We start from the raw sequence: 136,940 nt of genomic DNA on the forward strand, positions 1-136,940 counted from the left end.
AAGCTCAGCCAAGGCTGCTCCAGTCTTTTTAAATTTCTTCCATCTGTCTATCAAGGGAAGTAGTCACCTCTTGAAGAATCCCCTTGAAACAGTAGGTGTTTCTATGTCTGCCTAGAAGAGCTGGTCAAATTTTTTTGTGTGGGAAGTTTTTTCCACCAAAAAAATATCGTTTCCTCTCAACTACTTTTTTTTTTCCATGGGAAGTCCTGAACCAATTGTTCAGATTGGTTCAGGACTTCTCAAAGGAAACCTGAAATTTTCCAACAAAAAATTTCAAATGTTTTTGTTTTGTTTTTCAGAATTTCTTGGTTTCCATAAATTTTGGTTTTCTGACCAGCTGCGCTACCTAGGTAAAGAAGCTTTATAGATATTCAGTGAGCAAGCATCTATGGAGCTGGCTTTCTGCTAGTTAGGAGCCTTTAGCTAGATTACTGATTAGGGCAGTAGATACCACTACAGTGCAGTGAAGACAGCAGTTTAAAACAGCCTATTAAAATGGAAAAAAGGCCAGAGCATTTCATGAATGTAAAACTAGCCCCTTTCATCATGCAGTGACTCAGGAATGCTCAACATACTGAATGAATTGCATACTAACTCTGAAATTATACTGGGCCCGCGTGTAGGCGTAAATGGTATCTGAGTGATCGTATGCTCATTTTAGACCTCTGAAAGACCAATTCAAAACAAACTGAGCTAATGTTGGAAGGGAAACCGGACATTTGAATATTCTGGACCATGTGGGGTTAGGTCAGATTCAAAAGTTTATTTTACATTTTAGTTAATCTAATGAACTCTCACTGTAATATGTCTAGAAATCTCTTGATTTCCCACTTATTTTTGGCAACATTAATACATCTTATATTTTAATATGATATTTTTATTGCAAGGGAGTTTTACTATATGGTCTAGTCAGTACCTTATCTGTCAATAACCTTTGTAAGAGCAGAAAGTGGGTTTTGAGTTGTAAAATTCTTTCAGTCTTCTAACAAGGTAATGAGAGAATTATTTTAATTAAAATTAAAGTTTGATTAATTAACAGCTGGAAGAGAGAAGAATTTAGGAACATCAGTAAGATGCATTTCTATACAACTTGCAGAGGGCGAATGTGTTGCAGAAGAGATGCTGTTGTTGTTCTGAAGGCTGTTGATCCTGTTGCCATTGGCCATGCTCTAGTAGTTTGTTTATGTTGCTCTTTTCAATAATCTATTAAATTAATTAATTAGTTGGAGATTCATTATCTCCAATTAGTATTTGGAGATTTAAAAAGTGGTTCTTTCGCTAAAGCTCTGTCAGGGTGTGGAACACGGTATCTTCTGAAGTGTAATACCGTCTAACATGCATGTTTGTCTTTTAACCTCTTTTGGGCTGCATGGACTCTCACACAAAAGCGTTCTTCTTTCTGGAGTGAAAACCAGCCTTGAAACATATCTATCAAAGCTGCTTGTGTCTTCCTCTTTAAAGGAGAGGCAACTGAGCCAGAGGACTTGTCTGGAGAGGCTGACGTCTGGAACACATATGTCTGATGGAGGAAGCACCAGTGTAGCTTCTGGACTGGGCTGGATCCCTGTTGGGCTAGAAGAGAGGAAGGGCACAAGGTGCAAGTCTACATGGCAACATCCCCTCCCACACACACACCAGCAAGTTTTAGAGTCCAGGTCTTCAGATTTGCACTAAGGCCCTAAAAATAGCCATGTAGACATTCGGACTCTGAAACTCACCCCCCTCCCAGGCTTCAGAGCTCAAACTCCAGCCTAAGCTTGAACGTCTTCATGGCTATTTTTAGTCCCATAGTATGAGCCCTGCCAACCCAAGGCTGTAGACTGGACTCTCTGAGACTCGCTGCTGTGGGGTTTTTGCCATGTAGCAAACCTAAAGGGACCATAAAACGTGGGCCAGATTTTCTAAGCAGGTTATTTTCTTTGACTTCTTAGCAAGTCTTATGAGGATGGTTAGATCCTGCAACACAGGAACATGAGATCATCTGAGGTGTTGGAAACCAAATAACTTGAAATATGTCGAAAGAGGTTTGTTTTCTTAGGACACACCCCCTGTCAGATGTGTCTGCTGTGCTGGTTCCAGGCCTTTGACAACGCTCATGGGGTGACATGGCACGTGATTAAAACGATAAACATGGGTCATATATTGAGAATACTATTTTCAGAAGAGGAAGCAGTTATAAAAGAGGCAATTTGGATCCATTTTAGCATAAGAATAGATACCTCTAAATCCTTAAGTAATATAGGAACTAATTCTGGGCACCCAGTCAAAGACCCTATATGGCCCTCCACCTTACAGGGACTCAGTGGGAATTCCCTTTATGCTGCCCCCCCCAGGCAGTAGGCTGGGGTTGGATTGGAGGTGGGATGGGCCATGCTGAGTGCCATGAATATGGACTGCAGTGCAGCCCTGAATAGTTGTGGGGAGGCTGCTTTAAGTTAGATGGGCCCCACGACCACTGTAGCTCCCACTGCCATCCTTTGCCATCCATCCCCCTGGTTGTGCCTTCTGCATAGTGTTTCTCAGGAGGCCCAGGCCAAAATCTGCCCTTTTTAATGAAATGAGCACCAGTAAAGTCTTTATGGGGGTCTCTCTTCATGTCTCCAGCAGTTGCTGTCTGTGGATCTCACAGCAGTTTATCAATATTAAGGAATTAAGCCTCGTCCCCCTGTGACGTGGGGAAACACTCATATCCCTGTGCTGGTAAAGCTAGAGCTAAGAAACCGCTAGTCTGGGTGACTTGCCCAAATTCAAGGAAGTCTGCTGTGAATCTGAGAACTGAACGTGGAACTCATGTCTCCAAATACACCGTTTTAACCCTTGTACCGTACTTTTATGTCACAAACAACCCTAGACAAAGTTCAGCAAGAGGCTAGCGTGGGTCTTTGCTGTGTGTGTCCTGAAGTATTTATGGGTGGAGTTACAGACACAGGCCTTTAACCCCCAGGGAGGGCTGATGGCACTACCAAGGTTGAGTAGTCTCTAAACTTAGACTGTAAACTCTTTAGGGCTGGAACCATCCTTATTGTTCAGTTTGTACATCGCCTCGCACAATGCGGTCCTGGTCCATGACGGGTCTCTTAAGCACTACCGTAATACAGACAATAAACATCAGACCTGTTCTGGCCCATTCTGCTGCCCCGTCCTTACGAACAGGATGAGCACTGCATGTGGCTTGCTCTGGGAAATAAAATCTGACCCCCCAGAGTTTGAGCAGTGTGCTAGATATAACAAGGTGGAAAAAGGTAAGACGAGTGCCAGAGGATGCATTCCAAGCTCGACTGGAAGTAAAGAACTCAGAATTATCCGAAGTGACTTGGAGAGCTATTTTTTTTTAACTGTTTTGTTTTTAAATTGATTCTTTTTTTTTTTTTTAATTAAAAGATCTGCAGAGTGCACAGCCACTCTTTCCTGTTCAGATCAATTCTTTTTCAAAGCCTAAATGTAGGAATAATGCATTTGTAAATAAATCAAGAGTGGGATAATTTAATAATCCTGTCTCTGCTGTTCACTTGCTGTCTCAGATAAAAGGAAAACCACCTTTCAGGCCTAAGTGTACGAACTTCTCTGCACTGTGGCAGAGGGATCTTCATATATCCTGGGATCCGAAATGAATGAACCAAATCAAATTACTGCTTTAAGTAAAAAATTCAATTTGATCTTAGGTAGGAAGCCAAGCCTGGTACCTCTAGCATAATGACAAACTTGCACTTATACTACATCTTCCAGCCAGAAAGACCCAAAAGCATATTACAGACTCAGGGCCCTCTCCAGCTCCTACTGAAGTAACTGGGAATCTCATCATTTTCTTCTCTGCAGAGATGTTAGACAGTGGGGTGCCAGAATCCTGTCCACGACAAAGCCAGGTTAGACATTTCTCTCCTTCTTGGTGCCGCTCAACCAGTCCCATAAGCTGCCATGAGCGTCGCCAAAATGTGCAATTACAGTGCTCAGAATTGTGCATGATGGTCCCATTACAACTTCTGTGTACGTTGAAGTGGGTAACCATTCCTTGTACAGCCACCTTATCGCCGTGGGACTGCTCTGTAGCAGCAGTGATATTTGCCATCTATGTAATCTCAAACATCAGTGAGTAAAGCCATTAAAGCTTTCATTGATTTGTACCAAATAAACATGAAGGAGGGGGAAAGGTAGGAATGAAACATACATTTTCCAGATCAACCTAGGATGGTTGGTTGTCAAAGGACAATTTGATATTCTAGTTCTTAATCTCCCACCCTCTTTTTTTCACTGCCATCCTACTTTACCCTTCTAGCTGTTATGGTTAGGCCATTGGTGTGCTCAGACTGCGACTGATCAGTCATCTCACTGTTACCTTGTGCCAAATCGGTCTGTCTGGGTCTTTTATTGTCTCATCTTATTCGCAGAGAGAAAGCTCTTCTTCAGGGCATTATTGTTGTATGTCTGTGCAGCAACTTGCACAGTGTGACTCGAGCCTATTGGCACAACTGCAGCACAAATAATATTTAATACCCATTGTATTGAATTTAATGTCCACCCTGTCACACTAGAGTTTACCCTTTCCCCGTACTGAATAACAGTTTCCATACAGTTGAATAGCTCTGCAGTTTTATTCCGACATTTCTTTAAAGATTCTAAATCACCTAGATAACACTGTAATTAGTTGTGTCATATTTGAAACAGAAGAAAGATATAACATCTCAACTCAGAGCCTTTGGTTCTCAAGCTATTTAACCTGGTAACAAAAAACAAAGTACTTTCCCATAGTTCAGTGAATAGGCAGAAAAAGGCAAGCCTGTTCCAGCAGTAGATATGAATGGGCTGCAACACCTCCAAGATTACCAATACAGTGTAGTCCAGAGGGTAGGGTACTAGAATGAGGAATGTAGACAATGTGGGGTCTATTCCTATTTCTGCCATTGACCTGCTGAATGCTGCCTTGGCCAAGCCACCTTGTCTCACTGTGCCTCAGTTTCTCCATCTGTGAAAATAATACTTGGTTCCTTCATGAAGTGCTTTAAAATCCAAAGATAAAATTAGCTATATAAGAGCTAGGTCACTATCATCATAATTAGAATCAGTTCCAGTTAAATAAATCATTTATCCTACTGGAATTTTTTTTGCAAACTTGTTTTGTATTCACTGTAGACTTCAGTGGGCTATTCTGTATTTAAAATGTACATATCTAATTATTAAAAAGTGTTGCAACTCAACAATTTAGAAACCACCACTTTAGCTGATGTGACAGTTTCTCGATCCTGTTGCTTCAAAGCCTAGAAAACAGATTTGCAGAAACAATAATTTATATCACAGATCCTGTATCTCATGCTTTGTAAAGTCAAAAATAGCATACCAAGCCGTAGCTAATGAGTTATGCACTACAAACTGTGCGTCCATATTGGCTCGCCAAGCATAAAGCAGTTCAACATTATAATCATTTGTACATGTCTGTCTGGGACTAGGAGAGATGTTTCTCACATATATACTTTGTGGATTTTCCTTTTTTTAAAATGATTTTAAATAGCTGAAGAAAAAGTCATTAAGTCTGCCTACTGCACGTATTTTGTTTGGGTAGTCAAATAGGTATGAAATATTAGCGTTGCCTTGATTTAGTGGTTGGAGTGATACAACACGTTGTCATACAGGGTCCAGTTTCCTGTGAGCATGTTTTCAGTTATAGCAATAACTCCACTTCCCTGTAGTAGTATTTGCCGCCACTTTTAGCTGTACTTCATTTTAGCTGCTTAGTGTAACAAACTGTATGGCCAGGCTATTATTAACCAACCTCTGTAGCACCAGTCAAGCAGACACAGAATGACATTCAATTCTGCCTCCAGATAGGTGCAGGTTCAAAAATTGTCCCCTCAAAATAGGAGGCTGAGTTGGGCCCCCTATCAAAACCAGCATCAAGATGTCGGAACTTGTTATATACACTACTGGTCGCACAGCAAGGAGTCGGGAAAAGGAGCCAGGGTGGGGGAAGTGGGAATAAATGCGCAAAGAAACGGGGAGTATAGGGAGACCCAGAGTGGTCGGGCAAGAGGACTGGGTTGAGAAGTATGAGGACTGGAGATAGGAATGGCTAAATAAGAACAGGACTGGGATGAGAGGGGTAGAGAGAGGAAGAGATAGGACTGGGAAAGAGACAGGTTGAAGGCAATGGGGCAGAAAGGGTCAAGCTTAGAGGGAACAGGCAGTGGCGTCATTCAGTGTGCAGGATGGACCTGTCCATGGGATAAGGGTTGTGCAGAGAAGTAGACCGTTTTCTGTTGTAACCCTGCTTCATTTGTTGCAGAAGTTGGAAGGTGTTTAGTGAAAGAGGCAAGGGGCTGCAGGAAGAGAAAGGATAGTTTCAGTTGAGTGATTCCCTGGGGAACTGGATTCTACCCCCTGCTTCTGCCACTAAGTTCCTGTGTGATGCTGAACAAGTTACTTAAACCAAGCTTTTCACAGGCAGCCACTAAGTGTGTGTGCCTTGTTTTCTGGGTTCCTGGACTGAGACCTTGTGATCTGATTTGTAGAAGTGCTGAGCACTCACAGCTTCAACTAAAGTCAACGGGAGTTGTGCTTTGAACATATGAAGTGCAGTATAATACTAATTAGTCTAACCACCTAGATACCTCAAATTGGGCCCCCAAAATTAGTGGATACCTTTTTTTTTTAATCTTTCTGTGCCTCCATTCCCCATTTTACAAATGGGGATACTACCATCTCCCTCCATCAGATGGTTGTTGTGAAAAGTTATTAATGTAATGTTTGTGAAGCAGTCAGTTATTATAGCGCATTGTACCAGAGAAGAGCCCATCAGAATATGGACCAATCAGAATATGTCTCTTCTCTGGTACAATTTGCTATAACAACTGACTGCTTCACAAACATTACATTAATATTTTTTTCAGAACATATTAATATTAATATTTCTGTCTTCAGAGCAGGGTTTGAACAGCACACATTCTAGGGCCACACAACGAGGGGAAAACAAAATGTTGAATAGCTGCTCATTCAGTGAGCATTGTATATCCTGCACATTGAATAAGTCAGGGTCCTCTGGAAAAAATATGTGATCATATAATTAAAGACTGTATCATAAAACACCTGGGGGCTGAATTAAGGTTGCAAAGACAACATTATTTCTGGTATTTTCTAACTTTTGAAAGCTTGACTGACTTTAAAAATATTTGTGTGTGTGTTGTGTGTGTGAAATATGTATTCATAGAGGGCTAAAGCCTAAATTGGATCAAGGTACTAACCAGTGTGAGTAAGAGTGGCAGAGTCTGGCCCATGTTGAACAATTTAGTTAATTGTCCTACTGCTAATGGAACAAATATGTTCCTCCATAAAAAATGGATGTCCATACAAAGTGTGCCAAGCTGTGTCCATGAGGAGAGAGATTAAAAGAAGGAGCGCACCTCCCATTCATCTGGTGGATATTTATACTGCAACTAGCTAGATTTATATCTGGAAGGTAATGAATAGGATAATACTCATGGACTTCTCTTATTGCACAGGTTTCTCCATTACAAACTCTTAGTTGTCTGTCAGCATTGGCAGCTGGCTCTGTGCGAGAAGGTTGCTATTCTTAGAGAATGGACTAATAGATTTAAAATTTTTCTGAGACAGGTCATGAGAAACTGTATCCTTTTATTTCCTCAATGCTGTTTACAAATACGGTCACATTGTTTCCTTGTGTTTGAAGTGGCACCTATATTTCCCATGAGAACTAGAGAAAGATAAGTTAGTTTAACTTTACGTGGTGACCCTCAGTTTTGAGAGAAGCCTGCCCATTCTAACATTAATTTGAGTGGTTGTGGGAATATTTCATGATCTGGATTAAAAATTCCTCTGACCAGTTTTATATCTAATCACTAACATATGGTGGGAGTTGACCCAGGGATACACCATTCACAACATGCCAAGAGTGACTTGTTTGAGCTCAGTTTTGTAAAGCAGAGATGGCACGATTTCAATTTGCTCTCCACCTGCATGCCATGTTTCAGAATTGAATGAATAATTGCACAAGGCCAAATTGAATTCATTTTGGTTTCTGATATGTCGTCCTCTTGCTTGTGAATCAGACCTTTGCATGCATGCGTCACTACTTCTGCTTGGCTATTTCAGACATAACAATTCCTTGGCGGTGTTTTTCCAAGAGCTTTTTCCCTCAAACACAAGTATGAACCAAAGCCTCATCACCACACATGCAGATCTGGGCCAAAACCTGAACTCCTCAGTAAGGAGTATGTTATGACATAAAATCATAAGCCTGCATTGGGGTTAAGATGAGATAGAATCCCATCAGAGTTCTGGAAGGCTTAATGTTCACCCCATCTCTTGGGGAGTGCAGCAAACATACCACTGGAAAGAGGTTTTAGTGTTCTCCTCCCTCCATTCCAGGCCATCTCTGGTGGATGGTGCAAATGTGTGAAGTCATTGTCTTGCATCCTCAGTGTTCCTTTGCATATGCTAGTGGACTTTCCCTTACTCGCACTGTAGGCTGTTTCAGCTATTGGGCTGAGATGACCTCAACAGAATAGATCTGCAGCCTGGAGACAGGAAGAAAAATCCTTTTCCTCTTGCTCCTTGACTCTGTGCTTCTATCCAGCATCTGCTCTGGCTGTTTGGTCTGTGTTCAGTGTCCTGGATTTGGTCTATCGAAAAGATAATATTTCATATCTAAAGCTACTGATGGAATTAAAAATGCAAGACCAAACATGCCACTGCTGGCGAATTTCTGTATGGGGCCCCATTTCTATACACAGAATTTAGAATAAGAAGCTCAAGGAAACATTGTCAAGGGTCAAAAATAAAAAATAAAATGCAAATTTAGAAAGAAATCTTTCTCTAAAGTCTGCTTGCGAGTGATTGATTTGTGGGTGGTAAATTATCAAAGCAGTTACAAATGTTTCACACTAAAAACAACAACAAACCAAACACACCATAGCAGAACTCAGAAAATGCAGCCTCTCTCTTGAGAAACCGAGTGTAAATGGCCGACCTGCTGACCCCCAACTGTAGATGAAGGATAAACACTATGTGTCTTACTTCATTTGTGCTTTACAAATGACCTCAGTTTGAACTCTAAATGCATGGCAGTTTCAGAATATTTAAGGATAACCTGATAGAACGAAACTGTTTGGCTCCAGTCTCTGTGCAAATTTGCTGACATTAAAAAATATATATATATCAAGCGGCCAAATGTTAATTCACAAATTCAGGTCAAACTGGAACCAAGGCAAATTGTGAGAGCATTTGAGATTTAGGATGAATATTGTACAGCTCTAATTGGTCCATCAGATGGTACAAAGGTACCACAAATATGAGCCAGTCAGTTGATAGTCAGACGAAAGAAATTACACTGACTTGGGTTGGCTCAATTGTTAGCTCATCAGCATTAGCAACACAAATGGGAGGAAGATGAAAACAACCACAAAACAGGAGGAACAGACATAAGAGGGAAGATGTAAGGAGGGAAAGAAAGTTGTTCCTTAACTGTACTGTGGTCTTTTTCCCTAGTGGAGACTCCTCTGAATCCAGTTGACATATGACACATGACATATTCAAAGTTGCAGATTATGTGACTGCTGGTTAGATAGACTCATGCAAAACTGGCACAAAGGTTTTGATCTGATAGTAGCAGACAGATTTTGTTTGGGAAGGAGCTCCGCAGTTCTTCCACAGATGAGAGACATTTTTACCATTAATTCTACTCCATAGACACATTGTTTGAGCTGCTATTCTCAGGTTCTTTCCTCCAGACTTTTGCAAAATGAACATATTCTTCATACTGTGTGCCTACCTTTAGCACTCAGAAATCCCTTTATCTTTGAGCCTGCTCAAAGTCCTTTTCACTTGTTTGATCCAAAGCCAGTGACGTCAATAGGATTCTTTTCTTATGTCATCACCCTTATCATTGTTAGGCTATTGTCTAACACAGCAGCCTGATGCTTCTACTATGGGCATGCCCCCAACCCATTTCCAGGAGTCTATGAAAGGAAAGTAGCTATATTTGTTCAGCCACAGATGCAGGAAATATAGATAGGGTGGAAGACAAAATGCCAAATCTTGTTCAGAAATTCTTACAGCACTGCAGGACATGAATCCTCTTCAGAAGATGCTGATTTTTAGAGCTTTTCCATTATAATTCAGAAATCTCAGTGCATGAAAATCTTCCATTGACAACGCTTGTGCCTTAGCTTCGGTAAGGGCTTGTCTTCACTTACCTCCGAGATTCGGCGGCAGTTGACCGGAGTTACACAAGCTATGCAAGAAACTTGCATAACTCCCATCGACTACACTGCATCTGTTCTGCGCGCTGGCTTCACTGCACTGCGCCGATGGGAACTGCGTTCCCGTTGACGCAGCGCATGCCACTTGAGGAGGTGGTCTTAATACGTCGATTTCTGGATCGACTAAGCGGGTCTTCACTGACTCCTCAGTCAATCCAGAGAAGTCAATTTGACGGCGGCGAATTTGCCGCCGTCAGTGAAGACATAGCCTAAGGCCAATGGGAATGATCCCCAACATACAAATGCCTGAAAAGTTGCCATGGTGACACCACTGTTTTCCTCTCAAATTTTCTCCCTGACCTCCCGCATAGAGCATAGCCCCATTCTGAAGAGAGGAGAATTCAGGGTTATTTTTAAAGAACTTCAGCATTATGGGGGTATTACCAGGCAAGGAAATACATCAGCTCACTAACATAAACCAAGTTTTCCATTGCAAAGCATCTGTTCGCTAATGATCTCCATGGGGTCTCATCTAACTGCCATTAAATGCAATGGGAATCTTTCCATTGACTAATAAGAGCTGCATTTGGCCCCAGCAGAGTAATTTTTTTTTGTATTACAGTACATGGGGCAATTCTGTTTGTTCTATAACAAAATAGCTTACCTCTGCCAATTTTTATCATGGTATTTGGTGCAAATATTATTTATGCCAAGACATTTTCTATCCACAATCAGTAAAAATAACCATCATGTTCTCTGCCCTGGTTTAGGTGGAGGAATAGATCTCAAAATCTTGAATTTAAAAAAACCAACAACATGGTATTGGAAACAGTGAAAGTTTCTGATAATCATATTTAGTTTCACACATGAAATAAGTGATTTGTGTAAAGCAATATTCTTCCTTGGCAGAAAGTCTTGTAACATCTGAGTTTTGATGGTTTTCTCATCACTGGTCTATTTTGAAAGCCTGAAAAACTTGCTGTGAAGATGTATTAGGCTCACAGAATACTTGTATCACACAGAGATATGCTTTAGGAATTATTTTGGGGCAGTTCTATGGCCTGTGCTATAAAGCAGATCAGACTAGATGATCACAAAGGTCCCTTCTGACTTTAGAATGTGTTAATCATGTTTTGTAAGTCTTTCCTTCCTGTTATTTCTCTTGTGTAAAAATAATTTTGAATATCATAAGAGCATAAGAACGGCCATACTCGGTCAGACCAATGATCCATCTAGCCCAGTATCCTGTCTTCTGACAGTGGTTAATGCCAGGTGATAGAGAGGAAATGAACAGAACAGGTAATTATCAAGTGATCCATCCAGTTGCCCATTCCCAGCATTTGGCAAACAGCAAACCTTGCTCATCCTGGCTCATAGCCATTGATGGACCTATCCTCCATGAACTTTCTAGTTTTTTTCTGAACCTTGTGTTAGTCTTGGCCTTCACAACATCATCTGGCAAGGAGTTCCACAGGTTGACTGTGCATTGTGTGAAGAAATATTCCTTTTGTTCATTTTAAACCTGCTTCCTCTTAATTTCATTTAGTGACCCCTGGTTCTTGTGTTATGAGAAAGAATAAATAACACTTCCTTATTTACTTTCTCCACATCAGTCATGATTTTATAGACCTCTATCATATCCCCCCTTAGTTGTTTGTTTTCCAAACTGAAAAGTCCTATTTATTAATCTCTCCTCATATGGAAGCTTTTCCATATCCCTAATCATTTATGTTGCTCTTTTCTGTATTTTTTCCAATTCCAATATATCTTTTTGGAGATGGGATGACCAGATCTGCACTCAGTATTCAAGATGTGGGTGTACCATGGATATATAAAGAGGCAATAGGATATTTTCTGTCTTATTAGCTATCCCTTTCCTAATGATTCCCAACATTCTTTTAGCTTTTTTGACTGTCGCTGCACATTGAGTGGATGTTTTCAGAGAACTATCCACAGTGTCTCCAAGATCTTCTTCTTGAGAGGTAAACAACTAATTTAGTCCACATTTTTATATGTCTGGCAGGGATTATGTTTTCCAATGGGCATTACTTTGCATTTATCAACATTAAATTTCAGCTGTCATTTTGTTGCCCAGTCACAGTTTTGTGAGATCCTTTTGTAACTCTTCACAGTCTGCTTTGGATTTAACGATCTTGAGTACTTTTATACCATCTGCAAATTTTGCCACCTCACTGTTTACCTCCTTTTTCAAATGATTTATGAATATGTTAAACAGAACTGGTCCCAGTACAGACTATTAGGGGACACCACTATTTACCTCTCTCCATTCTGAGAATTGACCATTTATTATAATTCTTTTGATTAGCTATTTTTATCTAAGATAACCAAAAGAAGTGTTCTGTAGAGAAATGAGTGAGTACAGGATTAGGCACAACTTGTGTTGATGAATATTTTTGTTGTGTTCTTTTTTCTCAATATATTGGGTGCTTTCCCCAGTATGATAATATATCATGATTTTCCTCATGATTCAACTACAAGCTTAGTATTAATTGATGGCTACATTAAATTAAATGGATAATTTATTAATATTTCCAATGCATGCTGAGATCCTCTGAAGAGAGGCAGCATAGAAGTGTAACATATTGGTATGACATAATATTCAAGGGAATAACAGATTTGTTGGAGTGGATCAGTTCTACCCAATTGCTCTACAGCATGCAAATTTTACACAGCGCTATGTGGGTGATTAGCTGGGAAATGTTCATCCCACCAAGGTATATGTTATAGTGACTTGTTAGTCTTCATGGAATTGCCTCTGGACGGCACTGTTCATTAATATGTAATGAATGGCCAGCTCTATTTTTTTAATACACCTTTATTCCGCAAAACTACAATTGTGTATGCTGTTGAGTGTTCCAAAATGTCACCCAGGGGTTGTTTTGTGAAATTTGATTATACGAGCTGAAACCTGTGACATGCCAGAGGTTGGGGAGCAAAGAATCCAAGTCACCTTGCTAAAGATTACTGAGTTCTGCTGAAATTTTACAAGTGATTAGAAATGTCACAAAGGAGAACACGGGCTTGATTTTCGCAGATGGTTTTGGGTGAACAAATATTAAATGCCTCGAGCTGAGATTTCAGACACATCTTCCACTACTTTTCATGGAAGATACTTGTCTAAATCCTCCAACCTGTTTGGAAAATCTCAGCCGAGATGTCCAGAGTGCACCTGAAATTTGTGATGCACGTAAGAATGCAGGCAGTTTATTTATGCCAGTAAAAAGATAAGTCAGGTGGGGACCTAGCTTAAAATCTGGCAAGAAAGGGGTCAAGTAGCCTTTTTTTTTAAATAAATATTCTCTGTATGAGCACAAATTCTGCTTTTTATTCTTTTATGTTAAAAGTAAATATTTGATAATAATATTGAAAAGTGAATTATTTTCTTTTTGAGGGAAGGGAGAAGGATGTTGGAAGACCTGGCAGGGAAATCATGTGCCACCTCAAACAAAGTCAACTTGCTGCCTCTGACTTTGACGACTACTCAAAGGGTCGAAGTGAAATCACTGGAATTATTTGAGAGGGGTAACCATGTTAGTCTGTATACAGCAAAAACAACTAGAGTCCTGTAGCACCTTAAAGACTAACAAATTCCTGCGGCCATAAGCTTTCATGGGCTGCAGCCCACTTCATCAGATGCATCAGAAAGCTTACGCCTGCAGAAAATTGTTAGTCTTTAAGGTGCTACAGGACTCTCGAATTTGACTCAGTCTCTGATATGCTGCCCATTCTCTGCAGTCATCACATGAGCTTCCTTTTCAAGGGGAAGGATGACCCTGGGAAGCAGCTGCCAAAAGCTGTCCCTGGTTTATTCATAGATTACAAGGACTGAAGGGACCATTGTGATCATCTAGTCTGACGTCCTGTATAACAGAGACCATAGAGCGTCCCCTGAGTAATTCCTAGAGCAGATCTTTTAGAAAAACAACCAATCTTGATGCAGAAATTGTCAATAATGGAGACTTCACCGTTGCCCTTCTTAAATTGTTCCAATGGTAAATTACTCTGAATGTTAAAAATGTGTGCCTTATTTCCAGTCTCAATTTGTCTAGCTTCCACGTCAAGCCATTAGATCATGTTATACCTTTCTCTGCTAGACTATAGAGCACATTATTAAATATGTATTGCCCATGTCGGTACTTAGTCTAATCAAGCCACAACTTAACTTTCTCTTTGTTAAGCTAACCAGCTTGAGCTCCTTGAGTTTATCACTATTAGGCATATCCACTTGGATAATGTAGTTAGATGAACTAAATGAATGAAATTGGGAGGATATTTTCCTAGCTGACAACATCATGTTGAAGGAGAGAATATTTGAGTGAAATCCAGTTCCCATTGAAGTTAATGGCAAAATTCCTGTTGACTTCACTGTCTAAGATCTGGATTCATTACTCAAGAAGATGTTATCTTTGAAGTTAATGATATCTTGGTCTGGCTGCTAAGTGCCAGTCACATAGTTTGACCTGACCAAAGCTGTATCCAGTCTTTCAGAAGGGATGATAAGTTTTGGATTCTTGAATATTTGTGCTATGCTGGTGGGTTTATTGGATTTGTTTCTTTATCTTCTTTATCTTTCCCTCTTGTTATCCTGATACTCTGCCCCATTTTTCTTTCTCTCCTTCATAAGCACACCAACACTTATCTCCCAAAATTCCCATTGTCCATTGAAAAGATCATGAACCCTGAATTAGGTTATACAGAATTGCTTCTTTCTTACTTATTGCCCTTGTGAGCCATACATGAGATAATAAGGTCCCTTAACAAAGAGTACAGTATAAGTTATTTCTGAATAGCTCCTTTCATGTTGAAATAAAATTATTTAACCAGAGAAGATAAATTGTATGCAGTATCTATCAAAGAATATGTCTCATTTTTAAGGCAATTCAGTTTCTCTCTGGCATTATGGAGTATTTATAATGTTTAAATATAAGCTATAAAATACTCCTAAACATATATACACACATTAGCTTGTGATCTTGTCATATAAGCAGAAGACTCAGCTATCATATTATGCAGCCGGGATGATAATAGCAATGCCAAGAATTAGGGGTTATTTAAAAGGGGAGTGAGTAATGATGAAATGGCTCAGAAGAGTATCTTAAATCTATAATGGTCATTCACATAAATAACACTTCACCATTTCCCATCTGCCATTCTCTGTGAAGATTTGTGGTACCCTTTGATCAAATGACTTGTCCTTGAAGTAGAGTTAGCATTCTAGTGTGAAATATCAACTGTTCTGCTATGACAGAATGAGTTCAGTCAGCAAGCATCAAAAGCTCTGTGTGGCGCTTGGCGTAGGAGCTGAGAATAAAATGCAATCTCAGCCAGGTGGCGCAAACAGCACTCACTGCTGTGTTAGGATGGCAAAGACCTTAATATTTAAAATCAATGTATTCTGATAACAATAGTATTCGTAGGTCATTTATTTATTCGGGCAAACCAGAGAGTGGTGAACTGATAATCTCGCCAAAGTGGTCGGCCTCTGTATGCAGTGGGTTTCTTCATTTGTTTTTTTCATGTTGTAGACGCGACAATAATTCCTGACGTTCACTCCAGTCGTATGACTCTCCCCAGTTTGACCATTTGTTATGGAGGGGCCTGCGTCACAGATCTGCTTAAGTGCCCCCAGTTGGGCACTCACCAGACAGCTGACTCCCAAGTGCCCTTGTTTTGCTGGGGCTGGGCAGAGTTAGGCACTTTTCCTGGCTTTGTGCCTCTATGTGCACACCCCAGGTGCAGACCTCTTGTCTGACACCCCTCTTGGCAGTTGAAACCCCCAGGGACCCAATTCCCTGAAACTAATGCCATCTCCCCTAAGCCTCCCCAGGACCTCTTGCACATTTCCCAGAATCTCACTTTGGCAGTCCCCAGGGTGCAATATGAAGTGGTCTGTCTCCTTAGCTCTCCAGCCTGAGATGCTTTTACATGGCTGTGCTGGTGAACAGCAAACCCCTCCAGGCTCTGCCCACTCACCGCCATCTGCATGGAAAGTCACTCTCAGTTGAGTACATGAATGCTCTGCACAGCCATCTACGAATTACATAGAAGGCAACACCGGCATATTCCCAGCCCCAGTCTTGCATCCCAGAAATGTGCGTCTTACACTGTTCAGTACCCTCCTGGCCAGTGTGAGCTGATGGATAGTCCATCATTCCAACACTGGGAATGACTATGCACCAGCCTTTATGCATACTTATCTCAAGTAGAGGTTTCCCAAACACTTCACTCAAACAGACTGGTTTAGATAAAACAATAAAACAAGTTCATTAACTAGAGAAAGATATAATCACTTACAATCTAAGTGTAGATTCATGTAAGGCAGGATTGATTACAAAAGAAATAAAAAGGTAATCATGCAAGCTAATCTCAAAACGTTATCAAAGCTAATAGGTTTAAAAGCAAAAAAGGAGTTTATCACCAAAAGCCGCAATATATTTCACACGCTGCATCTCTTCCCAGCTTGGGACACTCCCTGCTTTTGTTTAATTCTTTGCCCCTGTTTCTGTGGGCATTATCCAGCACTGCATCATATTTAATTAACAATCATACCTCAGAATTTCACATGCAATGATGTGACACATTTCAACAGGATAATAATATTCAGTAGATGATGAGTTTTCAAATGATACCTCACAAGGCATACTTTGTACAAAATATATCATAACCTTACAAAAGTGGGTGAACATACGGTACAGGGTGTCTGTGATGGGAACCCGGGATACAACATGGATCTGTGGGATCCCTCTGTCCCCTTAACTCACCAGCCTGGGCTGTTGCTCTCACAATGCTGTGCTAGGGACAACCAGAACACCCCTCCAGGTGCTGCTATCATTCAGCCACCAGCATACAGAGGCACAACCAGGTTAGCTGCATGAATACTCTCGTGAAGTATACACTGGGAAACACCAGCCAACCTCCCCAAGCCCCCAGGCTTCCCCAAGAATATGCCGTCTTGCACTGCTCGAGCCTGTCTCTTGAATAGTTCAAGTTTATTTACTAGTTTATTTACTCCGTCAAAGGAAAGCGGACATGCACCATCCCTTGTAACCTGAGTAGATTCCCCAAGCATGTCAGACAAACTCACTGGTTAAGATAAAACATTAAAATAAGTTTATTAACTTATTTGCACAGGATTCTAAACACAATTTGTTCTTTACTTAACAGCACAAGAGACACACAGATCTAGACAAAATAATAAACACACCTATATTCATTTTTCCTGTGTCATTTTCCTCATTAGTCTGAAGAGTTCTTTGGGAATAGGACAGAATCCTCTAAGAAATCCTGCATTCTCCTGCACAGAGCTTTTCATTCAAAACAGGGAATCTTTGTGTCTTTCTTTCTCTTAAATAGCTGCTGAGATAACCTCTATTTGATTCTTATTTTATGCTATTCCTTTGTCAGGTGACTTTCTGATCAGCCTCAGCAGGTGATCACAGGACTTCATTGCCAGGTGTCTCCCCTGTAAGTCAGTTCTCCTGGGTAAGGCCAGCCTTTTGTTTCAAGGTATTTCCTTTGATTAGAGGACAATGAATCTCTATTCTACTATTATCTCCTGGAATTTTTCCAGTCCAGCGTGTAGACAAAAAGACAACAGGGAAGGCAAAACAAAAACAAAAAACAACAACAAACAAACAAACAAAAAACCCCTCACATTCAAAATGGAGTTTTCAGACTGACAAGGTTACATAGAGTTCATAATCTCACACGCAATTCTTAAATAGTACTTAGATAGCTTCCTCACATCGTCACAGCCTATACTATAAGGAAGACTTGATGAATAATATTGGCAATGTGTAATTTTAAACTGACTGTTAAATACAGCTAGGTAATTTCCAATTATAACCTAAAAAGAGAATGAAATAACCAATTTTTATGTTATGTTGACAGAGAGATTAATTAACTTGATTGTCATTTCATCAGTCTTTAGGGTCATTAGTGGCCTGAACTCAGACCCTACTCAGAACTTTTAATATCGATTCCCAAATCAGCAGCTGGTGTAAATTGATATAGTTCCATGAACTTCAAGATGAATGGAAGTTGTTTCAACACATATAAAGTATGTACAAAACCCCTCCTAGTGGATCAACTCTTAGAACTACCACAATTCACACCAGCGGAGGAGGGGCTGACCCTCAAGGAAGCCCCAAAAATATGGTGGTGTGAGGAATATTTGCAATACTAAATATTTGCAGATGAGATCTCTACATACAGTGAAGGGAGGGGGAATGCTGAACGTATTTTAGTGAAGTCATTGTACATACACCATGTGTATCAAGATGACTTTCATTCAGACCCTTCCTGCAGTCATTCAAAATAGAAACTCATGCCAAATGCAGCATGATTGGTTTAATTTGAATTCAATCTATCTGTCTAGTCACAACAGCTCCCACATGAGCTAAGGAGCTCATCAAAAAACCAGACTGAAGGCAAGGCTAGCGAGGATTATTATTTTGTTTTAATTCATGGTTTCCTTGCACTACAATTCATTTAAATACAAAACCAAGAAAAATGGCATTGCTATTATGCTGCTGAAGTCCTTATCCAGTTAGATACAATGAACTTATTTTCATTTTGGCTTCTGTGTTATTTTTGTCTGAATAAGGAATAAGCAAAAATTTAGTAAATACATCATGAATTGGCTCATACAAAATAAATAGGAATAGAATACTCATCACTTTATAAGTCCATAGGAATATAAATCAGTTCACAATTTATACATAAAGGAACTAGAGGGTTGCAAGAAGTTGAAAAGATGATAAAGACAGTGGGTCAGATTCTCCAATGGTGCAAATGGGTGAAATGCTATTGAAGTCAATGGAGCTCCTCCTATTTACCAAAGTTTGGTTCTTGGGTTGAAGAGAGAGAGGTCCTGGTACATACTGCTTTACTCCAGTTGCATGCTGATATTATTCCAGTGAAATTAATAATGGCGTAAAGCCAGGCCTATAAAAAAAGAAAAAACTACAAAAAATTGAATTAAAAACGTTACCAAGGGATATGCAGAAACACTGCCATTGCTAAAAACTGAAGAACAAATTCTGCACTGATTCATATCCCATGAAACCTACTGAAGTTAGTTTGGCCCAGAACAAGGAAGAGAGATTACCTCCAATTCACTCCAGATCAAAGCGTGTTCTTTGGTTTGCCCATGCCACTCCTCATTTCAGTGACAGTTTAGGAATGCATATGAGGGTCTAATTTGATTTTATATATTTGATTACACTGTTCCTGGTCATCAAGGGTGAAAACGACTCCTGTTTAGACAACAAGGCCTACACACAGCTTAAGTCCCAAGCAAGTCCTTAAAATAGGGTTTAAATGGCTTTGTACAATGGCATGGGCCTTGGAATTAGGTGAATTTCGCCCCCTAATGAATGGCTGTTTTTCCTGAGTGGCTCTAATGACACAGAGAAGGAAGAAATAGGCAGAGTCTTTTAGTTTAAGGTATAGTCATAAATTCTCAGTATAAAAACAGATACATTCCTTCAGCATTTTGAATTACTAGTATGTCCAGCTTGGATCTGTTTCATTTTGTGAGACAGGTTAACAGGTTTACAAAGGCCATTCAAAGGATAACCACTGTACCATCTCCACTAGGGATGAAATTATTCCCAAGAGTGACAAGCAATGTTTGTGATATGAGTCAGATATCCAGAGCCAATTATGATAGCCCCACCAGCCTTAGATGGCAGGAGACATGATACTGATATTCATTTTGTAATATTCTTTCCACAACGGTGGTTGAATTGGGGAGCAATTCATTGATGCAACATTTTCTCACATTCTTCTAAAAGGTACTGACTGCCTGCATGCTTTCCTAGCAACCCCTTCCCAAAAGAAAGATCTCTAGAGGCACAGAAAAAGCACTCTCTATGAATGAGTGAGTGTGTTAGCTTCCTGTCGCTCTAATCATCATCATCATTTCTTTAGGACTGTTACTGAGCAGAATGAGCCAGCATACTCTGTAAATCATTCCCCAGTATCCCAACTCACCTAGCTACAATAGCTGTGAAATTGCCACTGGACAGAAAACTTTTGGTGCTTGAATCATAATTTAAATATGAAGCTTAATCTATTCATTGATGATGATATTCCTCATAGATGAGGTTAGGTAACGATTTATTATTGGAATAACTATCTATGATGGGATGATACAATTTTAACCACCTTACATAAATCAGTTTCTTTCCAAGATGATCATGGATTTTTAAATCCCTGCTATGACTGTTTCAGCCCTTGGTCCAAAATGACCCAACCTTAGTAGCCTTCCAATCAGGCTGCAAAACATAACTGATAGAATTTTGAGAGAACTTGAAGGATATATTTTGCAGAGGATAAAAAGGCAGAAAGGAGTTTTTGCCGGTGGCTGATTGAGTTCTTGTTGAATTGATTATTTTAATGCAATGGATATAATTGCATTGTTAATGGTATTTTAAGACACCTAGAGCCTTGAATAGGTGTTTCTTATATATATAAGCATATATCTTATATATATGGCATTTATATATATATTTAGATTAAATAACATTTGCTTTCCTTTTCACATCAAGAGGTGTATGGGACTGATCCGACATTCATTCAAGTCAATGGCAAAGCTTTCGTTGACTTAACTGATGCAGATTCAGGTTCTCTGCGTATGAAGTACTATATATGAGCATGTTAGTATATTAATATAGGTATCACTTTTCAAGCAAAAACTACATTAGAAGATTTTTTTATCCTGTGACTTAAGCCCACAAAAGGATGAAAATTCCCCGTTAAGCATTGAGCTTCTAAAACCCTGCTGTAAAAAGGTGCAGCAAGATAAAGATAAAGTGGCTCCCTGGCATGCCTTGATCCTCACTTGTGAATGTCTCTTCTTTTGTTGGTGCAGACAAAAGTCAAAGTGATGTTCTTTTCAAACTCGCACTCACGCACGCACACACCTCTTCATGGGTTGCAAAGGTGGAGATGTCTGCACTGGCTGGTGTCTTCAGAACTTGTACATTTTCTTCTGTGAGTCAGCCTCAAAGAAATAGACAGAGCTGAAAGTATGGGCAGTTTTATCTGAGGGCAGCAGTTGTTTTGGGAATTGCTACCTGGGTCACCTCCCCAAAATACCACACAAAGGTAATTGTCGGCCCTCCTACCCTAACTGCTGCAACAGCTTCTTGGAGAGCCAGCAGAGAAGTGTCTCCGGCTGTATTCATTAGTGCCCTCCTCTCATTGCTGCACTAAATATAAAGAGCGCTATGGGCAAATACCGGAGCAACCTATGGAACCTCAGAATGCTAAATGGCAGCGTAAGTAACAGATATGGATGAGCTGCACAGTAGAGAAGCAGTAGCAGAGTTTCTGTGGAAGGGGAATATTTGTCCTTAGCGCCCCATGCCAAGGAGCAGATCTCTCTAGCAGGTCTCTGCCAGGAAGCATGGAAGGGTGATAGGCCAGGTGAAGGTCTAATAGGTTCATATTCTATATAGATCCACTGGGCAGAAACTCTGCAGCCCAGGTAAACAGCTGGCCATGTTGGCTATCCCTCACCTTGCCCTTCACTCATGGCCATATCTCACTTGTGCAGACAGTCTAGTCAACTGAGGCTAAAATTCAGCCCCTCAGTTGCAGAAGTGAATTCTTTTCGTGTGGCCTTCCCCAGGATTTGGCTAAAAGGCCCAGATAATTACCCTTGCCACCAGCCCAGATAGTGGGTTGGAATCCTTCCCCACGGGGGGTGAGGGCGGCAGTAGTGGCATTACTAACCATCAACTACTGCAGTCGCCACCAAGGCCTAATGGGTTCCCTCCATGGAGGTAGGACAAGGGATGCTAGTTAGTAGCCGATATTATAGCCCTGGACTTCGCCTCGATCTGCCGTGAATAGGGGGCTGCTGTGGAGCTGAGCACCACTTCATGCACTGAAGGGAGGTGTGCACCCTTTACACAAGCTACCCAAATCACGTGCCTCCCCTTCTCCAGTGGTAATGGCCTACTTTAATTGCCAATGAAAGACCTGTATGCCCATGGATTAGCTGCCAAATTACACAGAGCCAGAAATATCCACCTGAATGGGTGCGTTACTAGGATTATGTTACACTTCAGCGTGGCCAATCCTCAAATGTAGTTAAAGAGACACTAGGGCATTGTAGATTCCAGGATACCTGGGCTAGGCTGATTCCACTTATTCTCTAACTCCAAGCCAAGGTTTGCATGGTTTTTTTCTCTTTTTAGGTTTTTTGTTCTCCTCTGGAAAACATACACAATAAGAACAAGGAGAGTCCTGTAGCACCTTAAAGACTAACAAATTCCTGAGGGCATAAGCTTTCGTGGGCTGCAACCCATTTTGTCAGATGCAGGAAAACACAATAAGACAACAACTGATTAAGTAATATTTGCCTTGACAACTTATGAGTCAAAAACATAAATCCCCAGGGACGCATATCATTTTGCACTTAAAGAAACATTCATAGTAGATTTTTCATCAGGAACACCCAGGTAGGTGACAGATGTGGCCAAACCTAACAGCAGGAGCAAAGGAAATGAGGGCTAATAATAAACACAGACTGGAATGTTACATTACTCTTTCATGCAACCAGAAATTACTGCTATGGGTCTTTCACTTGCTGCTTTATCTAATAGCTTCATCTGGTCAAAGGAAGCACATATACATGCAATCTTTAAACTGGTGAAATGTCCTTTGCACATGAAAGCCATCAATAGACTTGCTTGTAGAAGAGTTTCGGAATCAGGACCTACGCATTCCAAAATGTCAGACTTTTATGCTCCAGAGGAGCTAGTGTTATCTGTGTCTATCAAGGTCCATTTGACATGTCATGGCTGAGAGCTTCATCTGGCCTAATTTCCTTAATTTGCAGAAGGTGAATGATTGGTGCAAAAGGGCTCCTAAGTCATTAGGGAAACTTATATAGTGTTACAGTACTTTCAAAATTCATGACAGGCAAAAAACACAAAACACAAAAAGACCTGAGCCGGGTTAGCAAGCTGCTTCTGACATCTCTGTATCCACCAGCTATTATGTGGCCCTCAGAACAGTTTGCACAATTGTTCTGAATGATGCCTTAGGAGCATACTAGCTTGTTCATTGACAAGAAGCTGATCCTGTTCGCTATGAATGAAGGTTTCATTTGTTGGAGAAATACTACTGAAATCAGATTCAATTGACTTTGCTCTTTGTTTCTCCAACACAAAGTGAAGAAGATGGTAAAGAATTGTGGCTATAAATATATCAATAAATATGTCACCTATTAAAGTGACTTTCCGTATGTTATGATGAGAGTGGTTTGATCCTTTCTGAGAACATAAAAGGAGTAAAGTTCCAGTGCTTAGCGCTGTCACAGCAATAGCCTAAATTACCCATCCAAGTCAATCCTGTACACATAGCAATAATAGAGCTCTCTTTCTAACTTAGCTGGAGAGTTACTGCTATGATGTTCATTATCACTGAGTGCTCAAACTAAATTCATCTTCCTCATGTCAGACATGATAATTGGTTCCTGTACACCATGTCTGAAACAAAAGCTTGTGACTTTCACCGTTTTAGCATCACCAGACTATACGTTGAGTTAATGTACAGTAATAAGCACTGATACTTTCCCTATCAATATATAAATACAGGTGTGAAAAATTACATAACATTATAACTTAAAGTCATCTTGGCCTGGATTGTTATCAGTTACTAACAGATTTTATTGTAAAATAAGCACAGACGAGCACATTTTCCGGAGACAAAACTATTATCTGGCATCCTGGAAAATTTCATTTTCTAATATTTGTCAAATATCATTTGAATGCTTTAGATTTCATGAACATTTCTTTATTCTCCCTTCCATGAAAATTAAATTCCATTTATCATACAGTTCAATGTAATTTAATAGGATTCAGTGATAATCTAATTTTTGAATCCCTTCACTGAAAAATTCCTTGCTTCAGGAGTTTGAACTACAGAATCCTAAGGACTTTGACATATAACGTAAAGTTCTTCGGAATGAAATAGACTGATTGGAAACCTTCAATAAAATGCATCACTGAGGTCTGAGAGAAAGGAAATGTGATCTATACATTTTAAAAAAGGTTAAAGTAGTTCTCCAGTCAATGGAAAAGTAATGGAAGTTCTGTGTGGAATCACAGAAATGAGTAATGAAGAAGACATGTTAGATTATCATTTCATCTTCCTGCCAATGCAGGACTGTGTCTTGTGCAAAGCTTAAGTGACACATCCTGAAAATTCTTGCACATGTAACCCTCATTCATTCAAGAATTCCTGTTGAACCCACGGGGACTACTCACATAAGTGAGCGTCTCATGCACTTTTACCTGCCTGGATTTGTGGTATCTGGCCTATATTTGGAAGTGGGGCGGTTTGAAAGAAGGTTTTCAACCCAGGTAAAACTACAATAGAGGAGATGATCAGGACTCAAATGCCAGGCACGGTGACCATGCATGCAGCAGTCATGGAGTATTAGTGCCAGGTTCCAAGCACCATACTCGGACGCACTTCGGAGAATGACAGTATTCAAAGTCAGAGTCTGCACAGATTCAGATGAAGGCTGCATGGGCAAAATACATGCCAGACATGTTGGCTTCAGAGCACTCCGAGTTTGATAGGTGTGGAAGGAACAGTTTTCTATATTTTATTTTTTGTATTCTACTTTTATACCTAGTTATATATTCTATTTTGTATTAAGCTTTTAAGACTCCATCTTGTATGCTAAAGTTTCCATCTTGGATTTTTAGTAGCTTTCTCAGCCTTGAAACAGGTACATTTTGCAGATGTTGCAGGTTTTGCAGCTGTCAGTAGATAACGGGACATTGCTAGCTAGCTTCAAAAGATAGTTGTTATGGTAATCAGGGGCCCTGTTCAATTAGCAATATGGAGGAATTTCTTAGTATATCTTAGTGTAGAAAAGGTTGAACTAATGGAAATGTACTGCAATACATCATCTTTTTCTTTGTTCTCTTTGTCTGAATACTGTATAAAACTTAGTGATGTGAGTCTATAAGGCAGAAGTCCTCGGGAGCCTTAGGGTGACAGACACTTCTCCGAGCTGCTCGTAATAAACTGCCTCAAAGAACTATGCACTCAAGTCTTTATTTAGGAGGGCCCTGAGCTTTCCTACGACATAGGTGAATGAAGCTTACAAAAGTAATTTGGTTTGTCTGTAACAGACATAGGTAACGATCTATTTTTTCCCCAGTGAGACAGTAAAGAGAATCTTTTTTTGTTTACCTCAGCAATGAAAGGAAGACTAGAAAACCTAAACTTTACATTACATACTCATTAGGGCTAATGAGAGGTGGGGAGAAAATCATATTACTGATATCCCAGACACAGATATATTTAATTAAGTGTGGCCGTTGAAATCATGACTGACTGTACCTTTAATCTGCTGAATGACAGCCCCATTGTGGAAAGTAATTATACTACGTTTGAATAAGGTGAAGGAAAATAAACAGCTTCCACTAAGGGATTAATTTGTGATAGGTGTTTATTCTTAAAATAAGAGTAGGGATAAAAATCACAGCCTTTGATTCACAAAGGCTTTCAATAAATACCTATATTGGTACTGAAATTAAAAACACTTAGAAAGATGCTCACCTGTCTTCAATGAAACGAGAAAAAGATACAGGAAAGACAGAGATATTTACAATGACGCCAATCTATACATTAGTAAACTCTTTTGTTGTGAAGTTTTCTATGGAGTGCCTCATTCTGAACTTTAACTTTAACTGCTTGGGTCATATCTAGCCACCCTGATTCCAAACGAGGTCAGGTTAAGCTCCTACTGATTTCAGTGGAACTTTTACCTATGTAAAGACTTCAGGCTGAGCTCTTTGGGGCACTGGGTTTCTTTCTGGTCTATATTTGAACAGCGTCACGCATAATAGGGTTGCCAGATGTTGATGCAGTGTAAATAACAAACAATAATGCTTTGGCCCTGTAACAGGGTGGCTCACCCCTTGAGGACTGGGGCTAGCCGATCCTGGGTACAGAATGAGCCAGACCTGGGAGAGGGCTGGGTAATTACCCCATAAAAAGCAGCAGAGAGCTGTAATGAGGGTGTGGGGGGGATGTTCTGGCGGAGTCTAAGGAAAGGTGCCTGCAGGGAAGGCCCTAAGATCAGGGGAGTTGCTCCAGCTAGGGAAGTCTGGGAGAGATTGCAAAGGCCCCAGTCAAGCAGGCCAGGTAGGAGGAAGAGAAATCTTGTGTTCTGTGGATTTTAGGAAAGGACTTTGGTTGGAATTTTGAGTTTTATTGGCAGTTTATTTTATATTATTAAACCCAGTTCCGGGAAGGAGCCTTGGTGATGACAACAACAGCAACAAAAAGCCCAGGTGAAGTTTTATTTGTCCACTGCAAGAGGGGAAACTGAAGCAAACCTCCAGTAGCATGACTCTAGGCCATGAGGTGGCATGTGGGAGGTGGTTGGTCTTGTTACAGTCCCTTGAGTAGAGAAGTGAAAGTTCTCATTAGCTTCAATCCACGTCAGTGTTGCTGCCTTTCTATTGAGTTTGTCTCTCAGGCCCCGTGATGACGAGAGCCATGTAAGTACCTAGATAAAAGTTATTGCACATGGTGTAATGTTGTTTATTATACATGTCCAGTAGCCTCAGTGTGCTAGGTGCTTTCAAAACATAGAAGAAAATCCTGTCCCTGCCCTGGACAATCTTACAAATCCTACTCCTGCACCTTTGTCAGTGCAAAGCCTCATTGAATTCAATGTGGTTTTGATTTTTTTTTTTTGCTTCCATGGATACATTTGCAGGATGGGAGCCTTAATCTCATAGCCCGGGAAACAATAACAGGCTAAGAGCAAAAAAGCAATATGTTTCAGGTGCATGTTTTGTTAGTAGTTTTAAAAACAAAAAAACCCAATACTGTTACTCGATTCCTGCCACCTTCAATCCCCATCTTCTCAGTGAAACTTGTCCTCTTCTCTACTGCACAAAACTCTCCCTAGGGTCAAGTCCACTATTTCCAGAGGTATTGAGCCCCTCCCCCCCCACCATTTTTGCCCCCAACTAAAAACCAAGACATGGCCACTATAATTATGAAAAGACGCTGGCGATGGATAGGTCATGTGCTATGAAGAGAGGATGGATCCATTATCAAAATTGCACTCCACTGGAAACCAGACGGGAAGAGAAAGAGAGGAAGACCAAAGACAACCTGGCGCCGAACGGTAGAACAAGAATTAAAAGACCACCACCACACCTGGAAAACAATAGGCGCGCTGGCCCGCGACTGGCAGAAGTGGAAGGACTTTGTTGCTGCCCTATGCGCCACTGGCGTCACGGGCAGTAAGTAAGTAAGTAAGTAAAAACTCAGTGGGCCAAATCTTGTGTTGTAGCGGGGCTATGCTGTTTTGCACCGACATGGTTCAAAAAGTGGTGGTTTGATGCCATTGCTGGATTCCAAGCAGATCAAAAGTTATCACCTCAAGGGAACAGGGGCCTTTTCCCCCCCTACTGCATGTGGCTAAGGGGCATGAGGAAATCCCAGTGTAGGCCAGATGCCATAACTCAGAGGGGGCCCCATCTGCCTTATAAGCTACTCTGCTTCTCCCAGGGGCCTAGGGACTTCTTAAAATCAATAGGCCCATCATGGCTAGGAGGGGTCAAAAAGAGGCTGTGTTTGAGGCCCCATATTCGAGAAGGTGGAGTGGAAACTGGTCAGCACACTGCTCCTGTTGAAATGGTATAATATCATCAAACATTTGGAACAATGTTATGTAACAGCTTAGAAACCAAACCAAAGAAAATACTCATGTGCTTCCTCTACCTAGTTATAAAGGCAATGTGCTAAACATCCTGAATTTTATTGGTTCCTAGACAATTAATACACAGTTTTGCTCTCTAAATGTTTTGGGAAATACTCATGGTGGATGTCAAAGAATCTGTTTATGGTCTTTTTCCCTATGATTAATTTCCTAAAACATCTGGTTTACCAGGATTCTCATATCCACAGAATCCTGTTGGATGCATTGCCCATAATGTGACATTTTTATCTGCCTAGCTCTCCTGTCTCCTCTCTGGCATGACTAGAGAAGCGACAGTGCATCATACATCAACAAGCCAATGGTAATCAATAAACGAGCTTTGCAGAATAATCCCATGACTTTTCTACATGCACCAGCTGAGGGGTAAATATGAACGTGCACAAGTTGGCTGCACTAACTTGCCTGTGGACCAGTTAGTGAGGCACGTTCATGTGATCCCATTTCAAACAGTCCCACATTAACACACATCAAGTAACCTGGGGTCTGCACCAGTAGTCTCCACACAGTCAGTTAGTGCGCAACCCACTGGCGCGCATTAGTCCACATCAGGAAAGGTGTAAATTCTAAGGCACCATATGGACAAGCCACTGGTCCGTGCTATCGTATCTCGTTTGCTGCATCTGTTCCCCAGTATTTCAGACTCTGAATTCTTTAGGTATCTATCTTGTGTGTGAATATATTCCTTTTCCATTTCCTCAGAGCTTCACTGATAACGCTTAGTTCTTGCATTGTGCTTTTCATCAGTAGATCCTGAAGGATGTAAATATCACTTACAAATGAGTTCAATATCATTATCCCCATTTTAGAGAGAGAGAAATTGAGGCATGGAGATTGCTCAAGATTGCCTTGTAGGCCAGTGGCAGAGCCAAGAGTATAATACAGTCTCCTGAATACCAGTCCTGTGTTCTAGGCCGGTGTGTTGTGTAGATTAATTCCTCCATTTTTTGGATAGAAAAAAGAGAGGGGAAAAAAGGCCTGAGGAGATTTTGGTTTATAACATAAATCTCTGCATCACCTTCCCCACAAATCATTTTCAGTCAAAAACTTCAGAGCAGTTGTAATATCGGGATGTTTTGTGCAGGTGCATACACAGCCCACTCATAGGTCTAGTAAATCAATAATCTAAAACTTAAAACTAGTTGGGAATAGATCTTGACACTGGAATCCATAGTAACAGCTCCAGAAGGGTTGTTAAGTTTTATAGTCTCAATTTCTCTTGTAGGCACTCACTGTAACACAAAGCTGAGCTACTGGTATTGCTTGAGTCATAGGCAGATTGGGCCATAGAGATGCCAGCACCCACCACGTATTAGATTGGGAGCCAATGGTGCCATGGCAATGGGAAATCTTTTGAGAGTGAATTGTTTCACTTTTCTCATGATGGGTGGGGTAGAAAAATAAACCTGAATGCCAACTATTTGGGCTTGATTCATGGGGCCCATCTCCTGTGGAGGGTGGAACTGGAAGTTCTGCTGCCTAACTCAATAGGAGAGTAGTTTCATAGCAGGGGGTGGTGGGGCTCTGTAGTCATTGCCACTGCATCACAGTTTCAGGTTTCTGTTAGAAGCCTGCAGCTGGGGTTTCAATCAAGTAGCCAAACTGGGGCAGCGAATTAGCCCTTTTTACTTTACTAACGCTTACCTTTACACTTTAAAACGAAGCCAGATTTACTTTAAAAGCACATAACAAAAAATAAACGTAACAATCACTTACTATGGGCAGTACTATGGTTTTAAGACCATAACCAATGATGTTACAAAGTAAATTCAAAATGGACATAATAAAGACGAGGACTTGACCTCTGGCAACAGACAGAGTACATTGAGTCACATTGTTTTCTTTTAAATAGCTTCTCTATAAATTTAATAAATCTCCCCGAGACCTATCAATAGGATAAGGAATCAGGTCAGGATGGGACTTGAAGACTTAGTTAAATACGTGGAGGGTCATTGGGACCTCCTGCTTAAGGCTCAAGCCAATCTCTGGCTATTAGAGATCAGGATGAGATCATAACGTAGAGGGCAGATTATCCCCCAGCTGCTACTGAAGGATGCTTCCAGCTTCCTCTGAAACAGCAGGTACTGGCACCGTTACAGGCAGAATAGTGAAGTGAATGGGACTCAGATCTGATTCAGCCTGGCAATCCCTATGCTCTTTTGACTAGAGATGACGGGTGTAATGTAAACACTAATTCTGGTGATTGTGTTTAAATTGGGAAAAAAATAAACAGGGCAGGGGCTGCTCCTCAAACTGGTGTCAATTGGTTAACTTCACCAGCGGAGGATTTGGCCCAGGATACATAAGTTATAGGCAATAAAAGAAGACTTTCTGGTGTGTTGTTCCCTCCCTCTGCCTTACACTATGGTTCCTGCATGATGATGATGATGATGGAGAACACTGGAAGTGAATGGGCAATGTCAAGGAGCCAGCCCTTCCCCACTGCTGTAAATTTGCATAGTTCCATTAATTTTGCTGGAAATGTGTTGACTTGCCCCATCTGAGGATTTGACTGGTAGTAGTTTGCACTTTAAAACTGTGCCTCTATGTACCTCAAAGTGCTTTTTGAATATTAATGTGTTAGGTCTCACAACACCCCTGTCGGATAGCCGAGAGCAGAATTGGGGTCCTCATTTAACAATGGGGAAATAGACGCAGGGTTAAGGTTGACTGGCCCCTGGTCACACAATCAGTCGTTTAGCCAGGATGAGCTCCTCTAACTCCTGACTCAGTCCTGTGACAGAGGTACTACACCATGATGACCAGACTCACTGGAAATTCGCATGGATCAAATTTCAGACCTACTGAGGTATTTCCTTGGTTAGTTTTGGGCTCAAAGTAGAGCCTTTAAAGCATCCTATCTATAGCTGTTTGTGATGGAATAAATGTTTCTATAATAATCCCAGAGTTTAACTAAATATTTTCTCAAAGTCTGACAACATTGGTGACTGCAATTCTATTGACCTGAAAGTTTCCAAAATGCTCTGCCTTAATTTGGTAACGATCTCAAAGTGCTTAAATCAACATTAAGGGAGTAAGCCTATGAATATAATTCTGGAGGATTATTTTGACTGTAAACTCTTTGGAGGCAGGGACCATTTTTATTCTGTGTTTGTATAGTGCCTGACAAAATGGGGCCTGATTCTGATAGAAGTCTCTCTAACCACCCTTGCTCAGCTCTTCAAAGGTATTTAGGGACCTGACTCCTAGTGCTTTCAATGGACCTGAGATGCCTTTGGGGAGCTGTGCCTAATGTAATACCACTAATATTCCCAACATGCAGGAAACTGAGTCACAGGGAGGATAAATGACTTGCCCAAAGTCCCACAAGCAGTTTCTGACAGAGTCAACTTGGGATACCACTATTTCCTAACTCCTCAGCTTGGGTTTCAGCTACACATGTCCAGTCTTCCTCTTAAAATAATGCTAAGATCATCATGCAAGGAAGCGATGAAGTTCATACCCTGTCCAACGTCTCCAGGTCTTATTTAAATAAAAACTCAGATTGGTTTTCTGGGTTATTGATTTCACTGTAGGACAGGCTCCCATTTAAATAAGTGACAGTACCCTTTGGAGTATTTTTTTCCAATCTACAGGCTTGCAGCACCTCTTGATATTGCTACCAGGAAGATCTGGCAGAAATGGGCTTCCCTGACTTGTTGGACCTTTTCTTCCCAGGGAAGAAACATTGTCACCTCAGATGTTTGCAGCATGACAGCTCACATCTTTCATGATCCATGCCTTCAAGTTACCTCGCAAGGATTCCTGTGACTAATCCTGTCCCTCTCCAGTTCTGACAACTACATGAAATGATGGAAGGTGCTGCCCCTTACAAGTTATTTCTCTCTATTGCCCTTGTCCTTAAACAGCTTCGTGACAATTGTTGGTTGTTTGGGACAACTGGCTGTTCCAGGCTTGAAACAACATCCTTTTGCTAAAGGAAGATCGAAACCAACAAAGCTATGTGACAAGGCTGCTAACGCTATGGCTACATCCATCCTTTGAGATTCATCCCTTTCCCCTTATCGCCCTGGATTTGGATTTACTGGGACGGGAAGGATTAACGAGGAAGGTATCTGTTTATAACCTGGCTGATTTCAATGGGACGATTCATGTGCTTAAAGTTAAGCCTTTGCTCCAGTGCTTTGCAGGACTGAGGACAGAGTGCACGGCACCTTTCAGGACCAGTACAGTATTGCTGAAGTTTAGTGGATACTGGACTTGTGTGCATGTGACATTGCTCCTGTGTCCATCTCTGTTTGACTGAAAGCAATGTGTCCTTGTTCATACTTTTTATCTGTGTTCTGCCTTCTTTTATTGCTCCTGGCTAACCAGTCCTGAATAATTAATTGCTCTTGATGAACCTCATGTGTGGACACTCCTATTCCAGAATATTCAGGGACAGTTAATCAAGAACAACTGCATGTGTAGACAAGCCCTAAAATAGCCCCCTATTCATCTCTCTGAAGCATCTGATCCTAAATCAGGAAAAGGAAAATCTGTCCATTTGCTGACCACAAGTACAATTTTTAGCCATGAGCAAATTACCTACTCCTTTCTTGGCCTTAGATGAAGCAGAAGGAGTCTTTTCATTTTTAAAAATAAACTTGAAAGCCGACTGTCAGTGTCCGTCTCTGTTTGACTGAAAGCGATGTCCTTGTTCATACTTTTTATCTTTGTTCTGCCTTTTTTATTCTTTACAAATTCAAACTTGCTGAAGCTTTAAGTGGATCTTGCTGTATGGCAAATGGCTTACACAGAAAGACACCCAGTTCACAACACATCTAGTGGCGTCTTCCTGCATCTTTAATGTTTGCCACATACTTGATCAGACATCATGGGGGAGAGCCAGAGCTGGCAGTCAAAGGTACAATGGGAATATCATTAACAAAGGAAATGAGCCTGATCCAAAGTTCATTAAGTCTTTCTGTTGACTTCAACTGGCTTTGGAGTGGAACATTGATTTTTGTGGTCAAAACATTTAAACTTGTAATTAAGGCACTCTGGAGATGTGAGTTCAATTCCCAGCTCCACCCCGGCTTCCTGTAATTCACTGAGGGCCTGGTTTTCAGACACTGAATGCCCACAGCTTCAAATGAAGTTAATGGGAACTCTGGGTGAACACAACTATGTAAATCAGACTCCTCTGTGCCATAGTTTTCTATCTGTACAATGAGGATAAAGGTGGTAACTTCTTTGTAGTGAGAAATAATCCTTGTCCTGAAAAGTTTACAAGCTAAATAGTCAATGAAGACATTCTTAGCACAGTATGGCTCTAATCTCCATTTGTGGATGTAGGTGTTACTGTAATATAAATATTAAAATATACGGGGAAATTATACCTCCTTGAAGTTCCATCTCAGATTTCCTCCATTAGAAACAGTCACTGTTCCTCTGCCCAAAATTAATCTATTAAAACTTTTTCAACTGTTATTTTGTAAGCCATCTGGCGTGTAGTGCCAATAGAAAACAATTTTTACAGTGTACTATTAATCAGCAGCTTTTTCTACTATAATGGAGCGGTTCCGCAGTCGCATTTTAATTATGATAAATAAGCACTACAATACCTGTAAACTTTTATTAACTAACCCAAAGATGTTTAAAATGCAGTATATTGTACAAATGTGAGTGCAATAAAACTTTGCTACTTCTCGCTTTAATAGTTGACTAATCCAAAAATTCTCAGGAAAAAGCTCTGTCTCTCACTCCATTTCTCAGCAGCGATGGAATAGCATATATTTGTAGTGAGGTTTCTTATTAATAAGCCTCCGTTGCTTTTATAAAATGCACTGCAGCACATTTGCTGACGTAAAATGAAGGATTATGGATAATAGACATCAAACTAGTGCTAGGTTTAGCATCATGTTGCCTACTCCAACTTTTCTCATTTAAAATTTTCTTCCAAATTTTGATGGAGGAAGGGCTTTAGGTTTCTGTAATAAACATATGTCCATGGATTTAATTGTGTGTAGCACAGTTTGTGGAGGAATCAAGCTTCCCAGAATTTCTACTGGGCAACCTAACAGTGCACAAGGGAGCAAGAGCTGTTGCTGAAGGAACTCAAACTTTGGTGGCTTGTCTCTAGGCCACTAATACATGGGAATGTGACTGTATTAACTAGAAAAAACAATGAGAGTCCTGTAGCACTTTAAAGACTAACAAATTTAATTTCTGCAGGCATAAGCTTTTGTGGGTTGCAACCCACTTCATCAGACGCAAGAAACAGAAATCAGATAGGGGGTATATATATACATCCAAAGGTATGGAACAACAATGGGGAGGGGAGGTGTTAGTAAAGTCCATTCAGTTAGAGTAGATGGGGCCTATTCACAACCATTGATGAGAAAGTGAGAACGTGTGAACAGTGACAGTTACTTCTTGTAATGAGAGAACCATTCCAAGTCCCTATTCAGACCCAATTTGATTATGTCAAGTTTGCATATGAGTTCCAGCTCTGCAGTTTCTCACTGAAGTCTGTTTTTGAAGGTTTTTTTGAAGAAGTATGGCAACTTTCAAGTCAGCTACAGATTGAAGTTCTCTCCGACTGGTTTATGGATGTTCCCATTTTTTATGTCTGATTTGTGTCCATTTAGTCTTTTGCGTAGTGACAGCCCGGTTTGGCCAATGTACATGGCAGGGGGGCATTGCTGGCACATGATGGCATATATTACATTAGAAGATGTGTAGGTGAATGATCTCCTTATGGTGTGGCTGATGTGGTTAGGACCTGTGATGGTGTCACTAGAGTCGATGTGTGGGCAGAGCTGGCAACGGAGTTTGTTGCTGGGATAGGTTCCTGGGTTAGTGTTCTTGTTGTATGGTGTACGGTTGCTGGTGAGTATTTGCTTCAGGTTGCGTGGCTGTCTGTAAGCAAGGATAGTTCTGCCTCCCATGGCCTGAGCAAGTGAGGGATCATCTGCTAGGATAGGTTGTAAATCCTTAATGATGTGTTGGAGAGATTTTAGTTGGGGGCTGTAGGTTTCTTAGCCACTTAGGGGACTTCAGTGACATAATGGATCAACACTTTGTTCTGCTTCCAAGCCTGTTAGCTGAACACAAAGGAGGGACCAACACAGGAGACTAGCTGAAGCTAAATATTAGAAATGTTACGTCACCATAAAAGGCAAACCTTGGAAAATAAGGCTTTATTCCAAAGTAACGAAGCTACTTCCTACCACAGTCCATGTGACCATTTTTTTCTTCTCCACTTTAATAATACAAGCTTCAGTGAAAAATTTCAGCATGAAAAGAGCCACAGTTCCAAAATAAGGATCTCTCTTTCTTCTCTCCTGTAAAAGTGTAGCTTCTCCTGCAGCTTCTTCAACTGTCAGTGAAGCAGACAACCTTTTACCAGCTATAAACCTCTTGAGCCATGTCCCACATTATGGGTGCACCCCAGCACCACCGATAGGAAGTTCAAAGTTAAGGAAATCTGCCAGCTGCAGCACACTGTAACCTCCCAGAGGCAGATAGTCCAGTGGGAATGTCAACAGAAGAAAAACCAGCCTCCATCAAACCATATATCCAGCCCACAGCAGAAATTTTGCCGGAGGAACAGCACTTCAAAGTCATTGCCTGCAGATAGGCTCCCAAGTTAGGAAGAGGGAGAGGTAAAATCTTTGGAGAAGGTTGAAAGAAACTTTTTTCCACAGGTGCAGGAGAATCAGGGGCAATTCAGTTTGCTCCACTGAGTGCTAGTGTATATTTCTACTTAGGTCCAAAGAGTTGCTCATGTAATGATGCACTTCACTTTCTGACTATCTTGTTCCCTTAGCGTACAGGCTGTAAATCATGAGAATATAATATTATCTCTATTTTTTTTAAAAAAAGAGAACACTAGATTAATTAATAGGGCTGGTCCAATAATGGAAAAAAGAATTTTGTGAATATCTAGCTCATCCCAAGAAAAATGCCCAGATTCATCAGTTAAATTATTTGCAATGGGGGGAAAAATGGTCAACTCTGTTAGTTAATGTTTTGAAAGGACTGGAAGTGTTAAGTGTTAGTATGATAACAGTATAGTTCCTTTCATAATACTGTTGTTGTATTTGCAGAATAAACTGAGGAAAGAGCTTTCTGGATAGTGATGTCACACATGGAACGATAATGTACTGAGTCCAGTGCAATATGCTCTACATTTTGGTTTGAAACACTGAATTCAGACATATTTTTGGAAAAAAGCATGCATGCAGGCGTCACCTGGTCCTGCATCGGCTGTGCCAAATTACAGATAATTTGCACACTGTTTACATTAAAGACCCTGATTAGTATGGTGTGCATGCATGGGCTGTCCTAGGTCGGGTTCTGTACAAACGGAAAGAAAAAGACAGTCTCTGCCCCTAAAAGCTTACATTCCATAAAAGAAGCTCATTTTTAGCACACTGGAAATTGAGGGAGATGAAACATTTGTCAGACCAATAAATAGTCTGGTAATTAACAGAGAAGGGGCCGGATTCTGAGCTGGAGTAAGTTGGCTTGGCTCCACCAGCTGATGATCTGGACCACAGGTTTTATTTAAAACAGAGTATCTGTACATACTCTTCCCATGGAGATAGGAAAAAGAAGCCTACTGGACTAATTCTGAACTTTCAGCAGCATCAAACAAGAAGTCAATCCAGTTGCACTGGTGATCTTTCATGGTCCTCATTTGTAATTTTTTTAATGGGCCATCTTCTGTGATAGACCAGAGAGGGAGATACGGCATAACATTTGCAATGGTGGTGCTGGCCATTTTATTTTAAAATACAGAGCAAGCCTTCGACACAGGAAGATTCTTGCTAATGCATCGGTACTGTCATTGCTGTGCATGGACTTGCCATTTGCATGTGTTATAATGCTTTATTATTGAAAACAAACTACACAAATTTGAACATAGTCAAACTGCATTTCACGGTGTCACTTTCTGAGGTAGGCCCCAATACAGCAGCCTGATACACATGGGTGGATCCTTGTGGATGTAGTGAACCAGTGAAAATTCAGCTGATCCTTACCGATCTATAAAAAGATCCGTTTGTAGGACACAGAGCCTCAGAGTCTGATCCAAAGCCATCGGGACTTAATGGGAGTATTTCAGTTAACTTCAGCGGCCTTTGGATCAGCCTCTTAATCAGGTAGCTCAGTATCTTCCTGCCTGTCACAAAGATTTCATGTCACGAACCAGCATTGTGGAACAAACTATATATTTACTAAAAGAGATTTTACCGATTAAGGTCTGCTACGCTAAAAAGAGACATGAAAGAATATCGATACCCGTGTCCCTGAAAGCAATGACTGCAGAAGGCTTTTATTACAGTGCTAAGACACTCAGACTAAATGACTTTGAATGTTCTGTCTTCAGAAAATGTTCTCATTTTAAACTGAAGTGTTTTTTTTTCCCCCCTTCCTTGAGCTCTTCAGAGCAATTGAAAGCAATGATGTACAGGAGCTTCCTGGTGACCTGCAGTTGCCATGGGTAATATGTGACTTCCAGCAGCTTGTACCCAGTTTAAGAAAAGCACTGTTGTATCAGCTTCTGTTGCATCAAAAGAGATAATAGGCCATGATATTGCACAGAATAACCTGATCAGAAATGACAAAAGTGTCACATCAGGAGTTTAAAAGGAGACCCCCACTAAAAAACATAGTTGCTCATAACATTATTATTTTAAAGAAATGCTCTATTTAAAAAAAAAAACCTCTGATCATGTGAGATTTATTAAAACATACAGTATTGTGTAATATCAATCTGCATTTATCTTACTGTGCAAGTCCAATTGAAATCAAAGATGTTCATGTGTTATTTATTGCAAAGGGATCATGAGAAAAGGAACCATCTTAGCATGGTAGCATCCCTCACTATTCCCAGTTCTCTCAGGCTTCCTTGATTCCATTTCTCCTTCTTGATGAAAAAATGACAGTTTCTTTGAGCCAGGCGAAAACATAGATAAAAGTCCCTGGCTGAATCGGTTACTTTCTATTAATTTAGCACAATTCATACACCAGACAGAGAAAGGGGAAGAAATATAAAGCAGCTCTTGATTTCTGGGTTTCCAGATGTCATGAAGCAAAGTTTCTATATGAAGAAAAAGAGCTAAGAGTAAGAGAGAGTAAACTTTTATTTCTCCAAGTGGTGCTCTGTGCCCTGCTTCACATCACTGTATTATCAAGCCTTGAAGGTTTCTTTTATTTTCAGCAGACTTATTTGCATTTTCTAGCCATGCACATACTTTTTATTTATAGAAAGAAGCAGCAGCATTACAGTGCAGTGTTGTAAAGGGAGGAAAAATAATGTCCTTACTAACCGCTGATACTTCCCCAGGGTTTTCCTGAGAGCTCCTGTAGACAGGATAAGAGTGCTCCAGTATAATGGGGAGTTACTTCTGAACCCTGGTAAACTGTAAAGTGCCTTGTCAACAAAATGGAGTATGTGATATTGTAGGAAAGCCCTAAGTCAGCTGTTCCCAAACATTTTCCCTGCATGACCCCATTTTCAGATGTGTTGTTTCCCACTCGTGCAAACAGCATGGAAGTTGCCGTTTAAAAACGGTGTCCTCCCTGCTGTGTGACCTCACACGCACTCTACATGCACGGTCACGCCGCAGGGAGGATGCCATTTTGCTTTACAAAATGGTGTCCTCTGGACCGCATGACCTCACGCACACAGTGTATATGACACATTTTGTAGAGCAAAAAGGCTTCCCCCGTGTGATGTGACCTCGTGCCTACGGCGTGAGGTCATGCTTTGCAGAGGAGGCCTTTTTTAAAATGGCATCCTCTGTATGCTTGGGATGGCTGTGACCCCATCTGCTGATCCCATCTGCAATCCCACTTGGGCTCACGACCCAAAGTTTGTTGTCCTAGATGAAATGTTTGCTTGGAGTCCGAGTTTTGGGAGACTCTAGCAGCCCTGCCCATGAGTCTGTGCTAAAATTAATTGTGTTTCTATGTTCCTAAGGTCTGAAAGGCATTTAAATATATATATATATATATATGAATCAGGACAAAGAGGCAAAATTTAAATTTTTTTCATGAAATTCATTTCAGGTCAGTTGAAATGTTTTGTTTGGATAAACATGCAATATTTCATTTCAAATTTTAATTTTAATTTTAATTTTTCAAAATGGACTGAGGGTAATGGAGGCAGGCTCTGGGGGGTTGACCAGGGCTACTCCAAGCTCCCACCAGCGCAGAGCTGCTCCTCTCCAGCCAGGTGCCTGGCCGGTATGGGGCTGGGGGAGCTCGAGGCTTCTTCACCTGGCCTGGAGCTTGGGGGGCTAAATGACCTCACTATTACTGAAGCCTCCTGGGCCCTCTGGAATCTTTGGCACCCTCCCAAGGGGGTCCCACCCCCCAGGTTGGGAACCACTGGTCTAGACCATAGATTGTTTTTCTAGTAGAATTTCTTCAGCAGTCCCTGGTAAAGTAGATGGTCATACATATTACATCATTTTCACTGGCGCTACCTGATTGTGATTGATGTCCTGGTGATATGCCAAATGCCTTTTAGCATCTCACACAGATCATAAAGAACTGGTTTTGTAATATGAAGTAAAAGGAAACATAGGGATCATTACTTGGTTGAAAAATTAGTAACCTGGTTTCAAAAAAGAACTGCCTTGCACACAAAGGGTAAGCAGCAGCTGCTGGAGTCAGCTTCTGGCAATTTTACAAGATGGTCATGATTTTATTTTTTTCACCCTGATGTAGTATAATCTTATATATTCAATACCACCTAATATACCTGGAGATTAAGCTATGTTTCATTTAAAATATATGTGTCAGCTATTAATACAATCCTGTACCATATCATATTTTATTACATTCCCCAAATAATTGCTGGGGATGACTTCCGTATTACATAAGCACAAAGCCTCATATGCTGTGTTTGTGTAGACATACAATGGGGGGGGGGAGGGGCTATCATGGGTTTGGCAAAAGGCAGGAGAATTCGCTTGATCAAGTTCATAGTTATTTGTATTTGCAATTTCCAAATTTTGGACCAAGAAACCAATTATCAGCCATAGACCTACAGCACGTACCATGTAATACTGGGCATCTGTCAACACTGTGCAGAATAAAGCAATCCAAATGTAAGGAAAAATTGAAATGTTTCCACCTTGTATTTAGAGTATAGGCTCTTCAAGGCAGGGACAGTCTTTTTGTTATGTACATGTACAGTGCCTAGCACAGTGGAGCCCAGATTCCCTGACTGGGCCACTAGCTGGTCCTGCCATGCAAATGAAGAATAATAATTTGTTTCCCTTTAGAGTCTTTTCTGAAATGTTGCAGAACAAATGTTATTAAATTAAAATGTGTGACTCGTGTAACATTTACCTGTACTCAATACAATTGCTAAACTTAAAAAGCAGCTAGGGACTTTAGATTACCCAACTAGGTGCCTCTCTGCATCTTTAGGTAAATACCTTAGTAAATCTGCCCCCAAAGTGATTAATCTTCCTCCATTAGATATTGATTATGGCTGAACATGTTTTTCAAAGTTAGTATTCATTGTAGTAGAGTCCTGTCTATTTATCTGTCTGTCTATCTGGCTATCACAGTTCCTGCAATGTCTGAGCACCCCTCCATCTTTAATGTATATGTCTTCACCACACTCTTGTAACATAGGGCAGTTCCATTATCCCCATTGTACTTAAAGTACTGCTATATATAGGACAAGTTTCATGCAGGGCACAGGTGCAGGCCATAGAATACTATTATAACGTGATGAGTGTCTTAAATAGCAGTTATATGGCAATCAATCTGCTAATTCCACTGACCATAAAGGAATATTGTTTCCCAATAACCTGTGTGATTCCCAATTACAACAGTCTTACTTCAATTATGTGGGTAACATAAGAATTACAGTAAGACTCATCGCAGAGGTCCTGATTCTTAATTCCTTTACACTGATTTTACAGTGTTATGATCCCACTGATTTCAAAGGAGTTACTCTGTATTTACATCAATGTAAGTGAACCCAGAACAATGGGCAAATTCCTTTAACTTTGTACTTCAGCTGACTTTGCAAATTATCATTTTAACCAGGAAGACTTCTGCATTTAATCTCTCAAGGTGGAAATTAAGCTAATTACTCCTTTTTGAATTAGAGAAACCAATAAACTGAACTGGGCAGGGATATAATTCTAAAGGATCAAGAGTAATGATGGGTGAAAGTCAACAGGGCCATACATTTAATTAAATGAACCTTTTGGATCTTCAAAACTGGGCTGAAAATTTCAGAAAAGCAGATTTTCTTGGGAGAGTACTGATTATTCTTGCATATAGAGAGCCTGCACCAAATAATGACAGAAATATATTTAAACAAATATCCAAACTGCTTCAGACCTAAAATAAAAAAAGATTGATTTAGGTTTGGTTTGAATTTTGGGAAAGTTTTGGACTAGTTCTTTTACCCTAACCAATTGCCTATCTCTAACTAAACCTCCAAAAACTGGGAGTTCAGGTTTGGTCCTTATCAGCCTCCAAAAATGTGAGTTTATCCAAATTATAGCCCCCCATTGTGCTCGGCAGTGAACAAACACACAGTAAGAGGCAATTCCTGGCTCAAAGAGCTTACGGCCTCCAAAGACAAGACAGGCAAAAGGTGGAAGGCGAAATAGGGACAGAGAATTTCCCAAGGGGAGACAGCAGGTGAATGAGAGCCCAGGGGAGAAATAATGTCTCCTGTATTGAGTATGTCTATATTGAAAAAAAAAATCCTCCTAGTGCTCGGGTCTACAGCCTTGGGCTCACACTATGGTGCTAAAAATAGCTACGTAGACATTCCAGGTCGGACTGGAGCTCAGGCTCTGAAACCCAGGGAGAAAGGTGGGACGCCTACATGGCTCTTTTTAGCTCTGCAGAGCAAGCCCTACAGCCTAAGTCTGTAGATTTGGCCTTTGAGACTCATTGTCTTGGAGTTTTGGGTTTTTTGGTTTTTTTTGCAGTGTAGATGCACCCTAAACTACATTGCGTCTCCTCTGAGTGTGGTCCATTTGTCTCTCTTACAGCTACAGATGTAGAGCAGTCATGACCACCATTTTGAAAGTACATAACCAGCACAGTAATTAAAGCTCCCTTTCCTTCATAGCTTCCAGCTGCAGAATTACACCAGAACACCCGCTTTGGTGTTCACAATATTTAATTTTCCCTTGTTATCTATAACATCCAACATCATAGTATCTACGGGTTTTATTATCCTTCTCCCAAGCTTCAAGACCTCATCCATTTCCTCATTTTACGAAGGATGGGCAGATCCAGAAGGAAGGCATTCCCTGACTATTCTTCTTGCAGTAGATTCACAGAAGGTTGCAGCAAGAAGATGGGTTCAGTATTAGGGTACCTGAGTGAAATGTAATGACCTGTGATATACAAGAGGTCAAACTTGATGATTGGAATTAAACTCGGAAATGAAATCTATGAAAAAAAGGCTGGCCTTATAACAATGTAGGCAGGAAAGGAATTCCGTTGTGGCATAATATTAACACATAAGCCACACTCAAAGAAGTCTTATAACTTAGTGTCTAAAAACCAGCAACATCTGAAAATGTTCCCTTTAAAATGGGAATTAATTCATTTGTTATGCTTTTTGTTCAAATGAAAGAATATTACTTGTCTAAACTGAAGTATGGACACAGGAATGGTCTAGGTATACTTGGTTCTGCAAGAGCATGGAGGAGGAATGGGTTCCATGATCTCTCAAGGTGCCTTCCAGCCCTACATTTCTGTGATTCCTGTTGATGTTCTCTTGGAATCAGGATGAAATTAAACGGAAACAGCGTGTTCCTCACTTTCTTTTATGCCACATAGCATCTAAAATACTATTTTTTTCAGTTATGCCACCAGAGCTAAAAGGATCTCTTGCTTTCAAGCTTCAGGTCAAGAGCTTCTCTAGTAATGAAGAAGTGTTTTTTCAGCTCTAAATGCCATGTTCATAAAATAGTATTTATCTATGATCTTTCCAGTTAGAGAGACTGAACAGAACAGAACAGAACATACTTTGTGCACTTTTGCATTTTCCTTGGCTCTGGAAACTGCATCGCTTTTTCACCAGACATGACTTTCATAGCCTTAGACAAAAAGCAATTCTAAAGGGGAGAGAACGGCTTCAGCAAAAGAGAATTGCTAATGCTAAAATGGAAACTGTGCATTCAGAAAATAAGGCAGAATGGTGTAGGTAACTGAGCCTAGGGTTGGCATGCAGGAACTTTTGAGTTGTAAACCTGGGTTCTGCCACTGCTTGAGTGTGTAGCCTTGGCCTAACCCATATATCCCACTGATGTCAATGGAAAGACTTACATGGATCCAAAGTCAATGGGAATCTTCCCCTTAATCTTGACCATAATCCAGCAAAGCACTTAGGCATTAAGCATTCGTGCTTGATTTTGCAAGATATGACTAGTCCCATTATCTTAAATAGAATTGCTCGTCCTTTCAAAGTTAAGCACATGCTTAAATGTTTTTTTACATCAGGGCCTTAGTTGCTCCATTAATAGAACAGGATAACAACACTTAAGTGTCTGTCTCACTTGGACATACGGATTATTAGTTAATCCATATCATTTTGAACATAAATGCTAAGTATTATTATTATTTTCTCCCAAATGTGTAGCATTTTTCATACTTGTTTTAAAAACACTGATACATTCTTCAGATTTATCTCAATGGATAAATGCTCTCCTTAGATGTAATATGCCAATAGACCCTCAAAATATAGGGCTGAAAAATAGGAAGGAAACCAGTCTATGAGTGAGCGAGTCCTGATGGGCTTTGTATGGGTGCAGTTTAACCAGCAGTAGGAGTGGCAGATCCTGTCCTGGTGAGACGTTCCACTGATTTAAATTGCACGTTATGCCAAAGGATATGCATGCACAGACATGTTTGCTGGAGTCAAAGCACTCTGCATGGTTGGATCCTGCAGGACTGGGGCCTCCTGTAAACCAGTCCTGGTTAACATACCCTGTTCACCAGTGCAAACTATTCCTCATCCAATTGGCAATGGCTAACAAGCCTAGGTAGATTTACCTGTGCTGTGAAGTTGGTAAGCAAGTTTAATTTCATATGGGCATATATTCAGTCCAATGCCAATGAGATGCAGGCTTAAATCAATTTTATGGTTAGAAGGGACCCCTATGATCCTTTTAGTGTGTTTGGTTTTGCCACCATATTGAGGACTTGTCATTTTTCACATGGAGGAAACCAGGATTTGCCTTTTTAGAAAGAAGTAGACTTGTACTAGCTGCAAAAATAAAGAATTGAAATTGTTGTTGATTTTGTTTTTGTCTTCACAGTTCCTCATGCCCTAACTATATCTGCTAGTGAACTTTTAATAAATCCAGGCTTGAAGTACTCCATTGCCCTAACTTTTTCTCAGTTATGTGACTGCCCATTAATAATAACAAGATAAAGAGATACAATTAAGTATAAGACAGAGCACGACTTCTTAGACAGAATATTTGAATGCACTTGGGTTGTCTTTTTAATGAGAGGGTGACCCTGATAAGGCTCTGCAAAGTATTTCAAAACTTCTTTCTTCCCTTTCAACCACCACAAAAAGCAGAAAAGTTTCCTGAAATTTTCTGCAAATTTCATACATTTTCCCCATGGTTTTTCAGGATTTTTTTGCAGAAAATAGACGTTTTTCTAACCTTCTTTCAACTTCCTCGTATGCTATATTGAGAAAAGGAAGAAACTTACATGTCTCTGCTGGGTGAGGTATTTCATAATAATGGTGCTCTTGGCTCTTTAATTAAACCACAAAAGAAATCCCCGTGAAACAAGGAAGAATGGCTCTGGACCTGCATTTCCAAATGATGTTCTTCATTTATAGAGAAGTTGTCCTGCTATTTTCAAGATCAACATGAAGTTAGCTTCAGAAATTGTTATAATATAATCAGTCCAGCGAAAGCTTTATCAGCAAGACGTGTAATTAAGTCTTTTCCGACATTTATAAGCTGGACACACACACCAAAGCAGTCTGGAAAATTACTTAAAATTACTGCGGAAATTACTCCTCATCACGGATAAGAGCTGGAGGGCTGCACTAGATAATACCGAATACGTTCTAATTTATACCAGGGTACAGAAACCCTCAATTGCATACTGCACCCTGGTTGCGTTGTTTCTCTCTTCATTGAGTAGCTCTTAAAATGCTAGGTTACCTAATGGCAAGAGATGTCAGAATGAAGTGAAGTGCTATTTTCATGGGTTAACATTCATTCCAGCAATTGTTTTGAAGGATGACTGAAAAATAATACTCAGTTCTCTCATGAACCCGAGCAGAATGTGTTAAGGTACCAGGGGATGATAGAGCAGGTTAGTACAGGAGCTCTCCATTTTATATATCTCTTTGACCCCATCTTAATAGAGACAGAGAGGGCAAATTGTGGACATTTTAACTTCTGTTTGCATCTCCCTGCCCAGCCATATAACATCCCGGGGTAACTATAGCATTTGCTCACATGGAAAAGTTCTTGGAAAATATTGAATGTATTTTTAATGTGATTTAGCACATGGAAGTAAGGAGCTGGAATCAGTGCAATGTGACCATCCAGCTTTCCATGGACCACTAGCAAGTGCTCTAGGAACCACATCTGTGAGCTGTTGGTCTTCTAGGCCTCGGGCTACAAATTCTTGAGTTGTAATAACACCTCAACTCTCAGTCACACCACTCTAAACCTGAAGTACTACTGCTTAAGAAACTTTGGGTTTACATCTGTATAAAGGAGAGCAGGATATGATGCTTAACCTCTGTGGGCCACACTTGTCTCTCTGTTACAGTGGTATTGCTCCACTGAAGTAAAGGAATTACTCAGGGTTTAGACCAGTGCGAATGAAGACAGAGTTTAGCTGTATGTGGCTTCATGTTTCCATCTGTAAAACAAGGACAAGACTTCCTTATCTACCCTCCCACTGATTTCAAATGGAGCTTAGGAACATTCAAGATAAGATCTTCAGGGCCTGAACACAGCAATTTGTAGGGTCAGACCCTCAGTGATTGGATGTTTTGATGCTATGAGTTTTATTATCCTATCATCCGGCCAGAAACATCTACATATTTCATAGCTTTTATTCAGGCACCTACACTGCCTGGTTTCATGATTTTACTGAAGCATTCATTTTAAAGATTGGCAACTCTCCACTGCTTTCCTGCCAGTGATCCCTTTTCCTATCTTGATGCACTAAGTAATTGGATTACCATGATCTTGAAAACCCTTTTGGGGGTTTTCCCATTGAAATCTCCCTCCTCGGTATCCTAAATGCCCTTGATATTCTATACTACCTTCCCATTTAGCGATACTGAGCGCTTTTTTATCAGTTTGCTTTATAAGCATATGAGCTGGGTCCATATCCTCAGCCCATCTAAATTGTTGTCTTTTCTCTTCTCCCATTTCCTCCATCTATATTACTTGCAATATATTTTTGGACTTTCCTGTTCCTTAAGGGACCACAAGAATTTGGAAAGCCGTGTTGCTGCTGCTGCTAACGGAAAAGCCCTTGGTGGACATCTTGTCAAATGCAAAAGTACCAGCTCTAACATTTCTGTTTTGTCCACACAACCCCCTGGGGGTACTTTGCTCAAGATCTCCACTTCCCAAACAAATCATTTCATTAGAATCTAAAGAGATTACTTGCAAAAATGAGTTGAATGCAGTATTGCTTCATTTCACAGTATAAATCCTCCAACCCCCTGAACTCTTCAGTATGCCACACTAAATATTATTCACTGTCTGAAACGTCAGTAGAGCATGAGCATTACTAGTGGGCTGGTCATTGATAATGAGCTAAATTATTGGTTTTCTTTACATGTTTTGGAACACCCAATCCATGAAAAGGATGCCTTTCATCATGCTTTCTTGCAAGGTGAAGAACGTTCAGCAACATTTTGAATAACAGTCACTTTATACATTCCAGGAAGAGCTGTACGTTGTGTGGAGAACAAAGTATATATGCTCAAGGTAAATTAAGGGTGAATTGAATAAAACTGTACAGTTTTATACTACATATTAAGACAGTATGAAAATTACCATGAGCTTTGCACATCAATTAAGTTAAACTTCAAATTACATGCACTCATGAGTACAGCAGTAATTACAGTACTCGAAGGACATGTTGCGATGACATTATCATTTGTTAGCAGGATACCACTGACTGCTGTCATGGAAAAAATTATATTAACATCACTGTTAAGTGATGTGTTTATCAGTTTTTTAATGAAGTGCAACAAACAATGGCCCTAGTATGTTATATACAGAACCAAGTGTGTTGTTATGGCCTATCCGAAGCAGTACTGTTAAGAAACAAAACTGTGCATGTATCTATCTGTGCATGTATCTATGTCAGAAGGGTCTCATCCTCATTGACTTTAATGCAGCTACTGTGATTTACACTGGATCTAGTCAAAAATAATTTAAAAACTGTTTTTAATCAGTTAGTGTGTGATACATATACAGCACCAGCTATTCCAGTCTCTGATGGCACAGAGATCCATAGAGGGGGAAGAAGAGAAAAATGTCAGCTGCTCATATTGCAAGTGGTGAATGCAGTCAGTGGTCCAAATTCAGTAGAGCATCTTCATTCAGGAAGCATACTTAAGTATCTGCTTAAGCATATGTTTAAATGCCATTGAAGTCCTATGCTTATGTGTACTTTCCTGAATAGACATGGCCTTTCCAAAATAGGGGCCTCATGACCTGGCCAGACTTCCACTAAATTCAATCGGAGCCTTTCCACTGATTTTAATGGGAACTGGATCAAGTAATAAATTCAAAAATAGCTTTCAAATGAAAAGTAATCATCTATTCGAAGTTAAAGGTTTGTCAGTTTCAAATACTCTGTGGGGAAAGGATTCAAGTCACTGTAGCGCTTGTTCTATAGATACATGGGAGCATAAGGGTCAGAGAGAGGGAATTGCTTTAAAGAGAAGTTAGAGAATAAATAAAGGACAGAACAAATATTATAATTTATTTTAGAGATACTATAGGACCAGGCTTAAAATTAAATCAAAGTGACAACTCTCCTTCAACTTATATGAGAACTTAAAAATAAAAATAAGAATGGAAGGATTTAAAAAAAAGGAACAAGAACAAAACACTTTTTAATTAAAAGGCCGAAAGTGAAAGGGATAAAAAAATCAGGAAAAACTAAAATCAAATCATAATGTCATTAAAAATATTGGAGGAGGTAAGAAGAGAAAGAATTAGCAGGAGTAATAAAGTGGAGAAGACTGATAGAAGAAACACAACCTCAGGTGTGAACTTGGACAAGTCAGTCCACCTCTTTGCCTCAGTTTGCCCATCTGTCAAATGGGGGGAGGATAGAGTATTATTTATCTGCCTCTGGTGATCATTGAGGCCTAATTAATGTTTGTAAAGCACCAGGCCTCAATATTTCTATTCTTCACTTTTAGCATCAGCATTAGCATCTTTACTGTGATTATTTGCTACGTATATTGGTTTAAATATTTGTGATTTTTACTTTTAGACAAAAAACAGTTAAGTAGAGAGAGGCTATTATGTTGTGATCACTTAGAATAAGGGGCAAGGAGGAGGAAGTTCTAAAAAGGGGAGACATCGTTTACTAAAACAATGTTAAACAAAGCAAGGCTACTGTGTGCTGTAAGATGTTTTCTGTGACAGACAGTAAACAGTACTATTAAATTTACTGTCCATGACAAAGGTTCTAGTATCTCAGCATCTGAAAATATTCTTCCTTTAAGGTATTTCTAGATTTTGTTTCTCTTTGAAGCAGTTTCAGTATTTCCAACCCCAGTTATTCACATTAGGACCCCAAAAATCATGAGCTTGACTTAAAACACACGAGATTTTAAAATAAATAAATGTTGAATGCTTTTTATTTGCTTTCTAGTTTTAGAGCATTTAGAGGCAACTATGAAGGTTGCAACATTATTATTATTTATTAATGAAAGGTGAAATTCTCACCTAATCACATGAATTCAAAAGGTAGGGAAACAGCCACTGAGCTAGGGATATATTATTTAACATGATATCAGTGCATCTCCCACACATTTCAGGATTTGTTGATGAGGAGAGAGGCGTTGGCCTAAATCTGTAGAAGTGACTAGTCGTTTTAGGCAGCTTGGTTTTTACCTGATTTCCAAAAAACAGGACTGCTCAACACTTTCTGAAAATCAGCCCCCTTTAAGATGTTTCATATTGGTCACCCACCAACTGAGCCACCAAAATCACTAGCTGCTTTTGAAAATGTAGGCCATTCTGCTTCAAGGAAATGGACTCTTGGAGAATTCTTTGCGATCCTAAATTGAACATACAAAATGTTATGACTCATTCATTATATTTATTATTGTTCCCTGCACTGAACTGTAGTGTAAATTCAGTGGGGACTCACGATATTTCCTGCCCATGTTCCAACCCAAACTAGGTAGTAAGATGTAGCATAATTATTTGTTTGTTTGTTTATTTGTTTTTAAATTTACTGACTTTTTAAAATATGATCAGGGACCTTCTGCTCAGGTCAAGTTTTGGGTGATCAGTTACCTGGTTCTTATTTAATCCTCACCTTTTCACCCATACCAAATTTCCATTCAGATATTGGAGTCTGGATTCATTTGGGTTCATTGCTGATCTTTGAGAGGTGGCTGGTAAGTCTCATTTGTGCCTCTAGTGTGCCTGTACTTTGCACTTTCACCTTTCATGCAGGCAATAGCAGAGCAGGAGCTGAGTAAATGGAGTGCATTGTTGCAACAGCTGCCATGTGGTCTACATTACTGATCTTTCTCCAGCCTTCTCAGCCAAACACCATTAGCCAGATACACCACAGCTGGACTCTGAGTCAAGGGTATAAAGCAGTCTGCTATGGGTGCTCTTTCTTTCTCAATGCAGAGACAGTCTAGATCTTAGGAGGGAGTTGTAGGGAACAGAGGTCTTGTTTGGGGAGTATCAGACAAGGAAGATATCAAGTGAGAGAAATGAGTGAAGAGGGGAAGGTAGGTTCTGTTTATAAGGAACATCAGGTATTTTCCTTTGAGACCAAAATTTTGCTGTGGTTTAAAGAAAATGTAATGATTGTCCCTATTTGTGAAAAATAAGGTGGCTTTGTACTTTGATTTATAAACCGGCAGCTTGACTTAGTGCCTGATAATTTGTTTGCTAGGTTCACATTGTGTTGTCCTTGATGATAAGTACATGACATGTAAATACAGTGTTAGAGGTTTAGAGAAATGCTGCAAAATGTGCTGCTTTGGGAGAGAATCTCATCTCATCTCTTGATAAGTATTCCCACAATTAATGTATTTGTTTTACAATCTATCTTCAAGGGTTTTTCTTTCCCAAACAGGATGGATTGGGGGCTAGTAAATATCCATCTATGTTAACATTTTTAAACCTGTATCTTAATATTTCTTGTTCAGAAAATGGCATATATGTCTGGGGGGGCGGGACGGCTTGTGAGTGCTATTTCTCATCCCTGGGCTCCAGCAGAAATAATTTATAATGTATTCCTAGCCCTCACCATTTTCTGGCCTTTTAAAAAATGAGATTTAGAAGCCTAAATAAATCTGATGTAAGTACAGTGCCCTTCTAAAGTTTGTAAAACAGTCCTACAGCACCTTGCCGCACATGACATAGTGTAGTCATTAAATGTGGATTATCTTTGGAAGGAGAGGCAGAGATTAATGAGTCAAACAGAAATGATGAATTAGATGTGTGATGAGGTGCAGGTGTAGGAAATAGAATCAGAGAAAGCCAGAAATATTAAAATGAGATTAATAGAGCCACATCTGTAAAAAATTTTTTTTTAAAAAGGGGGTAACTTCCCATTCCTGTAAAGAAGAAAATGCTTGTATTGTAAATTTAAACAAGCATACATTGTCTTTTTGAGTAGCCGCTTGGGCAACTCCTTTCCCATTTGCTCTTTTCTCTGCCTGCATATGACTTTGACCCAACAAAGTCATAGTGATTTAAGAAAGAACTGAGGCATCATCTCACCAGGGGCTTTTGCATATGCTCTTCCTGAGACTCCGCATTTTCTGGTTGGAGGTGTAAATGCAACTTCTCAATTTGTAAAGACTGGATGAGTCATGTGCTGCAGCTAGCTTGGAGACATTGGGCAAGCCTCACAGAATCCTATTTTGTGACCTTCACAAGCTTTCTGGGTTGTACAGGAGGGTTATGATTGTAAACTGTGTTTCCAGGGCAGTAAGTTGAATTCCTGTGCTTCTTTGAGGACTGTGAAACGTCATGATTCACTTTGAGCATGTGAACATCTGGCCCCTTTTTCCAGCATCCAGGTGGAGAGTCTGTAGTCTCGTGTGAATTGCACTCTTCCACATAAGTACTTAGTCCTACAAAGTGAAGCACTTTTCAGAAGTGCTCTGCACCCAACATGCCCATGTTCTGAATATCTGGACCTTTATTTTGGTGCCTAAATGGAAACACAGCTGCTTTGAAAATCTGGCCCTAAAGGTATTTTTCTAGCTAAAGAAAGCCTGACTTATATATTGAAGATGCAATAGTATTCCTTCCATACCCTGCCACCGCAAAAATGAGTCTAGCACAAGTGGGTGGCTTGAATATGTCTGATTATGTTAAAAAGCCTCTTGTGCTGTCCCTCTTCTGATCTGGTCCACTCACTTGCCTGACTCGCCATGTGAATTATGTCAGCTTCTGCCACAATACTGTGCAGGATGGTGTGAGATTCCCTGAGAGGAGAGAGTCGTGTTCATGTAACTTGTATGCAGAAGATCTATGAGAAGTTGCAAGGTAAAGTAGGGGTGTACGTTAGTCAGGGACCGACCAATACTTCAGTATAACCGTTATTTCACTTTCCTCTTTGATTTAGTTGGTCATTGAGAGTGAGTCTTAAGGCATATAGAAGGAGTCTAACTAGGTGTATGATGCACATATTGGGAAGACCAGAAGAAGGCATGACTAACACCACTTTAAATTTCTTTACCCATCTCTGAACTGAATGTCAGAGGTTTGAGTGGATTCAAGATCAAGACAACAAGGTTCACTCATCCTTATTAATCATGGAATTTAGCTCTATGGACTGTATATACTGATGGAATATTCTGTCCACTACTGAGTAATTCAGGGTCTGATTATTTCTTGTTCTGCTCTTGCTAATTATTTCAAATTCATTACAGCAGAGCAATGGCTTTGCTATAGTTAAGGGTAAGACCAACATTCTGTTTTAAAGCTCTAAAATCTACATGGTTACTTGGATTATCTTGAAATTTGGTGTACCTCCTAGGGTCAGGGGATTCTGTTAGTGAACTAAATTTGGAGCCATTTGATCAAGGGATTACTGAGATACAACTCCCTCCAAAAGAAGCTTTCCTAAAGTTTAATGATTCTGGCAACTTCTTTTTGCTCACAGAGATCAAAGCAGGGCTCAGATTATTGCACAAGAGTCTCAAATGCTTGAGGTTTACCCACAGAGTTCATGGCACCCACTAGCCCATTGGGAGAAAATCAAATTAAAGTGTTACTTCAAAAAGATTTTGCTTCTCCAGTTAAGTTCATTGCAAGCCTCATGTTCTTAGTCTTGTTCTTAATGGATTATACTGAGCATCTGCAGAGAGAAGCTGACTGTCTGTGAAACTAGCTTTAGCTCTCAGGATGTGGGTGGCTCTGAAGACATGCCACTCTCATTGAATTTGGACACTGAGTTCAAATCCAATCCAGGGTAGAAATTTGAAGTAAAATGAATCTGGGATATTGGTCCAGTTGGGGTCGTAGGCGTGGCACTATTTTGGGGAAATGTAAACAGAGTACAGCAGAATTGAAAGTCATTGAACTATTTTTTGGAAAGACGATGAGCTATGTAAGCAAATGCTTGCTGGAAGGAGAGGTTGATTAGGTGTGGAGTGGGGGTGGGGATGGGGATTAGGGACACTGGGAAGGTGAATGTTTGGGGCATTGGGGAGAAAAGGGGCATCTCTGCCTGTCCGTCACACATTCCACTCTTCTGTGTGGGTTCATGAAGCCTATCTATAGGGGTAGGACTCCCCATTCCTTGCCCTTCCTCATGTGATCCAGGTTCTGATGGGGCTTGCCTGGCTGGGGAAGGGGTTGTCTGAGTCTGAACTGTGGTATGTGGCAGCATAGGACAGGAGATAGCAAAGAGCAACTTATTACATGTTAATGGTTTCTTACAGTGCTGCTAACTAATGGCTTAATGTGACTGAAAGGGGAGGAAGAGCTGGAAGTGGTGGTGGGGCTACATATTGTGTGGCTTGGGGCAGAGAAAGAGAGACATACTGGTCTTTTCTCACATTCCTAAAGTCACTGTAACCACCATGTAATGGAACTGTCAAGGTTTTGGGAAACAGACCACTAGGGTGACCAGATAGCAAGTGTGAAAAATCGGGATGGGGGTGGGGAGTAATAGATGGCTATATAAAACACAGCCCTGAATATCAGACCTCTGGTCACCCTACAGAGCACGGATGAGATTTCTCTCATCAGCCCTGTTCACAATTACACAGTGAAATCACACATTTCAAAGCATGACCATTATTCCTATCGCTCTATAACAAAACATATGGGGGAGGGCAGAGCACTGAGGAATCACAGAACAAACATGCGGCCCAGTGGGGTGACCTTTGGACTGTGACGGTTCCTAGCTCTACCACTGGGCAGCTGGGTGACCTTGAGCAAGTCATTTCACTTCTGGGCCTCAGACTGAGTTGGGTCTTAGGACCCTTAGTTGGGTGGGTTAGAGACTGAGTCCTGCTGAAATTTGTGTTTTGCAGTGTGGAGGAATCAGAAGGTCTGTGCAGTGCAATATAGAAGCGTTAGCATGGCTGGGAGACCTGGGTCCAGGTAAACCCATATTTACAGTGCAGTATGGATGCCCAAATGCAAAAATACCATGCCCATAAGCCCGGGTCTCATAGACCCAGGATTACAATGCAATGTAGATGTGCTCTTGGGGCACAAGAAGTCTGAGTCCAGATAGAGAGACTCTGGCTCATGGGTCTTGTGCTGCCATGCACAAAATAGCTGTGTAGCCTCTGCAGCTCAGACTCTGAAGCGTGAGTAGGGCAACATGCTTCTGAGTCTGAACTGCAAGGTCTACACAGCTATCTTCAGCATGGTAATAGAAACCCCACAACGAGCTGCTGACCCAGGCTCTGAGACTCGGTGCAGCGAGCTGTGCAGACATACCCAGAAAGGCTTGCTCACTTTCTGTGCTTTCCTCTATGGCCAGTGTAATGGGGCAGGGCTCAGGCATGACCCCCTTCCTCTTCCTGGGTTTCCCACTCCCCTCTGGGGTGGCTAGCATGTCTTTCAGCACAAGCCAGGAGTGCAAGGACTGTAACTGGTGTCAGTCCCAGTGTGTAAGTGTGCAAGAGAAGGAGCATCCTGAAGTCTCTTTACTTGGCACACTCATTCCATGGCAAGAAACTGGCCACATGCTAATATACATGCAGAAACCTACAGTAAACCTGCTCCTCACCTTGGCAGAATACACCAAAGGACCCCTCCCCCACACCAAAGCAATACGTTAGCAATGTTTTGCTCTTCTGCGTTAGCTTTCAGCATAGCCTTACAGCAAAAATCTATGAATGAGCATGCAGGGAACAGGCCCTAACATAACAAAAATGCACCTACTGTTTCATGACAGGGGGACATGAGACAGGTTTTTGGACTCCAGGAATTCAGATGCTTATTTGAACCGTTACTTAGGTTTCTCCATTTTAGGAGCTGATTCAGGAAAGTCTCTGTTCAGGAAAAATGCTGAAGCACTTGCTTAACTCTAAGATCAATTGAAATAAGATTAAGCATGTGCTCTCCTTAAAAGGCTCTTACCAGGAGGCCTGCAAAAAACTTGGGGTGCTGACCCCACTGCTTCTCAGGCTGACAATATCTCACTGTTGTGTTGTGTTGCCTAGTCAGTCTGCTTGTCTCCATCTGTCACTCATCTCATACTTAAAGTGGAAGCTGCCGTTTAAGAGGGGGAGTTTAGTTTTCCCTCTGTTGATTCTGGTTTACTCAATGAAGCTTTCAGTTTCATTTTTTTTGTTGAGTTCTTCTGTCAAAAGCAGCAAAGGTCAAATAGGACAAGCCAACTGCAGGCAGGAATTATTTTATATGGCCATTAGTCAACGCTTCTTCAACGTGCCCTAATTAATGTGGAAATCCCATGCAAATTTATAAAATGTTTTAATATATGAAAATTAATAAATGTGCATCCAAGTAGCTTGAACATAATGAAGGCTGCAAGCTCAGCCAGTGATTTAAGCCTGTGAATAGTCTCATTAGGCACATTTGCATTAGAAAAAGGTGGAACCGAGTCGCAGAGCCTGGGTCACCTGACCGTAGTTCACGGAGCTCAGGCTGCAGGGCTTGTAATTGCAACATAGACTTTGGACTTGAGCTGCAACCTGGAACCCTTTTTGCAGAGTCTCAGGGCTGAGACCAGAGCCTGGGAACAAACATCTACACTGCAATTTTATAGCCCTGTGAACCTGAGTCAGTTGATCCAGGCTAGATACCACCATGCTGCGGGTCTCTTATTGCAGAATAGACATACCCCTTGACTTCAGTGGGGCTACTCACATAGAATCATGGACGTGTAGGACTGGAAGGGACTTCGAGAGGTCATCTAGTCCAATCCCCTGCACTCATGGCATGACTAAGTGTTATCTAGACCATCCCTGGCAGGTGTTTGTCTAACCTGCTCTTAAAAATGCTGCAGTTTAAGCCCATTGCTTCTTGTCCTATCCTCGGAGGTTAAGGAGAACAATTTTTCTCCTCCCTCCTTGTAACAACGTTTTATGTGCTTGAAAACTTCTCTTCTCCAAACATAACCGGCTGAGGGGGGACTCAGTAAACCCAGGTTTTTTTCCATCTTTCCTTATTGGTCATGTTTTCTAGACTTTTAATAATTTGTGTTGCTCTTCTCTGGAGTTCCTCAAATTTCTTTCCTGAAATGTGGCACTTGGAACTGAACACAGCACTCTAGTTGAGGCCTAATCAGTGAAGAGTAGAGCAGAAGAATTACTACTTGTGTCATGCCTACAACACTCCTGCTAACACAGTCCAGAAAGATGTATGCTTTTTTTGGAACAGTTACACTGTTCACTCACAATTAGCTTGTGATCCACTATGACTCCTTCCCCCCCAGATCCCTTTCCACAGTACTCCTTTCTAGGCAGTCATTTCCCATTTTGTATGTGTGCAACTGATTGTTCCTTTCTCAGTGGAGCACTCTGCATTTGTCCTGATTGAATTTCATCCTGTTTACTTCAGACCACTTCTCCAGTTTGTCCAGATCATTTTGAATTTTAATCCTATCTATTTAATCATATTAATTCCTCACAGAGTAAGGTGGCTACTCAGTGACTAAGCTGTCAGAATTAGGCCCTCCAGACCCTTTAGATTACTTCTCTAACTTCTGTGTCCTAACCCAAAGAAATGCTGGATATCATGGTGATTGGTGCCTTAAAATATAGACAAAACATCTAGAACACAGTGAGCTCAATGACCTTTTACTGTAAAAATATATGGATTAAATGTGGGTGCCGTCTCCTTTTTGAGAGAACCAAGTGGACGTATTTACAATATGCTCAATTCCTGCTGTACAGAGTCTTAAACTGTGCTGTTTAATATCCTAATTGCTATTTAATACCCATTTCTGTTCATGTCCATTTACACAAGAATTGTAGGAAGGGCATCTCTACAAACATAGATACAGATCTCGTTCCAAATCTGTTCCGCTTCAGTCTGTTTGTGGCTCTACCTGATCAAATGCTTCTGACTTGCAACACCTAAGTCCTAAACGGTACCTGCAACAAAAGGCCACCCTGCCTTTTCAGACATTTGCACAGCGGGAAGCTCAGATTGCATTAAAGTTTATACGCTGTGCAGTTAATGCACCAAGTATCTCTAGCTGTAACTTGTCAGGTAATTGGCACAGGGTTTGTGTGGCAAGGCATGGAGATAGCTGGAGGGCATGTGGGCCACAAACTAATCTCTCAAGAAGGAAGAAAGGAGAGCTCTGAACACTTCAACTGATGATAATTCTCTGTATCTTCAAGTGAAAAATCTTCTTTTTTTGGTTTTGGATGCTCTGCAATTCATTTAGAAGAGTCCCCAATAGTTCAGAATTAGAAGATATATTTAAAAAAAAAAGTTCTGTCAACTACCTCATGTTGATAATATATGACTTAAGAAACAACCGTCTCTGCAGCCGTCTGTTTTCTAACCAGGGTTGACTGGGCCAAATTGTCACATTGTTCAGGTACTCTTATTCCGGAGCTTCGTATCTTGCCAGAAGGATACCCCGTTCTTCTGTCTCCGATAAAACACTGACCATCTGCCCTACCTATTCCTGCAGATCGAGTACAGCTTTAGCCTAATGGTTTCCACTCTGGATGAACCTAATATTTACGGGAGATGAAACAGTCATTCACAGCTACATAGTGAGTGTTTGTTTAGCACGCAGTGGGCATATCTGACAATAGGGATCGCTTGCTCTGCCATTAGGATTTGGATCTATATCACCGAGGCAGACCAAGCCATTCCCATTGTCTTCAGGGGGAGTTCCCTTTATGGAATGGTGGCTCCATAGGGCACTTATGTTCCTTAATGGATTTGGGCCTAGGTGCCTAAACACCAGATTTAGGTGCCCAAGTCCATTTTAGGCACCACTGCAATCACATCCCACCCCCTACTTCCTTCCCTCCAGCCTTCACCAACCTCCTCCTCCCCCCCCTCCCCCACTTGGCTGCTCCCTAAGCCTCCTCAGCACCTACATTATTGAGGTAGAGGTTCCCTAGGTTCAATAGATTTCTGCCTCCGAGTATGTGAAAATACCATCTCCCACCTAAACCCCTCGAGGGATTTGCAAACCAGGTGGCAGAGGAACACCTATCTTCTAACTTGCCTACAGGGCCCCATCTGATTGGGCCCCATTCAAATGTAGGGTCTTTCTCTGTCTCCTGTTTGAAGCTGTTCTTCTATGTGTAGAGCCACTGGAGCAAGGGGACTGGACTCTGGGTCTCCCACCTCACAAGTTGGTACCCCCAGGCTAGAGAGTCAGTCTCTCATCCCATCACAGTTTAAGTATTTTATCCACAGTGGAACAGCTTCAACAGAGGAGACTGCGCAAGCCATACATCGGAATATCCCGTAGCCCGGTAGCTACAGCAACATACTAAAAGGTGGGAGACCCCTGTTCATAGCCTCTTTCCTCCTCAGGGAGAAGGAGGAACTGAAACTGGGTCTCCAACATCCCAGATGAGTGCTTTAACCAGAGGGCGAAACCATTATAAGCTGGGCACCAGCACCACCTCCTTTTGCTGTTTGTGCGAAGTAACAAAGGCTTCTAAGTCATTCTCAAACACAACTTAAGTGCCTCAGCTGCCTGACCCAGGAGAGGGGGTTTCCAGATGTGGATTGCAAGCAGAGATAGATGCCGAACTCTGTGAAAGGCGTGGGGCATATCATATGCCTCTCAAATCCTCTCCCATTGGCTAATTTAGGTGGCTTCCTTCCTAGTTCGCTGTTTTTTGTAGATCATGTTCTTCTCTCCCCAGTCATTGTATGAAGAGCCTAGGTGCCTGACTTAAGGTTTTCAGATCCTAGTGTTGTTCAAGTATTTTCTAGGTGCTTAAAAGTGAGGCATCATCATGCTCTGCATTGCATCTCTGGATCCAGGCCTTCATATTTTTTTGATATTTAATACTCTGAAACATCCCTAAACATTCTCACATTGGACTTGCACTCTTCCACCTTAAGTACTAAGTCCTTCAAAGTGCACTGGCCTGATCCAGCGGAACACTTACACCTGTGCATAGCTTTAAGCACCCGGGATGTCTAATCTCCACCATTGGTAATGTAGCGTGGCATGGCAATAAACCAGAAATCGCAAAGCACCTACTAATAGAATCACTGGGTTGATGGTACAAATGACTGTTGAAATCAATAGTATTACTCACGTGCTTAAAGTTAAGCAAATGCATAAATGCTTTGCTGGACAGGGCCCTGAGTCCTCAACGCTTTGCAAGTTTGGGCATAGATCTTTATTTTTTTTCCCCTTTGTTATTCACTATACCCCTATTCTCTTTCCCTCCAAGTCAATTGTTCTTCCTATTATCCACACAGACTTTACCATGCCATCTGTACACAACCTTTGCTTAGGGAACAGGAAAGGCAGCACCAGATGCAGTAGCAATCATGGGTAATATTCCTACTGTTTTATCTGTCCTAGTACTTGAATTATTGCAGCATGGCAGGTGGTGTTAGTTTGCATCAGCCAGGTGATTCTATATGCAAGTGTGACAATTTCTGCCAGTAATAAAATTAGATTTAAAATTTTTTACTTTGTGAGAAGTTAGGGCATGACAATATGTATTGTGGCTGGTTTCCATGATGTTTTGGAGTTGCTGACTGCATTTGTGTATCTTGTATGAAGTCTCTACTTCATGTGAAATAGAGTTATGCCTGAATAAAGTAATATTTCAGTTCGACTCTTCACACTGTGTTATAATGAACATGGAGCCTGGTGTCAGTTTATTGCTGTGATTTGCTACAGGACTTATGGTCTGTTACTTATAACACCACAATATTAACTACAAAAAGGAAGCACCTGCATGTACAAGATGTGTAACCCAGTGGAAGGGCAGTGGTCCAGGAGACTGGGTTCCAGTTTTCAGTCTGGAAGTAACCTGCTGTATAATGCTGGGCAAGCCACATAACCGTTTTGTGCCTCAGTTACCCCATATATAAAATTGGGATTATGAAATGTATCATCTTATGTGAACTGCTTTGATCTCCACAAATGAAAATTACTCTGTACAGTACTATAATAATCAGGCTGTAAGTAAAGACTGTTACGATAGAACCAAAATGAAGAATGAAGATCCTCTTTGCCATTAGAACGGCTTCTAGGAATAATAATGTAGCCTGTTGCATAAAGATCTGACTGTCACAAGCTTGTTTGTCAACTCCCTGGGAAGTGAAGGTTCTGTTTTTAACATTGTATTTTAATAATTTCTTTATATATGCTAATGAGAACTTGCCAAAGAAATTCTACTGTTTACACTGCGAGTCAGGATGTGATTTCCCGTGCTCATTTACACAACCTCTCCTCAAGCTAACATGACTGTAACTAGCAGAGAAGCAGCAGTATTATGGGTAGAGGCAGCAAAGGCATGTAGAGGCTTGGCATGGCTAAGCCCTGCTTCCACAGCCACTGCTCATGCTACCACAGCTACACTGCTATTTATACTCATGATAGCTTGAGGAGAGGTAGTGCAAGTGTGTAAACGAGCAGGGGGGGAATCATACCCCTCGCTTGTAGTGTAGATGTAGCCTGAAGAATGGTAGACTTCAACAAGGCTGTGTGTTCCAAACAGAATAGTGTAAAATGTCCATGGAAAAACATGCACTCAGGTGAGCCTCACCTGGCTTTTGGTTTTCAAAACTTACACTGGATTTGCCAAAAGATTTGTTAAGCTTTTATGGGACTATTTGGGAGAACCTGAGCTAAATTTTTTGGGGAGGGGAGATTTGCACTGAGGTCGTGTGAACTTTGAAGAATCAGGATCTCTTCGCCCTGTTAGTTTTAATTCTGCTAGAAATGGAAATGAGCTGCAAAAAGTTGTGGATCCAGATATAGAACTCAGCAAACAATGGGGTGCCATAGAGACAGGGCTTCTTTCCATGTCTTTGGAGAGAAGTTCTATAGTGACGGGGCAGCTGTAAAATTTGTATTGAGATCTGGATTTGGAACACTTCCCTATCCAAAGTGTTTTTGTGTGTGTGTGTGTGTGTGTGTGTGTGTGTGTGTGTGTGTGTGTGTGTGTGTGTGTGTGTGTGTGTGTGTGTGTTGAAATCCAGGTTTTTGATCTTGCTCTATTTATTTATTGTATTGTAGTTGTGCCTAGGAACAATGCTGAGATCAGAGCTCTATGACATTGTACATACACATAATAAGAGACCTCTAAGCACTGTCATAATACAATCATAATGAAAATCTGGATCTGAACATGCAAACTTTTGGATGGGAGGGGTGTATTCTAAAACCAGCTCTTGATGCAAATTTCACAGCTGCCCCAACACTAGGCAACTGCGTCAGACTAGTCTAAACAGACAACAGCAGACAAAAGTGGAAGAGAAGACTGCCCCATTTTACAGATGGGAAGCTGAGATACAGAGCAACTAAATGACCTGCGCTAGGGAATATAGTAAGCCTGTAATTCAACTCCTATGCGTCCCACGGCAGTGTCTTAACCACGAGACCAAACTCTCTCTCTCTCTCTCTCTCTCTCTCTCAATGTTTTGGTGTGAAACCAGATCACAGTTCATTCTGTGGTTCTCCAGAACACAAGATGTACCAAATACTTCTGTTGCATTGTTCTTTATTCAGATACACCACCAATTATTCAATTATTAATTCTAGTGCAGCAGGTCAATTTTACCATCACTTCAATTTGTTCTATCCCTTGATCTGGGACTATGTCCTGTCCAGGAATCAGGCTTTCCAGATTGGTAACCTCCATGTCTTCCTCTTTAATTTTCAGAGAATTCTCCTCCATGTTTATAGTCAGAATGGCTAAATGATTCCTGTGGTGCATCAAATCAACTCTCAACATTGCTAAACTTTGTGATCTTAGCATAAGATCTGCCAGGGTATTTCATAATGAGGAGGAAGATTGCAGCTTGCCATCTTTGTTTTGTGACATGCATAGTTTGGAGGTAGGGAGAATCCCTTCAAGGGATTTGATTGGCATGGTTTTGTCATTAGTAAATAACTCCATGGCCCTGCCGCAAAATCTCCACAATGAGAAATTCTGTGCTCAGCTGAAATCTCCCTTCATGAACTGCTGACTCAAGACACAGCAGAGCGGTGGGACCCAGAACACAGTAGAAAATGTAAATTTCAGCTGGGTTCCATATGCATCACCGAAGGAATGAAAACTTAATGAACTCTCTGGATTGATTTTACTTTTAAAATTCCTTTACAAAACACAGGGGATTGATTTAAGTTTCCATTTAAAAAACAAAATAACCTGAAATGCCTATTTAACACAACAAAACAACAACAAAACAAAAGTGATCTAAATAGTTTCCTTCAAATACTTAAGCATCTGCTTAACTCTTGTCCCATGAGTAATTCAATTGATTTCAAGAGAACTTCTCCCAGGAATATAATCGAGCATGTATCTAAGAGATTGAAGGATCAGGGTCAATGATGGATGTAAGCATGTATTTCAGCCGTACCTCACTTTAAGGCCCATTACTTATTTTGGTCCCAGAGTTAACTATGGTCTATAACTATATATAACTTCAGTGTCTGTCCATGTGTATTGATGAAAATAATCATCATTTCTCTCTGATGAAAAAGTTGGTGAGAGTTATTTGTGCTGAAGGAATGAATCCCATAGCAAGTTGTCTTCTGAGTAACTCTGTCCCTCACATGGGGTCTGGGTCAGACCTTGAGTCCCACATTTGGGCCTTGGTCATCTGAGAGGCATGACTGCAATTTGAAGTCAGCAAGATCCTGATCCTGCCTTGATCATTTGACAGACCTTAAGAAAACCTCTACCAATACCTAGGTACTATGTTAGAGTTGTTATCCAGATGGATCTAGTGAGAGACAGAAGGAAACAGCCTGCTCTGTCATACCAGTTCATAGATGGAGTAATTTCACTGACTCTGGACCATAATTTGGCCTTAGAAGTTTAATTGATTTGCCTAAGACCACCTGCGTCCATGGCAAAAATTTGATCCCAGGAATCCTGACTCTGTTCTTTGCTCTGTGGTTTATTCAAGCTGTGTTATGCTTTAGCTCCTGACCAACAGTTTAGTTTTACTGTGTCACACATCCACTGGAATAAAGTATACAATGTAAAGTGCTAGTGCTGTTACTTTCCTTGCTTAAATGCAATATAACACATTCCTCCTAGTGCTTTGCTTAAAAGAAAACATGTGAACTAAAATTAAACACAATTGAACCAGTATAGTTTTCAAGGCCTCACGCTCTTCAGCCACAGGCTGTACAGATAAAATCAATGTCTTGCTGCCCAGTATCTCTTCAAAATGTCTCTTCTTAATGGAAAATGGGAGTGATGTTATCACCATAACTATTGTTTACTGTGTTATGTTGCTGCATATGGGTATTGTTTCAGCCTTTCCTTGAGCGGCTAAATTTCCCAAGAAGGAAAATGCACATCTTGAACAAACCGAAGTACGCTTAGGTTTGTCGAGAGGCTAATTGAAGGACATACTTACATACAACAGGGCATCAGTTCTAGTGGCATCCGATCGTGAAAGGGGCCGAGCATGTTTTGAGCACCAGCCAACCTATTCAAGTCAATGGAGTCGTAGGTACTTTGGCTCAGATCCACAAAGGTGGTAAACCATCTAATTCCCTATTTTAGGCACCACTATCATAGAGAAAACCCCTGCTTGGTTGCTGCCTAAACTCACTTTGTGCTTTTAATTTTCACATGCGCTGCCCAGTGCGATTCTCAAACAAGAGAGAGAGGCAAAAGAGCATCTCTCTATCTCACCTCTGGGGTATGATCCGGTAGGTGTGTTTTTTAATAGGCTTACTCTGAGCATGCCTACCAGATGCCTACTGGAGCAGGCCCCACTCAAAATCCAGCCGGAGCAGGAAGTGGTTGTGCCTTCCTTTATAACTCTAAACCCAGTGGTGAGAGTACTTGCTTGAGAGTTGGAGACTCATGTTCCAGGCTCAGCTTCCCCCTTTGTCGGATGGGGTCTCCCACCTCTCACATGTTTAGAAGAGAGGCACCCACAGTCATCTCCTCATCTTCCAGCATCTTTGCAGGTACGACTTAGAAGCTTAAACTGCCTGACTCCAATCAAGCAGAGATAGATGCTGCCCTGCAGATTGGGCCTATCTCTGTGAGAGGGGCAGGGATTAGGACACATCCCTCTCTTGGCAACTCCCCTTGGCTAATTTAGGAGGCTGCCCACCTAGTGTGCTGGCTTTTGTGGATCTCCTCCTTAGGTGCCTATCTCTTACCGTTCGTTGGGAGAGCGAGACGCCTGAACTGGGATCTTAGGCACCAGCTAGGTTTTGTGGATCCCACTGTTTGTTGTAGGGATTTGTGTGTATGGGGTTTGTGTGTGTGTGTGTGCGCGCGGGGGGGGGGGGGGGGGCATTTGTTGTTGTAACAGCTAAGTCCCTCTATGGAATCAGGCCTAGAAATCTCAAAATGGAGCCCACCTCCATTGCAAGGTGTATATAGTACCAACTGGATTTTAGATACATTTTACTAGAGTCCTAATGAAGGAAACACTTAAGCACCTGCATAATTTTTAAGCATGGGAGTAGTCCAATGGGATTTCTCAGGTACTTAATGTATGTGCTTCAGTCCTGGATCAGCATCCAAACTGGGTTCCTTATAATCCGCCTTTAAAAAGTAAATGTAAATGTATTTCATTATACTGTAATTAACCGTATTAATACAACAGACCTTAGGTCGTGCACTTAAACTCCCAAAAGACAGTTATGAAGCAGCATGAGGAGCTAGATCCTGTAATTAATTTAAGGACACAGTGCAACTTCTATCTTTGGGGATGTGATAGCAATGAAAGAATGTCCTTCAGCATTTCCTATATTTCCAGTGTGGCTGACGGAAGGAGGGATTCAGGGGGATTAGTAAGGAAGAGCTGCAGGTGTGATTTTGTTTTTCTTTGCACAATGGCAGGGTTTAGGGGTTTAGAGACCCCCCTCCCCCCAAGAATCCCAAGTATCAAACTACTTCCTCCTCTTCAAAAAATAAGTTGACCTATTTCACCCCTAAAGAAGGAAGAGATGAACCAGAGGGCTCTCAGCCTTCTGTGGATGACAGGCCAGGCTGTTTGCTGTTTACAGTAGCTTACTACTGTAAAGTACATATGGGAGAACAATAAATGGACTGAATTTTGGGGGGTGGTGCTCAGCATTTGCCTCTCCTATTGAAATCCATGGATTGTGGGAGCCAGCACCTCTGCAAATCAGGCTGTAAATAAAGCTCTAATCTGCTCTAAACAAACAACAAACCTCTCACTGTTTTGTGTGGGGGAGAAGGGAGATTAGGCCATTGCTGCAGACAAATGGGGGGAAGAAATAAAATTGAAATAAGCAATTAAGATCGTACATGTTAGTTAACATTCCTTATTAGCCATCATTGATTATCTTGGTCCAGCAAGTGCTGTGCTCCCTAGGATTGTCTCCTTAGAGTCTCTGCCCCTTCTTTGTAATGTATTCATGCACAGATACAATTCCACTGGGTATGAATACGGGGGTCAGTTGTGATTCATTCAGTGATTTTTAGCCCCCCATCCCCCACACATCAAAATATTCTGCACTTCTTAGCATTTTGCAGCACTTTACAAATGGGAAAGTGATATCCTGTTCCATGCTTTTCAAGTTTTAAAGGGGAATATTGATCCTCCTCTTCCAAAGTGGCTAGGTCTGAGCTGAAATGTAGTTGCATTATCTTGAGCCAAAAGAAAATTAAAATGCTCATGTCAAAGGAGGAGGGCGATAGAGGACTTGTAAAGCCACTTGTTTTTGCCACATTTGGGTCTGGTCAGCTTAGTGCTCCTTTCTCAAAGCTGCAAAAGGGCCAATACCCTCCAGCGCTAAGTGCCACATCTATCCATCCCACCACAGAGTCCTTCCTTAGCGCTACAAGCCCCAATATGGAAAAATGCTTTTGAATGTGCTTAATTTCAAACATGTGAGTAGCCTCACTGAAATCAAAGGGCCCCCTTATGTGCTTAAAGTGAAGCAACACTTGCTTCAGTGTTTTGCTGAAGCAGGGCCGAAAGTGTTTTAACACCGTGTCAAGCCCAGTACCAGTTCTTTCAAAACTGTAAATATAAATATTAGGAGCTGATTTGAAAAGTAAAAGTGAACTACTGCCTCTGAGGCTGTTACCTCAGAAATGACTGGTTCCCGGGGTCGATAACAATTTATAAACACAAAGAATATTCTGAGTTGGTTCACTGTGTGCGACCACTGTACAGCAATAACAACTCTTACAAGGAAATACAAGTGCTCACAAGAATCAGTATTGCCCTCCAGAAATCAGACTGCTTGCACGATGGTGTAGTCAAAAGGAAGAGGCTAGTTAATATAAATAAAGAGAAATCGCTACCCTCTCTTCACCAAATGGCTCTTTTTTCCATAGTTGTGGCTATGATGTGGATTGCTGGAAAACTGGTATCAGGTGGTTTGTGTTCTTGGGCAGAAACCATCTAGACCAGTGGCTCTCAACCTTTCTAGACTACTGTACCCCTTTCAGGAGTCTGTGTACCCCCAAGTTTCACCTCACTTTAAAACTACTTGCTTACAAAATCAGACATAAGTGTCACAGCACACTACTACTGAAAAACTTCTTCCTTTCTCATTTTTACCATGTAATTATAAAATAAATCAACTGGCATATAAATACTGTACTTACATTTCAGTGTATAGTCTATAGAGCTGTATAAACAAGTCGTTGTCTGTGTGAAATTTTAGTGTGTACTGACTTTATTAGTGCTTTTTATGTAGCCTGTTGTATAACTAGGCAAATAGCTCGATGAGTTGATGTACCCCCTGGAAGACCTCAGTGGTTCTCCACAAGGGGTATGCATGAGCATACTTCGTGACAGGTGAATGGAAGTTCAGTAATAATCTTTATATTGTGTCTAATATGTGGTTTGAGATCCTGCAATATGCTACCCAGGACTTTTCAATGGAAGACGGGGAGCTCTGTGTCTCTGGCCCTCTGCAGTGCACTTCTTGGACTACATTTTCACTTGGCCTTATCCTGCCATCTCATTTTGATATGCCAGTGTTATTTAGGCATCTGTTTTATGTGCATTATTACCACATATGCCCAAGGGCACCTAATTACCCGGTTGACACAAGCCAAAGTTTACAAGTACTCCCAGTTTTGCCTGTGCTAACTTAGAGACCACTTCTTAAATTTTTATTTGCCCAATTTTATTAAATCTACCTCCGTCATCAAAATGTCTGAAACGGGCAAGGATATCCCAGATACTTCGCAGAACAGATTTTTGCCTTTGGGACACGTTTAAAATTAACCTTCCTTTGCCATTCAAACGAGACAGCACACAGTCCTGCTTTAATTGGGCCAGATGTTTCAAAGTAGCAATAGAGGTTCTGACTAAACAACATGATTTAGATGACAATGTAATCCTAGCTCATGTACTACCAAGTCAATTAAGCTGCTACACTCCATCATAGCATGCTGTAGTCAGCACAGCAAAAGAATGAGTGTGGAACTATGAAAGAAAAAGTGAAAGAACCGTTTTGGCCAGCTGTCTGACGTACTTTTACAGATGTGGGGCCATGTCCTCTGCTGCTACAAGCGGGAGTAGAACCATTGACTTCAGCAGAACTTTGCTGATTGACACCAACAGAGGAGCTGGCTCATGATTTTCTGACTCTTGATTTTCAAACTGAGGACACTGCAGCTCCCAGTCACTCTTATCAAAGGTTTGGGGGATGCTCTTAAATATTTCAAGTTGAATTTTTTAACTGATGGTCAAGCTTCTGGATGTATTTACAAGGGACGGATGTTCCTCCTTTTGGACAGTTAGCTCTTCAGGCAAGGGATTGTCACTTGCTGCCCACCTGTACAGCAGCCAGCACTACTGATGTTGTTTCATTGTTAATGTTAATGTTCCATTTATTTATATTATCATTTTCAACCCATTGCTAGTTCTAACAGTAATAGAGATCTGTAAGCCAGGGAGTAGAACAAAGTTCCATGTCTTCATATCCCTTTCCACTCAAAGTATTGGGCTCTAACTACCCAAGGCCTGCCTAGCTCCATCCAGTTGGGAAGAGAGAGAATATCAGCCTTTTCTCATGGTAGCCTCTTTAACACCAGTTTCCCCTTTCCTTTTATAAACTCACCCAGATCAGAAAGGAATCCAGAAACCCTTTAATTCCCAAGTGCCTTAATGCCTGGTAATAGTATCCTTTGCTGATAATATCAGTAAAGATGTCAGACTGAACGGACAGCAGTTTGTCCAATAAGAGACATTACCTCACCTACCTTGTGTCTCTCACTATCCCAGAAAGTAATTACTCTGTGATAGTAACTTTGTTTCTTCCCATGTTAATATATTGCACCTTTGCAAAATAACTAGCCTAGGAAGCGCTAAGTCATCAGGAATCTGAGAAGCGTAGGGATGCTGCAGCCATAGGTCAGGGATTAAGTCAACTCACCATTCAGCCCAATTTAAATTTTGTTGTACCAGGGAAAAGGCGAAAATTATTCAAAGGGGCCTACTGTGCATAATTTCATCCTGGTTGCTCCAGCAGCTTCTCAGTCAGAATTTGTAGCACAGCGATAACTTGGAAAAGGCAAATTTCACTCATGCTGAGTTGCAAATGCAAACATCTTCATTTTCATCCCAATGGAGGCAACACTTATGTTTTGCTGACCAAGCACATGTGTGTGCTTAGTAATTATTCATGTCATTACTCTAGGCACACAACGGTTCCTGCCAGTTTAGGGCCAGAAGAGACCACCAGATCATCTAGTCTGACTTCCTGCATGTCACTGGCCTCCAAGACCATCAATCCACTACACTCCACCACTGAAATTAGACCAAAATATTATAGCCCACAGAAGACACAACTATTATGTATCACAGGCAGAGGATGGGAGGGACTGAGGTGGACCTCTAAAATGGTCCCCTGGTCTAAAATGGTCTAAGCACTGTCTGGTGCACCACACTCTAAGAAGCACTGCTGGCTAAGAAAATGGAGTTTTGCCCTGGCATCCGTTGCTGAATAGAGAATTTCATGACTGAGGGAAACTGCAGTAATTCCTCGACATTGCTGCTTAGCCACTGGCGAAAGAATGGCAGCAGATGGAGATTTTGTGGAATTGACGCAAGTTAAACTCTGTTACAAATGCTTAAAAACCTCCTCTCCCAAACCCAGAGCAATAATATCATTAATGACCGTAATATGGCCCGGCACATCAGAATCCATTAACCACTGGAAGGATGAAAGAGAAGTAAACTGCTTTTAAAGGCCGTATCCTAAGAGCAAACCACGTTGCCAATTGAAAGTAAAGGGAATTGCAGATGATTACCAGGTACTCAGCACCGCATCATATTTAATCTTTAAATAGCTATACAGTATATTGTTTCATTTCCAAGTGACACTGAGCTGTATCAAAGCTATTAAAGACTATGAACCTGATTCTCCATTTCCATTTTTCAGTGATGGGAAAGACAAATTTCTGTAGCTCTCACTATGAAATGGCAGCATTTTATATCCAGTGTTGCTTTCACTTTGTCCTGGTGTAAATGACTGTATGATATACATGACCAGAAAGAATCCGACTGTCTTGTTCGCAGTTGCGATCTTAAGGTGACTTCCTCATCCTAGCATGTGAGATTTTTCCTTCATTGATAAAACCCTTTAGAAAGCACTTGCATTGCATTGCTTTCAATAAGAATAAATTATTTATTTTAGCAAGTAAAAACTGATTATAAAGGTACAAAATACTGTTGGAAATTATTACTTTTTGAGCCTGCAAGTTGCTAATATTTCTTAGATTCAGAAGGCTGTGAAGGAGCTCCAAACTTCTCAGCAGGCACTCAACACTTGCACAGTTGGACTTTATGCAGTCTGTTTCAAAAGTTCTAAGCATCCAAAACTCCAGTTGACTAATGAGCCGCCACCTCTGAAAATCATTTTCTTAGTCCTTAAAACCAGTCCAGTGTTTTTTTTTTTTTTTTTTTTTTTTTTAAACACACCAATCTCCCTTTCAAAAGAATAATAGGAAAAGAACATTTTCAGGCCTATATTTCTTGCTGAACGTTGCTCTGAGCAATCACTGTGATGTTAATGGGACTGCACGTGCTTAAATCTGTGCAGGATCTGGCCCTGTATAAGTGCTTACTGTCTAGTGACGTTAGTTTTATGAAAATTACAGCATCATAATAATGCTAGAGTTACTAAGACACTTTAATTTTCAACTCCTATTTTCAGTGACTTGTAATTATAATTTTGTCAAAGTTACCCCTTGGGATGAATTTTCATTTGCTTGGTCTCAATTCACAACTGATTTGTTTTGGAAAATTTCTGATAACTCAAAAACAGCAGAATGGATTTTTATGGCACGTGGACGTTGGAGTAAAATGTATTTTTGAGCTGTTTAGAAATGTTGGCACTTCTTGTGCTCAAACTGCTTTATTTTAAAGCACGAAGTTTGGCGTGAGAAATACGTGCTTTGCCTGGTTGGAAGAAGCTGTTTTGTTTTGTTTATATGTTGAAAAAACAAAAATTACTGAAACTTTGCCTTCTTTGTGAGACTGCGAGTATGTTCATTGAATAAGCTTCAGAAAGAAGCACCAAACGTGGAGACCTAGGAGGAGGTTCTCATAGCGCTTTTAGGAGCGGCGGCGTTTTATTTTTGCATCTATGGTCAAGATTTTCAAAAGTGACTTAAGTTTGGGCTCACAACTGGAGACACCTAGGAGAGGCTTATTTTTTATTTTGTTTTATTTTTATTTTTTAAAACAGCCAATGCCCATTTTTGTGTGTCAAGTTGGGCACCAAAATACTCAAGCATGGTCACTATGAAAAGCTTCATCTAAATCTCTTTATCCAATATAGGAATATTGATCTTCTGGGGTCGGGAGGGAATTTCCCCCCAGGGCAGATTGGCAGAGGCCCTGGGGGTTTTTCGAGTTCCTCTGCAGCGTGGGGCACGGGTCACTTGCTGGTAGATTCTCTGTTGGATTCTCTGTACCTTAAAGTCTTTAAACCATGATTTGAGGACTTCAATAACTCAATCACAGGTTAGGGGTCTAGTATGGGAGTTGGTGGGTGAGGTTCTGTGGCCTGCGTTGTGCAGGAGGTCAGACTAGATCATAATGGTCCCTTCTGACCTTAGAGTCTGTCTATGCTTAGGGTGAGCACTGCTTAACACCTACTACTTATAATCATAACAGTAACCTTCTGCACAGAACCAAAACCTTTGCTCAGATGTGTTCGGGTAAGTGCTTCCCCTTCTCAGACCCCGACCAGTTCCCAGGCTCTCTTCATAGCCTCTCACAGGCCTTGGATTTTTGAACATCTAATTCCCTTTCCACAAGCTAGGGCTAATATTCTGTTCCCATTGAAATTGATGACAAAACTCTCATTGACTTGAGTGGGGGCCAGACCCTCACCCTAAGAGTTGCAGAATTTCAATGGCCCTTTCCTCCAACCAAACCTGCAGGGGGATAAGGGAAGATTGCATAGTTGTCTCTGAATGGACGTCGTCTTTGGCTGAGAGCTTTTGTTGACGTAACTTGGTGAAGGCAGCTATCCTCCTCTCTCTGCGGCTGCTGCTGTTGAGTTCAAGCTTAATGTTGCTCTTGAGTTCTGTCCCGTCATGCCCTAAGATCCATTCTTTCCTCCTTGCTCGTGTGCTCGTAGATAATCTTTGATGAGCAAAACTGTTTGAGAGGTTATGAAACCGCCACTGATTCCTGATTCTATTGAAATGGGACCCCAACAAACACTTTTTAGTTGATTACTGTTGTTCTTTTATTATTTGTATTGCAGTAGCTTCTGAAGGACTGTCAGAATCAGGGCCTCATGGTGCTACAAAGATGTAGGAAAACATGCTCTTTTCACCAGAGGTCTACCTGACAGACATCACAAAAGCCAAGAATCCATATAGTTGGCGGACTAATGTTTAAAAGGCTAATAAATGACAGGTGTATTTCTAGTGTCTGAAGTGTCTTTGGAAAGCCTTGGCTAGTCCACACTTAAAACTTACAGCAGCACAGCTGTATTGGTACATCTGTGCCACTGTAAGAGTGCTTGCGTAGCCGTGTTATGTTGCCGGGAGAGAGCTCTCCTGATGACATAATAAAACCACCTAAACGAGCGGCACTAGCTATGTCAGTGGAAGAGCACCTCCCCCTGGCATAGCGCTGTCCACACAAGCGCGTCTGCTGGCAAAACTTACGTCGCATTGGTGGGGGGGGGGGTTGTTTTCTTCCATACCCCGAAGTGACAAACGTTTTGCTGGCATAAGTGCTAGTGTAGACAAGGCTCTAACTTCTCTCCCTTCTCCACTGATGAGAAATTGCTGTTGTTCACCCAGGGCTGACCCTAATAAACCATCACCTAGCAATGGGAACCTAACAGTTGCTTTTTGTAACCAATAGTCAAAAGTTATTGAAGTAGCTTTTAAGAGGGGGCATTCTGTCATTCCAGATGTGTATATAACTACAATTTAGATTAGTAGAAGATTGTGCCTGTGTCAAGAAATACCTCAAGTCTACAGATGAGGTGAGAGAAGCACAGAATTGCCCTATTGCTCAGTTCCCTAGGAATAAAAGACCATATTCTGCTTTTAGCCCCCATGATGCCCATCTATTATGGTGCTGAGCATGTTAAAAAGATTTGGAGTAGGAAGCATAGCTAATGAGATCAGTACAACCTGGAAATACAGTAAAACCTCAGAGTTATGGACATCAGTGTTATGAACTGACCAGTCAACCACATGCCTCATTTGGAACCAGAAGTACACAATCAGGTAGCTGCAGAGAGAGAGGTGGGGAAAAAAAAAAAAAAGCAAATGCAGTACAGTACTGTGTTAAACGTAAACTACTAAACATAAAGGGAAAGCAGCATTTGCTTCTGCATAGTAGTGTTTCAAAGCTGTATTAAGTAAAAGGTCAGTTGTAAACTTTTGAAAGACCAACCATAATGTTTTGTTCAGAGATATGAATATTTCAGAGTTATGAACAACCTCCACTCCTGAGGTGCTCATAACTCTGAGGTTCTATTGTACATTGAAAGCTAGTACAGGACCTAACTAAATAAACTCTCTACAAATATTCCAAATCAACTCTCTAAAAAGGTAGGGGATTTTTTTTACTACTTATGGGGGGGGGAGAAGGGGCTTAAGACATGAATCAGAATGTAAATTAAAGGGATTATGAACCTTTCCAGCTACAGAAATAAAATAAATTAAATATTTACGGGCAAAACAATTCTTATAACAAAGGCCCTGTCTTAAAAGCTAAGATGTGTGAGTACATTGTTTTAAATGTATTGCTTGCTGATGTATAGTTTCAGACTGCAAAACACAATATCTTACTCATATTTTTAATTTCTCCACGTAATTTACTTACACACACTTCTCTCAAGCAACCTGCAATTTGAATATTGTGCTCACTAGAGAGGAAATCGGGTCTGCAGCTCACTCATTATAACATGGCAGGACTCCAGATACTGACGGAATTCTAAATAAAGTCTACATTACTTCTTCTAGAATATGCTTTAGGATTCATTGCAGAAATTGCTTACTCAGTACTTAAATTAGTATGCAGTGCCTCTCTATCTTATGCAACAGCTTAATTAACTTGTGCATTTAAGAGTGAGACTGACCCATTTACCATCTAGTTTTTCATATATTTTTGCTAAAATACTGGTTACTTGATGAGACAGAGAAAAATGAGAGCAGGGAATCCAAATCTTCATTTGCTACCTCTTGGGTTTAGCGTGTGAGTGTTATTGGTGGCCTGTGATATACAGGCATTCAGACGAGATGATTTCGTGAGCCCTTCTGACCTTGTACTCTGACTCTTCTACATCTTTAGGCAATTTCCTAATATAATCATTTTAGTAGGTAACAAACTACTATATATGAGAACGAGAGAGTACAAGATGGTGTGGTGGCATATAACAATTTTTACAGCCAGAGTTTGGGATGGCTCCATTACTTGAGTGGTGATGCTTGTGTATATAGCCAAAGATAGCTATATACTGAGAGATTTTTATAGACATCAGACACTTGAATACATTTTTTTAAATGAGTCCCAAACTTGGATTCCTTAATCAGGGAAAACTGGCTGTGAATTCAGTGGGCATTCTTCTGCAGCAGGATTGGGCCCAAATATGTGAGCATGCATGATATGAAAAGAGGCGAAAGAAGCACTCGGAGCCTGTAAGGAGCAGACCTTATATAAGCTAAGAGTCAATTCACAATATCTGACTAATTCTGAGGTGCTGAGAATCCACAGAAAACAGAAAAATCAGGAGCAGTACAGGTATATGAGCCTGGGGAACAAGCTGGAAGATTTATTTTTGTGCTCCCAGAAGTATGTCTAGCTTCTGAAGGGTGGCATAAATCCAATCTAGTTAATGAACTTGGCCCCAGTACACTGTGCAAACAAAAATTGTGGCAGGAATTTGCATCTCCTACCTTACAAAATCTCTATTAAGTTTACATTATTAAAGAATGTTTTAAGTGACCTACACATACATTCTTTCTAATCTCCAAACATGCCTTTTATTATTCTTATTCTCAAAGTCTGTAAGTCCTTAGCTGGTGTAAATCTCTGACTTCGTTGAAGCAATGTCTATTTAGAGCAACTGAGAATCGAGCCAGATCTGTCCTTTTTTTTCTGTAGTAGGCCTCCACTACTTCCCCATTGTTGTTCCTAAGTCTTGGATATGTGTATATATACCTGCTATCTGATTTCTATTCCATACATCTGACGAAGTGAGTTACAGCCCATGAAAGCTTATGCCTGCAGAAATTAAATTTGTTAGTCTTTAAAGTGCTACAGGTCTCTAGTGGTGTTTGTTTGTTTGTTTGTTTGTTTGTTTTTTTTAAGTACAAAACAGTTGCTTCTCTTAGATGGATCACACATGGCAAGAAGTAGAGGACAATAAGCAAAAAGCATCCATGCTATCTAAAATAAATGATCCAGGTTATCACATAAACCGGGATCTGTAGCTTGACTCTCCGAGGGATGTGAGCAACCCTAGAAAGATTCAGGTCTCTCTCTAATATACCATTCCATCTTTACTGCTATCATTCTTCTAAAGAGAGAGCCTCTGATACTCACAGACTCAGATACTCTCATTTCTGCTGCTTTCTAGAAGTTGCACTTTTAGGACTGACCAGTCATAGCGGTTGGGTGGGGGTATTAGTCGGCTAACTATGATGAAATGATGATTAGTGGAGGAGCTAAGATATATAAAACATAAATGAATGGAACATGAAGATCAAGGGTACATCTACGCTGCACTTAGACACTTGCAGCTGGCCTGTGCCGGTTGACTGGGCTCAAGCTAAGGGGCTGTTGAATTGCCGTGTAGCTCTGGGGCCTTCTCACCTTGCAGGGTCCTAGCGCCTGGACTCTAGCCCAAACCTGAATGTCTACACTTTAAATAGCCCCTTAACCCCACCAGCTTGAGTCAACTGGCTCAGGCCAGCCGTGGATTTTTTAATTGCAATGTAGACATACTTTAAGGCTCTAATCGGGGGCCCAGTGAAACCTATGTAAGGGCTCCCATTGTCTTCAATGAGTGCTGGATTGGGCCTCCTGAAACTTCTGAAATCTCAAGAAAAGAAGGTCCTTTTGGATTCTTTTCCAGAGACATGGAGGTTGTGTGAAACCAGTATCATGTTTTCAAGAAGGGCTGTACCAGATGCTTCAGAGGAAGGTGCATACTAGCAACCCTGCAGCAAACTATTCTGGGACAACTTGCTTCCATGAATTTTCTTCTTACACTTTGAACAGCTAGAGATTGGCTTATGTTCTGAAACATGAAGGCCTGATTATTTCCTAAGTAAAAGAGAAGAATTTTCAGCTAGGAGAGCAGGAAAGCTGTACCGAGAAATCCATTGCCAAGTAAAACCAAATGAGGCAAAAGTATTGCACAGATCAGGCCATCGTTACTGGAATAACAGTTAAATGGCTTCTTCATAACATGACTGCTGCCTTTCCCATGCATTTCCAACATGAGCCCCAGAAAATGAATTGGGACAGAAGATCTAAAGCAATGGCATGATTTCACTGTGAACAATTGCCTACCTAGGCAAATCTGACTGCAAAAGAAGATGGATGATGCCTGGTCAAATTGGAAACTCTGTAATTCACAGAATAACTCAGTCAGAATGACTAAAAAGCAGAAAACCTGAAGGCAAGGCAAAAAACATAAAAAATGAACAACACAGATGTTTAGAGTGGAAACCATGGAAAGTCTGGCCGTTAATCTAATGATTCATCACCAAGCTTTAATGCTGTGAATGGTTTATTAATGCACACTGTACTCTGTGCAGATGGAAGCTAATATGGAGGAATAAAAAAACACGAGAATAAATCTCAAAAGTGATGTGTTATGAAGGTATCTGAAGCATCATCATAATATCAAAAGTCCTCTAGGTGAAGCAAGCAGTGTAACTAGGACAAAAATAAAAACTTGCCCCAGAGCCAAGCAAAAGGTGGGTGAAGGAACTGCTGTTGAATGTATTCCATTCCTCCAGGTGGTATTAACTTCAAATACTTCTGCAGATTGTATTGTTATGAGTGTTGTTCCTGATCTATACATAATAAATGGAATTATCTTCTACAACTAGTGATTATCTAATTAGCATTTTGCAATTTTGTTCGCATTGCAGTTGTGCTAAAATGGTGAAGCACTGCTCAGTGATTTACATAGAAATTGCATCAATATGTTTACATATCTCCTGTTTAAACCACATGCAGTTCAGGCTAGAATGTTGTAAAGAAAATGACTAGAACATTTTATTTTAGAAACTATATTTAGCTGTTATCTTAAAGGTTGCTCTTCATATGTCGTAATTCTTATAATAAAAGTTAAAAATGACTATGTGAGATTCAATATCCATTAAAAGAGAATTGCATTTTTTCTTTTCATATGATTTATGTATAGATCTTATTTGTATGTGGTACATAAGGTGCATTTAGAGTGAGTTTGCATTGTGATGATATAACTCAAGAGTGCTGTGAAATATAAAAGCTGCATGTTTCCAGTCAACCATTAAATGTGCTAATTCAGTGGCATCTGAAAAGAAAATAGTACTTTTTATTTCCTGCTCGATCTCCATCTAATGAGTACACCCGCACAAGTATACAGATCAACAAGTCAAAAATAGCATTGGCATCCTAGGAAATCTTTATTTTCATGGTTAGTTGCGCAGAATGTGGAGATATCTAGGGTGGTATTTTCATGGGATCTCAGCACTGGGGTAGCTCTGATTCCACTGATGTTCGTTGAAGCCTCACTATTCAATGCAGTGAAAGCAGAGTGAGGCCCAATTCTCTGCACTTTTGAAAATTCCATCTTAGGTGCTGGGAAAAATGATAATGCCCAGCTTCAGAAAAACACGTAAGCATATGTTTCAGTTCCATTGAAGTCAATTGGACTTAAGTATGCGCCTGTTCCTCTGTTGTCCACTCTATTGTATAATAAATGATATTGGGAGGGGGGGGGACAAAAACCCTGCCCTTTGAAGGACTTCTTTATTGCAAATATTTACTTCCTGTTAATTCTCACTCATCCTTGTTAGGGGATTGTAGGAATTCTTGACTTTACTTGGGAGGGGTTTTGATTTTATCCTTCTCAAGGCTTTTGGGCAGTCTAACTAGCCTCTAGTAGATGTATAAAGTAGTAAGGGGTGAGTAAAGTTGGTCTCTCATGCAGCAAGGTTTTGTTTTCCTTCATATTTTCAAGAATCAGTTAAGACAGTGGGGTGGCTAGAAGAGCATGATATAGAAAGAGGGATTGGCTAGAAATAATCAAATGTCCAACCTAATCAGAATATTTGAACTTCATTGTTTTAATACAAAACCAAATTTAATCTAGAGTTAAAAATAAATCCGTCATTTTGCCTTGATTGGAATGTATAGTTCACCTCATGTGGTTCATAATTATAGAGGTTCATTCTGGCCGAATTCATCCACTGTTTAACTCCATTCATATCAATGCAATTGCACCAGAAATGAATCTGGCAAAACAAACATGGGTCAGATTCTCTGGTCTGACAGAATCTTTGCCTAAGCCTAGCCCATGGAGGATCAACCCAGAAGACTGACAACGTGGGGGCTCTCAAGGCCCTCTTCAACATGCTCCTTCTGCCTGAAGCAAAGTGCAATGACAGTAAACCACTAACTAAATCTTCTCCTAGTACAAGACCTCAGGCTCATTTCTTTTGCAATGTCCCTACATGCTAACCTGCTGATACATTAAAGTAGGGAGACCCAAATAAATCGACAAAGGCCCTGATCCTGCAAGTGACTGCATGGGCTGACCCCTCCGCCTGCCTAGAACCCCCTTAAAGTCACTTGCTGTGCCAATGGGAAATGCGCTCCCGTCGGCTCAGTGTTATCATCTGAAGGTGGATTTATTAAACTGACTTCCGGATCGATTGAGAGGGTCTTGACTTTCGCTCAATCGATCCCGAAGAATCGATGTGACAGCGGCAAATTTCCTTCCATCATTGAAGACATACCCTCAGTGCCTATTGTGTTGTCTGTCTACTTAGAATGCAATTTCATTGGGACAAGAACTTTTTTCTGTCATGTACCCCTTCCACAGTCAATATGCAATGAGTTTTATCTGATGCTGTACTGTCTTGCTAAAGGACTGCAACCAGAACTGAAAACTGAATATTAGATGAGAGATTTCTCGCTGTTGAGTGTTACTTGGAAGGAGCAAAAGTCTGGATTAGATATTAAAGCTTTGTTACAGGAAGCCAGACTAGCTGATATCTGTATTCTTGCTGCTTGGTATCGTTTTTAAAAAAAGGCTGAGTAGAGCCAGATTTGAACGGGTGCTCTGAAGAGCAGGTGGCCTAAGAGTTAAATGTATTAATTTCCTGTTGCCATACCAGCCAAGGTATAATTGAATTTCAAATAAAAGTAGACACATCATTAGGAAAGCTTCCTGAAAGACTCTTTATGTAGGCAATGTAAAATTAATGCATTTTGTGATAGAAACATGAAAAAAGGGGATCGGGTGTTAGAAGTTCCTTGGCCATGGGTACAGGGCATGTTCATTAAAAATTAACTGGCTTTACTTGCATGAGATCATAAATGTCAGACATCTAACAACTGCAAGTGTATTACAATGATCCAAAAGTTAGACCCTAAACTGGTCAGTCCCTCCTCAGAGCTGAGGGGAAAGACAGCTTTTTCCACTTCTTTCTTGTGGGTTCGAAATCTAGTGCATGTTGTGCAGTCTTCCATGGGTAGCTGTCTGGTTAATTCATCTCCTATAAAACTAGAATAGTCTACAAAGGAGTAGAAGAATTTCAGCACTGAAATAAATTGTGTTGCTACATTTTTAAGATAGCTGGAGCAGTGTCTGTCACGTACCGGTTGTTTGTACAGCACCTAGTACGATGGGAGACCTGTGATTTGGGTGAGGCCACTACTGCAATATAAATAATACATTAACTTATTATGTAAGCTTCCAAGCTCTTGTCCTTGAACCTTTATTCACACCCTCTTTATAACTGCTGCCTTAAAGGAGAATTGTGAGTTCTCCAGATGGATGGCTGTACCACAGTTTAGTATGAAGCTAAGACTTGCCTTTTGTTGTAGGAAAGAGTGAGATGTGATAAAGGAAGACTAGGGTGTAAGTGAAATGTAATGCAATAGATTCCACGATGACAAAAGTCGCTGTTAGCTTCCCAGGGTTCACTTCTTGCTGTCTGGATAGGAAGAAGAGAGACTGGCTTATTGAGCAATATCTTGTAAGCACACTGTGTATAGAACTCATCTAAGTTTGATGGGCTTTGGATCAGGCCCATGGAACGCTAAGAGGATTTTACTTGAAAAGTTTGGGTGAAAACCCTCAATTGCGGGTTTTATTTTTTTAATGGCTTGAAGCAAACAATTTTTTGACACAGGAGGGGAAAAAGCACCTACCTGTGGAAATCACTGGTCTGGTTCCTTCCATTTGTACTGCTAATTAGTGCCCCAGGTACCATAACATGTTGTAGACACCAGTCATTGAGTGCACCATTTTTTAAATTAGCTGAATTTTTGCCAGAGAAATTGGCAGGAGTTCCAGAATATAGAATTGCTGTTCCCGGTTGCAAAGATTGCTAATTATTGCCTCAGGCCTCGAATGCCAGTGTAATCAATAATAGCTAAGAAGAAAAAGATCTTGAAAGAAAAATTCAGCTGTTCTAGTGCAGCACAGATATATTAATGCTCTGATATGAGAGCCCAACTCCTATCCCTGGGTGTTTCATGAATACAGTGCAAGAGATTGTGGGCTGCATTTTTTCCCTCCACTTATCCTGGTGGAGGGGAGCAAAAAACCAGCAGAAATTGGGCTGAGAACATGGATGTGGGAGAGCATAAATTCCATAGCAGGTTGTTTTTATGCTATCCCCTGCTAAATGGTCATGCCATTTCCTGGGGGCTCCGTGGGCTGGGGGAGGCAGTGGGGGGAGGTGGTGGAGGCAGACAGCATGTTTAGAATCATTAAAGTGCTGGTGATATACAAAGGGGTAGTAGAAGACAAATATATAGACAGCCCATGCCTAATAACCTAACAGAACCACACAGTTAAGACTAAATGCACTGGGAGACAAAGTAGAAAATGTCTTTTTGTTTTGTTTTTTAAATCACCATTTATTCGCTCATGTGGTGGTGGAGAAGGTATGGGTTAGTGTAGGAGAGCCTCACAGAGGGCGTGAATCCATATCAGGGATTTGACTAAAGAAAGGGTGGGAGCAGAATGGACTGGGATGAGGAGCATGTTGTGTGCAGAAAGGATATCGTGGAAGAAGCCACAAAAGGGGTGGTGATAGATATTTCTGGCCGAGTGGAGTCGGCTAAAGGAGGCAGTTTAAGAAAACAGAGCTTATGTGTAGGCTGAATGAGCTGAGTTGGTCTGTTTAGGTGGTAGTGCTGCGTTAGTTAGCACAAAATCCTCGTGGCGTCTTCCATCCCCTATTGGGGAACATGATGTTGTTGTGTATAGAGGGGGAAAAGCAAATAGTAACACAGAGAGCAAAGGGAGCCCAGGTGTTGGCTAATTGTGCAACTGGCCCATTGAACGGTGGGCATGCAGCTTAATTTCTCCTAGGACCATTAGGTTCTCTGGGATTTGGAGATTACTTGGAAAAACAAGTCACAAAGGCAGCAACATATTAAGAGGTGGTGGCGGTGGTAAGAACAGATGCTCCTCAATGGTGGGATATCTATAAATCTCTGGGAGTGCCAGGTGCAAGCCAGACTGCATGCACAGCACTTGGCAACTGAAGGTGGCTAGGACAACTTCTCAGTTACCCATCAGAGCGAAAACGTTCCACCAGTCAACTCCAACGTCCGATTAGAGAGTGAGGAAAGTCACGTGACAGGAGTGATCGTCCCTGCACTATTTTTCCTTCCAAGAGTGGTTCCGGGCCTGCAGATTCTTACTCATGCAAGTAGTCCCATTGATGTGAGTAATGTCTTTTCAGGGCTGGACTTCTCTGAACCTTGCAGCCTCGCTGAAAAAGACTAAGCCGTTGAAGTGCCTCAACTCCCCTGTTGAACTTCATATCCTGGCTTTCTTACTATAACCATTGGCTTTCTTGTGGATGCTGCACCTACCCTGGACATCCCTTAACAGGAGTTAATATCATGTTCCATCAGATAGTATCTTTAAATGCTTTTGGCTCAACTGTGACCCAGGATGTACATCCGGGCAAGGGAGTACGAAGGCATAAGGAGCTCTTTTTACTCCGCCATGTAGGCTTCTCATCTCCAAGAGCCTTCATGAGAAGAGAGAGCAGCTGTCACCAGGCTGGTGCTGCTACTCTCCCTTCCACACAAATGTGTGGCCAAAGCAGAAATGAAGCAGACCTTGGATCCCTTCTCCTTCCCTCCCAAATAATCTGGTTCATATTTTATTCCTGCGACATCACAACTTGGTACTGCCCTTGGAATGGGTTGGATTGCAAAACTACAATCTTGCCCTTGGTGCTTCATAATTCTTTTGTATCCCAAATGGTAAACATGCAAATATGCAGCAGCTGCTTTCATTAGCAGTAGCCGTCTCATAGAACAAAAGCAGTGCTAGGTGCTTTACAGGCAAGTGAGAAGGGAAGGGTCCTGCCCCAGAGGTCTTGTGAAGTAAGTCATGCAGTTCTCCTGGGACTCTCTGATGGCATTGTGTGTGTGAGTGTCCGTGCGTGTGTGCACGCGATTGCTGTAATGACCTTTTACATCCAATTATTGCAATTTAGTAGCATGGATTTTTAACTCTGCTTAGCAAGTCACTTGTAAAATTACACTCATTAGGATCATTTCTTTTGCAAAATGTTCTTGGGAAAGCCAAGCAGTGTGGTATGACTCTGGGGTAGTAACAGAAGCTAGTTTGCCCTGACGACAGTGCGAGTAAGACACAGAAGAGCTGCTTGGACCTCATTCTACATTACATTGAACAGTCAGTAGGATTTCAGCATATATTGGTTATTCGGCTCACTTCAGCGTGGTAGAAATAAAGCCTCGCTCTTCATCACCTAGATAAAAGGGATTGCAGTGTTTTTCCACAGAGGGATGCAGCTGTCTGAAATGTCAGTGCCTATACTGTAAATGTGCATGCTGTACACATGCAATATGCTGTGCAGTATACATCAAATGAATGCCCCTTTTTCTTTCAGTGGCACTTGTTTTTAATCCCCACATCCTATACTGCAGGCCAGCCTGCTCTTTACAATCCTGTCTGAAGCTTTTAATCCAGAGTTAAAAAAGAGGAAGCGTTAGGAAGACAGGGCCCAGTGGAGTCAATGGGAATCCTTCCATTGATATGAAAGGGCTATGGGTCAGACCCTGAATTTTTCTGTAATATTTATCACAAGTTGTTTAAAAAGGTAAAGAGAGAGGTTTTTTTTTTTTTCCCCCAAAAAAATAATTTTCAGGCTTTCTATTGAGCAAAGAGACTATTGCAAAATGTTGCATTGTGCTCACAAGAGACCAAACATCTGATGAAAAGATGGGTGAAATATCTAGGAACAGTAAGCGCATGCTAAAATCAAAGCGATAGGAGGGCAATCAGCACTTCTGCACAAGTTGAGAGAATAGTTCCGTCTGGTTCTCAGGAACATTAATTACAAACAGTCATGGAAAAAACTAAATGTCGCTATCTAGGGCTGACCAAAACTCATAGATCAACTGCAAGGAGTCCCATTTCTAAAGTAAACTTGACCCAACCTATTTGATCTCTTTATGCACCTCCCCCTCCCACCCCCATTACTTTTAATCCTCTTCACAATTCTTCCTATCCCCTCTGATCCTTTTGAAACCTTCATACTTCCTATCAACTGCTGCACTTCTGTCTCTCTGCACGAGACAGAAACAGAACGCAAAATTCCTTATTTTTAAATTGGGGTGGGGGGGAAAAGAGATTTCCTTTAGGTTTACTGCATTTTAAAACTTCCTTATAGAAGATTTGAACACATCGAACAAGCCTCTTTTCACTGTTCTTGCCTTCTCATTTTCCGACACAGTTAATCTTTCTTTATATGTGCCTACTGAAAATATGGGAAATCCCTTTTCCTCCTTATTTGCTGCAACTAAGTCACCTAAACGCTATTAGTTTTTTGGCTTAAGAGGAGCATAGTTGCCTGTTTCTGGGCATGCTTTCACCATCGAACAACTGAGAGCAAGAACTCTTGGATCCAAGCTTTTCGTTCCATTCTACTGAGATCCCAAAAGGGCAAAAGAGCTTCCCCCTTGGCCTTCTCACCAGTAACTGATTTGATTAAAATTTCATAGGTGTTTCATGAAATCACTACCCCCTGGGCAAATGGTCATGTTGACCACTGTTCTCTCCCTCTAAGTTTCAGACAATTTCTTCATGGAAGTAAGAAATACTCTGCTGTTCTGCTATGGAAGCCTTAATGCAGCACAGAGCAATCCAAAAGTAGGGATGGTTGCTAACAGACGCATGATGGGTAAACAGGTTTTTGAAAGCTATAAATACTATTATTCAACAATGAAGGGGAAAATGTCTAGTTTTTGTGATGAATTGGTACTGTTCTAAACTTTGGTATTAATACCAATGTCGTCATTATATCGTGCCTTTCATTTTAAAGGTACCTGATCACCAATATCTAAATAATATGAAATAATCCAGGAACCACTGAGCCACTTCAAGGACAGAAAGGCAGTAAAATATATGCAACAACTAACACCGAACTAGTAGGATGCATGTGTAACGTTCATACTGAATCATGAACCCTGTCCAAGGTGAGAATGGGTTTGATAAATGTCTTGAACCTGTGGGAAGGGTCTTTGCTTAATGGAAACATCCACAGATCCTCTGTCCAGCTGGCCTACTTCTCTGCCTTCCGTTCAGGAAGCCCATGTCCATAGTCATAACTTCTTGGTAAGTGGGCAGTGGTCACTCCCCTTCCTAGTCTGTCTTCTGGTGATTGGCTGCTGGTTGGTTACTCCATAAATTCCACGGTCACTGAAGGTGTGATGGATCCTCTCTTTAGCTCCCTACCTATATAGCTCAGACTCCTCTGGGCATAATCCAGCGTATACAGTTTTTCGGGGGCTGCCACCCAGTTATGATCTCTTGATTAAGACATTTGCCCAACACTGGAATTCCAGTAGAGTTCAATCTTTTTATCCTAGGTACAAGTGCACTGCATGCAACAAGCTGAGTTGTTCCTTCCTGCTATCCTGTTGGCATATGTGTTACTGCTTTCTGCTTGACCAGCCCCTGGCTCCCTGGAGAGCATCCAGATACAGGGCAAGTGGAATTTTTCTCCTAGCAACTGGCAAATGAACAGAACTTCGCATTAGTTCAACAACCATAACGATTTTCTTCTTCATGCTCTTTGCCTGAAGGACAATAGGAAAGCAGTCTGGAACAAGGCACATGTGAAAAAATTGAGATTAAGGTTGACAGTGCGGAGCAGCTGTCACTTCACTTTATAATCCCCTCCCCTCCTAAAAGCAAGTGCACCAACCCTAAACAATTCCCCAGTTTTCAAGGAATTGGGTCCCACAGAGGACAGGTGTGCTCAGAATTCTGAATCCAAAATTCACCCAACCCCACTAGTGATTAAGAAACAATTGGGCTGAATCAAAAGGGTTTTTTTTTTTTTGGCTATGATTTCTTAGAAAGCCAATAGACAATGGGGGAAGGCGTAGGAAGGGGAGGTGAACCCTCACATTTTTCTTTCATGTAAAGTCAGTACACACTAATTAACAGGGATTAATTGTTTCAGTGGGTGGGTTATCCTTGCAGTGTGTGTCATTGCAGGGTGAACTGCCTGTAAATAAGAGTATTTAAAAAAGAAAAAGGAGATTAATCAACTGATACAGGAAGGGACTTGATTACAGAAACAAACTCACAGCAGAAAAACACCTTCCTGGTGAATTTTCCAGTACTAAACTTAATTTTATTAATAAAGCTTTTCCTGTTTGTGACCCTAAGGGCAGCTTTCATTTCCTGATTCACTTTTCTTTTAAATGCATCCTTCTGCCTTGCTTTAAGAAGTCCTCAACCTATGCAATAGAATTTAAGGGGGGCACAGAAAGGTTCAGGGAGGGCCTTTCTGAAAAGAAGGTATTTGCTGTTCCTCGCGCTTGGTTAACTCTTAAAAATGGATTAATTCCATAAGTGAGGCCCAACCAGCCCCACCTCCTTCTCCTTCATCCCTAATGTGAACTAACTTACTGTCCATTCTTGACTCTCTTGCTTCTTCAGGGTGGAGGGAGGATAAGGGGGTAAGGAGTGAAATCCTAGGGAAGGTGGGCTGCATAAGGAGGTAAGACCAAGATGTAGCCAACAGCTACAAGTGAGGTGCATGAGGTGTCCAGCCTACTGAGGGTGGGAGGAAGGGGAGGGGGTTCCAGAGCTTAATTAAAGAGAGAAATTGGAAGAATGATTTTCCTTTGGGAAAGGATCAAAGAGGAGGCAGAGGGACACAGACCATTGGATGAAAGAAAGGAAAAGGTTCAAGAAAAGTAGATTGGTCCTGCAAAAGGCTTCTTGGCAGAGTTCCTTCTTATCCCCAGTGCCCATCCTCTGAATGCTGGATCACCATCACCAACAGTGATGCTCCTGGGAACAAAAACCGCTCACTACATCCCAGGGGGTATCTGCAGCTACTTGTAGGATTGGGCCCTTGGGTAGCTGGGCAACACATCACAAGATGGAATTAACTTGGACAAGTTCAAAGAAATGTTTATTGGATGGAGCAATTTAGATTCCTTGTACATGCTGATGCGTTCTGAATTAGTGGAAAGCTCATGCGGTCATTATGGACAGCTCAATGGCAATGTCTGCTCAGCACACGAGCGGTGTATTGAAAAGGAGATGCAGGATAACACAGAAAACAATCTAATTGATGTTACCTTTCTTTGTGAATATAGAATTTAGATTTGGCTCTGTCATCTTGAAAGACTCGGGTCTGGAAAAGAAAAGTCTAGAGAAAGGGCAACAGAAATTATTAGAGGCTTGTGTGTTTTATCTGCATGAGATAAAATTAAAGAGATTAAAACTATTTGGTGCACAAAGTAGAGTGTGAGGACAGCTAATAAAGGTGGATAGGATGTTGGTGGAGAAAACCCCACTAAGGAGCTCTTTCTACTTCCTCTTTCTCTTCTTCCCCTGCAACTGAGCCCGTCTACATTTTTTCTGAGACTTGGTTTTTTGTATTTTTTAAAAACCTAGGGGGTGCACGTATATATTTCCCTTAAAGAAAAGTATTTGATTGGGGTGAAGAGCAGGAAACATGCCTGCTAAGTGTGGGTTTTTTTTCCCTTTTTATATGGCTCAACTCCTTTTATCTGTGGGACAGATTTTTTCCTTCTTGCTTTATTCCAAGGGGGAAAAAAATCTTCCTCTTTCACAACTTCTGTTTCATAATGAACCGCACCACCCCCTGCCCCCAGCCAAATAAACAAAATTCAGCACTGAAAGTAACATTTACAAAAGAGAGAGAATTGCATCTAATGTCTGTGGTTTTTGCAGCTTTTTGGCGGGCTTGTTGAAAGCCATCTGGTCGTTATTTCTGAATTGATCTCAGTGTGTTCTCTTCATTGTCTGCTCCAGTCATTCTTGCTCTGAGATTGGTGGCATGAATTCAATGCTGCAATAAGGAACCTGCAATAGTTGCTCGCCCTATGGCTTGGCAGATAGCGCATCATGCTGTTTCGTGGCCTTGCCCTCTGAGGACTTCTCATAACTAAAGGCTCTAAAGGAAGCTCTGTGCTGCCGTGTTCTTGAGTACCCCACGAATATCATAAAGCAAGGCAACAGCATCTCCAATATTTAGTGATTTTTTTTTTCCCAGTAACATCATTAGATTCTTTGAGGGTGAGATGGTTCCTGGAATATAGTGATAGAAATTATGAGCTAGAATAACAGAGTGACTTACACGTAGATTTAGTTCAACCTGCCTAATCGTCACGTTCCTGTTTAATGGAAACTTGAGTTCCCCTGGACACACACTTTGGCAAAACCGAAATGCAAGCACATGTTCCCACCACCAATGCAATACAAAACAAAAGAGACATACAAATCTTCAGCATATCATTTTGTGTCTATGCAATGCTTGGAGTCAGCATCACTCAGGAATAACCCCGTACATTCAAAAATATTTCCCATTGTTCCTTGTCTTTCAAACTCATCACCAAATATAGGCTAGTGATTTGCCTGATCCAAAACCTGCTGACTTAGTAACGGGATCTGCCTATTGATTTCAGTGGGCACTGGATCAGGGTCTGTATCCATAAACTAGACTCTGGAAATGCATTTATCTGCCATTAATGGCTGAGTATGACTGTGCAGTTACGTATATATCACTCCCTCAATCTTCCACCTTACACAGTAGATTGTGGAGGAAATTATTGTGTTTTAAGGTTAAGATTGTTTAGCTGCAGATGAATCAATATTTTGAATTGCTACAGATCAATTCACTTACAAAAACCTGACTCAACTATTACACTGAAAAGTTGAGCCAAGTGCAATTACATTACCAAGTACAGACAGTTTTTGGCAAATGTGGAAATTACAAGTGAAAGTGTTCGGGGTTTTCTGTTTCAAATGTCAGTATCTCTGGAATGTGTTACTATTTTAAGAAAATGACATAACTTCAGTTTTCCAGAAAACTAGCAAATAGCTATTGGAACTTAATATATTGTTGCTATTATCTTAAACATAAGGGATCTTATCTGAAGTACTATTATCATCTATACTGTATAGACTTACACTTCATTGATAGGCAGATTTGTTGAGTAACCTGTTTTAACACAGTGGATGGAGCTGATTGTTTAGTCAAGTTTTTAATGGAACATTGAAAATTAAGTCTAAATCATGTTGACTCTTCATTTCAATAAGGTAAAAATGTTTCCATTAACTTTGTTTATACTTTAATGCTAATTTAAAATTAATTTTAATATTTTAAAATATCTTGTATTTAATGGAGATATTGTCTCCCTCCAGCATGCCAATGCTTTTTCAGATGATCAGCCAACAAAGGTATTAATAGCTTTATGAATAGTCTGTGTTCTCCCCTGAAAGATCACTCAGATCACTGTCCTTATGTGGTGTGTACATGCTGGCCAAAGAACAGGGAGTCATGCTATCACTTACACAAATCCAAGCCTCCTACATGGTAATCCCAATGTGCTTGCTGGTGATCTAATTCTTCACGATGAGAAGTAATTTTGCTGTCAGCTAGTAGAGATGGCTGAAAACTGGAATTTCCATTCTGTAGGAAACTGACATTTAGATTTTTTTTTTCTTTTGTTCAGAATCAGAAGAAAAAACTTTTTATTATTTTTTATTCATTTTAGCATCACAAACAGGGCCCCCACATGGGGGAGGGGGAGGGAAAAAGGAGGCCCGGCCCACGCTGCAACTCCCGTGTGTGTGTGTGTGAGAGGCGGCCCGTGTTACAAGTTTGTGCTGAGCCTGAAAAAGTGAAATTCCTCATCCTTGTTATGCTGGGGCCCTGATCACACAACAAAAATTTCTAAACAAAAATTTATTTGGAACTATCAGAATATTTAGTTGTGGTAATATCAAAACATAATATCAATTCTACTTTTTTGAATGTTTTTATTTTGTGGGAAACATTCTAGTGTTTGTAGTTCCAGATTATGGGGGGAAAAAAACCACTTAAATCATTTTAATTTCTTTTCCTCATGTCAATACAGGGCAGGGTATTGTTGACACTGTTACTTATTAGCTCAACTATATTTAGCCCTTCAACCATTTGTAGATGCTCTCCGCTGACATAGGGGCAGCCATTCATTGAGATGGTTTTATTATGTCTGCGGGAGGGAGACATAAGAGACATCACACAGCTACACTTGTGCTTATGCCAGCAAAACTTATATAACTCAGGGAGGTGTCTTCTGTTTTTACTGTTAAGCATCTCACGTTGGTATTAGTAGCTTTTATTTTTGGCATGTGTGCCTATTTCTGTTTAACTCTTCCAAGTCACTTTTTAACAATGCACGGAAGAAATTCCATGTCCGAGCCAAGAACAGAACAAGATCTCTTGATTTACCATCCTGTTCTTTAATCAACTGGCATGCCTCCACCCAGGAATCAGCTGAAAATACTGGGAATCTTATGACACAGCCAGTGCTCATATGCTCTCCAGAATAAAGAGGTCGGGGGACGTTTGAGGGCTAACTGCATCATTCACTCTGAGAGAAAGTGCTCTTCCAGGCGGAGAGGGCCACAGTGTCGGATGGAGTTGAAACTAGATTCTCTACAAACTAAAGTGTGACTTGGAGCAGGTACGTGGAGAGGGGCAGAGTCTTGATTCCCAGCCCCACCTTAGCCATTGCAGAAATGTCCTAATTTTGAGGCTGGTATATGCCGAAAGCAGACTATCCCCTCCTCAGGGCAAGGTGGAAGCGGAGAAGGAATTGTGCCTCACAGCATGATTCTCAGGCACTGCGGCTTCTTCTCTGGGGATGCAGCTGGCATACCTCCTCAAGCTCAGGGCTGTGTTTAGAGGCCAATGGAGCTCAGTGGTCTCCAACCTATGGCCTTCAGGGCTCTAAGCTGTGGCCTACTAGGGTAACTGTTAAGAAGAAAATGTGTAATTGATTGAGTTGATGATGGACTTCCTGAGCCAAGCCCTATGACTTTTAAACTGAAGTATTTGAATCAGGCCTGTCGCTGTAGGGCGGGATGAGGGATACCTTCTCCCCAGAGACCTCCTACCATTTCTCCTGCTGCCACAGGATCAGCTGACTAAAGGCTGCTCAAATTGTGGCTTGAGACACAAAGCGGTGTGGGTTGCGTGGCTCAATATTTCCAACTGCAAGGAAGTGGGGTGGGAGAAGTAGTAAAATGCACCACAAAAAGGAGTGAAGTAATTTAGAACCAGATTTTCAAAGGTATTTAGTTATCAGTGGGAGTTAGGGACCTAGCCTGCTTGAAAGACTATCCCACTAGGTGTCAATCCACTATTTTAGCACCTAAACACAGTTGATTATCTGGCCCTTACTCCCTCCCCAGAGCAAAGAGAAAGTGGCCGTGGGATTGTGACTCTGCTCCTAGGGTAGTGCAGCTATGGGCCAGCCCTTACTCAAGGTGGATTGTAAAGTTACCATGTAGCCGATAAGATTTATTATTTCTATTTGTTTAATTCATCCCCCTCCCCTGGTCTTTATTTGTATTCTTCTCTGCACAAAGAAAATGTAGCAAGTGACAAAGGTAGGTAACCTGTCAAGAATGATGCTAGCATCAGCAATAAAGTGGTTCCATCCTCACTCCCTTTGTGGAGCAGTTTTCTCGTCTGCCATTACCGAGAAGTCTGCAGTCCAGATTGCTCCAAGCTTTTAACAAGATTTTCATCTGCTACAAACAGCTAAAGATTGCGAGTTTAGGGTTTCCCTGTTTAAATGAAAGACTTACTGTTCCTGAGATCACTTTGATCATTTGGTAAAGGTTTTGATCTGTTTCCAGAGGTGTGGATGTCTTGCTGAGTGGGTTGTGCCTACTTTTTTTCCTCTGTCTTGACAAGCTGTCAGTTCTGCGTCCTGACGTCTCTATTTTGTCTCTTTCGGGTTTCCTTTTTTAGCTCTTGGTCAGCCAGTCCATTCCTCTGTTGCAACTCACTTTCAGGCAGTGTTTTTTTTATGAAAAGCTTAACGGTTTGGTGTGATGAAAAGATGTTGTTAAATATCCTTTCTTACCTGATCTGGGTTATACTATTGATGATATTTAGGAATTTCAGATAGCTTAATATGGTCAAAGCACTGTACAGATATTAATTAATCTTCCCAACCCCTGCCAGGGAAAGGGGGAAGCATTATTGTCATTTTAAAGCTGGGGAAATTGAGACCAGACAATGAAATAACTTACCCAAGGCCACAGAGTGAGGCAGAGGCAGCAGTAGAACCAGAATTAGAACTCGTGACCCCCTGCTCTGCTCCTGCCATACTCCTTCCTCCAGATCACACTGCATTATAATGGTGTTATAGTGATCCAGAGAAATATACGTATCCTTGAGAATGAGAAGAAACCTTCTGGAAAACATAGGGATATTTCCTGGGATTCACTTACAGATGTTACTGCCGGAAGTTGGAAAGTGAGGAAATGGATACTTACAATGTGCTATGCCACACTAAAATAGACAGCCGTTCAGTCCATTCCACACAGATACTGTTTTAAGGCAGTACAAACTTCAATTATTGAGCATAGGAAGTTAATTTAATGAGAGCATGCAATAAGTAAAAAGGGGGCAATTCCATGCAGAGCTGCTCGACCGTGTCTTGACAACCGTGATAAACATGGGATTATCTAAAAGTCCATTGAAGTCCATAGACTCTCCATTGACTTCAACAGACTTCAGATCAGATGCTGTATAGGCTGGGTGTGTAATGTAGATAACACTGCTATTTTAGAAGGCAAATTTTAATTAAGATTGTATCCATCTTAATGCAAGCTATCATATGACTTGGTGCCCACCTAATAACTGAATTCCCTGTAGGTAGTTTAGGACATAGCTGCATCTTTGCCTATTTATCACCTTTTTGCTTTCCTCTTCAGCCACAATATATGTGGTGTATAAAACTTTGTGCACTAGGGATCAGATTCATTCCTGGGCAAAGAGCCAACAAAAAGCATATGCATCGCTTACCGTAAGTCCTACTTACACTTTCCAAATAAGGCTCAAGTGGGACTCAAATGACACATAGAACTATTGCTAATACCCTGGAATTGCCTTACTCTATCAGACTCGTGGTTTATCTAGTCCAGCATCTTGCCTCTGACAGTGGTCAGCTCCAAGTGTTTCAAAGGAAAGTGCAAAATAAAAAAATCTACCATAGGCAGGTATGAAATAATTTGCCCACTATGAAGCTCTCATCCCAGTCCCTAAGAGTTGGTTTAAACATCAGATGATAAAGTTTTACATCCCTTTAGGTTTTTTTTTTTTTTTTTTTTTTAAAGTACTGTTAAGTGGATATTCCTGTTAGCCATATAAACATCGAATCTCTCTTTCAACCTTGCAAAGATTTTGGCGGCAGGAGTGAGTTGAACCACGGCCGTGTCTGGTTTTTCTTCATTTGAGAGAGATCTGTAGCCATTTTAAAATGTTGGGTCCAATTTTTTGGGCGCAAGAAAGCGCATGAGGGCTATGATTTATAGTTTGTGTTTTTATATGCAGAAAGGATGTTTGTTTTTGAGTGGGTTTTTATTTCAGATGTGTCCTGCATCGTTCAATTTAGACTACCCATTTGTTACCAGGGATTTTTGTGATTGCTCAGTTTTCCATACTTGCACCACCATCAACCATTCACCCTCCCGTGCCGATTTCCAGGTATTTTCCATACAATGCGCAATGCATCATTTTATTTCATAGTAGGGGGGAGAGTCTGCAGCATTCCAAACAGTCCCAGCAACGCTTTATGGAACAATTAAAATCCTCAAGGACAATTTGTTTACAGCTGAAACCTTGAACTCTGAGTCAGTATCTTTTAAAAAGTATATGTAATCAGCTTCTGCTTTGAGTGTTCTCCAGAGACTCACAAAGAAAATTCATCCAGCCCTAAGACTTGAGTAATTTTTTTAACTTTTATTTTTATGATTTTTACCTGAAGTTCTAAGGCAAGTATATTGTCTGGTGGTTTGGCATTATGTCCATGTACAAACTCGCTCCTGCTGTATCATCTGTGAAAACGGAGTGAAAAGTAGAGGGCTAGATTTGTTCTTCTTAGGCACCAAGCTGCAGTAGGAGACTCTGCTATAAGCTTCACCACCCCAAGAGTAGCGTGTAGTCCCACCAATTGCAAGTAGCTCAGATTGTGCGTTTGGGGGAGAGACTCTTTTCCTCCACACTCTATCTCTGAGATATGAAGGAGAAGTTGTTTGGATAACCAGTTATCACAATGCAGTCCATTAGAGAATTCAATTTTTCTTCCTGCTGTCACTCTGTTCATTTCTAGTAACACTAGCAGTCAAAATTACCAGCTTACCTCATCTCCCATGGGCAAGATGGAAATTGTCTATCCAATCCATTGGAGTCAATCACAGGTAATGAGTGGCAGGGGGGCTAAGTGCTAAAGGGTGTGTTCAGGAAGCAGAAAATAATTCAAGGAGACACGGTAATTGGGATATACAGGAGCGATGGTGGAAATGAGATTGCCTAAACGCACACATGCGCTGCTCAAATGTCCTACATTTTGTCACTTTTTTTTGTAAGTCACTTATCCCTGAGCCTTGAAAAAGAGCTCAGTAGTTCATTGTTTTATCTCTCTCCTGAATTCTGTTGATTAATGCTCAAGAATGAGGCACCTCTCCAACATTTCACTCTCCGAGAATCCAAATAGATTAGTTTTTTTATTGGTGTTTGAAGTGTTATAGCTGTGCTGATCCCAGGATATTAGCGAGACAAGATGGGTGAGGTACTACCTTTCATTGGACCAACTTCTAACTGTGGGAGGGACGAGCATATGAGTTTACACAGAGCTCTTCTTCAGGTCTGGGGTTATTCAGGGAGCCACAGCTAAATACAAGGTAGAAGAGACTGTTTAGCATAAGTAGTTAACACAAATTACAAGGGTGCATTCAAGGTGAAGTGGCCCATTGACACCTGTCTGTCCTAGTGAGGGAAAAAAAGGTGTGTGGGGGGGGGGGGAGGGGAAGCAGCTGGGGCAGAGCAGAGGGGGTTGTTTGTGGTAATATGCCATACATTCAATCTTCGCTATTAGCCCCTGATTTTTAGCATCTAGCAACGTTATGAATAGGCAGCCAAATACCCCAACAGAACCTGCTTCAATAAGGAAATAAGTCCCTCTGACCGCACACTCTAGCTGTCACCTACCACCCCACACTGACATCCAAACAGTGTATCCTTAAACAGTGACAACCCATATTCAATGGGGACCCCATCTTGAAAGAAATATTTCCTGAACACCCACTCCTGGCCTTCAAACACCCCCCCTTCCATCCCAGCCTCTCTAAGCTCATCATAAGAAGCAAGCCCCCCACAGACGACGTCACATGACCTCCAAGCAGAACCAGACCCTTCAGAACAGATCAAACACCTAGAGACGTACCTTCATTGCTACAGTGATCAACCTTCCCCACCCCCAACACACCTTTCAAGACTCATGGGTCCTACATAGGCCTACCACAATATGTGGGGTACCTCATACCCATAGCGCCTAGAGTCTGGCCTTCATGTCCAGGCCAAATGTTTACACAGACCCACAAGCCTATAAGCCCCATGACTCATAGTCAGCTAGCAGGGGTCAGCTGCAGGTGTCCAACTGCAGTGTAGACAGACCCTGTGTAAGCTCGAAAGCTTCTCTCACCTACAGAAGTTGGTGCAATAAAAAATATTACCTCACCCATCTTGTCTCTCTAGTTTTTATTGGTGTAGATTTGGTGCCCGTTCCACTGATACCTTGTGTCAGCTGCAAATGAACAAGAGGTATTACAGCAATAAGTCATTTTTATACAGTATTTTCTTATATAGATAAATCTCAACTTAAAAAATGTGGTATATATTATATTACAAATTGAATCATCTGTTCTGTTAAGGGAAATATTGAAATGTTTAGCCCCTAATAAATGTTATAAATACATAGCTGTCAGCCTCCCACTTAAAGGTAAGTTTTAAAGGACCTTATAGCGCCCTGACACTTCCTGGTAAACCAGGCCATTCCATCCTGATTTTATTTAGTAATTTTTTCAGAGTTAAAAAGAATCCAACTGTAGTTCCCACTCCCCCCATGCTCTGGGAAGCTATCCCAGCAATTGTAAATTACATCATAGAGAAAGGGCTGCTCACCCTTATCTCCATCTTTAACCCACACTTTCCTCAACGACATGAGCACAAGGGACTGATGGTGAGTTTTGGAGTCTGTGTTGAAAGTTAATCCAGCCTCAGGTGGACCAAGAGGAGGTAGGGTGAATGGTGAGCTCCAAAGTGAAAGCGCCCTCCCCCAGAATTGCCATGTCTGTCACGACATTCCAGTTCCTCTGCTGATCTCAGTGCATCACAGAGACTAGAGTCCAGCCGTCTGGTAACCAGGTCCTAACTAACTGGGGAATATAGCTTAAACCCAACACCTTGAATTCCACCCGGAAGCTTAGTGGAAGTCAGCACAGCTTACAGAGCCCTGAACGAATGTGCTCCAGATGTGTGTGCAACTCCACTTCGCAACACAGCTGCAGCATTCTGCACGTCAGCTGCTAAAGGAGCCCAGGGTGTCGTGCTCACTACACAATGCTCATCTTGAAGGGATGTAGGCAGGGGGATGGTGGCACGGTCCGCAGCAGGAACGAGTTCTCACTTGTCTTGCCAGGTGTAGATGGAAAAGAGGTGCTCTAACACCCCTATAAGCCAGGCACGTGTTACAAATGGTGCTGGCACACCTGTGAAGGGCACAGATATACGTTCAGCCAACTCCTCTGACTAGTTCCCCCAGCCCCAGTGTTTTCAGTTGTCTGGGCAGAGTCACAGCCATGTATCTCTCATCCAAGCGCCAAGTTAATCGAGGCCCTGGCTAATTCATTCTACTGCTCCATCTGGGCCAGATGTGATGGAGGCACAGAGCTGGGATTCATCCTCAGACTGAATGCACTGAAGCCCCAGGTGTCCTAGGTAATCATGCTAGCAGCATCATGTACATATGGATTCAGAGAGGTGACAATATCACCACCTGCCCTGAATTCACATTAGAGCTGGTAGAATAATTAAAGGAAGTGATTCACAAATACTTTTCTGAATAAAAGAGGGTGTCTCTGTTGCAGAACTCTCGTTGTTTTAACTTGAACAAAGTTTTTCTATTGTTCCCCTTCTCCTAACTTTTGTCTACTTGTTTCTTTAGATTGCAATCTCCTTAGACAGGAAGCCTTCCTTCTTCTATGTCTGCAAAGCACTGAGCACATTGTAGCTGGCACCATATATAAATATTTTTTTTTAAAAAGTCTTCATCTTTTTGTCTTTCATTGGAACAATTTCTGCATTCCTACTGTTAGGATGAAAATAGCATATTTTAAAAAAAAAAGAGTTATTGCTCTTTGGAGCCTGGGTAAAACTTTCAACTATACTTATGGCCCATTTTCGAAGGCTATATTTTCAAAGATATCGATTTCCATGGCAGCTAGGACAGGATTTTAAAAAAGCAATTAGGTGCCTAAAGATGTAAATGGATTTCTAGAAGGATTTTGAAAAGTTCCTAGGCACCTAGGTCATTTTGGAATGTGGAACTTAAGCGCTTGAGTCACCTTGGTATTTTTGAAAATTTTGCTTTTGCTATTTACATTATTTTTGTTCTTTCCAAGGACAAAAAAACAGATATGTACAACACACAGAACATTTCTGACAATGAACAAAATTTGCTATTTTTAGCTAAAAAAGTTTGTCAAAGCACATCAAACTTATTTTTAAAAATTATAGTTGCTTTTGGAACCATTTTTCTTTTGTTTTTCTGTTTCAAAAATATCTAATTTGACAACATAGGAAAATTGCTAAGATGCAGCGAAAATTAGAACAGTGATTAAAAGCTACCAAGAACAGAGTTTCATTATCTTAATTTTTTTTTTTTGGACAGAGGAATCTAAACTGTATAGTGGTCCTGTCCTAACACCAATCCTATCCCCACTGCAAGACCAACGGGACAAGTTTGTGTCGAGTAGCAGAAGCCAAAAGGCAAGAGCTGATCTATTATTAAAGACAGTATTTATATCTCATTAGACAAAGCAACAATCTGGTTCAATGTTCAAATGCATGTCACTGATGGGGGAATAGGAGTATAATTAATCAGGTTGTATAGTAGGAGACTGACTTAATTAAAGAGAGTGAAAGTTCCATAGTAAAAATGATAGAAAAGTTTAGTTGGGCAAGTGCTGTAATAAATTTTACCCCCGCTGTTTTGATAACTATCTGGTGAGTAGGGAATAGCATGCATCATTCATTCAAAAACAATAGGTTGACCTAAGCCCTCTCATAACATATTGTTATAGAATAGTTTACATTTATGACTGTTGTATCTGTCTCCCAACAGTGATCTAGTTGCTATACGAACACAGAGCCATTGTCAGTGTAGACCAGGCCCCTGTTCTCCGAGAGACTTCCTGGGTGATGTTGGACAAGTCACTCAGTCCCACCATACCTCTGTTTGCCATCTGTAAAATGGAAGTAATAGCACTGCCCTGCTTGGAGGGAGTGTGAGGATACATAGTGTGTGGTGTTTAGATGCTGTGGTGATGGTGACCCTGAGACTACTTTAAAATAGATTCAAAGCAGCAGCCAAAGCTAATTGAAGCCTTCAGTAAAGGGTTAGGCTGAGGTTCTAAGTGTTATATTGGAATTAACTCTGGTTAATAAATTCAGACCCCAGCAGGAAGTTCAGACATTTCTGTGGGGGGCAAATTCCAATTCAGAACCTGTTCTGGTCTTCACTAGTTGTTCTGTGCCACCCCATCCCCAACCCCGCCCTCTGCAGAGGTCTGGGGTCTTCATTGGCTAAGGAATCTCCTCTGTCTCTTACCCCCACAGGGCATGAGTGCAGGAGTTGCGTTCTCGGCAGGCTCCCCTGTGCTCCATTGTACAGCAAGAGACTCCCCGTGCAGCAGGTTGCAACATTATTTGTATAGAGGGTTTTTGGATGTCAGATTTCATTGGTGTTGCAACCAGACTGCCGGAGCAATGCTCTGGCCTTCTCTGGCAGAAGCTGCACTGATTTAGTACAGGACTACCGCTTGAAAGTGGTCAGGAAATGCCTCTCCCTTCCTTCCCTGGCACTGCGGCCTATGGACCTTTGAGCAAATAGGAAACCATAGATGGGTGCGCGGGAGGGTGGGTGTTTGCCCTCCCACTCTAGCGCCCTCCTCCCATACTTTTTGACTCCCGAGGACATGTGTAGACTTATTTGGAGCTGAGTGAAGACTCGGTTAGTTTATAGTAGCCCTAAGTCCTTTTGTTCTGACTTAAATTACCTCTCATGAATGCCGCTCCGGACACTTCACAGCCCCTGAGAGCTAAGGCTCCGTAGCACAATGTTGATACTGTGGATGTCCATGATGCTTGGCTGGGGTTGCTCTCTCCCCTGTTAGTTGTAATTTATTGACTTATTTGAACGCGATGGGCAGGTGGTGGAGAGGTAGTGGAGAGGAATAAGGGATCATTCAAAAGTACCTCATGTACAAGCCTTTTTAAAAAAAAAAATTCTTGATCCGCCTCAATTTCCATTTTTATCAAGAAATTTTAAACCCACGCAATCACGTGTTGCTTCAGTCAGACGTGTGCAGCCAAGCGCAGAACCTTGCCTTGTATTCATATGTGCCCAAAATACGCTGGTGACTCCCTGACAGCCACCCTTGATCCTCTGCACAGAGGCCAGGCATAATACCAGCCCTTGTGTTTAAGGACCGTGCAAGTCTAGTATGCGCTAAACTCCCCAAACGGGAAAGATTATCCCCCCGCTAGAGTTGCTCCTCCTATAGCAGGAGCACATATTGCACCCCTTCAGTGCATACTGCAGCTGTGACTTTTTAAATGTAACCATGCACAAGGAGTGATATGCATTTTATACCACCTGAGAGGAGGTGTAACAGAGATACAACTCCCCCCCAGCTTCCTCTTTGCTCCCAAAGAGAGGAGGGTAGATCTTTCCTTATATATTATGTGGCTCATTTCCCAGGGACAATATGATATTTCAAGCATAGTCCCAGCATGGCTTGTTGTGTGTTAATTACTAGCATTGCATGGTGATCTGTTGTGTAGAAAGAAATGCTGTAGTTCAATGTGAAGAGGGATTCAATATGATACTGCTCGTATGAGAAATTGGATTGGTGGGCACCAATGTAAGGTTAGCACAATGTGGTATTAATGTTATTAAAAAAGTGATGTGAAGTGGGAATTTAATACTGTGAAATGTGCGAGGGAGGGAAAGGAACTCCAAATAGACTGATATCAGTAGAATCACAGCAATGTGTAATTCCAGTGAGATCACTGGTACAATATATTGGAAACTTGGTATTATACAATTATTTGAAAATAAACTTAATACAGTCTGACATGAACAATGACTCAGTGCGGCAGCTATAACTGGGAAATGGTTAGACTGTCTTGTGATTGTGAACTCACGCTGTTGGCAAAGGCTGTGGGGAAGGAGATGAAAAAATATTTTAAAAGTAAGAAAAGCAAAAATATCAAAATATTGTGAGTGAGGACAACTTTACTGCACCAGACACTTTTTAAAAAGGAATTATTCCACTTTAGCATGATTTAATTAAGCCATAACATGCTGTGGAATAGCAAGTCATGGTAGAATCTGCAAAACAGGAACTTATAAAATGCATCAAATATGTGTTCAGTATAAATGAAGACACAAGTACTGAGACGTACTCTAGAGGTAGTTCAGATATAGTACAGAGTCCACTTCCAGCCATTTAGAAAAAAGATTCCCTAACGTGTGTATCCTCTGACAAATGCCTGTTTACTGGGAGGGAATTTTACCCAAAGGGTAAAGGAAAATAATGAAGAGCATTTGATTGCTTTGAAGAAAAATATGAAGTTTATCAACACAGACTGAAATGGAAGTTGAAATATTACTTTAAAAATACATTGCATAGTTGCCTAGTCTTTCAGCAGAATGACAGTAATACAACAGCTGGTCAACTCGCCTCTTTTCTTGGACTAGACCCATCCAGGAATACCAAACAACTGCTAAAAGGAGCAGGTGTAATGCATTTTATTAACTTTTATGCTAGACATTAAACATTCATGCACCCAAAATAAATATGCAAGTGAAGTGCAATTTTTAAGTGAAAGCATGAGCTGTCTCTTGTGTTTATCCCTCATACACTCTTCATGCTGTGTTTAAGTCTTCCAATGTAATTATCAAAATTGTCCGTCTTTTGACAGGCTTTCTGGATAATTAGTCAAATATAAAGGAAATCTTTCTGATAGCATCAAACTAGAGTACAAGCTATTGTTTTTAGAGAGTGGATTAGGAACATTCCGTGATATTAGCCATCTCATCCACACAGAAAACACTGTAAGATTTCTACTTAATATCTAGGATAAAGGTTTTCAAATATTCAGAACGGTTAGGTGCTGCAGAAAGCTTTTCCATAAGAATTTCCAAACTAAACTGGCAATAACCTTTCACAATCCAATCTAAGAGATGCATTTTTTTTTTTTTTGAAAAGTGCAGAGAGTTATGGGTAATTTCACCTCCCCAAGCACTCCAGTGGTCCATGTACAGAGTTCAGTTGCCCTTCTGTGGATAAATTGGTCTCTGATTGTCTCACTTATGAAGAAGTATGTTCTCTAAGCCAGTCAGAAAGCAGTAGAATTGTTAAATACGGATAACTGTCATTCTACTCTGACACAGCTAAAACATCAGCTGGGGTATAAAAGAAATAAAGTGCTTTTATCAGACCATTCTTGGAATGTGAATTCAGAGAACACTAAAGACAAATCTGTACAGATTCTGATTTCTGAACTGAGAAATGAGTTCAGAAGATTCAGCTCTGATCACTTTACTGCTCCCCGAGCTTTACATTGCCACCCCTCGCTGCTCATCTGCTGCCCTCTCTCTCGCCCATCAGACACCCTGGAAATAGGAGACAAAACTTCCACTGAAGCCAATAGGAGTTTTGCCTTTGACTTTAACGAGGCCAGGATTCACCCCAAATTCCTAACGGGAGGTTTTTCTAATAAGATGCAGGGTTCCACCACACTTACTCATACTAAGTGTACTTTACTCCACATAACATTACTATGGATTTTAATGCGCCATATTCTGATACCCTTATTTACGTTGAGCAGTATTTTGCTCTATGAATAGTCCTATGAAAGTCTATGGAACGACTCCTACGGAAAAGTGTTATGGAATGTCAGAATCTGTGTCATTGGGGTTATTTGCAGAGTAAGGTACTGACTGAGTAAAGGCAGCAGAGATACTTTAAAAATGTTTGATCGTTCCCCTATGCCATCGAATTGTTACATTTTGTTACTGCTCTCTCTCACTCCAGTGTTTGCTTTCCTCTGCTATTCACATGTGGTGACTTCCCCTGTGCATGGTGAGTAATCCACCCTGAAGAGTGTTAAAGTTACAAGAGGTGTTTGCTCTGGGAAAGTCACACTTCACCAGTTACACCAACTTGCTGGAGCAAAAAGTCAGCAGAGTTGCAGAAGTCTTTTTTTCAGAACAGGACCTGGGGAGTTCTCTTCAGTTATTTGTAAAATACAGACTGGCTCTTTCTTTCCATGTTTGGAACAGTCAGCACATAATCGTACAACCGAGGTTTTCAGTGCATGATTCTGCTGTGTGATTTTACTGTGATTAGTGGCTATATGAAACCAGCATCTTTATATTGACAGGATCTGTCTCAGGTCTGCACTTAGGCTACGTCTCCACTTGCAGCATCATTTCCAGCTCATGTAGACATACTTGTGCTAGCTCTCATCCAGCTAGCATGCTAAAAATAGCCATGTCGCCGCAGCAGCAATGGGAATGGCAGTACAAGCTGGGTCTGTGCAAGTTTGTACTCAGGGCGGCTAGTCCATGCTGTGCTGCCTTTGCTACTGTGGCTACATGGTTATTTGTAGTGCACTAGCTCATCTGACTGGTCTGAGTATCTGCAATCTGGCTGTTACACCCCTCGCTCATAGTGTAGACGGAGACATAGCTGCTTATTTTGTGACAAAAATAAGTGTGGGCCCCTTTTTGCACTGCAGAGACGCCACAGCTAAGAGGGAGTCAGCTGGATTTTATATATATTTTTATTCACCATTAAGACAAAAGTGTATTTCCGTAGTCAGACAAGCAGAGGTGATTTGCACTCGGCTGGCTCTGACTAAGACAAAGGGATAGTGAACAATGTAATTTGAGAGTTCTCGAGGACTGTTGTCCTCTAAGATCCACACTGTGCTCTCTTAAGCTTGGAGTCATGTGCCTTTAAAACAAGGGACCGCAACTCCACTCAGGGAACATGGACCTGATCCAAAGCCCATTAAAGGCATTTGAAAAGACTCCCTTTGACTTCAGTGGGCTTTGGATGGGGGCACTTGGTGGAGAGCCATGAGCAAGGGACTCAAGGTGGAAACTGCCCGGCGTTCCCTGACTCCTACAGCAATATCAATCAGAGAACCAGAGCCCTTTGCTTTGCATGGACACTCTGTGAGTAATTGGAAACTTCTACAAAGAGGGGTTTTGTTTTGATATCTTAAGCTTTAAGAAATGTAGAATCCAGATGCAGCAACAGGAGTTGATTTCAAGCAACAGAAATCCAGACTTACCGTCCATTCTGTTAGTGTCTGTTAATGCAATAGTCAAAGGTGTTTATAGATCATACTGTGCACTGCATTTATCATCCTTTGATGGGTTACATAAGTGGGCATATGACGCTTAAGCAGATGTAGTAGAAGAGAAAAAGGAGATGGGACTGAGATAGTGAACAAGAAAGAAAGATTGAAGAGGGTCGGTAAGTGGAGAGGTGATGTAGCTACGTTAGTGGGAGATATTTTTGAGATATGATGTGGTAAATAGCAACTCTAATCAAAATCATGAGATTTCACTGGCTTTGAAGGCAAAAGAAGAAAGATTGATTTTTACCCAAACATTGATCTATTTTTCCTTGAAAATGGGCCTGCTTTTGCTTATGAAATGGGTGAAATATACAGCCTAAAAAGCGAGAAATGACTGATGATAGAGAAACCAAGAAATGCTGAGGAATTGTTGACATTTCAGAAACAGAAAAATAGCTAAAGAAATTCTTTTTTCCTGAGAGAAACCAAGTTCCATTAATATTACAGGAGTTGCAGGCATGTATGAAGAAAGGAATAGACAAATTGCAGGGGATAATAGTTCTAAAAAAATAGAGGGAAAGGATTCTTTAATTCTATAAAGGCAGTAACAAGGAAAGAATCCAATCATTCTCATTTCATTGGGGGTCTTAAACCCAAGAAGTAATTTTGTAGCTAGCTATACAAAGGGGCTTATTGAAACAATTACCTCTGCAGGAAGTTAAAAGAATTGATGTGCTCTTCTAGGTGCAGTAAAGTTGACCATCTTGGTTGGTATTTCCAATTACTATGTATTGACCAAAAAAGAGCATCTGACAACAACTCCAGCATTTTAACTGGCAAATAACTTGGACTGTGAATAAAATAAGGTATTGTATTATAGCATCATTATAGCAGTATTATAGTTGGGATTTGCCCTGCTTTGAGCAGGAGGTTGGACTAGATGACCTCCTGAGGTCCCTTCCAACCCTCATCTTCTATGATTCTATGATCATCTTTAAAATTCAATCTGTGAGCAGAAATTCATCTGTTCAATCAATGGAAATGGAGCCGAAGAGCTGGTGCATATCTCCTGCCTGTTGTGGGGAGAGGAGAGGAAGGCAATGACTCCCAGATAAAGGCACCAAAGAGAACAGATCCAGTAGTTATGTGGTGTCCAGTCCAAGATCACAGGTTCAACTATGCCTTGGAGGCGCCGCAGCCCATAGTAAGAGATGGTGCAGAACTACAACATCCCAGAAGGCATTCTGTTTGTTTGGATTTCTGGGTTCCCAGAGGCCGTGTTTACACTGCTCTTTCCTTCTCTGCCTGAGGCTTGCTACCACCTCCAAGCGCACCAGCTCCACTGACCAGTGAAAATGGTGGAGGGATGAGAATGTGGCCCTTCCTTTTCTCCTTTCCTCCCACCCCCTTTTGGTGCCGTGAGGTAGCTGTCCCAGCAGAAGTGGCTGGCATCACACTAAGAACAAAGGTGATGCGGGGAGCAGTATTTAACAGAAATAGCAAGCCCCTAGATATCCTGAGCTATAGTTTATGCAGTGTCCAAATTTTAACTCAGGACGCTCGGTATCCTAGCCCATAAAGGCTCAATTTAGTCAACAGGTCCTGATCCCCTTCCAGCATCCCACTGATCCTTGTAATGATAAAAGGTTGCCTCGCTAGTGAAATATCTTAGTCATCAAGGCTCTACATAAAACATGAAGGTATTTCACAATAAAGAAACTATTTGCAGTTGCCTACATTTAATTAAATAGAGAGAAAGTAATTTCAAAGAGAAATGTGGGTTTTAAATTGACGGTGTCCTTTCAGATTAATCTCAAAATGTTGTAGGAATTTAAAATTAAAATGTAAAGATTTTTTTTATTATTATTTCTTCTCATTTTCTTGTAATAGATCAGTTCAGACAACAATTACGGTTCTACGATTTGTGACTAAGATGCACAAAATGAATAATTGAGACATGTTCTGACCTCTCAGGCCAAACGTCCATCTCTCTTCTTTCTCCAAAATGATTACAGAGGACTTGATCCAAAGTCCATTGGAATCACTGAAAGACTTCTTCTGACTACAGCGGGCATCAGATGAGGCCATGATAGCAGTACTTTTTGTCCCCATCAACAGAGACTCGCTAGGTTGTCCTCTGGAATCTTCAGTCTTTTCTCTTGACTTTGTAATCACTGTCCCTCGGTTCTGTCTCCTAAAACTTCTTCACATATTCCACATATGCCCTCTTGACTTGTCATATCTATTCTTGTACCCCATCCATCTGTTTCACTTGTCTCTGAAACACCACTTCCAAAACACCTCATTCCATCCCAGCACTTTTCCAAATGTCTAGTGTGAGTTTCACCTATAGCTCATTGGATGAATGCACATTCAATGGCTTTGTAGTATCCTGGGTAATAATTCAGAATAGTTCCCTGAAACTGGAAGGGTTTAGTATTCAAAGCTTTTGCCTGACCTTTCTCAAATGTTTCTTTTGAAAGTTTTGTTCCATTTTTGCCCAGATGGTGCACAATATGAAGTTAACTTTCTTCCATGCTAGGCCCCAGTTCCTCTAAATAAATAAACTCCCTTCTCCCAAGCCAGTTTACCTTCCTTGATTGATTGTTTCATCACATGTTCAGCAACATCTGTTTTCAGGCAGTGGTGGTGTGTTTCTGTTTGTGCAGCACTCTCCCACTGGTTCTTGTCTCTGCATTTTACTTCACTCCATTGTACCCCTTCCTTATCTCTTTTGAAGGGTACTGCTTACGCTCCGAGCCAGAGGTGTGCATTCCAGGTTGAGGACACATACCGGCGCTAGCTCTGATTGAACTAGTGAGATAAAAATAGGGTGTAGCCACAGCAACGGCAAGAATGGTTAGCCTCCCTGCATACGTACCTAACATCTTAGGTGTGAGCTAACCCCTTCTGCTGCTCCTGGCCCCACAGCTGCCCTCTATTTTTAGCAGGCTGGCTCGATCAGTGGAAGTCAAGTATGTCTCCTCAAGCTGGAAGTTATATTTCTAGATCAAAGTGTAGACGTACCAAAAGACAATGCTGGTTATGGTCTCTTAACTTTCCATGCACATGCAGTGTGACCTTTCAAAAACTGCAACTATTCAACAAACTCACTCAAGCCATCTCTTTCTTAAGCCATAAGACATGACAGGATATGAATCACAATGTAATAATTTACACCTAGCATGGTATTAAGAATGAGGCCAAAGGCCAAGTGCCATTGATTGTACCATGCCTGAATTATAACATCGTAATTCAAACACTGGAACATTTTCTATGCTCATAATACGATCATTCAAAAAATGAATAAAAAGCAATTTTGATTTATGGTATATATACGACAGGGAAATATGGATCATAGTTGTTGTAGCAATCTTTTTTTTCACTTTGGAAATAATGTGTGTTATTTTTATTTGTGGCAATTAAATTACACAGTGTTTGAGAAATAGTTGTATTGGATAGCATGGGCTCAGGCAGTTATTTTCCATTTATATGTGGTATGTGAAGATAGTTATAATCTAGAGTAATCTTTCAGGAAACAACTTGAAAAAGTCAATTTCATGCTTAAGGCAGGAGGGGTACAAAAAGACACTTTATACCACAAGCAGATATTAAAGCAGTTTTTTTTTTAAAAAATATTTTTGCAATAAAGAATATTTTAAAAGATTCAGGACAAACGAGAAACAGAAAGAAGGTGGCAACCATTGTAAAGGGGCTTAAATACTAAAGGGACCATATAAGCATCCAGATTGTCAGATTACCCATTCTAGCAGTCACATAGGCCCCAATGCAGCAACAGCACTTGGGCAGATGATTAATGTTAAGCATATGCTTAGGTCCTACTGAAGTCTAAGACACTTAGGAAAGTGCTCTGCTGAACAGTAGTAGACTGCTGAATCTCAGCCATATTTCAAATTATTTCAAATTATTATATGCCCTAATTTTGGGGGGAGGGGTGGGAGGGAGCATGTGTGTATATATAGCTTCACTCATGTGACTAGTATGAACTCAGGAAGGATTCTTGTGTGAGTAAAATTACTCGTGTATGTAAGACTTTGCAGGACAGAGCCATAGTCTCTTTCTTTAAAACCAGTGGTATGCAAAGGGTGTTTTGTGGCTACCCTCCCCTATTTGTCTGAAATTGTTCACATTTACAAATAGTTTGATGTTCACAGCATACAGTATGGTGTTTCTGCAGTACACATGAGTGCAGTACACCACGCATCTGAACCATCTCTATTAACTGTTTCAATCTAGTTGTTGTAAGTTTCAGTTGGGTAACAATTTCTTTAGTCTTAAAATATATGGATAGGCACTGGTTGAGGCTTTCATTGAATAAATAATTAGTGTGTGTGAATTTTCTTTAAAATTCTGCGAATATCTAGCCAATAATTATTGGTCTGTTTGGGTTTTCTTTTTAATTTAATACAATCTGTATTTTTAATTATATCATTATACAAAAGTAACACCCTCTGTAACTGAGCGGGTCTCTGTATTACAAGTGAATGTTTCTAATTTTCACTAGATCTCATTAAATGTAATATCAATCAACAATAAGTAAAATGTAAATCAATGTTTGGAGCAGCTGTTTTTGTATAGTATCTGGCTGGGTCATTGTAGCACACACCTGAATTGGGAATGATGCATGGTACTCCAAACCACTGCCAGGGGAAGGATCTGGATGTACAGCATTGTTAACAGTGTGTCTCAGAGCTCTTGAAGGAGGCAGGGGGAGCTTGTGGTCTCCTTCCTCAAGCTGCACAAGAGCCAGGCAATGTCTATCTCATAGTGAGGTGGTACATTTCAAAAGGCTTGGAGATCTCATTTGGATTATATTATTATCCCAAAAGCTTGGATACTTATCTGAATACTTACCAGGTTCCTCTCTTCTGGTTATTTGGGAAGACTGAGTTTTGTTTGGTGAGAATTCCAAAGCATCCATAAAAATGAATAGGACAATATTTTTTAGAGATGGGAAAAGTTTGAGTTAAAGAAATGTTTAGGTTATTTTTGTCTTGAACCATTTATCCCATGCCTATTGGTTCATTAATATTGTCATATAAATTGTTAGGCCTCGATTCAAGGAAGCACTTTACATTCTTTCCTGAATTGGGACAGACCTAATCATATGCTGAACTTTAAGCATGTGCTGAATTCCCACTGGCGTTAGAAAAGCACTTAAGCAGCAAATAGAGATATTTGCCTGAATCTAGCCCTTAGCTAGGACTTTATAATTGCCACTGTGTAACATATTATGACCATTGTGGCAATAGAAAGAGAGGGTTAGTCATTCTTTTAAAAAGACCACAGGCCCTTATCACTGAGCTAAAGGAGAATCACTGATAGCTGTTAGCAATACACAGGATGAGCATCTCTGACTCTATTCCGTAAAGACTGGTGGTATGTCTGCTCATGAAATGGATCGGTACCTTATTCCAAAGACAGAAAGAGAAATTAAGGGGCCTTATTTCTCCTCTGATAAAAATCAAGAAAGTTATGATGGTGAAAATGAGAGAAAGATAGGGTCCAAAAATTCCAAATTAGGTGGCTGATGTTCAAGATTGCCCCTGCCTTGCCATTTTAATATCCCAAGGATTTTTTTTTACTTTTTACAGCAGCTAATTGGAAATCCAAATCTGCCTGGATGTTTATTGATCTTTTCAGTAGTGGATCGTCTAAATTACTACTGCTGTGAGGCAAAGAACATGGGCACACTAGATGTGCCATTCTATTTCATTCTGGCAGTGACATAAAAGCTTATGAATTATATTTATTTCCTTTTGGTTTTGCATGACAGTCTTTTTTGTCTTGAACTCATGTTTTGCTCAATAATGTTGGATTTTTTTTTCTAAATTATTGTTTCGTTTTGTCTTTAAGAAATACAAAGGCTCACACTTGTGTTTGTTTTCTCTTCCACTCAGAGAATATTGTTCACTGGGCTGTAGTCTTGTATGATCCTAAATGCTAAGCAGGGTTGATCCTGCCCACTATTCGGATGAGAGAATTTTAGGGAAACGCCGTGGGGCAATAGATGGTGCAGTTAATTCAGCAGCAGCTCTTTTCTGTCTTAGTCCTGAACCAATGTCTTGGCACACATTTATGGGCAACCGTGTCACATAAAAGAGCAGCTCTCTGAGGCATAAAACTGAAGTCCCATTCACTAACTGATCCAATACCATTTTTGAAAGAGAAGAAAACATTAGCTTCATCATTCTTCCGGTCATTATCCAATTTGGGCAATTGCATTCTACCTGCCTGAAGTTACCCCCTCCACTTGGATACTATGTTATTTCTCTCCTTGAAGAAAAAAAACAAAACAAAAAACAGAAAGAAGCAAACAAAAGAATCTAGCAGCTGTCATGGGTGCTTTGCTCGAAAGATGGTGAATTTTAGTGTTGGATGATGGCACTTATAGTCTCTATGTTATATCTGCCTTCAACTTCCCCTTCAGCATATTGAAATCCTGCACCTTGATAATTTTTTACAAGTACAATATCACTTTTCTCCAGGCTGAGTATAAAATAACCTCTCTATCCCATTGATCATTTTTTGTTGTCTTTTCTGGGCCTTTTCCACCTCCTCAATGTCATCTGCATATTAGAGGGAGGAGCATTTTCTAGAAACAATATTTCTATAAATTGGAAACTGGCTATGTGCCAATTTACCTGTGACATGCCCCCTCTAGCCAGCTCAGAGATGCTTTTTTAACCAACTTCTTTTCAAAATGTTTGTTTTGTGGAAGCATCTTAGTAGTGCCTGACTCCCAGCATACACCCAGAATGCATTGTTCTGTGACATCACAAGTACCATTGGCTGCATGACTTAAGACAGCATTTCCTAAACTTGGGAAAGCGTATTCCCACTTCAGGAAAATGAAACCAGTTGCCCCTGGCGCCCCCCTCCTCCATTAAACTGTAGCATGGATTGTTAAGAGCCTTCCCATCTTTCTTTCTTGTCCCTGACTCCAGCTAGTTCTTTTTGCCTACCACAGTTTGGGAGTTGCTGATTTAAGACTTCAGGGGCCTGATCCTCAGCTGGTGTAAACTGGCGTGGCTCCACTGTAATCAGTAGAGCAATCCTGATGGACACCAGCTGAGAGTCTGTCTGGCCCAGGATGCATTGGGGATATCTGCAATGAGCCAGAGTGCATCAAGAGTATCTCCCAGGGGACTGGGCGTTGGGAGAGAGTCTAGCTAAAAATTATTAATGTGCTGGCTGCTCCCCAGCCTGGTTTACGGTGACACACAGACTATGAATTCGGGCTTACTCAGCTTACATTTTGGGGGAGCTTTGTGCCCAGGCCTGACCTGGGACGAGGGAACAGCAAGTCTCTCCCCCATCCACTACTTCCTCTACATCTTGATGAGGCATAATGGCTGCACTTGGATGCAAGAAGCTTAAGGGATGTGTGAAGCTACTTCTATTGTAGTTCAGAGAATCATCAAAAGGGCTGAAAGGGGCAGGGCATAGGGCAGGGTGAGGGTGCATAGACATTAGGAGGTGGGCAGAGAGAAACTACTGCTGCAACTTCAAGGGTAGCACAACATCTGGACTCTCTTTGTACTCCCTGAAGTTCAGGAGATGTTGTACTTGTTTCAAGTTCAACGCTTCCAGGTGCTGCACCTTTACTCTGCCTCCAAGACAGAGCTATGCCTCCAAGAGCCTTAAATCTGTAGTTCACCTGTATATGATGGAGCCAGATTCTAAGACCAAGTTCATTTATTATACCTGCACATTTAGCACACAGCACTGTTTAGTCCTTTGCATGAAGGGTGGCATAATTTAATCCTCCCTAGTGTTATATTAATTGACAAGCACCTTCTGACAGAACACGTTATCCAATTTGTGAGTTAATTTGTGTAAATCCAGAAAAATATATGTTGAAACTGGAGTTGCACAATTTATATAACCAAAAGCTGTTGATAAATTTACATGTCAAGCCTTCTACGAATGATCTGGTATAAAACAAAAATACATATCTCAGCAACTTTTTTTTAGAAAAAGTTCTCTTTTGATCAACCAAGTATATCACAATGATCTAAGTAAGTCAAAAGAAAGTATTGTGCATAATGAAATAGATGTCTGTAAAACTACAGACAGAAAAAAAACATGCCATCTATGTCTATATTTATGTTAATATACTTTTTTGGTTGCAGTGAGGTTACATACTATTCCTAAAGACACTAGTTGCTTATTTTGACAAGAGAAAATCTAGAAAATGCTGAAGATAAACTTTGTCTATAATCCTTTTGCCATTTTAAGCAACTCAGATACAAAGCAAGAGACAGTTTAACAACATATAATGTTATGTTCCTATTTTACTGAAAATATAGCTCAATATAATCACCAGTTTCTGAGCAATTAGTAAAACATGATGTGTCATGTTCATTGTCTAACATATGCCTATGCACTCTATAATTTGTGTTATACAAACTTGGAATATAAAACCATCAAGAACAGGAAGGAAAATTAATATAGACAAAATTTACAGCACTGGTTCCCAAATTAGTAGGGTGGCTGCAGAAAGCTGCGAGATCACATTGGGATATTTATTTCACCTATTTGATTTCATCTGCTTTTGATGGTGCTGTGCCCCTCATTGCAAAGAGGAACGTAGGAGCCATTTGTAAACAAAGATAATTATCTTCACTTATAGTTGTGCTAAATAAGAGGAGGAGGAGCTCTCAAAGATCAATGCTACCTATGCAACAGTTAGAAAAGTACTGTTTTTTTTTTTTTTTTTTTAAATATTTTTCCATATAAGCAATTGTAGTTGTCACACGGTCTCTGAATCTTGATGAGTGGTCCACTTAATTGGGAATGGGAGGTGAAGTGGTTCCATGAGAAAAACTCTGTTTGTTATGAGATGTGGTCCAGGAGACCCCTGGCTTACAGTATATTCTCTCTTGAATGAGGATAGCTTTAATGAATCAGCCCACGTCCCATTACAGATTCTCCATGCCTAGGGTAATACAGGGGTGTAGGATTCAGGTTTTAGTGATTGTAGGAGGATGAGTGTTACAGATGCTTGAGGTAGTAAAGGTGTTTGACCTACTGATAAAGTGACCTAGAAATAAAGCCCAGTCAATGTAGCTGATGCTAGTTCAAATATGGTCAGATCAGCTGATGAAGTGACACGTAACGGCCAGAGTTTGGCGATGGTCAATGGAGCCCACTGGTATAACAGAGAGGGGCTGCTGCCCTGGCAGAATATTCTCCATTACGACCCATACCTTTGGCATTCACGTCTCACCAGTATGTAATAACCTGAGTTTGGTAGTTTTCAGGACATGCTTCAGGGCCAACCTTTCCTCCCATGACCTGTAAGGACATGGGTAATCTGTGAGGCTGGGGAGTGGTGGTGGGAGGATTCGGTTTGTTTGTGAGATTTGTTAAATCCGTGTTTATAATTGTGCTGTCGCTGAGGGATTGTGACCTGGGCTAACCGATGAGGCTCTTTCCCAGTTTGTCAATGGCTTGGGAGCGGCACCCTTTTGTTTGGTGTAATAAACGTTGAAACAAATACATGAACAGATGACTTTAAAGCAGTTTTGACATAGGGCGTGTGTGTGTGTGTGTGTGTAGGTAAGGATAATAAAGGTTTCATAAATTCACTAGACAATTTGCTGAGTAATGGGAAATACATTGATGAAAGTGTCTCTGTCACTAGTTGAGGAGGGGTGCATGCATGTATATCATATATCTCCTCCGCTTTCTTTAATGTATTTGTCGTTGCTCAGCAAGTTGCCTAGTAAATTTATGAAACCATTGCTAACCTTACCTATGATTAATCCTTTTAAATTTCAAACAGGTGAACAGATGTTTCTTTTGTTTTTAAATGAAGACATCTTGGAAATTTTCAAAAATTATATTGAAAGAGTCCTTTAAAATCACTCAATGTATTCTGTCGTTTCATTTTTTTTCTGTAGCTTTTGTTTTCCTCTGTTTCATTTTTGCCTTTGTGGTGTATAGTAGAATATGCTCTTGGTATAGGGGGTTCTCCCTCAGCTATAGCCAGCTGTGATGTATCCCTTTTGATTTTCTATCACTTATATTTGACTTACATTGTCACTGAATTCTTGTTCCTTTCGGAATTGAACATGAGCTTGATTCAACTTGAACTTAGGGCAGTGGGAATCTTTCCAGTGACTTTAGTGGGTGTTGGATGAGGAAGCCCCCTGTGAGTTGTTAAGTAGTGTTTGTTGTGCTGGGGAGTCAAGATGGGATTTTCAAAGGAGTTAGGCTTCCTGCTCCCATTGAATTTGGGTGCTTAACTCCCTCAGGCCCCTTTGAAAATCACAAACCTAAAAAGTATAAATGTGAAGAATGAAAGATCAGTGGATTTTCTTGTCTGACCCAAGACAACTAGTATCAAGGTGAAACTTCCCAGTATCAGATATGCCACTCCAACTTGACCTGTATGAATGAGAATTTCTCAGTTACTCTCACAAATTCAGGTGGGTACAGTTAGATCAGCTAAAAGGATGATTAACTACAGAATGTAGCAACTCTCAAGAAAAACAAGAGTATTGATGACCTTACAGCAGTTGATACTGTAACCATGACATTGAAAAATCATTAACACTGGTGCTCAAATCCAGCACATTGTGTTAACACAATGAACTCTTTTCTTCTTTACTAGGAAAATCCAACTTTTGTGTTAGTGTAAATAAGGAATAACTCCATTAAAGCAGTGCAGTTACTGGAGTCAGTCCAGTTTTTCCTCATCTATACCCGTACATCTTCACTGGAGTCATTGAAGTTACATTGGTGTGAAATGGGCCTGCATAAGATCAGAATCAAGCATCTGAACTTGTCTAAATATCTGAAAGTTGGATTTTGGGCTTAGGTGGAATCAGAATATAATATGTAATACAAACAAGTGAAAGGTCTGTGGAAAAAATGGAAGCTAAAAAGTCACTGAGATGCTCTTCAATAAATGGGAGTCCAGACCTTGTATTGTAAGTTGTTTTAACACAAGGTAAAGGAAATTAAAAGCAAAGGTCATATACTATAACTTTAAAAGTCTTCTAATTTTATGCTTAGACAATGAAAAGTGATATTTCTGCTCTTTTAGATATGGCTATTCAAAGGCCATTGAAGTCCAGGGAAAGACTCCCAGCTGATTTCAATCAGCTATGGGTCAGACAACAAATGTGATTTTTATTATAACTTCATAACAAATAAATCTAGGGCAGAAGAACAAAATGAAAGGCCAGAGAGAGGAGGGTGAGAAAACTATTCTGGAGACCTCTTGTCTCCCTTATACAAGCACTGTAAAGTCTTGAATGAATGGTGGTAAGTGAAAAGTATTGATTATTTATGTATTTATTTATTTATTATTATTAAATTATAAGTAAGTTGAAAATTTGATCAAAAATGGTTCTTACTTAGAATTGAGCAGAAATTTAATTGCTCCTACAATAAAATACAAATTACTTTTGAATGAATACCAGACTAATGGAGCGAGTCAGCATGCTTAAGTGTGCTGTATAGTAATTGTGCAATTGTTTTAAAGCTTCAAAAATGGGAAACAATCTCATTACTTCATTTAAATAATATACTGTATAATGTGTATCCACGAGATGCACTTTTCAAGGTAAAACGATGGGCTATGTAAGACCAACCAATGAAGTGCAAACCCATTTCGAGACGCGGTCTGTGTGTGTGTCAGGTCTTTGCAAGACTCCATTAGGGTTCTAGTTCTCCCTGTCTCACTAATTTTACTTTCTTCATTATAGGTCATTCCAGAAGTAGTCATGTCACACCATCAGTACCAAATTGCATAGCTTGTGCTAGTCTGACTGAGCTGGGTGGAGAGGAAGGGAATGAAGTTGGATCTAGATTCTAATTATGCCTGCTAGAGTGGTCTTCTAAGAGCTGGAATTTCTGGAACACATAGTATTTGGCTACTCACATAGCATGTCTCCAATGCCTGAAGAAAATTATGAGGTATGCACGTTAGCAGAATTAGTCTAGCTCTACTATAGGTAATGTAACTATGTATGATCCTATGTGAATGTGCTAGCAGGAAGACACTGAAGAGAGGTGGTATTCCCCAGGTCACCCTTTCAGGGGGCAGCCAGATTGTGGCTGGTTGAATTTATTTCCTTACTAACTCCCCAGAACTAATTAGTTCTAGGAGAGCGAAGTGATAGGGCTGATGCCTTGGGTTGAATTGGTCACGTGATGAGTGGTCAAATGATGTGAGAAAGGGTGGGAGGAAGAAGGGCTATTGCTTCGCTTGATTTTGATGTTTTATCTCTTATGGGCTTGGGTTTCTACATGAATATCTTGTGTGCCCAGGATTTGGATAGGTACCCTTGAGATATGGAGTTTGCAATAAATCCCCAAATTTAAATAAAATGAATGCCTGGTCCTTTTTCTCACTGGGGAATAACATCCAGAAAGTTTGGGAGTGTTAAGTACTTGGTTTTGATATAGGCTCAATCACATCATACACTATGTATTTTTTTAAAAGCACCTGATTTGCACATACAGTTATAACATACAGTCAAATTCAAAAGCTCTGTCTGCAGCAAACTTGTGTAATATGCATACCAAGCAGTGTTAGTCTGAGATACAGCTAAAAGATAGGAAATGATACAAAGTCAAAGCTCTGCAATGACAACATTTCCCATATTGCAGTCTAATTATGCTGTCTTTTTCTTCTTCTGTGCCTTTATTTTTACACTGTGGATGTCAATAACTCAATCTGCAGATAAACATCCAGCATTTTATTTTCCGCTTTGCTTTTCCACATGTATTGGACAGATAATCCCACAGGGTCCTTTTTTTATTATGGATTATCCCGCAAAATGCCCTGGCCGTAAGTACTCCATGACAACAAGGTTATTGTAAAATGGCTTTCTCTGCCCTTTGAAGTAGAGCTGTAACAACTGGAATAACTTTTATGAGGCCTTGTGGGGATCTTGTTCTTTATGAAACTTGCTGATTATGTACAGAGGGTAGAATAAATGGTCACGAGGACTTTTGAAAAATAAAAGGGAGGAAGAGAAGGAATGAGTGTCTGCTGGTATGCAATTGCCACATGAAAGGCCAGGTACACTGGCTCTGTCCAGCTTGCTGGATTCTCTGCCCCGCCTCCGACTCTGTGCCATCTGGGAATTACTGGACGGTATCGTGTTCCAGCCACTCCCCCTTCCTCAGCTGCATGCTGAAAGGAGGGAGGTATTGAAGTTGGCAGGGGGTATCCCGGCAGGGGACTTGAGCAGATTTGTGCCATTTTGGTGCCCCTTGAGCAGACTAAAGAGAGCAGAGTGGGGCCCAGAATCGAGCCCTAAAATGCTTAAGACACACACGTTAGCGTATTTAACAGCTTCATGTCAAATAATGTACTCATTATAATTAATCTCTAATTATCATTTAAAACTTCACGAGCCTGTCACTTTCTGAGCTGCCAATTAAGGGACAAACCCTTGAGATACCGCCTGTACTGCAACAGCCCTGGGTTATGTGTGAAGCACTGTCACTGGGTAGAGTGGCCAAAACAGACATGGGATCTGCAGCACGCCTCCCGGCAGCAAGCCAAGCCACCTTCTGGGCCTGGCTCCTCCGGGTGCTTGGATATCCCTCCTCTTCCTCCTCCTCCTCCCTGTGTGATGGTGAAGGGTTGTGGAAAGGGATTCACTGCTTCTCCTAGCAGCTGAGTCATTTCTTTCAGCGCCGTAAGCCAAATGCTGAAGCCCCGAGGTTTTACACTCGCCCAACTCAGGCACAGACCCTACCAAAGCCAAATGCAGTCACTGGGCGTTTTGCCTGAATGTGGATTGTGTAAAAGTGATAAATTTTTTTTTCAAGATCTAGCCAGTAATCCCCCCTAGTGCGTGAGGGGAATATGCAAGTACAGGGATGTTTGTGTCATAGGAACACCTAGACACCTCGACTCATGTGGGCCCCCTGGGCAAGGCTCTGTACAAAATCATAGAGACAGACCCGGCATGAAAGAATTTACGGTCTAAATGGATAAGACGCCAGAGAGGGAAAGAAGGCACAGAACATTGAAATGGTGGAGCTGAGACTAATACCCAGGTGTTCAGAGCCACAGTTGAGTGCCCTATCCACTTGACCATGCTGTCTTTCTGAAGGGATCTCCTGACTCATAAGAACGGCCCTACTGGGTCAGACCAATGGTCCATCTAGCCCACAGTGACCAGTGCCAGAGGCTTCAGAGGGAATGAACAGAACAGGGCAATAACTGAGCGATCCACTCCCTGTTGTTCAGTCCCAGTTTCTGGCAGTCAGAGGTGTAGAGATATCAACAGCATGGGGTTGCATCCCTGACCATCTTGGCTAATAGCCATTGAGGGACTTACGCTGCATGAACTTTTTAAATTTATTTTTGAACCCAGTTATACTTTTGGCCTTCACAGACTCCCCTGGCAACAAGTTCCACAGGGTAACTGTGTGTTGTGTGAAGAAGTACTTCCTTCTGTTTGTTTTTAAACCTGGCCTATTAATTTCATCAGGTGGCCCCTGGTTCTTGTGTTATGTGAAGGGGTGAATAACACTTCCATATTCACTTTCTCCACACCATTCACAATTTTATAGACTTCTATCATACCCCCCCCCCCATCTCTTTTCCAAACTGAACAGTTCTAGTCTTTTTAATTTCTCCTTATATGGAAGCTGTGCCTTAATCATTTTTGTTGCCCTTCTCCGTACCTTTTCCAATTCTAATGTATCTTTCTTGAGATGGTGTGATCAGAACCGCACACAGTATTCAAGGTGTGGGTCTACTCTGGATGTATATAGTGACATTAGGATGTTTTCTGTTTTATTATCTATCCTTTTCCTAACGGTTCCTAACATTTTGTTAGCTTGTAGACTCCAGTCACACGCTGAGCAGATGTTTTCAGAGAACTATCCACTCTCTCTCGAGTGGTAACAGCTAACATAGGTAACAACCATCATTGTATATGTGTAGTTGGGAATATGTTTTCCAATGTGCATTACTTTGCATTTATCAACACTGAATTTCATCTGCTGTTTTGTTGCCTGGTCACCTAGTTTTGTAAGATCCCTTTGCAACTCTTTACAGTCAGCTTTGGACACACACTCTTGAGTAATTTTGTATAGTCTGCAAACTTTGCCACCTCACTTTTATCCCCTTTTCAAGATGATTTATGAATATGTTATGTTATGAATATGTTGAACAGCATTGGTGCATTGTACGTTGGCCAGTACAGATCTTTGGAGGACCCTGCTATTTTCCTGTCTGCATTGTGAAAACTGACCATTTTGTTTCTATCCTTTATTTCCTATCTTTTACTGATCCAGGAGAGGACCTTTCCTCTTATCGCATGACTGTTGAAGAGCCTTTGGTGAGGGGCTTTGTCAAAGGCTTTCTGAAAGTCCAAGTACACTATATCCACTGGATCACCACTGGATTCCTCCATCATTCCTTTGGCCCTGTCACTCTGAGCAATGCAAAATACAGTTCTGTAGCAGTGCATATAGAAGGGAGAGAAATATAGGGTTAATTAAACTTATTGTACAAGTCCTCTTTCCTTTCCTCACCAGTCCTTTCTCCTCAACCTCTATGGAATCTAGCCAATTAAGTTCCTGCCTATGCTCAGTCAGGATAGTGCAGGGATCACGGCCATCGCTCTCTGCAAAATTCACATGATATTTTTTCCCAGCATGCACAAAAGTTAGTTAGCAGGAGGTGGCAACCTGCAGAAAAGTTCCGAGACCTCAAAAAGCAAGCTTCAGAAAACTTGAGCTGAGTTTTAAATAATGTAGCATTTAGTAACAGAGCTTCATGGAGTCTAAACTTTGTGTATTGCTTTACCGGTCGTGGATGGGATGGAAATCAAAATCCCTATTCTAACAGAGTCTCCTAAGTCTTCTCTTGTCACGCACCCTGGATTTTGCTATTTCTGGAACTGTTTTTTTTTTTTTCTTAAAAAAAAGAAAAATTCACTGGTCTCAATAATGCTCTTGAATCCAGCACTGCAAAGAAATACTGATGAGTCACTCGCTTCCAGGGACGCAAAGGAAGGAATGATTAAATACCCAGTGGCAAGCATTTTCAGAAGTGGCATTTGAAACCTTGCTTTTGCACATGGGCTCTTGTTGGAGGACACTGGTGTACAGGAGTGACGATGTGTCAGGAAAAACTGATTTTTTTTGCTCGGGGGGGGGGGGGGGAAATGCATCACAGAGGAGAGAGGAATCAAAACATCAATAGGTAAATGAAGCATGCTGTGTCTGTGGATTCAATCTGAATGCTTCCTAGAGTATTTGATCAGCTGGTTTCATTGTCACAGAAGAGAGAATTTAGAAGAGAAGGAAAGTCACATACAAGCATCAAAAAAAGCTATATGTGTTTGCCACAAATAAGAGGGGAAGACATCCCCAGCCTGTATTTTGTTTACTATTAGAAGACCGGGTAATATACATTACTGGGTCAATCTCTGTCTGTTAAGCTAGTTTGAATTTAAACTGGACATATGGAGCAAAGTTGTAATGGTAAGGGCAGTTAATCACTGGAACAGATCACCAGGGAACGTGGTAGATTCTCCCTCACTTGGAGTCTTTAAATAAAGATTGGATTTCTTTCGGAAAAAAGATGGTCTAGTTCAGCAACAAACTCCTGGAGCTCAGTACTGGGTGTAATTCTACAGCCTGTGTTGTGCAGGATGTCAAAGTAGATGATCACAGTGCTCCATCTCACCTTGAAATCTCTTTAATTTATCTCTTTCCAGTGTCTCTTCTAGCCCAAATTGCCATAGTATCTGAGTGTCACTGGCAACGTGGAAAGGCAAGTCTCAGTTAATTTCTCTGTTTTTTATGTATGTTGTGTGATGATAAAATCGACAGACCTTCTTTTATTCCCACTATCCAGGAAACTTTGCTGCTGAGGTTACCAGTGCTGAAATTTCCTTCTTGATTCTGAAACTGACATCCGGGTTACATTGAAGTCAATGGCAGTTTTGCTGAAGGATCCCACATTTCACCCTGTAACTTTGCTTCTGTTCTGTATAGTAAATAGAATTGCCTGTTCTCTGAGGACTCTTGGGGCCCTCCTCACACACCCAATCTCATTTCTGTCATTCACTGAAAAAAGGAGAGAGTCACCATGGCTCAGTTGCAGCTGGGACTGGAGGGGGAATGAGAGGGCAGTTCAGGACTGAGGGGCCAGGAAAGAGGATGAGTTTCTCAAGGGGAGTTTCTCCTGCGGAGTTCAGGAGAGATGGGCCTGCTGGGAGGAGCAATCAGACCCTAAGGAGTGAGTAATGCACGAGTAAGATGCTGTTTGAGAACCAAGCTGGAAAAAAAGGGCAGGAAAAGGAAGGGGCAGCCTAGTACTGAGTTGTTTTCATTTATTTATTTTAGAACACTTTGGGGCTAAGCCCCTCCAATCTCCTTCCCACCCACCCCCAGAAATAAGAGAGGACAATCACTGATGGGCTGGAGTCCACCTCATTGGACCCTGGAGACAGAGACTTCTTCCGCCTGCTGAGACCTGTGCTCATGGTGGGATGCTTGGAAGGTCCGCAAAGGGGCACTGCTCCCGCCATGCCACTAGTGCGTGGATTTATTGTTGAGGGAAGGTATTGGATTGACCTCGTTAGAGACTGATTCCCTCTGTGCATCCACAGAATAAGGATAGCAGCAGGGAAAATTTCCCTTCATTGCTTTATCAGAGGCACTGAGTCAGGGAAGCATCCCTATTCAGGAAAGCACTTAAGACGTGCTTAAGGCCCATGGAAGTTACCCACATGCTGAAAGTTAAGTATGTGCTTAAATGCTTTGCTAAATAGAGATGGACTCGAGCATGTGCTCAAATGCTTTCCAAATCTGAGGCCAGCATGTCTCAAGCCACTGCTCCCTAGTAGAGGGAAGATGATCATCTCTCCTTTATCTCCATAAGGGACTAAACTGCACAGTTGGCCTTACGTCATACTCAAATGGTTGCCAGTCTTTTCCCTGGATGCAAGGCAACAGTCAGGGGGATCTAACAATCAGCTCTGCCATGTACCACTGAGCAGCTGGCTTTTGCGCTGGGCATCAGCAATGCAAGAGCAGTCCCTTATCTGGAAGCTACTGAATCACAAAGGAAAATGTGCTTTATATAGTGTTTGTTAACAGGCACATAGGAGAGAGGAAAAGATTGTCTAGAGAGCATTGCAAAGGAGACACAGGCTGATGGTCTAATCCCACTGATTCTATTACTACTGTGATAAGGCAAAACATTCTCCATATCATCTGCTAATAAATGCTGCTACAGGTACTTAGATGACGCATCAGTGGTCGCCCTCTGCATCCTCGTATTTGTGAGCTGATAAGGCCCTAGTTCATTGAATCCTCAAGAGAGAATCAGTGGTGCAGAAAGTGACTAAATTCTACCCCTTGCTTGATGGCACCAGAGCCTTCTTACGGGGAAAAAATGGGAAAAAACTAAATCTAAAGACAGAAAAATACTTGAAATACTTGAAAAATGCTTGATCTCATTTTATAAGCAAATTCAGGGGAGTTCCAAAATAAGTAGATACATTTTTTTACACTGACTATAATAAGTGCAAGGAGACAGCAGTGAAAGAAAGTAGGTTTTTTGCTTTGACATTAGTCACGTTTTGCAGGCAGCTGAACTTGTGTTTCTATTTCCTCAGTGATGCTGTCAGCATATGAGACAGATTCAGGTCTCTGCTGAGTTAATGTTAAGCATGCAAGCTAGATGCTTATATTCAAAACCTGAAGAGAGTCATCTCTGATTTTTGTATCTGATTGTGCATCTCTTATTTTTTCCAGGCAAATACTCCCAACATTCATAATATTTCACTGTGTAATATCTAAGCCCCTTCTAGCCACTTTCATTGCGCTTCTGAGACCCTTTAATTCTCACTGTGCCTGATTTTTGATGACCAAAAGCGTACACTGTAATCAAAGTGTTGGCATGTCACTGATGTCGTAATACTACTCTACAAAGTTCAGAATTCCCCTTTCACACACCTTAGCGTTCTCTTTGCTTTTTGTCCAACCTCTGCAGCATTCTGAATGTTTGCAAAGCAACTGTCTCCATACATGTTAGCATTTATTAAAATGACAGTCTACCTCCATCAGATACAAATATACACTGGTGGGAGATATCATTAAAATCATTTCAAGTTTTTTTTTGCTATTAATGAGCGAGCCGTTGGCCTCTGATGGCCTCAACTTGTATATCCAGGTTTTGGAATCACTTATAAATTAAGTAACCAAATCATTATCATTCTTCTTGTATTCATTGAAACACCATTAGTCTCTGTAGTATCATCTGATGGATATAATGTGTAACTCATTAGAAATTCCATTTGTCTAGCCACCAGACAGCATGGCGGTTTGTGTTGAAATATGTCTTAATAATCTATCACAACAAGGAGTCTCTTTCATGCACAGTCACTTGTTTAAAATGGCCTTTTTACCATGGGGTTTTCAGACACTATGTGATATAAAACTGATGCTCGTTTTCAGTTAAGTGCAAACAGAATGTTCTCTTTTTGTAAACTATCACTACAATTGAAACGTTTTTTTTTTTAATCAATTGGTGCATTTGATTTGCCAAAGGTTGTGTGCTTAGAATTACTTTACATTTTAATTAGAGCTGCAGCAATCTGTTAGCCAGAGCTGAACTCTGCTAAATAAGAGTCTCTAGGCATGTTTGGAAAAGCTCATGAATTCTCTGCCATTTGCCTAATGAGCTGTCGGAAAGGTTCCATCAATAGTGTTGGAAATTTGTTTAAGGACCCTCCAGATGTGTTAAAGAAGCTTGACCTGGACAAGGGCTAGTACTAAATAGATGCCACCGGGCTAAAGATTTCTGGGAAGGTCTCTTTGTGCTGTTCTGAGGAAAATTAAAGGTCACACCCATTTGAGCATTTCCTTTTGAGAGGTGTTTGTGAAAGGTGAACAATAAAAGCTGACTTCTCCATAACTTTAACGCAGTCTCTTCTGGAAAAGGACAAGCATAACAATTTAGAAATAGAGGACTGGGTTGTGTCTGATCCACTAGGGTAGGAAGAAAGTGCCCATAGCTGTGGTTCCTCCCCTCTGGCCCCAGCCCAGGGGCTGGTCACATTCAGAATGCTTGCACTCAAAGAATCACAGTACGGTATCTCCCTACTTGGATTCATCCACAGGATTTGAACCCCAGACTTCCAGCATCTCAAGATACCTTTAGCTAAACAAGTAGCAGAAGTAGGCTGTTAGCCTCTAAGTGGGACACCAACACAGGGTTTTCCATTGTGCAAGGCTAATGCTGCCTTTGGCATTTACCTCTCCACAAGAGTTTTTAAGTATATAAGGAACAAAAGGAATCCTGACAATGGGATTGATCCATTCCTGAGTGGAAATGGTATAATTTTCAATAATGATGCAAAAATGACAGAAGTGTTTAATACATTCTTCTGTTTTGTATTTGGGGGAAAAAAGATGTAGTCATATCATATAACAACACTCTTTCCATTACACTTGTATCTCAGGAGAATGTAAAACAGCAGCTACTAATGTTAGACATTTTTAAATCAGCAGGTCCTGATCACTTGCATCCAAGAGTTTTAAAAGAGCTGTCTGAGGAACTCACTGGACTGTTAATGTTGATTTTCAATAAGTCTTGAAACACCAGGGAAGTTACAGAAGATTGGAAGAAAACTAATGTAGTGCCAATATTTAGAAAGGCCAAATGGGATGACTGAGTAATTTATAGGCCTGACAGTCTTCTCAGGCAAGATAATAGAATGGTTGATACAGGACTTGATTAAGAGGAAGGTAATATAATTAATGCCAATCAACATGAGTTTATGGAAAATAGATCCTGTCAAACTAAGCTGATATCTTTTTTTACAAGTGTTGCTGATAAACGTAATAGTATTGATATAATATCCTTAGAGTTCTGTAAGGCATTTGACCTGGTACAACATGATGTTTTGATAAAACTACTAATACAGTATAAAATTAACATGGCACACATTGAATGGATTAAAAGCTGGCTAACTGATAAGTCTCGAAATGTAACTGTAAACTGGAAATCGTCATAGAATGGGTGTGTTTGAAGTGGGGTGCCAAAGGATTGGTTCTTGGTCAGACACTATTTAACATTTTTATCAATGATCTGGAAGAAAACATAAAATCGTCATTGATAAAATTTGCAGATGACATGTAAATAATCGCCTGGAAGTCACTTGATGGAGCTACTGGCAAGATGAGGCCCATAGGCTGATATAATTATTTTACATGATGAAGCAGGTAAAAGGTCTATGCACTAGAAACTGAGACACGTTGTTGTATCCTAACAGATGCTGGACATCCCATTAAAGCCACAAGTCCTGGAATAATTCTGATTTTTTTTTTTTTTATTTCATCATCATCATTTGACCCTTGGCCAAGGGCTGAGTGGATGGGTCAGTCAGTCAGTGCCCTTGATTTGATAAATAAAAGGACAGAGTTTGTCAAACCACCTTATTTAATTCTTTCCTTCCTATCTGGCAATACAGAGCAAATTGTGTTCCGGAGACCAAGGGCAATCATCAAGACTTGCATCTTTTATATTTATTGGGACAATCAAAGCATACATCACTGTTAAAATGAGATTCTAAATAACCTGCCAGGATTTATAGATAATTTCGAAACCAATACGTTACACTTATGGTAGGGAGCAGAGATGAAATGTTGCAACAGCTTTAATTTTAGGTTTTTTGCCAGCGTCATTTGCCAGCATCATATTCATGGTTTTTCCTTATGTCTAATAAGTTACTAGAAAACTGAAAAGACCTCACCCATTTTTCATGCAGTATAAATAATGCTCTCAGCTTAACATGGTAAGGGTATTGTGCAAGGCTTCCTCCAGGTCTACAGCTGTCACCCTTTTAATTCACAGGGCCTTGTGTGCTTGTTGGGCTGCACAGAGAAGTAAAAGTCCAGTGGAAAGCACATTTTGACATTGGCTGCATAGAAAAATCGCTATCAAAATGATAAGAGAATTATAAATCTTAGGGCTGATTTGGGGGGGTGGAGGGGGAGGGTAAAAGGAGTAGAATTGCATATTTGGACTGGAAACACGTTACTGGGATTGTACTCCTAAGTAACTGAGTATACAAATTGCAAGTTAGAGACATAACTGGCCAGATCCTCATGCAAATTGACCTGATACTTGCAGAAGTCCAGTAAATCTGTGTTCAAATTAGGCCCGCGGCTGTGTGCCTAACTTTTTTTTTTTTTTTTAAGTCAAACCCTTAAGATTAGTGCAGCGCATGCAAAGATACACTGTGTCATACATCTTATTGAAGAAGTTATTTTGTATGAGAGAAAAATATCTTGGAGTAAGATTTTCATAGATGTCAGTTCCATGCCTAACTCACATTGAAGGTCATTTAGAAGTTAAGTGCCTAGCTGTTGTTTGTGCCACTAAATTCACAACCTGTTTAAAATACCTGAGTGTACAGCAAATCCTTTAGGTGGAGATGCTTGGGAGCTGGGTATCCCACTGTAATAGGGATTATACACTAAAATTCCTCATTACAAACAGTCTATGAATTCTTCATGAGATTTCATCCACAGTATTAAAAAGGATATACATATGCCAGCGAAGATCTTAGATGCAAAGCTCATATTTATCATCACAGTTAATTAGCAAACTCTCCTGTGGTGACTGCAATGTATGCGTGGGTAGAAGAAATAATGGGTTCAGATAGTTTTTACATATCAAAAAGATATAATAAATGATTGTCATCCTTTTAGTTAAATGGGGTTATCTGGAACTTTCTAGAAGGATAAAATAACGTGTATATATGTATACTGCAGACTTTAGGCCAAAATCTGCTTTCAGCTAACCTGTTGATTTTGGCCCTATAAATAAAAACACATACTTCATGGACATATGCATCATATTGTATAAATAGATCCCTATAGCAATAGGCCTGGATGACTAATTTTGGGTGCCTGAATTTTGGATGATGATCTTGAGCCACCTTAAAAGAGCTTGATTTTCCAAAAGTGCTGAGCATTCGCCCTCTGAAAATCAATCCCCTACAAGGGGATAAATTGGGCACTTAAAACTACTGATTGGGTTTGAAAAATCTTGCCCAATGTATCTATTTTATATGTTCTGTGCATCTACGTAACACATAAGGGCTGAGGTTTTCAAAGCCACTGATGCCCAGTTCTCATTAACAGGAGTTGAAAAATTTAGATCTCAGCACAAGGAAATATACGAAATGCAGGCTCCATCAATAGTTTTTCCTGTGTTATAATGGATCTCAATTTTGCATGTCACTCTAGATCTCTGCTGCATGTCATGCTGTCAAAGAAGGGGATGTATGTGATTTACAGGGAGGTGTCTGAAATATCAAGATCATCTGAACAGGATGGAGAAACATCATGTATTGATTGGTACCAGCTGGATAGGATGGCTTGTGACCGGCCTGATCTTTGTGGAGAAGTGGAAAACACCCCTAGGGAGCCTCACGCTAAATATGTTCTTAAAGAAGTTGTCACCGAATATTTTAATAGGACAAACAAAACCAGTTAAGGATGTGGAGATTCATATCAGTCAGACTGGGTGCTAGGTTTTCTTCTTTAAACAAGCTATCATTTGCCACTGATTGGCACGTTTCAAACTGGGTTTTCCTTGGCTGCTCTGCCAGTACTCATGTATACCAAATATGGGGAATGTTTGCGAAAACAGACGTTTCGTTTTGCTTTACAAGGTATTAATATACAAACATTTAATATTGTTTCCTATAGGAAGCATGATGACAGCCATTTGTTGAAAATTGTTGCTGGTATATATGCAAGTTGTAAAATTGCACTTAAATACATATGGAATGCTAAACTAGAAAGGTCAAATGTGTTAGCCTTCTACAAATTATATTGTCCATGTTTTATCTTGTTACAGTGGCTTCTAGTTTACTTTGTTGACTTTTCCAGGAAGATGTAAAGATTTTTCTTCCTTTGCTATAAATGACAGAGGTACATTAATATGAAAAATGATTTTAATTTCAATAAGTTGATGTAGTCAGATCTGACACAGGTCACTGGAATATTCAGCTAGATTATGCCTGCAAATACCATGGGGGCAATCAGAGAACCAGTCTCCTGGGCATCCTCTAATGGTATCTGTTGGGTTTTGGTACATGAAATAATTATAAAATAGTTCACAGAAAACACTCTTCCCACCAAAAATGTAACATTTTAACAGGACCCAATTCCCTGTTGCTGTACATCTCGTGTAGTCTTATATTCCTGTGCAAAATGGGTGTGTGAATCACTCATCATTCTGATTTTTGTAGTGATTCACACCCCCACCTTGCACTGATGTATGTAGAAGATGTATAGCAATGAAGAAGCTGTCCTGCAGAATCTTGGTATCTTTTTCGCATGCTGCTGTGTACTCCTGTTCGGTTACATGAAATGCCCCTGAAGTGCTCACCAATTTTACTAATGAACACTCCTCAGCACTCGTGTTGCTCCACTGTTTAATCTTCCTCCACTTTTATATTTCATATAGCAGGGAAAAAAAGCTTCACCTGGTGACTTGAAGGGCCTGACCATTGTCTCAGAAATGCAGAACAAATTGCAGTGTCTCACTAGGGCTATCTGGTACCGTTTCAGTGCAAATGCACACCCTGAAAGAGATACTGAAGTCCAGTTTTTGTATGTACCATATCATAGGTTTTCGTTCATCCCCACAGAAAGATATACAATGCATTTGGCTACAGTAAAGGAGACTTTAAGATCAAGGTATGAGGCAAGTAATATGATTCTTGTTGGGGGTGGGGTAAGGAGGAGTTTGGTTGGTACACATAAAACTAGAGAGAGGATGAGAAGTAAAGGGCAATGTGAGGATAAGGGAGAAAGAGGAGACCCTAACATTTCTCAAATACAAAACATTGGTAAGGCAAATAAATTAGCTTAGGGAATTTTATTTTCTGCTCTGCCATTCTCCACTCTGTTCTCATATTGCTTAGTCCCACAGCTAGACCTGGTAAAATATTTTTTGTGGGAAAGGTATTTTGACAAAAATGGATTTGTGGAAAATGAAAATTTGTGATGATATTTTATGGTTTTACAGTGAAAAGTGGGAGATTGAAAGTGAGGGCCTGTCCCCACCGTAGTCCATGGGAGTCTTCTCATTGAGGTGAATGGGGACAGGTTTCACCCCCTCGTTTTTTCAGTTTCAATGCCTGGTTTTTGAAAACCAGAAACTTTTACCCCCCAAAAAAAAATTTTTAACCTAAAAAAGGTTTTGAAAACCAAAAAAAAAAAAAAAAAATAATTTCCCACAAAAATAAAATGTGATATTTTTTCAGTCAGCCCAGCCCATTTGATTTTCCCACCTGGACATATCAACATTCCTGTGGTTTGTTGAGGTGTGGCTCCTGTTAATAAAGCTTTGGTCAAGTAATCAGGTGACAGAAAGAGTATCATGTAACTTGGGTGTTAAATCACGCCACCCAAGGAGCTAGTACTGAAGAGTGACTAACTGCAGCCCTTTCATGGACAATTCATAGTCTCAAATTGTTCCTTCAAACATCCTGATGAGTAGCTGCAAGTAACAAATGCATCTGTGGAGATCAGGAGCAGTTCATGAAAGATTTCTGAACAGAAGAAGTAACTAAATTCCCTGGAAAAGTGGTTCATAGTGAATAATTAGACCAGCTCAATAGCTTCTTAAAGCCAGCATAGAAGCCACCATTAAAGAAAAGAAATTCTGCACATCTCAGACCCCCTCTGACCTCAGACTAGCTAATCAGAGGCCATTGGGGGAAAGATTATGGTGGATATGCTTATTAGGCACAGCCAGAAACCTGAAGGCAGATGTAAGACAACACAGCTGGGTCTCATACTTATAACACTTTGGCTATAGGGTAGATTTATTGCCGGATAAGAAAGAGTTAGATGCAGTAAGTCAGACATTAATAGGAGTGCTGCAGAGAGCACATGCAGACTCAGTTACTTTGGTGGGCAAGGTAGAAGCATTTGGTTCTGGACTGAGGGATGCTGCAGTTTTCACTCCATTTCTGTTTAGATAACTGAAGAACCGAGGTGACACATGCTACATTTTAGAACACCCTAAACTGTAAGCTCTTTAATGCAGGAATTGTGTCTTGATACTTCTTTGTCCTAATATCTTTCCCAATGGTGTTCTGATCTTGACTAGGACATCTGGGATGCTACTGTGATGTAATTTCTATTTACTATTATTTAACATATATCTTTGAAGATCAAAGGAGAAAGAATATATTTGTATTATAAACATTATTGTCTGAACAATGCCAAGTAGTTTATTATGGTGTAGTTTGTTAATTGTTGACAGAGGAATTGTTCTTTGGCCTTAAAAATCATGCAATTATTTAATGAAATTGTTGACTCTGGTTCCTGCTATAGAATGACTTTCATCAATGAAGTGGTGGGTAGATCATCACAAAGAGTAAATTCTGTATTTGAAAACAAGTAACTGTAGTCTCTTGAAAGCAGCAAAAGATCAACGAGAACCAAATTTGCTCATGATATAGAGATGAACTTAACGTGCTCAAATTACACATCAGGAACCGAATCCACCATCATGTTCCCAGTAGTACCAGCATATAGAAGAGTTCATAATACTATAGATAAACATTGAGGAGACAGTTGTGTCTTGCCTTAGTTTCCAGTGGTTGTCATTGTTCTACAAAACACAAAGGAGAGACAGTTTATCTGTTGAATATTTAAAATGGGAGCACTTCTAGCTAGGAGATGGCAGTTTATCATTTAGACATGTCAGGCTTTTGCATTGTGTTATGTACAGTATAACACAAGTGTGATGTGCTTAAAAGACAAAATACCAAGCTGCATTCACTGAGTTCCAGTGGGAATTTTCTATTGTCTTCAACGGGAGTAAGATCAGGCCCATAAAGAGACATTGTATGTTTTAATTTCATACATTAGAATATTCATCTGAAAGTGTGTTCCTGTAAACTTCATGGATCAGTGAGCAGGACTGAACTATTAGCTACTTTAAGCAAAGCTAATGACTTAATTTATCTGGGTATGTACAGGCATAATGTGTGATCTGTTTCTTCCTACATCTTGCTATGAAATACCTGTACCGTTCAAATTTATATTGAATTTTAAAAATGGAATACTAAAGCTGCATTTCATTATGTTGTAACTACATTTATAATTTTCAAAGCAAAACCAATTTAGGCTGGGAATATTTAAAAGAGAGTTAACTAAACTGAAACTTTTTTTTTAAAGAAAATTCTTCCCCTGTAAAATATAACCGCTTACATTTAAGAAACAGACACAGGACCAAGTTCAGTGCTGATTTACAACCTTTGCATTCTCAGTTAAGTCAAAGGGGCTGCAGGGGGTGAAAGGCAATGCAAATTCTAGCCCAAGTGAAAGGATCTGCAAAGCAGAAATGCAATTATACTGCAGTACTTAAATATTTTTTTCATTAGAGAGAAGAGTTTCATATTTAGTCTAGTCTAATCTTATGTCTCATTACAAGCTAAGATAGATGAGCTTTCTGCTTAGAGTCACAAGAGCACAACAGACCCAACCTCCATTCTTTTAGGTTGCTCAGGAGCTCTTGGGACCCAGCCTGGTTGTAATTTGTCTCCCAAAGCACTTTCCCCACCAGTCTGTTTCCCGCCTCCTGCCCATTTTCAGGGAAGTTGGGTTTTCTGAAAGCCCCTACTCTTCCTGCATAGATCGGAGTCCAATTACCATATTTCTAAATGGTCTTCATTACAGGGACAAGGTGTGAAGTCTTACTTCTGCCTCAGAAGTAAGCCAGCCTGGCCATCTAGGAGAACGTCTGTGTAAATGGTTGCTCCATCGTTGCATATATACATACATTCAGCCTTAATGGCTAATAGTTACACGACCAGAGATCTAGCAGTGGGAGAGTGCTGAAATGGTCTGCTGCCCTCTGACCGTCTAACACACTAACTCAGAAGCCAAATATTATAAACCACAATTTGCAATACAGATAAATATTCATTACTGAGCTCCCCCACATTCACCTCATGTCTCTAGTTAGTGTTGAAAATCTCAGCCTTTCGACTGGAGTAAAGAACAAAATGGCAGAAGCAGCATCTTCATTTTCTATTCTTTTCCACCTACTTGGCTAATGAGTACACTGTTTAAGAGCCTGAAGCTAGGTGTCAATAGGAGTCTTTCCACTGACGTCATTGGGCTTTGGATCCAAGCCTTAAATTATAGTAAATTAGTCACACATGCCAATATCTCCTCCTTTTCTACACACATGAGAACATATTTCCATTCATAGTATTAGGCAGGTGCAACTTGCTATCATGCCGTGAATCTCTCTTGTTATAATATGTGTATCAGTGGTTGCATGTCTAGATTCAGAAAAAGGGTATCTCTTAATTGTACTTTCCAGCTAGGTAGATATACGTATGCTAGCTTAAACTAGCATGCTAAAAGTAGTCGTGTATCTAAAAGCAGTGGGGTGGGCTGGCTGCCTAAATGAATACTCAGGGGCTTGGGTGTACACACACACAGGTGGGACTAGCCCACTGGGTGCCCCATTGTGTTCTTAGGCACCCCTGTATTCACACCCTACACACTGCTGCAAGAATGCCCTCTGAGCTATCATTTGAAAGCTAATAATACACTGGTCAATACTCTTGTTGTGAAATATATATGACAATGCTGTGTGTGGAATTAAGGACACTCACTGATATTATGCTTTAAAGTCTGTGACTAAAAGATGTTTAGACCCTTCATGTCAGGGGCCGTTGGTAACCAGGTTTTCTCCAGACAAAGGAAAGAGGCCAGCCCCGCAAAGCAGATGTGGTGAAATTCAGTGGGCCAATCATTTGGACTGGCGATAGCAGCAAGAAGAGAGAATTTGCACTGTGAAAATCCCCAGCAGGGGAAAGGCAGCATAGGGACTACACCAGCTACCATGGTGCCCTCACTGAGCAGGGAACAGGAACTTTGTCTTGGGATGCATTTCAGTAGAATACATTTTAAAGGTTTATTGGACTATAAAGAGAAGGGGTGTGAACTTCTAAGTTATCCTTTACCTGAGGAGACAAGGAAAGCCAGTGCCTTGGACTCTATGGTTATCTTGGCTAAGTGAAAGCCAGCAATGCTGGAAGGACTGTGGTGAGAAAATGATTTTGAACAAAAAACCCTAGTTTGTTAGGTTGTAGCCTTAGAAGTGTATTTTTACTTTTTGTTTGTTTGTTTGTAACCCTTTTTGCCTTTAGTCCTTCTACTTGGTAACACTTAAACCTATGCCTTTTGTTTAATACATGTGTTTCACTTTTACTATAAACCAATTCAGTGCTGTGCTTCAATGGAAGGGTATATTTATCCCAGTTAAATTAATAAGCTGTAATCTACTGACAGCAAATTTAATACCTGCTCTGAATGTACAGGGGTATGGGCTGTGCATTGTAGAGAGACATCTCTGAGGAGCTGGGGGGCTGGAGTTCACTGATCATCACCACTAGGTTAGGTTTGGGCTGCGGAAACCTTGAGTAGTTTGCTGGTGAGGAAGACAGACTAGTGTGGCAGGGAGTTGACCCACAATCTTATCTCCAGCAAAGTTCACTCTTGCTGAGTCAGGGAGGTAACCCGGTGGCTCTCAGCTCTGGGTATCCCCAGCAGAGTGTTACATCCATGCAAGGATATTTCCTCCCCCACCGCCCTCGACCTCCTTGTCCCATAGCCATGCCCTAAAAGCTCTACTTATATTTTTCCTACAAAAAAAAAAATACTGACACAACACATACTCATGTACCTGTTAAAAGTCGAAGTTAAATAAGATGAATGGTACATTGGGGATAGTACTAAATTGGTGCCCCTTTGAGCTGCTTGGAGTTCTAAGCAATTGCTTAATCTCCCTAGGTCTAGTGCCACATCTGTGCATACATCTATCCAAGCAGCTCAAATTACACTCACAGCTCAACTGTAGATTTACCTAAAGGACATAAGCATGTATTTAAGTGTCCTTCCTGAACAGGTATGCTTTCCTCGATCAGGTCCCCCGGGAGGCTTGTGCTATTATATATCATGGTACCCATGCTTTTTAAAAATCCTTTCATGAACAAGCATTTTTAGGCACCATTTACCACTGAGCTGGCAGAAAGGTGGTCTTCACTGACTGATTTATTTTTGTTTGCAATAGAGATACCTTGCTTGCTGTACCAGCTATCACTGATTTTTTTAAAGTGCTTCTCGGTTTTCTTGGTGTTATTAGGAAAACACAATCTCAGTTCATGTTTTCTCTTTGTAAAGTTCTTTCCATAAATGTTTCTGGATTGTATTAAATGCCATTTACATTTTAATAACTTTCACTTGCTTTTGATTTCCGTATGAATAAATTCACCATGGTGATAAGTAGGTTGTCAATGCTTTCATATTTTCATTTCAAATTTGTATTAATAAACATGCAAATACCTGATGCATTGTTTGTATTGGTAGTAAATGTGCAATTCCTATTCCCATTCCAGCCCTCTTCTCCAAACATAGTCATTTGTGAAACATACCTTTCTAGTATAGGCTCACAATGATTATGGCTAACTAACCAATACAGTAGAGTGGAAAATTATTCCCCTGTGCATTTGTGTGGAAAATCATTTATGAAACATACTAAGGTGCTTCAAGGAGGTTTTGGTTCTATATAAATATATATCAGTAAACTCAGAGTTGTGATGGAGACAAATTCCCAATAATGTATTATTGCTGAAAATAATATAGTTTGATTTTTTTTTCATTTGCCATTTCCATTTGCTGTCTGATTAAATATGGCATCCTGACGCCACCTTCCTCAGCTGAATATCAGTAGCAACAAGATGCAAGGCACTATGATGCCTACATCAGCTAGCTGTACTGAGCTATGTAGTCAAATGATATTAAAATGCTGGCCACGGGTGAAAATTTGAATGAAGGATTCAGATTATTAGCTGGTTCCACATGACATACAACAGAATCTAACTGAGGAAAGTTCATTCTGGACTAGATCATTTGGGTTTGATATATATTTCAGTGGTGGCTTGTGCCTCTTTTGACAGGCAAGGCGCAAATCACAAGTTATTTCCACAATGGCCCAGTGCATAACTCAATAACTATTAAAAAGATTACCTTTTTTATAGTGAAGAAACAGCAGGCAGATCTGGGGGGGCTGGAGTTGCCGCTGCTGCTACTACCACCTGAGCCGGGACAAGGGGAGGAATCTGAGGTGACCTCAGAATGTGGTGGTGGCTTCTTGTGGACACACATGGAGTCTACCCCTTAGGGAAGAGAGACAGAGAAGCACAGGATGTAGCCCCCTGAAAACACCCTGTAGCCCAGGCTTAACTGTTACAATCCTGATATGGCCTCACGTGCTCGTGGTTACTACAGCAACTCCCTTATAAGTTGCCCTGGTGAAAAGGCAGCTTTTGGGCACTATTTTAGCTATGCCAAGATTTGTGCCTCATGCAGCACTGCATTCTTTGAACTTTCTTTGGTGCTGCATTTTGCTTCCAGAGTTCTGGCATTTAAATCCAATCAAATCTTGATCAATTAAATAAAAATAGAATATGCCAAATGTACTTGTGGCTTCTGGGGAATTCTCGGTGAGGCTGTGTTTCGCTTGCCTGGCCTGACGAGCTGCCCATGATATAAATATGTATACTACCCTCATTTAGGGTGAAATATCCCCCCCATGTAGTAGGCCCCCACAAGTTCTCTATGCCACTTAAGCTGCCCAAACAATGGGACTTACATGCCACATAGGCCATGTGGAAACCAGCTGCATGGGGGTGAATTTAATTCTCTAGGGATGGGAGCTGGAAGAGTCTCCCAGCTTGGGTGGGCAGTCATGCTATTTTTAATGTGCTAGGCTCAAGTCCTGCTAGTGTGAGTTTTTCTACACACTCTGGGGGTGTGGGGGGAGGTTTTCTCCCAGCTTCAGTATAGACCTACTCTGTGCATGCAAGTCCCATTCATTTCAGTGGGAACTCTGTGTCTGGATCAAGTGAAGTAGAGGACCCATAGAACTATGAATATTGACCGTGCAGTATTTTTGCTTCATTTTCCAATGCATGGCTATTCTTTTGTCGCCGGAGCTGTGATTGGAATGACACTTGCCAGCAGTGAGGTGTTTTGAAGAGTCACTGGAGGGGCTGAAACACTGTATTTTGCCATTCGAAGAACTTGGAAATGGGGACGTTTCAACAGGAGGACTATATTTTGTTCTCCTTAGTCGTACAAGTCACTTCAAGTGGGTGAGGTGAGTATGCGACAATCCTATACGCTAAGTTCTGTCATTTACAAATATTTAACATCAGCTGTAAAATTAGCACCAACTCCTTAAAAATCCTGTCAAGGGCGATGAAACAAAGCACTGTCGCTACATCCTTCTCAGTCCTGCTGTTCATATTTGTTAGCACTAACATGTTTCCATCAGTAAGTCACTTCACTCTGTATTATGGGATCCCGCCAGAGAACAGGCTGTACACTGTACTGTATTAACATTTATTGTCAGCTTTATAGGACAGCTTTATAGGTGTATCTTGATGCACTGGATGATATGTTTCTACTTTTTCTACAAATGAGTCGTGTGATAATGCTCTTTGCTGAAACAATGGCTTATCTTGAAAAGTAAAGTTTGTTCTTTTTGTTATGTGCTAGTCAGATACAAATGATACTGGGCTTAATGACAGGTTATATTTCACATGATATGATGCAATCTCTTATAAACATAGTAGTTGTCTGTATGTTATGTAGAAGGCTGTCAAACTGTGCACAAAATTTTGCTAACTATGTCAACTAAGAATTAAAGTAAAATGCTTAGTGAGGGCAGCTCAAATAGCCTAGCTATTTTGACAATAGGCATTGTGTCTTATACAAATAGTTGGAAGCCACTTAGCATCCTTTCTGTGGGATACTAACCCGAAATCAGATATTTTGACTCTAGAGATCATTTATTAGTGGCATTACTGCCTGCACATAAGCCGAACAAACCAGAAGGGTTAAAATAGGCAGTGATGTAAAGTACAAGTTCATGCTGACACCTAAGAAATATGGAGCATGGGAAATGGTAGCTGATTAGTCACAAAGGGTTGTCAAGGTCACCATGTACCCAAAAGGTATTTTTCTCTCTCAAATTTAGTTATTAAATGGAATTTGACCTTCTTGTACTTCAGTGAGAAAAGCTTTGCACCAGACAATGGTCTTGATTACAACTCTGTTCCAGGAATTTTATGGTAGTTGACATTTTTTGCAACACACTTGTTTCATAACAGGCCATTTTGAAGACGCAAGGCATTCCTACCAACTGTGTTTAAACAGAATAAAGCATTGTTAACAGGACTAAACTCACAAGACAGTTTATTGTAAAAGGTATCCAGGACAATTACTCCTACATCCCCTCCCAGCCCCCCTAGTTGCCCCCTTCAGGACACAGATCCAAAGGTACAATATATACATATATACACATTCAAACCTTTGACCAAGATTAAAAAAAAAAAAAAGTTGTGCCTGAAGGTAGGCTCCTGAATCATTCTTTAAACACCCCCAAAAAAGTGGTCTAATTTTCACCAGTGCTGAGCAGACACCAACTTTACCTGAAGTCAATGTAGGCTTCTGTCTTTCAGCACCACTGAAAATCCAGCCACTTCTTTAGATGTCTAAATATTAATTTAGTTGTCTAACTCTAGGGCTCCCACTTCTGACAATGTTGGCTTTTATATAATAAATAAGAAATGATCACTAATAGGGCATGGCTGAAATGTCCTTCTTGTTCACATGGTTAAAACTCAACAGGCAATATGTGTCTCAGTGCTTCGTTCATGAGCGGAATAGGGAAAAAGCAAAGGTTCAGCTATGATTAAATGAGACATAGTTTGATGTAACATCCTACCTGTTCTTTTATTTTTAAATCTGTAAATTAATTTAACTGGAATGAATACTCCATATTGATTAGGCAATGTAATTAATTGATTCTATAAAATAATCTTCACTAAAATATTCTATGCATATGTAACATCAGTGTTTTTAAAAATCTGTTTTAATCAATTTTAATATATTATAAAATATTAACAAGCATATTATATTTTTCCCGCTGCTGTTGGTCTTACTTTTGTTTCATTACCTGTTGTCAATTCACGAAAAAATTGGGAATTCAGAAGGATTTTGCTTCATTGCAGAATGAAAACTGTTAAAATTTTGGATTGACCATGCTAATAGAAGATCTTTTATTCGCTTCTTTTTTTGTTTTTGTCTATACAGCATGCAAAATAAGAACTTATTAATGTTTCCTTACTTGTGATGACATTAAAGTGACAGCTTTTGATTTAAGATAGTATTCCAAGACTTATTCAGATTCCCACAGCAACAAGACTGAGATGAGAAAGTTAAAGCAGCAGTTTTTTTCATTAGCCTAGAATACACATTTTTTTTACTTAGTGAAGAGATTAAATACTATACTGTAAATAGATTGCAC

At 40.7% G+C, this 136,940-nt stretch overlaps 1 long non-coding RNA gene across 2 annotated transcripts; it reads left to right on the forward strand.

Annotated features, from left to right (window-relative positions):
* Window positions 1–49,837: 49,837 nt before the first annotated feature.
* LOC137153889 (uncharacterized) lies at window positions 49,838–119,452 on the forward strand. 2 transcript variants are annotated; one of them, XR_010919927.1, is made up of 4 exons: window positions 49,849–49,942; window positions 83,825–83,978; window positions 119,221–119,276; window positions 119,361–119,452. It is a non-coding gene; the product is annotated as an uncharacterized lncRNA (long non-coding RNA). The 2 variants fall into 2 exon arrangements; XR_010919928.1 differs by lacking the exon at window positions 83,825–83,978 and having other exon boundaries at window positions 49,838–49,942.
* Window positions 119,453–136,940: the final 17,488 nt, after the last annotated feature.

Source organism: Emydura macquarii, unplaced genomic scaffold, assembly GCF_026122565.2.
Source record: "Emydura macquarii macquarii isolate MOO-44397 ecotype Brisbane River unplaced genomic scaffold, CSIRO-AGI_Emac_v2 contig_1253, whole genome shotgun sequence".
NCBI lineage: Eukaryota > Metazoa > Chordata > Testudines > Chelidae > Emydura > Emydura macquarii.